This window comes from Tetrao urogallus (genome assembly GCF_951394365.1).
Source record: "Tetrao urogallus genome assembly, chromosome: 2".
Taxonomy (NCBI): Eukaryota; Metazoa; Chordata; class Aves; order Galliformes; family Phasianidae; genus Tetrao; species Tetrao urogallus.
This window is the reverse complement of record NC_136814.1, coordinates 24,729,396-24,873,574: the sequence shown is the minus strand read 5'-3', so window position 1 is coordinate 24,873,574 and position 144,179 is coordinate 24,729,396. Positions and strand designations below refer to the sequence as shown.

The window sequence follows — 144,179 nt, the reverse complement described above, 5'->3', positions numbered from 1 at the left end:
GTGTGTAGTTTTAAAAGTCGGCATCCCTACTACGGAGTTTCTGACAGAAGTTCAGCCTGTGTGACTGCCTAGCTGATAGAAATCATGGTCTAGATTGGATAGAAATCAAGATAAAGCATAGGCTGTGACTGGCAGTGCAATAGCAAGAGAAGCAACATTAAGAGGCAGTACATTTGGAATTGATGAGGAGCCACTTATTGCAATTTCTATTCAGACCTTGTCATACGATTGTGTAGTTCCTTTATCGTGCCTTACAGTACAGTCTTGGTGGCTGCTTGGGGTTGAAGTAATGAAAAGAAAAGGTTACACCCTATTTTCAAGCACATTTAACTCAAAACACAAAACTAACAACATCTGAATTCTAGCGACAGAATTACAAGAAAGTCCCATGTGAACAGTGACGGAGGCAGGAAGGTGTGACTAAATACATAAAGTCTGGGATTTTTGTTTTCCAAAAGAAAAACAAAGGACTCTATACCCAAAGCAGAAGAAAGTCAGTGGAGCAGAAACCACAAGGGACAAAGTGTCCACTCATCCAGCACTCTCAGATTCAGAGGACAGAGCAATTTAGCAAATCCCAGAGATCAGAAGACAGAATCATAGACAGACTCATGCAGATTAAGAATCATGCCTGAGTGACTGCAGGAGCAAGAAAAACAAAACACACAGCCCTGAAACACTGTCAAAGCTAGATTTTGAGAAATGACAAATTCCCAGAGAAAAGGGGAAGGACACGAGGCTTGGGAGTATGGACTGTTCTTTCAGAACACTGCAAAGGTGGAGTGAAGTCCAGACACCTTGATCAGTTTATCTGAAGCATCTGTTTTTCTTTTAGATGAAGATTCACTCATCTCATTTTCTGTGGCTCGAATATTCATTAGTCATTTGCCAAAAGAGTTTAAAAAGCAATGCAAACAGTAGTCCAAGCAAAACATTTTTTTTTCTTAGTCTTTGGGTGGAGAGGAAAGAATCCCAGGGTGAGGATGAGACTATCATAAATCCTGATTTAACAAGTATGTGAGCCTGTATGAAAGAGTCCAAGAAAGTAGAGATGTGTTTATGTGGCTACAAGAGAGAATCCCACTGGCATTTGTCTTTTCAGTCCTTGCAGCTCGTACTGTAACAACAACAATTATTTTTCAGGCTGCCACATGCCATCAGATTTTAACCAGGGTGAGACAAACAATTGGACCAACCATGTTTCCAATAAAGTCTGCTAGATTATTTCTATTTATTTCAGAAAAAGTATATTCAGTCTGAAGATATTTGTAGCAGCATTTAAAGAATTTCTTTTCTGTCTAGTTTTAATACCATTTAATTATGTTGGCTTGGGTAGAGTTGTGTGATTTCTCAGTCTTGAGGATTTAAACAATCAGGTCAGTGTCTTCTTATTAATTATTAATTGCCCAAGGGCCTAGAGGCTTGTCACAGTTGAGGCCAACATGCAGTGCTGCTAATGCCATTGCAAAAAGGCAGTGGTTGAGTATGTAGGCCATCAGGTCCATAGCATCAGCCAGTCATCACTATTTCCATATACCTGCAGCACCATAAGACAGACCTCTGTGCTTGGAAAGTACAGTTGCACTTACCCACATTATTTTAAAATTGATTTCAAAGGATTCTGCAAAACATAATCAGAGCACATATTTAAAAAGACATAAATACAGATGAAGGCAACCACTGAAGAAGTGTATCTGTGTCTGTAGTTAAAGCCTACTAAATTAAATGTGAAAAATTTCTCTCAGACTGGAAATCATATCGCTGTGTGTGGTCACAGAAGAAAGCTCAGTAAATTCTGGTTTGGTGAGTGAGTCAGCATGAGTCATCAACAGAAATACCATCCTACGTTATACGAAGCTGCAAGGTACATTTAGAAACGTTTCACAGTAACAAAATAATGCTGTGCTCCTGCTTTTTGTCTAGATGACATTAATGACAGTCCCAACTTTCCTAAAATACTGTAAGCATCCTTACCTCAACTTGTGAGGTTAAAAAAAAATAAATCCCTCTTTATTTTGCTGTTTTTATTAAGCAAAGCCAACACACGCGAAAAGCCTTTGGGAAAGCCTCAGGTAGCAAATAAAGTCCTTTACATAGTTACACTGACTGACAGCTGAGCAACACCTGCTTTTCAGGTGGATTTCTGATTACTTGACTGAAACATGCAGAGTTTATTTTTCTCCATTCCAATTTTAATTGTTTCCATCACTCAAAATTTCAAGCAGGTAATAAGATACTATGACAGATAAAGGTAGGTAGCTGGCATCACCAACTGTGTAATAAGCAAAACAGTGCCTATTTTGCTCTTGAAAGATTTTTTTTTTTTAATTGTGGCATCCTGTTGAAAGACTTCTGGATGCAGTGCAGGTGAACATTTGTAAGGTTGAAACTATTCCTGTTTTCTCCTCTCCCACTTTTCTTAATTTTCATGGAAAAGGTTTGTTTTTCTACTCTTTATATTTTATTTTCATCCAAAACAAATTTTATTCTGTTCCAGCATGTCTTTCTGTATATAATTTCCCAACATATGTACAGCTACATAAGAAACATGTTTTCTCACTACTTCTTGTATTAATTGTAGGAGCTCTGATATTTTCTCTAGTTCTGCTCAAGATGAAGAAAATTTTGCATGTAATATGGCTGTACTAAAAGTCTAGAGTACAGAACAGCAGGGCATTCACACGGAGAGCTATTTGGCCAGCTGGACAACTTGCACTCCAGTCTGGAAATAAAATCCACTGCTGCAGTTAGTCATCCCTCTGGATCCCACTCATCCCAGTGATGCCACACAGATGCAGCCAGATTCACATCAGCTAATCTAGTTACAAAACAGAGGCCCTAGTACTATCAGATATGTTAAAATCCATGTAAACAGAAATGGCTTAACCTCTTATTTTAAACTGCAAACTCTTTTTTTTTTTGCTGCTCTTCCAATAGCTTAGCAAATGCATTCTGAATTTGTCCTCTCATTATCTCAAAGGGAGGATGTTTCCTGGATTTACTCCTAACTATTGTGTTTTGGTTCACTAATCAATTCTTTTCCTAGCTAAGTTGTCTATGCATCATCTACTTAACACTGCAGACAACTAATACTGTGATTCATTCATTGTTGCTTTGTGTAGTAGTCTTAGAAAATCTTGTGGGTTTATTATTCTTGAATTACATATTATGTTAACTCACACACTAAGTAAAAGAGGGTACTATTGCTCGTGCTGCTGCCACTGCTTGTTTTTTTTAAGCGTTCATCGTACTTGGAACGGTGGAAAGGCCAAATCATGGCCTTTGAGATGCTGGATGAACGAATGCCAATTTTGTGAATCCATTTGAATTCATGAGCGAATTATTGTCTACAGGAGAAGCAGCCCTAAGCACACCTTGAAAAAGGGCAGAGACTCTTTGGACTTTGCAAGAAGCTCTGAGGCAAAGGAATTTGTGTCAGAGGCACTTTCGTGTTGGGTTTGAGCTTCCTGTCTCTAAGTGTGACCACAAAGACAAATTCAAAGATGCATTTAGCTAGTTAGTTATCTACACTGTTTATTCACTGGGCAATCAGGGGTACCAACTTTGCATGTACAGACTAAATATGTCAGCATTCAACCCAACTCGTTGTCAAATCAATGTTTTACTCCAACTGATGTTTCTGTAGGACATTGCTGTGTTTTGGACATTTGCTGCTATAAACAGTGGAGACTGAAAAATGTTTTCTGCAGACAAACTGATTACTGTAGATATGTTCGTACAGAGTACACACATACACATGGGTACCTCTTTAGAACATATTCTCAGTAGACAGTCTTTTCACAATAGGTCAGTATTCAGTGCACTTTTCCCGTTTCAATACTTTCAACAAAAATGTAAAGCAGTGCCTATTTTTGTAAAGTCATTTTCAAATGTTACTGGAAGCAATTCTCAGCATTACTCTTTCTTCAGCATTCCCCACAACTAAACTGGGTGGATGAGCAATAACTTAAGCTATAAAAACTGAGGCAAATTCCTGATCTCCTTATACTTTCTATCAGCTACTGACTCTCACATTTACGTGATTTTTGAGGATTTTACGTCCAAATTTGCTAAAAGTAGGGGAAATTCACTCTGATAACAGACACAGAATAGAGAATTTGACAAAGATGACATAATATCTGGCTGTATTGGATGACAAAATAAACACTAATTCTCGAGATACCTTTGCGGGAGGATTCCTCTTCCATCAGAGCCTGAAGGAGGGACATGCAATTTCCTATTGTTGCTTTTCTTTCACCACAAATTATCCCAGAAGAAACCTCAAAATTGATGTGCACACTCACTCCTGAAAACTTCAAGTCAAACCTGTGGAACTGGAGACAATCTGAATAATTCAGCGAGTGAGTTTGCAAATGAAAAAAACACGTTTCCTTCTCTCACTTAAATGCTTTCCGGTGCACTTAAGAGTGAATTTCTCTGCCACATGAAAGAGGCATAGTTCTTGCTCAGTATCTCACTTGCTCTGGAAATGAAAGTTCTAATCTCCCTGTGTGCTCTGGTGGTGTCATAAACAAGAGCCGCAGCCAGCCTCCACTCACTCTCATTCAAGCTGTCTGAATGCATGAGATAGACTTGTTTCCAGGTTTTTGGGATCTCCTGAACTTGAAACTACACAGATACTGGATGTGTATCCAGAAAAACATTTAGGTCTGTCAGTGCCATGAGAATTCTGGCTTGACTCTGAGTGAGGCAACTCTAATTTTTGTGACTGGGTGATGGCATGGCATTACAAGATTTCAGGAAGGCTTACTCCAAGGACTCAGGGCATTAATCTTAAAACTGCATGTAGTCCCTGCACTACAGCATGTAGCACTGATTTTTCTCATTGAAGTCATTCCTTAATTTGCTTGTTCAGAATGATTACTTGTCATTCTGTCTAAATAACTGCGGATGAATTTACCTTGTATTTTTGTATTCTGTATTCTATATTTTTGTATATTTGTGTCACTGGTAGAAAGGGACTAGGAAAGGCTTTTCCTATTCTGGCACCAGAAGGATTTCCTAAGATGAAAATGCTGAGTAATCTTGGTCATTTTCCAGTATGCTGCTTCATTTAATGTAATTTAGAGCATCATTTTCATGCCTGCAGCAGTTAGGTAATCACTAGCTAAGAGTTGCTGATTGTATCAAACATTTGGCTCTGCCATACAGACCTACTGCTGCATTTTTTAGCTCTGATAAATTATATGTCAAAATCAGGTACAAGTGTTTCTAATAAAAAAAAAAAGAAAGAGAATGAAAGGATGGAAGCAAGCCTCAAAGCAACAGATTGGACTAAAGTTTTTCATTAATTAATACTATGCAAACCATCTGTTTTAGCACACAATGTTAAATTATCTTTTAGCATCCCTTCGTTTTTTTAATTTATTTCATTAAGAAAAAAATATCTAAAAACAAAAATGAGCAAAGGCAGAATCAAACTAACTTTGTTCACAGAGATCCTTTACTCTGGCAATGTTTAATATTATTTGAGCATTCTTGCACAAATACAATGACCGTACAAATACAAACGTAGGGCAGATCTGGCTGTTTCACAGGTCTACATGCATATATAACTTATTTGATTGTATGCATATATGTATGTGTGTAATTCCGATGTAAAAAATAAACATAGATTTGACAGAAAATACCTGATGCTATCTGAGTTAGTTCACATGGATGACTTCCACCCTTAAGCCTGCGACATTAGCCATGCCTTAGCTCAGGCTGCTGCAGCTAGAGTCAGAGAGTGTGCAGTGGGGCAGAGCGGGCCGGTCACTGGAGGCATGGACATGAGAGTGAAAGCCAAGAGGTGCAGGGGTGATGACGAAGTCCCTAGAGCACAGGTGTATCTGAAAGACATCTAAATACACACCAGTTGCTTTGTTTTCTTTTTTCACACCAATATGTTCACATAGATTGACTGTGGGCAGTGTTATTGTCTTGAAAAAAAAAAGACGTAAGCAGCTGAGTGTTCTTTTACTGGGTGGGAAAGTAGGAGGCACTGAGGAGGTAGCAGTAGAATTTGCAGATTGTATATGCCAAGGGAAAAAATCTGCATCAAACATGAGCACGTAAGAGCTACTGGGTGTCCCAGTGCATCGTGCTGAGCCAACATTGTTCTGTTCTCTGATCTGATTGATGAGCAGATTTGACACCCAGCAACTCCAGCCACAGCAGTGGCCAATTTTGGAGGGAAAAAATACAGTGGGGAAGAGATACTGGGTACTCAGTATGGTTAGGGTAAGGCTAGCTGTGGTTCAAAGCCACATCTCGAGTCTTTTCCCAGTCAGTCTGGCACAGAATTGCTATGTGGTATAAGCACCATCTTTCCCTAAATGTTACTGATGGTTCAAACCCATTAATGAAAGACTTGTTTGCGCAGCAATTTTTGTACAGAAAGTGCAAGGGCACTGGAATATACACTTATCCCCCTCCTGGATAAGAGGAGGTCTATGCTGCTTGCAGGCTGAGACAATGGGATGGTAGAACTGTCTGTGGGACTGCCCTGTACAGCACTGTGCGAACTGAACAACTGGTAGGCTTCCTTGAGGTATGTTGATGCACATGCTTTCCTGCTGATATCTGCTTTGCCTTGAGGCCAGGAGAGAGTGGGCAGCCATTGAAAGGACCTTGGTACAGGGATGCTTAGCCAGAAGACAGTGCAGTGGAAACTGATGCACGTAAAAATGCTTAATTATACACAGTGCTTAATTATATACTTTACATCTTAATGTACAGAGCAGTGAGTAGGAGTAGCCTGTATAAGTTGTCTGCAAACTAAAAAAAAAAATTCCTTGGTAAGTGAATTTTATCTTATACATTTGTTTTTTCTCTTACTTTTTTGGAAATCCGAAATGCTTCTTTTGCAAATTCACATAGCTGTTGATTTGCTAAGTCTATTTTGCTGAAAGAAGCCCTCCCAAAAGACTAAAACCTGTGAGCTTTATTTCTCGCATCACTGATTCATCGCTTGCTCTCCTCCCCCAAGATTTACAGTACATCAGGACCTGACCGGAGGAGTTGTCTGTCATACTTCCAGTTAATCAATGACCTACTTTATTATTACATTTAAAGCATGGGCTCATGGAGAGGCTTTCTGCATTGAGTGAAGATCCAATCAATAACTGGCATGAAGGACACTGCAGGGAACAGTGCTGTGGAACAGAGAACAGTTTTTACTAAATATTATTTCATGACACCTTCCCTTGGTAGTTCAGTCTATTTTAGGTACAATAGGATGTCATAATTCCAGTTACTTTTTCAAATGCACATGCACAGATGTTGGAAATACACTGAGCACTGAACTGTTCATATAAACATTAGTCTATTGCAGGAAAAAAAAATGAAACTTTTATTCACCTTCAATTAATTTTATGCATCTTCTCGGGTGTAATTGCAAGTATGGTACAACTCAGTCAGTCTTAAGAAATTAAATGGAAGTGTCCTGAAAAACACTCTCTTCTGGACTAACAGACTAACATAACTCTGCTATGAAAATAACTTCATAGGACTGCTACCATTTTTTGGCAGATCTGTTCCTTCGTGTATGATGCATCATCAACACTTTGGTTCATTACAAAATTAATCATTTATTACTTCTACACAGCTCTGCAAAACTGCAATGAGAAGAAAATTGAATTGGATTCTCCTCTGTTTCATGCATCACCAAGAGAATGACTACTATTTTTATTATTTGTGCTCTATATAACCTATATATATGTATGTATACACACAGTTATGCTTTTGCAACTTCATTTAGCCAGTAGCTTCAGTGGCTTTATATTAGCCTCACCAGAAACAGAAACCATCCATGCACAGGTGTAGCAGAAGATTAATTCAACAGAACTTCTGTTGTCGCTAGTGGCACAAGAGTTGGAAAGACTGAAGTTTGACTTTGAAATCCAGGCTGAGTTTAGATGGTTGTTAACTGAGTGATGTCTTCAGTATGGGCTTGTCTCATGGAGCTGTAGGCAAATACTTGACTGGATCAGAAGAGTAAGCAGTTACCCTCATGTCTGCTTAGAGTCTATTGTGAGTGGCAGACTGAGTCAGTTCAGCTCAGATCTGATTTTCTAAAGGTGTCTATCTTTCTCCTTGAGTCAACACAGGAAGCCTGTGAGATCCTGTTCCTAAACAGACACCTATGGAAGCCTTAGCATTAGCTCTTTCCTGCCAAAGCTCTCAGGCAGTCAAGGAGCGGTCCTGACATGGAGGTAGAGAGAGGAGTGATAGACTCTCAGTCTGTTGGAAAAAAAAAAAAAAGAGAGAAATTCCCTCTAATCTTATGCCGCTGATGACTTCCCCAGCACTTCTGAAATAAAAACTATTGCACTTGAAACGTGTGGGTTTTCCAACAGAGAAAGTGTTTACTGCCTGGAACCAGCTTTCTAATGATAGTAAGCACTGTTCAGGGGAATGGAATCTTGCAGAGCCAGAAGAGGTACATGTTAATGAAACTGGGGTGAAACCCATGTTGCTTTCAGGATTTTGGTTCCTGCCTGAAGGAACTCCTAAAGGGAGCAGTTTCAGCACTTGCAATTGATACCCTGCAAAGCAAAACCTCCTTACATTGTCTACCTGACCTGCTGTTCTGCAGCTTGAAGTAAGCAGCCATCCAAAAGTGCTACAGAAGACAGACATTTGCTACTCCTTCCTCAGAGTTGTTTGGGGATAGGTAAAAAGATGAAAGAGAACTGACAGTACCCACCATCTCCTGCTCTGCCTTCCTGATAACTGTATTTAGATATGACACTCTGCAATTATATCACAGGTGACATAACAATTCAGCCTGTGCCTTTAAAACAGGGCTTTAATAAGAGTAAGGTAAGGAGCTGCCCTCTCTGCTTTGTTGTACGAAGAGAAGAGCTTCTGTCGAGGCATCAAAATATTCAGAGAAGCTTTATACGTTCAGACAAATGCCAATACCTAAAGCCAAGCAGCTCTGAGAGCATCCCTGTTTCAGGTTCTTGTTAGCCACGTGGTCTTGACCTTTTGCCAAATAGTATTTCAGAAAAATGTCTCAGTATATAAGCACACAATTGTAAAATGCCTCACTTTAAATGAAGTGGTAACAGGAAAACATGGAAGGACAGTGGAGGAGTGGTAAAAGTGGGTTGCTAGGGTGTTACGAGGATGAATTTGAGACTGTTCCAAAGAATGTCTCCTCTCAGAACTGTAAACACACAGTTGGGCTGAGGAGTCAAAAATAGACAAATGAGATTTTAGTGACACTGCTCTCTGGTGTGCCAGAAGTGAGTGTATCTTAACTGTCATAGCTCAAAGGGCTCTGAAGACCATTAAGGCCACAATTGAGGATTAGTATGAAATTTACATGACAAGATTACGCAAAAAGTCCATTTATTTAGTTGTAAACTGAATAATTAGATATGGATATTAGTAACCATGTGTCACATAAAGCTATCATTTTGAGAATAACCTTATAGTAAGAGCTGATCTAAACAGACAAAAATCAAGGAGCAAATGAAGATTTAACAAAGCAATAAAATGATATTGAAATGACTGTATTACAGTGAAATGATAATCTGTTCCCACAACCCAACTATGTATTTATTCACACTCTGATATGTTAAGTCTCCACAAGAGTGATTTTTCCTGGACAGCTCAGATCCACTTCCATGTAGCAAGCCATTTTCCTTCCACTGTTGTATAGAAGAGAACTGCTGATGATCTGCTTCACTCAAAGCATGGACAAACTTATCAGGAATATATGATTCCTTCAAAAGGCATCAAACTTATTAGTCAGCTGTTTAGTTAAATGCAAGCTAACAGACTTTTTGCCCCTTTCTTTTTCCTACAACTATCCTATTTTGTGAATTACATATTTTGCTACTGAAGACTGCTAATAATAAAAAGGGTCCTGCTCTGCTTTGTGTCACCATGCTCTCATGTCAAGCACTGTGTGCAGGTTTGGACAGCTCAGAGTTCAGGGAGCCTTTGGACAACACTCTCAGACACAGGGTTTGAATTTTGGGTTGTTCTGTGTGGAGCTAAGGGCTGGACACAATGATCCTTATGAGTGCCTTCCAACTTGGGATATTCTGCTATTCTGTGGTTTTAAGAGTGCTGTACTGTTTCCCACACTTACTCCCTATTTTGAGGTGACAGAGACACTGCAAGCTCCAACCCCCTCTGAAACCCTTCAGACTGATATTGATAGAGAATAGCTTCCAACAGCTGTGGTATAAAAATGTCTCCAAATCTCAACCTTCTCTCTTTGCACTTCTTGCTCTTCAAGTTATTCTCAGCTCTGTAAGCAACACAGAGCACCTGCCTGGAAGTCTGATAGCAGCAATAGGACTTTCTAGTTTTTAATCACTCCTTAAGTGTTGAGTATCCTGAGCACTCACCGGACAACTGGAAATTTAAGCTCCTATGCATCTACTGCAGCTAACACTAGCGAGAATCACAGGGAACTGATATCTGCACCTCGTGTAATATGCAGAACAGTGAGGAATGGAACTACTTTCTGCATTGGTGATGACTCAGGACAGCATTCCTTGGCTCCCTCAGATTTGAATGGCCTATCATAGGCAAATGGCCTCCAGGATCAGTCTCTACTAGGGCTTGTGTGGCCTGAGAAAAGTTACTTGCATGCAAAGAACAGCAAGAACAGGTAGCCCTGAAGAAATGGGGATAACATGCTGGCAGAATCATAACCAGGTACTTTTGGACAGCTGTTGGCACACTTGGGCTTCACAGCAGCACATTGGGAATGAGGCATCCAGAATCCCAGCCCAGAAATGTGAAAAATCTGTGTCAGAAATTTAGGAAAGACACTATCTCTTGCCAGTGCTTGCATGCTTGGTTCTGCAAGAACCAAGGGCTGAATATACACCTCAAAGGCTTATCTTGATTTTCTATAGCAGTAATATTAATCCAAGTGGTTACTTTGATTTGCACAGAACTTTTGATTTACTCTGTCATAATGTTAAGCACAAAGATCCATTGGAAATACACCAATAAAAATTACAACAAAGGCCAATTAGGTTATTATTCCTCAGATTTATTCACACAAAGTACATTTTAAAAGGTGAATTGCTGACTGAGGCACCACTCCAGTGAGGATAATTTGGGATTGGTAGCTGTAATAGCTTCTAAGTGAAAATCATTTGCAGCCAGTAGTACAGTTCTAACTGATTTTCATCTGCACTTTTAACAAAGCAATTATAAAATAACGTAGTCTCCAGTAGGTGACAGTTTCCGAAGCTGGGACAGAAATTAACAATGTAATAGAGTGAGGTACCTAGGGTCCAGATAAAGTGCCTTGGAATTAAAAATGCTAATAGCTTGCCTTGCTGATTACTGGACTGTTACAGCCATGGGCACAGTCGTGTGCCACAAAGCCCACACAGCACTTCAAGTCCTTCCAGAACCAGAATCATGGAATCACAGAATCACAGAAACACCAAAGTTGGAAAAGACCTACAAGATCATCCAGTCCAACCATTCACCTATCACCAGTAGTTCTCACTAAGCCACGTCCCTCAACACAACATCCAAACATTCCTTGAACACCTCCAGCCAACTTGGTGTCGTCTGCAAACTTACTGAGGGTGCACTCAATGCTCTCATCCAAGTCATCAATAAAGATACTGAATCAATAAAGATATTGAACCAAGAAGCTAGCCCTGCTGCATGTCCAGGTCTTCCCAGCACCACGCACCTTTTTACAAAATGTGGGAAGTAGGACTGCTGCGGTCATTTAACAGTGCTGATATCTCACCAAAAGGGACTATGATGTTATGGTTGTGATGATGGAAATCTCTTATTCCTGCTTTTGAAAGAGTTCACTGACTCAGGATGAGCATTTGTACTGAGACTTTCAGTGTCTCAGAAAGTCTGAACATTTTGATTTGATTGAGCTGTGGTGAAACAGGGAAGATTTCAAAAAGATTGCAAATTTCAGGAGTACTCTGCTGATCAAAAAGCTGTGCAGAAGGCTACAATTCATAAAGAAAAAGAATAGATAAGAAGAAGAAATAAATGAATTGTCACATAGGAAATTCCTGCTATGACTACAGATTTCAAGTTATCTTTAACTTCTAATAAACTTAATTTCTTGCCGTAACCTTTCATTCTTTCAAAGAACCTATTCGCTTATATAGAAATATTGGACAAATCTTTTAATTTTACGGTACTACAGGTTACTTATTTGTACAAAAATCTGTCCTATCTTACATGACGTTTGCAACTACAAACTGGTGTGTGTAAAGTATTTAAAATACTTGAATGTCACTGAGTGAGAAACATTGTTTGCTATTAGCTTTTTGCTATGTTCTTTCTCCACATATTTTAGTCAAGTAATGTGCCCGTAGAAGAGCAAAAGTAGCTAGCATTACTTCCCTTAAGAGTCTTCTTTCTTGCACCTCTCAGTCTAGCCCTGTGACTTTGGCTGTCTGCCAGGCAAGTTATTACACCTATCATGTAGGCTACTGTAACTCTTGAATCATTTCACTAAATTTAGATCCTTGACTCAGAATTGCCTCCAAACATTTAAATGGAAAATACAAAGATGACTTCGGGGTTTGCTGTGGTTTTCTTCTCAAAAACAGATTCAAGTTTTTAATTTGGTTTTCTTACTTCTTCAGTAAAAAGGTGTTATAATTCACAGTTACTCATTCAACAACATTTATTCTACCTAGTTATGAGGAGCTTTCATAATGTTATGTATGTTCAACAGGATGTCTGAGGGCCTAGGTACAAGAGAAGCTTGCAGAATATTTGCTTTTTACTCCTTTAGTAGCCAGAAAGAGAAATGCACTCCATGTCTGTGCAGCTCAGCATTGTAAAACCCAAAACACAATAGTTGTGGCAGTATTGCCTTCTTGTGGGGAAGGCCGATATACTCGTTTAGCAGAATGACATTAGATATCAAAGACCTGTTTGGCTTATTTCTCTGAGTTGTTCTCTCACTAGAAGTGCTAAGGATTTGGGAAAGTGGAAGAGTCCAGCAAAGCAGCTTTAGAGTCTTGCCTTGTCGTGAAGAGGACAGAGGAAACAAGTATGGCTGAGCAAAGGACTGCTGGTCACTGAGGTAAAGAAGTAAAATACAGGCAGATGGGAAGCCTGGGAAAAATACAAGAATGTTGTCCAGACACATAGAGATGAGACAAGGTGCAAACAGAACTAAATGTGGCAAGGGATGTTAAAAACAAGAAGGGGTTCTATAGGTACACTGATCAGAAGGGACAGGCCAGAACGTCCCCTCTCTGTTAAATAAGAGGAGAGAACTGGCTTCAACAGAGATGGAGAAAGCTGAGGTACCCAGCGAGTTCTTTGCCTGTTTTCACCGGCAGTGAGGCTTCTTGTGTCTCACCTGTCCCTAAACCATGAAGTGGAGACTGGGAGAGCAAAATCCCACCCACAGTAAGAGCAGAGCAAGTCTCACACATCGCCTCATGAGGCTGAATGCGTACAAGTTGATGGGACTGGATGACACACATGCCCTGGTCCTGAAGAACTGGCTGATGTGCTACTGAGTCACTTTCCACCATATTTGAAAATGTGCAGCTGTCAGGCAAAGTCCCTGGTGACTGGAAAAAAGAAACATCACTCCCATTTTCAAGAAAGAAGAAGATACAGGCCAGAGAGCCTCACATCTGTGCCTGGAATGAACATGGAGTGGATCCTCCTGGAATAGGCATTAAGGCACATTCAAGATGAGGAGGCAATGTGAGACAGCACAGCTTCACCAAGGGCAGATTCTCATGGTCCTCTTTGGCTGATTTCATACTTTGCCTTTGAACTAACTTTCTGACTAGCTGATGGTATGATTGTGTTATGATGAACTCTGCGGGCAGTAGGAAATCTATCAAGTTAGTATTGTGAGCTGATATCTGGCAATTACACATCTATTCATCTGGGATGAGAATGAACCAGTGTCTGACTGAGAATGGCACAGTGTCTAACCAGCAGTAGGAGAGCTAGAAGCTCACAAGGCATTACACACTTTCTAATAAGAAAACTTAAGCTCACAGAAAGTCGCACAAACACTGAGAAAAGTACATGATTTCAGTGGATTTCTCAGAGAACTCCCCATTTTTTGAACTAAGTCACATGCCATCACTTTTTCCTGGAGGGATATTAGAATGAAGATGTTTAGCAGAGGATAAGTTCACACCTGTTGTTCATTATACAGGTATCTGATTGCTTATTTATAGAAACTTCCCTGCTGTAGATTTCCAGGAGTTGAAAAGAAAAACACCATGCAGAATTGGATAAATGAATAATTGAACAAGCTTTACGAGAATGCATATGAAAGCTTCAGTTGTAAATAGCTCCACGTGGAAACAAACAACCCTGCAGTTCTCTTAGAGACAGGTATGTGAAGTTCCTCCTTCTGTACTGAAGCAAACAATAGTTCTGTAGGATGAGTTGAAAGTTTGGAAAGATCTATGGTTAATTCCTAAAACTCCATACATCTCCTAGGATGCTAACAGCTGATTCAATTCATGTGTTTTTGTTCTTACAACACATGATTAATATTCACTCAGTAACTATATCAGTTACGTTTGCTTTGTTCTGTATAATAGCAGAGTTTATTCCAGAAATACATACTGGAGCATTCTTTACATTTTTCTGTGAAGCATCTGATACTGGCCAGGGTCAGATCCCAAAAATCTTACAAAAAACAAGGTCTTCAGTGCTTGTGAACAGCAATTCTCAATGCTGCATGCCTCAGCTGAGAGCATGAGGCGCTCCATAGAGCAGAACTCCTAAATGAGCGCTGTAGAGATGTCTGAGAAGCTCAAATCCATGTCCATTGGTGTAGCATCTGAGCTTTCTGGCTAACAAGGAAGTCTCAGTGAAGTTTTACATTCGTGGAAAGAGAAGTGAAATGGATTACTCAGCATGAAGCACTGAATTTATCAGCAACCAGAAGATTCAAGCATTTTGCCTGAAAATAACCTACACTTCTAAGATAATCACTGTCAGTGGCTAGTTCTGTTTAACTCTTTAATTAACTCTTTAACTATATGATTCATAAGTCTTCTTCCTTTCGAGAAGATGGCATGTTCAGCTAGAGTACAATATGAATCTCAACTTCAACATGAACTTCATCCATACTTCACTGAAAAAGAGTTATTTCAATTTGGATCTGAATTTTACTTCTTATCTCCTTCAGCACTTAAAAATCCTCAGATATTTGGAAGGAAGACCTTTAATTCTTACAGTATCTACGCGTGGATCTGAATTTAAAATTATAGCGGACATGAACCTATAGTCTTCACATACTCTAACACAGCTTTATCACACTATTACACTTTCAGGGATCAAGTCTTTCATCTCCTTGTGTTATGCATGGCCCTGACTGCAACATAGAGTTTTCCAAATGCCAGAACTGAATTGTCAGCTTTCACCAGCCAAGTCATTGAACTGGCCAATGTCACACATGGTTAAATTCCACCATGACATTTGGACTCTGATTGAACTAGACTACATAAAATGTATTGCCAAAGCAAAACAAATCACACTAATACTGCAAGGTGAATGCTAACTGAAGCACGGTTTTTATTTTTTCCTTTCTCTGAGGCCTGTCTCAGTACCATAAATACCCTTATAGCAGTTTGAAATTGTCTGCACCAGCAGAAATCCCAATTGAAATATCCTTTATTCTGTCAGTTTAGGGAGGTATCCTAATTGTAATTCCAACACACTACAAAGTATTGGACAATAACTTCATCTTTATGACATGGAAAGGGATGAAAGTCCAAATGAAGACCTTGAAGTCTTTCTTCCAGATTTGGGAAAGATTCCTGTTGAGTACAAACTGGAGATGTTGTTTGATGACCTTTAACCACATGAACAATAGAAGTCATAGCATAGTATTGATGGTGATTGGACACAGGCCTGTTGAGCTAACTAAATTGCATTGCTGGTGGAAGCCCAATCTTGTGAGGGCATTAAGCTGGAATTCCTGCAGTAAGGTGGATATCGGGCAAAAAAAATCCTCTATATACATCAACTCATGAAAAACATTTACAACCACTATACGAGCAAGAGATTAAAAACAGTCATTTAAATATGAATAAAGTTTTAAAAAATATTTTTCCACCAAACTTCATTCTTCATTACTCTTAAGCTGGAAAGTAACATGTTCCCTTTATGATTTTCTCAATATCAGTTTCCAGGTAGCAGCTCAGGATGTAGACTATTATTCCCCTCTACACTGCCATTTGCTGTCCTTTCTTTGAAGACTAGCCACATCTGCCCTACGAGCCTGAATTACCCAACTTTGGAAGATACTGCTGTGTATACAGCATCAAGTACATGCATACCCTTTACAGAGTACATTGAGAATAAACAACTATCTCTTGCAAAAACGTGTTGCACAGGCTAGTTTATTGTTGGTGAAGAGATCTCACAGCTTTTCTTTTTCAATGGCAGAGTGTTTTAAGGGAAGATTGAAAAGGATGAATGATACTTATGATCTGCAAAGTAATGGCCTGTTCTAAGTAGAGGTGTGATATGAAAAGAAGTTCAAGTCACAAGTGGGAGATGATGACAAAAGAGGTAGGCAGCACAAAATGCATGGAACAAATCATGGTCAACTCATATGACTTTTCAGTCTGCTTATTTCTCTGTAGGGCTACAGAAAAATCTCTTTGCTCTGTGGACAATAGACTCCCTCATGTAGCCCTCCTTTCTGATTTTCTGCCATTCTCTAAGGTATAGAATTCCTTTTTTATACACACGCACAATGAGCTTAGCTGGGAATATGCAAGAAAGAGAGAAAAGAACAGAATTAAGATTTTTGTTAGTTTCCTGATCTGATGGATTAACCACAATGTCCTTGTGCTCCTTTGTCCTCCAACTGTATTGATACCAGTGTTCTTGCCTTTGCAATGTCTTGTTGCTACTGAGTAAGAAATTCTGAAAGGACACAGTACTGGCAGGATCCAAGAAGCAGGAAAATGATAATTGCATTTTATGGCTTTTCAGTGGTCACCACAGTCTGGGAAAACAGACAACTCAGATGCCTTTAAGATATCACACAATATCTTAAAGAGTAGGGGTAGAGTTAGGGGCTTGAGTAATTAAAAACAAAAAGAGCTTTCAGGAGAGCGCTTAGACTAAACTTTTTACAGCCTGGAAACTTTGACATCTGCAGAATGTAATGCTTAGTTATTCGGCCTCTGTTTACATCTCCTTCAGATCTAGCCATCTGCTACACTTCAGCTGTTGTGTTTTGATGCCAACCTTCCTGTAAGCAGGCTTGCATTGATTAGATTCCATCTAGCAGTGTAGCTGCTTCTCTACGAAAGCCTGTCTTAACAGTCCTTCTCTTCCCTCTGCTTGTACATATGAATATTGCTTTCTTATTGCAATCAAAGTGTCATATCGTGCATTTAATAGTTGTCCATATCAATTCTTCCATCTCCACTTACTCACTGGCAATTCTCACTGTGTTACTTCATGCACCGCTGCTGCACATCACACACATATATGGATATGACAGAGTTGCAATCAGAAGTTCACTTTCTTACATCTTTCACTGGCATCTATTATACTCTAAGCAAAAGAAACTGTTCAATATATTAAAAGTGGGTCATTTTTATAAGCTATACCAGTGGACAGGACTGAAGTTGACTGGGATATAAAGATTTAATTAGACCATTCTTTCCTCTGCCTGGCTGCTTCTTGCTCTCGTTAAATCTGGGAATAATTTTTCCAAAAGCATGGATACAATTTTGAGGAAACCATTCACTAAGTCATTAAATCATAACTATGCAATGAATGTTAAGGAGTGGGAAGGTAGAAGACTTGAGAAAAATAGACAGGGATAACAAGAGATCAGCAGGAGTGAAACTTGTTACTCATTTTAGATACTAATAATACTTTCAAAAAGTCATTTTTTTAGCTGAGTCTTGCATCCCATGAAATTATTACTCATTCACAGAGTCAGAAACACTCTGTATTAATTCCCCTAGCCTGCCAGAGCAAAAGGCACAGCAGACATTGTAAGATGGAAACAGATCTAACTTTTTCATGTTTCATCAGCCTCACTCCCTTACCATCTATAGCTTGTTTCATACCTTTTCAGGCCATTAGACATTGCAGGAGGGCCTTTTAAGGCAGGCATCTACCCTTCTTGCAATAGTCAGCTTAGGAGCTCAATCTGAAAAACACTCCCACAAAGTTGTGTTGCACAAATTAGTCAGAAAGTCCATGACTGAATCTCAGAGTATGCATATGTGCTTTCAGGATCGAGATCCAGTAAGCAGTAGGGTACTGTTTATTTTATTTCTGCTCATTACAGAGAGTGGCATGACTGTACAGTTTTTCTTTGCTTTGTTCTTGTCATCACAGCAGCTTCCAAGAGTTCAGGATTCAACCACTGGCTCTGTTGAATAAACTGCAAGCTGATATTGACTTCAGCTAGACCTTTTAATCACAGTGATTCTTACCACTATCATACAGAAATATTGAATCTTTCCACACAAGGAAGACAACAAAGGGTTTCTTCAGGTAACTTTCTTTACTGAAAAAAAAAAAAAAAACCTACAGGAATTAGAATGAGTATTTTCAACATAGTAATTGAGGTTTGAGGTTTTGTTATAAAACAAATACAGCCCGATTTGTACTTCTTCCCTGGTCCTACAAAAGCTAGTTAAATTAACAAACCTTTCTGCTGAACATACAATGGACAATGTCCAATCTTCACACACATTCAGATCCTGAAAACACAACTTTGTGTTACATGGAGGAAGAAAAAATATCAAGTTGAGAAACTTAAGTAATAGGCATTCTCTGTGGATACAACAGCTAACTGACCAGCACCCTGGATGGCATTCCATGGCCATGGATTCCCTTAGGTATCATTGTTAAAGGCAGAGGTCCTAAAATCACAGAATGGCTTGGATTGGAAAAGACCTCAAGGATCATCAAGCTCCAACTGCCCTGCCACATGCAGGGCCACCAACTTCCAGATCTAATACCAGTCGCACATGCCTTCTTCATATTACCTCCTTCAATTGTTATTTTGGAGTTTTTGCTAAATTTTTTTTTCCCAACACGATGCCATTTAAGAATTTATCCAGTATTGTCCAATGGACCTTTACTAAATTCAGCCATTTCATCTCAGAGTGTGCTTAGGCAAACTAGCCCTTCTTTATCTGCAGTAAAACAGCCACGGCTACTTCTTGCTATAACATCATGCATGATCACAAAGCTTCTTTCGCAGTAATTCAGGACCCAAAGAAAGGCAGCACTGCTGTAGGAGGCAACAGCTTTGAGGGAGAGGTGATGCATCTTGTCAAAACAGCTGACAAAGGTGAAAGAAAAATGTAGAGTAGCTTTTGGTCCAACGTGGCCTGAAAATATTTTGTTCTAAACATTGACTGAGCTGCATCGGTGTCACACAGCAGGGAGACTTCACTCAAGCCTACTCACATAAACACATAGATATAGAATCCAACTACCCTTAAATCACTGAGGAAATATTTAAAAGTTACAAATGCATTTCAAGTGAAGCTGTTTTTTAACACTACCCATCTTTCACAGTGATAAACAGTCAAATGTTGTCCAAGTCATTTCATGGGTACACAGATGAGGTTTTGCTACGATTAATCACTTACTCAAGGCATGGCGTAGTGTTAGCACAGCAAGGTTCTTTAGCCTCGTAATGAGGACAACTTCATTACATCTCCTAAAACACTCAAAGAATAGCCAGATTTCCAGCAGTTCTTACGATTCTGTGACTACGAAGTAATTGCTATTATGAGAGATATTGTCTCAGTTTCTTCTGTTTTCCTCAGTGTGTTATCCCAAACTATGTAGCAATTCAACATGGAATTACCTATAGAAAAAAAAATGGATTTTTTTTAAACAGCATTATTCAAGCACTCTCAGAGAGCACTATGTGGAGGACAACTGCAGAAAATGATAAAAGGAAAAATGAAAAAGGCATTTGATTTCCAAGGACTGCCTTTACTGCTCACAATTCAGATTTTCTTTGTAAATAACTCACAATATGGAAAGCTGTATGCTTGTGCAAAGGTCAAGAAAGCATGTGGGAAGTTCAGGGTGCATTTCTTGCAAAGCTTGAAATGAGAGGAGATACAATGAACATTGCTCCCAAACTTTCACCTCTATATACTACATGACCTCTGATTTCTACTCAGTATTTCATGTAGTTCTAGTAGGATGGTGCAAAGGCAAGAGCCTCCTTCGTAAGCTGCATGCAGGGGCTCTCCATTCACAGATATTGGAAAATTCTTTCAGTTCTGACCGTGATTTGTATAATCCTTTCAAACTGATATGTTGCATGTTCAATTCAGCACAGATCTAGAGTTTCAGCCAACATGAAGAGGCCTATAAATCAGACAGCAGTAAATCTGTATAGCAGATTTTAGAGGGATTCATAGTTACAAAGACAAACTGCAAGGTATAATCCTGGCTATCTTTTAACAAGTCTTCTTAGAGTACAAGACTCTATTGGCAGAGCCTGCACAAAAATATTGCCTTTACATGTCTGTGCCTAGACATAAAGAAGGCATTTTGCCAAAATGAAAGTGAAAATCATTGGTCAAATTTGCATCGTGTGATCTCAGCTTTAAAATGACCCTGTTACTGTATAAACAAGATTACATAAGGGTTCAGAGGTATGTGAAGCAGTTCAGTAGTGCCACCTTGAGGGAAGCTCCTGCACGTTACATTCAATTCCAGATTTCACATCAGCTTTCACCCATGCTTTGTTAGCTGGAAATAAGTCAGTGAACCACCCCATAAGAACACAGTGTGGTAGCTTCAGAAACACATTGAAACATGCCCTTATTTAACAAAACAGGAGTCAAAGCAAGCTCTAATGCCTTTCTACTGCTGCAGAAAATTATAGTCTGAGAAACAGAATTGTAATGTTTTGCACTTATGGCTGTTTACCACAAAAATCATTTAGCAGTATGGATTAAGCCGCGCAAAACATTAACACTAATTTAGACCATAAATATCTGTGTCACAAGGGAACCAGCATAGATAAAGAGAAGATCCCAGAGTCTCATGTAATTCTATTTATCTCCTGTCATTTTTACCTTCATCTGGGATGCAGAATAGAACCCATTTGTGCTAGTTCAATTTTCAGCAGAATAGTAACCACACATCAGAAATCAGATTGATTAATTTATGAAGTAGCAAATGGTCAGAATCACAGAAGAGGATGCTTACAGTTCCGTTGTGCTCTGCTTTCCATCCATTCCTATCTTCCCTATCACTTGGTCTGGAAGTGTCATGCACCATCTGGCAGACTATGATCAGTAAACGTCAAAAGTGGTTTTCATATTTCAGATCTGTCGGCTGGTTTAGAGACCATGCAGATTTTATTTTCACTTTCATACAGGGGAAGGCTCTCTCTTTACTCCATAAAAATTTCCTGACCAGAGGCAGAAATGACAATATGTGATGGTTACTACATTGAGTTTCTTGGTTTCTACTGTTTTGGTTTTTTTGTTTTGTTTTGAGTGAGAATAGATTTACAGCTCTTCAACCAAGAAAAAACCCCCACAATCTTTAATAGCTTGGATGTTGATGACTGGTTGCTTGACATGCATAACCACCAGTGCTGAAGCATGACATATTGATTATCTATGAAAGGACAGACAGCTGTGAACTTCAATGCTTCTGTAAATATCAACGTCACAGTAGCAAAAATGCACACATCGTGTGATCCTACAGTCATGCACAATTCCTCTGGGCTCTGTAGCAGCAACTAAACACATGAACTCATGCCACCTATTTACAAGATCCAAACACAGCCATTCCTTGCTGAATTTAGCAGGATCAAGTGGAGCTTCCTAGAGAAGCAAAATGCATCAAGTCACACAACTGTCTTCAGAAGCTAAGAGAAACAGAAATTGATAAGGAAGACATCTTCTCTATCAAGGAAGAAATAAAGGGGAAGAAACAAACCTCGTGGATTTAATTGCAGATAGCCTCAGACCAATTGCAGAGAGATCCTGATACACTAGTGTGATAGTCATTTCACAAAAATGGGTCACTGAATAAGGTAAATAGCATCTTACTGTAGTAGTAAGATTCTTTGCTCAGTCTTGTTTTTATTATGACATTCCTCAGAGTTTGCAGAGATGTCAGTCCAAATATGACACAGTATGCAGTTATGTTCTATCCACAATCTGATATTAATGATGAATATTTATGAAAAAAACAAAGAAATAGAAAGCAGTGATTTACAAGCTTCCTTGAATCAATCCCTGAATAGGTTCTGAAGATTACTTCTGCATAACCATTTGAAATTTAATTTGTTTGATGAATATATATAAAACGTTTTTAATTAAATTGAAACTGTACACTAACTACACCCAGCGATTACTATGTACCTTCCTTTATTTGGAAACCTTTTCCTATCTTACATCCTTTCTCCTCTTCACCCTGAGCTGAAGTTAGTAAGTGAAGTCATTTTTCTAAATCATAAAACACAAAGCTCTCCTGGTTATAAAGAGCTCTCTTTTTTGCTTCTCTTGCTATCTGTTTTTGACTTTAACTGGATGAATACGCCAACATATTACCAACATCTGTTGAACTTGGTAGCAAGTACATATTGCTTTTTCATGCTGTTGACATGATGTTCTTGCATTATACATTCAACACACGCATAGTTAGTTACCATAGTTAGATACCATGAGGTGTCTTCATGTTTTCTTTTACTAACTCCAAAGTCTTTTGACAACAAAGAAACATAAAGGCTAAATGTTACTCATAATTTTCAAATTAAAAAAAAAAAAAAACAAGTCTTCCTTCAGCTTCTACTTTAGCTCCTACGACTTACTTCATCCCAGAAAGAAACAAAATTCAGGTTGCCCATTCATTTTACGCACATGCTACAGTCAGCCATTCCTGTTTAGTGATCAGGAAACCCACGTGGTGGCTTTCCATATTTCATTGGTACATCAGAATAATGTCCCCCTGCAGCCAAGAAGCTGTTCCCCTTCAAAAACTTCCAGCAAACTCACTAGACCAATAATCTATTTTGTAGTCACTTGGGGAAGGTGCTGAACAGTGCAAAAATAAGGAGAGAAAGCACAGTAACAAGAAAATACTTAATACTTCAAATATCTGTCCTATGTGATAAGTACCTAACCTTTCTCGATGCTGCATATGGCTCTTGAATAACCCACAAAACTTTTAGGACTTCATTTACATCTGGCTTAATTCACAAAAGTTCTACTACATACTTCACCAAATGGCAACATAAAGCCATGTGCCATAATCTACTGCAAGAAGGGTTTTACAAGGCAATACATGAATCTGAACAACAAAGTTACACACATTTAAGTGAAGACATAATTAGACATGACATTGTAACTGTCTCCTTGAAATACTGTATTAGTTTTGTGATTGCTTTTTCACTGACTCCATACCTATTGAAGCCTTACTCATTCTTGACTTGTTGCAAACAATAATTCAGTAAGTATCAGCTTTAACCCCTTGTATGACAACCTAAGAAAATAAGACTGACCTTGCCTAACATCTTAGTAGCCTATAAAAATATTTCTTTAATATATATTACACATATATTATGTAGACACAAGTTCCTCCTATAATTTTTGGTCAGAGGTCACCAATCTGAATTTAACAAAAGCTATTATTGATATTTGATACCAATGAGTCCCATATTTGCTGGCTAAAAAGGTCTGACGACACATTAGACCTATTCTTTTTCTTATGGAGACCCATAATTAATAGGGCCAAGTCATTCTCTACAGACATTTAGTTCTCATATAATTCAACAGTAATTACTTCCTTAGATAGGAAGACGCAAAGAAAAAAGACTAACAGCTAAACACACCATGTTTTGTATTCAGCAAAAGTTCTGCATCACTGCTGTTGCTGCTGACCTTCTATAGAGTTACATTAGCATACATTTACTTTTTGTTTCTTTCTACAGGTCCACTACAAATCACAGGAGAAAGAGACAGTTTGAGAGAAGAAAGATGAAAAATGCTTAAAAAAAAAATCAGGATGAGCAAAAGCCAAGATTATTGAAGAGTTCTTGAAAGCATATTGCAAAGTGTAGCTTCCGTGCCACTCTCCTGCAGTGATAACATCTCAACGCAATCTGTTGATATTCATCCTTGGAAACAGAGAAACTGCTTCTGATAAGTTCTACACAATACCAAGCAAAGCACCATTACAAAAAAAAAGCAATCACATGCAGGAAGAAGTTGTCTTACCTGTCTGACTAGGTGAGCTTATGGCTCTAGAGCACTGCTTACCAGAAAACAGCCATCAACCAGGAAGCAATCTCCCTTTGGAGGCTAGCCCTTAAATGAGCCCAGGGAGGGGTGGCCCCTGTGACTTCTGGTCACATGGGAAGCACAGGTGAATTGCTTGCACACGTGCTCCCCAGAGCAATCTATCCCCTTCACCAGGTGCTCAATTACCAGTTCAGGCCCCTAATAGTTCCCCTACAGCTGGTGTATTTAAGTAAGATGGCTAAGCCAACCCAACACACCAGCATTGCTAAAATGTATGAGCCTATCCCCTCTTCCTCTTCTCTGAAGGAAGTCCTGCTATGTGTTGACTCTCCTCTAGGCTGAATTAGTTAATCAAATTCACAAAAAGTAACAATTCACACACAGAATGCCATGTCAATCAAGTAAATTAGCACCCTATAGGAGCAAAGCAGCACCAGACCTTGCCACAGGCATAGCAGGCGTGATAAGAAAGGGACTAGGGTTCTCCTCCTGTCAGCAGTGACCTGTCTGCAGAATCTATCTTACTCAAATCTGCTTGGGAAGAGCCTGACAACCCTCTTTCCTAGCCAAGGAAAAGAAAAGAGGGTAGGAAGGATACAAGGCACTCACTTTCTTGTCCCATCTTATCTTCAAAAGCAGAAGGTGGCATTTTGTTCACGAGCCCGTGCAAGGCAGGCAGCTGTGCAATTAGGCAGCTGCCTTTTTTCCACAACAGCTTCAAGTCAAAATTCTAAAAACTGCAAGGTGGTTTGTGTAAGCTGCTCCTGCAGCGGGAGACAGATAGGCTCTGCCTGGTATTGTAGTCATCTGGGATGGACACCTAGTAGGTGCAAATTGCTTTCACTGCAGTGCCTGCGATGAAATCACAGCTTATGAAAGCTGAGGATTTGACCCCACTTTAGCCACGATTTGTGAAGAAACAATGCTGATGCAATGATGAAGTATTTGAGCCTGTATGGTTATCTGTATTTCCCCTTATATTTTTAACTACTTCTGACAGCATTTTGGCAAGGAACAGAGGACTTGGAAATGTTAAACTCAAGAAACTCACGGCTCGCAAGTAAAACAGTGTGACTACTAATCAGAAGAGCTAAGAATGAACTAGCGATTTCTAGGTATCACTGAGTCCCTGTAAACTAGCCTCAAAACACAAATGCAAGAAAGGAGGATTCATTATTTCTGCTGACCCTACAGATCCAGTATCCATATACAATTTCATATCAGCTGACTATAAAATGCTGACTTCAGTGTAAGTCAGTCTTTGAGTTCTATAGAGGCTGTTTTCTGCTCAAAGACAGGTAAACAAAGTAAGAAGTTGTACTATAGTTCACCTTTGCAGATAGGTTCCTTCTTTTTGCATAAAATATATGAATGAAATGCTTGACAAATAAAACACAAAAGATTTACCTCAGCTGTGTTTCTATAGTCTGTAGGATTCATCCAAAATGACAGAAAAATCCAAGCATAATTCACAGTTCTTGTGATAATATTGTCTGGTGCTTAGCATGTGTAGATTTTTTTGCTAACAGAGCATGCTAGTTTTATCATCCTCTTGATCAATACAGAGCTTTGCAGTTTTAATCATTGCCTTTAAGAAACTATTTAAAAATCACTTTGAAGGTACGGGAGCAAAATTGTAAAAGTTAAGCAGACCAATTAGATGATGAGATTCAGCTACTCAACAGACCAGGGCAGTTCTCTGCTAGAAATCCACCCAGCTAAGTTTTAGCAGTCTTAGGCGATTGGACAACCAGCACTTTCCCTTTCATTCTAATTTTTTCAGACCATATGTTGTGTGCTTCATTTCATTAATTCAGCCATATTTTTCTTCTTCCTTTTAAATAAAAATTGCAGCACTCACATGTCAGGCTGAAGAAGACATTACTCTAGCAGTAACATCTAACATCTGTTTTTGGCAGGCACTATGGGCAGTTGGCAGCAGCTTTGCAGTTCCCTCCTTATGTAAATGTTCATGTGCTGGTGGCTGCCTAAGCTAACATTGCTGGAAGACAAAGGAAGAAAAAAGTCCTTTTCTTTTTGCTTGATTCTTACTGCTAGAATATAAAGAGTCTTGCATGTTGAGCAGACTGCCTCATTTTTTTCACTGTATTTGGGCCAGATCTGCCTTCAGGGGAATCAAAGAGAGCCCTGCGCAAATAGGAATATTCACTAAAAAAATTATCAAAAAGTAATTATTTTTAATGTCTTATTTATGCATGGATTTATTTACCAGAAAGCAGGAATGCTAGGGAACACTGCCTGAAGCAGAGGCAGGGAAGAAATTCTGTTGTGCTCCCTCCAGTCCACACAGCAGGCGCATTATATCTTTCCAAGACTTGAATACATTACTAGAAGGTGGCTTCACTGGCTGCAGAGTGATTGTTCAGATCTTTAATATGCCCATGAGAGGAGCAAATATAGAGCCCCACTTACTGCGAATATCACAGCTTTGATGGCCATCATGTACAAAGCACAGCATTTACAGTTCTTCCTCTCTTACATGATTATCACTTGATATACAGAACAAAATTGGGATAACTGGAGAGATTCTGCCCTGTCATAAGAGAAGACAAACCAGACGTCCCTCTTACCTTAGGTCCACAGAGCTCTGATACTCAGCCTGGAAGACCTTAGCACTTTTTGCTCCTACTGAGATACAATTTCATAGAATCAGGTTGGCAAAGACCTCCAAGATCTTCCAGTCCAACCATCAAGATTTCTAAAGATACCACTTCTCTGACAAGTTTAGGAGATTCCTGTAATGCTCCCACCTGTTGGGGCAGTACTGCTCATACTCTTAATTCAACAGAAATCTAAGCAGAGATGCAGTGAGAGAATGAATAGAAGGTCTCATCAGCTCTATATAAAGTTTTTGGAAAGGAGGTTTTCAGCTACAAGGAGCAGGCTGAGAGCATAGTTTCGTATCAATTAGACCAATGTGTTCTCAGACAGTACTTCCGTGTACCTTCCACGCTGTCTTGCTGCATCCTCCCACCTCGCAATCTTGTACCCGCATTTTAAGCTTGGACAGGGAGCCTCAACTGGCCAAGCATGTATTCTACAAGAACCACAGGCTTTATAAGTCTAAGAAGAGCTTGATGCTAGGGTAGCTATACTGCCAGTTTTTCAATCATTTCAGCAGCCCACATTTCTTGACTCAGAACTGCATTATGCCATGCTGATATAACTCATATGTACTGAGGAACAGCTGAGAAGGCTTCTGGAGCACCACTCTGCACCTTCAGACTCTGGATAAATATCTTTAATCAAGATTTTGATGTAGTTAGAGGTGTTTTTCTCAGCCATCAGTACACAGCCTTGTCGTAATGAAAAAGCCTGAATACTGGTAAGACCATGTCTCTGGGTAACTGGGGTAAGGAAATGTTGTCATGCAGTTCAGTTATTTCGATGAAAACAAGCAATCTTAATTTTTGATGTCTAAGTGACTTCAATGTCAGGATGAGAGGCTGGTTGTAATTCTATGCAAGAATTTAGGAAGAAAAAGAAAACTGTGGAGCTCATAATTATGGGATTTGAATCTTCCTATGATAGTGTCTTTGCAGAAGGACAATCAAAACAGTTTAGAATCTGAGGAATTTAGAATCTCACGGTTCACCATGTTCATTGAGGAAACTTAGACTGGTAATTATAAAAAGATAAATTTGATGCAGATTTAGAATTGAGGCCAAGGTTCAATTTTGGCTCAATTCTCTTATTTTCAGCATCAGATATTTACATAGTAGGAAAGCAGAGTTTATTTGCCCATGTGGTTAAATACAAGAGATGCAGCTGCTGAGACTTCTCAGTTCCCTCAAACTGCACTGGCAAACTAAGCATGCCCAGCCACTTGTAGGCCGGGACTTCATAATTATTTGCAGCAATTAGTTCATCTCTCCATTAAATTCTGTAGGTTTCCCTGTTTTCCTTGGGGATGTTTAAATGCTGTTTTAGCTATCTGTGCAATTGAGAAGCACAGACATTTCAGCAGGAGCATTTTCTGCACATTCACACTGATCTTTCTATCTTAATATCATCTTAAACTATATGCTGAACAATGGTGGGAACATGCTGTGCATACTGCTGCGAGAACAGAGAAAAGAATGAGCAGAAGGCCAGTAGGAAGCTGAATGATGTGTGAAAACGAGAATATGACTAAGTGACTTACCATTCAAATCATCTTTCACCAAATGTGTGTAATCAATTCCAACGCAGTAGGGATGGTTTACATTACAAAGGCTCTAATCATGGATTTGTCCAATATCTTTCCCAAGAAGTAGATCAGATGCCTGAAAAGTGTAGACATGAATTTAGTAACAAAGACTTGAATTGGACCACTTTCCCTTTCTAAAATGATTTGTATTCCAGATTTTAGATGTCCCTGCAGTAGTGATTTTATTCCCAGGGAGCAAGTGACTTCTCAGTACTTGCAAAACTATGCCTGCAAATTTGACTGCAGATAGTATTTTGCAACAACTGAGATAACTGTACCAAAATAAATTTATGTCTTATTGCATTTCAATTTCATATAGAATGTATGACCATAACATTCACAGTACTCATCACAGGAAGATAAAACAGTAATTTGGAGTCACCAGAAAACTGGTCTTTTGCTTTCCAAATTAATTTATGTCCTCTGAAGGCACAGAAGAAAATCATTTCATATTTTTAATAAGAAAAAAAAAACCCTTATTCAGGGTTGCACCAAAAATAATAAACCAAATATTTGTGACCTTTATATCGAATTCAGTGGAGACAGAAAAATAGGGAGATCCTCACTAGAACTAGCTTAAAACCTATTTAATCAGCAACAACTTAGCAACAACTCTGATTAATTTATAATTTTACTCCAATTCTTCTCCCCTGCATGGAACTTCGTGCTCTCTCAGAAATAACCTTTTCTGTTTCAACAGAAAATGGACTTCACATCCAGAAATCAAAAACTGATCTAAATCTCTAAAATAGGAAGATTCTAATGTGAATTCTTAGGAAGCGTATTTGAATTCCCATCTTCAACTGAAGTACAGGAGAAAAAAAGTCTTCAGAAACTTCTGATCTGTCCCAGCTCTGTCACAAGCTTGTTCCAAGCAAAGATGCCACCTATATGGACCTTCAACTTTCATATACATAGGCTGCTCTGAAAGTAACACCCTCTAAAAGTATTATGTTGGCCAGATGTCTGAGGTCAGAGGTGGATGTTAGTGGTACAGTAGAGGTTGAACCTTCCCACCAACATCCCATTCCACATTGTTGCCATGTGACAGATTCCAGCAGAAGGGCAGCATGACACAGTGGTGGCTGATACGGAAGTGCGCATGGAGCACAGGTGTGTCACTGAATTCCTCCAGGTGGAAAAAATGGCATCCATTGCCATCACTGATGCATGCAGAACATTTAAGGAAACCAAAAAGTGGACGTGAGCACAGTGAGGCAGCGGGTGATGCGTTTCAGCAGTAGTGACAAAAGCAGTTGGGTACCTTAGCTGGTGCAGCTTTTTACAAGCATGTCATGCAGGCTCATTACTTGTGAAAATGCATCGCTAACAGTGGTGACTATGTTGAGAAATAGTTTTTTTTTTTTTTACTGAAAATTTGCTCTATCAAATAGTGTTATTGTGTTCTTTGTATCTGTTGCAGTTTCAATGGAAATAAATAGGAGGCATTACTTTCAGAGAAAATTATATAACTTATAAAATAATCTATAGAAGTGAGTTGTTTACAAAACAGCTAGTTTTCCAAAGAGCTAACATACAGAGGCTCTTAGCACTGAAAACTTACAAGTATTTGCTAACAATTTAGAGCAGTTCCATTAACATTAATGGAATTTCTCCCTATTCATCACACTAATATCAAAACTATGCCTAATTTCTGAAGTTACTTTCAAATTTTACTGAACTCAATGCAAAGAGAAAAATCTGTAATTACAGCTCTCTCAAATGAGTTCCATATAATTACATCACAACCTTAATGGAATGTGTCTCAGTAGCTGTCAAGATTAGTGAAAAACATGGACAAAAAAGAAAACTAAGCTTCCTTACATAAGTCTTCTATTGCCATTTTTTTCTATTGTCATATATAGCTGCTTGCTTTTGGTACATTACAAAAGAAACCTCTTTAGACAGCTTTCTGCAGACTACTTCTTTTATCTGTAAAGGCTTTCAGCGACTTGTTCACGTCTTTTTAGTTTTTTTGAAAACAAAATAATCTTATATAGCCCCAGTGAACCCAACAGTGAAAAGCACTAAAGCCAGACTGCACAGGGTCATATTGCAGCTTACTGAGAAGCACAGGGCCACCAAAAGGAGATAACTGGAGACAGCACAAGGGCACAGGATGGCTCTTGCTGCAGTCCTGCCTCAAGGTAACTTCTCATGAGTACCCACTTTCCATTCCAGTAATCCATCTTTGTATAACATTGTTTATGGTCATAAAGCAATGCAGGCAGCCCTCATCCCATTACTATTTTAGCTCCAAGGTAAGGCTTATTTTTCTTATCTACGAAGAGGATATTAAGGAGTGGAATACAGACACACAGTTCTCCATAGGTTTATTGTATTCAGCCTACTACCCTGTCAATCATGCCATTCTTGTTTTGTTATCACTTTTCTTAGTTCAGTGCCATAACCTCAGGCTGTGATCTCATCCGGTCTCACAAACTGAATAGGGTCAGATCAGGTCAGTTTTTAGTTGGGAAACTTCCAAGAAAACTCAGATGATTGCAGGAAAGAGTACTTTCCTTCCCATGCCATATTTTTCACTTTCATTATTATCCAGCAGGACTTAATCAGCACCAGTAGCTGAAGTTAGCAAGTTACAATTAAAAGTTTCAAGATAATTTCAGAGTTGGTAGACTTCTTGAGCGGTATCTGGCTTGAGTACACTCAGTCTAAAACAGCAACTATTATTGTTTCATTTTTCAATGACCCTTCAATTCTGTGCTTCCATTACTTCTCTGCAGATACACTGATAACTCGCATGGACAGTCCTGGCTCTGACCCAGTACCACCCCTCCTTCTGTTCTAGATCCTCTGTAAATTTTAATGCCACACACACTTCAGATTCATCTTCCAGTTTCCCTAGCAATGAATGCCTACATCTTAAGACACTGGTATTCCATTGCACTTACTGCACATTCTCTTATTCCAGTAGTATTTTTTGGCTTTCATTTTATGTCATTAACTGGCATTCTGTTACTCTGAACTACTAAAAGCTTTCTGTTCCATTTCTGAGTTGGCTAAATTTATTTCACACAAAAAAAAAAATTCCACAGAACTGATTTTTAAACTACATTGACACTCTTCTTAGTGGAAGTAAATTACTTTAGTTATTAGTTTAATTGTAGATCTTTTTATCATTAGCAGCTTTTTAATCAGCTGCACATTTTATTAGGTTACGGCGCTATCCCATGACAATGCACAGTAAAACCATCACAACAGAAGAAATTAAGGAATGAGTGACATGACGTGCCCTCAGTTTCCATGCCACTCATTGTCTTTAATGCCATCCTGAATATGAAGTTCTACTTTCCCTGATCTCGGCTGTGACTTTTCCACTTCATCAACACTAATGCTTTACTTACTGTCACGTAAGATGTTTTTTCCTTTTTTTCCAAGTGGGTACTGTAAGTCTAGCACCTCATGTCTTGCTGAGGAAACCTGCACAGCTCACTGTTTCCTTTAATATAGTAGATAAGTCAGTTGGCCCACTAGTCATTTATTTAAAAGCTAAAACCACTGTCAACAATTCAGAAAGCATATGCCACCTTTATGCATGTGGTCTAGTACTGTTTTCTACACAGGAGTATTCAGTAAAATACACCTAACAAAATAAGAATAATAGAACCTGTGTTTCTGATGCCATGACCTGATGCTAGCAATAAATATGACTCTCACTATATATTTTCAAAGGACAAGTAGATGTAAGAACTTTATTTTTGTTGCTGAAACGTTGCTTTGATTACAATTATTAGGCAGCAGACAACGTGATCTTCTAACCAGCACTGAAAACTGAGAATTGGAATACCCAAATATTTTTATATTGACTTTGCTTCAGCTTTCATTGTTATCTTGAACAAATTACTGTTTCAGAGAGTGACATCCAACTTCCTCAGCATTGCTTACTCACAAGTCGCTAGTCACAGAGCTGTGGAAACAAGTGGGCTCATAGGCTATGCTCTTAGGCACAACAGCCTGAGGCAACATCCTCATAACTTTCATTTGATTACATTTAGGACATAGCAACAAAAGGGTGCCATCATTTGCCCTCGCTTTTTACATCACTCGGTACCCAAACTATGAGATGAGGCTAATCGTACTTATCAAATACATCCTTTGCATACTTTAGATCAATAATTTTGTGTAATGTAGTCTGCAAGAGCATAATAGATCCCTTATAGACAGAAATGGTTGATTCATTAGCATGCTATTCTTTGGAAAGCTGGGAGAGTGGAGCTAAAACAGAGTAAACTACTTTTTAGATAGGTCTGAATTTGAATAACAGAAGTTAAAATATTTGCCAAGGACTGCAAATACTAATTAAAAAGAAGCAGAAGTGCACTGATTTCTTTAAAAGTTTGTTCTTTGCTTAACTTAGATTCTTTCTCTTGTGTTCACAGTAAAACCATGATATTAAAAACTGACATTAATTTAGAATTCTTTGGAGTTATAAATGTGATTCTATGATTTGGAAAACAAAGGGCAAATAGCTGAGAGATTACAAAAAGCTTTGTAAAAGGTTTGCATAGACATTATGCAACAAATGTCTTAAAGAAACTGAGTGTGATATGCTTTCTTAATTCAATATTTCTCAATACATAAATTCTGCTAGGGAGTTTATTTCTTGCTCACAATGCTTTTGACCCAAGAATGGAAATTTATACAATACTAGAAACAGAAATAGAAGTGAAAGGCAAGAAAAAAATTGGCCCATTGGGATTTATATTCATTCAACATTAGTCTAAAGTTACCAGTTTTTATCCATTGCTAAACACTGACTGTTAAAATATGTGACAGATTCTGATAGCTTCCACAGTGCAAACACACTGCCTTCTTTTTTCAAGAAGCACTTTTAGATAAGGGCACGTGGCAGATTACTGTTTCTACTGTTTCTTCCTCGCCATTATGAATCTCAGCATGTAGTCCTCCTGCCTTACAGAATTTCACAAGATCCTCTATGTGATGCAAAATTTTCACTTTACATGGACTAAACTTCCCCACGACAATTCTCAAGGGACTAACTCTCATCAACTGACAACACTTAAATGTGAGAAGCAGAATGGAGAAAGCTAATACAGCTCCCATCTTATTTTCACAGCTGGACTCTTGTGAATTTTCGACCCCAGTGTGTTAGACATTAACAGGACTGATTTTTGATTCAGCATTTAAGCTTCACTTTGACTTTTTATTCCCACGGCCAGACAATTACTATCTCTGATCACATTGTGGAATTTTACCAGTCACAAATCCCTATAATGTGTAACCTCTATACTGCCTTGATTTATGCTAGCCTCATTTACCAACAAATGGATTCATCTGTTTCATTCGGACAAAGCTGATTTAAGTTGACATGTTGACTTTTGTACTTTCCAATGCTGCATTCCCTTTAGTAGGTTTCTGACTTTGTATCAGCTACACCAGGCTACCTATCCCGAGTTTCTAACCACCTGGAAGACATTTCAGTGCTTTTAAAAGTTAGAACACTGGACTATTCCAATCAGTAGATTTCTTATTAATGCGGATGGTACAACAAAGTTCTTTTTCACTTGTTAAGATTTGGCTGATTTGATTTCGTTTTCACTTTGGTTGACATAAATAATCAATATTGCTACTAAAATTACTTCTATTTCAGTGACAGAAAGGTAGAAATTTGGAAAGAACTGATATCCTGATCTCATAACTGATATCATATCCTGATAACCTCAGCTGAGCTGAGGTTTATGAAAGTAGAGGACTCAAACAGCAACAATGCAGCATGAGGACTACGTAGAAATGGGTAAAGCACTAATACCACAGAGACACCTGCATTTTCACATAAAAGCGAGGTAAAGAACAGTTAAAAATACCTTGGTGAGACAAGTACTCCATGAAAACTTCTATTCCTAGTAGCTAACTAAGATGCATTTTTCAGCTGAGTGGCAGTGAAGTACAGAGAAAGCCAGCTATTTGTGCACTGTGTTGATGGCATCAAACACAAACATTCCCAAGAACATCGAAGGATTATACCTACAGAAGATGCTATGCGTTTTTCAGGCATAAACAAACCAGATTTTGAATAAGATTTCATAATACCATTATCCAAAATGCACTGCAAGAGATCATCAATGGCCATACAAAGAGACCAGAGCTTGAGCTCCGAGACCTCACCTCATAAATGACATTCAGCCCTTGGGACCAGGTTAGAGCTAGTTGAAGTAACCTGCCGGAAACTCAGCTCATGTGGGCATTGCATCCTTAGCTTGATTCACTGTGACCTTTGAACTAAGTAACATGCCAAGCTAGATCTTGACATGCACACAAGCTATGTGTGCCACTTTGCCTTGGGGGTACTAAAATTACAGATTTTTCATTCAGTCATCAAATCAAGAAGTGCCTGTAAGTAAAATTCTTGTTTTAATCAAAATGACATGAAACAACTTAATCACCCACTATGAAAATTTATAGATTACAGAGATGGAATAGAGAACAAAAATGTATGCTGAAAATAGTTCTGTATCCTCTGTCTCCTTTTATCGATGAACTACCGTTTACTTAAAATGTTACTCTTCTTAATACTCTATTTTCAATTCTATCTCTGCCCTAATTTTACTATTATTTCAGTGATATTTTCTTTCCATGCTGAAGGATTTTTTGGAAAATTTTCAAATTCTGTAGAAAGCAGTAGGCTTTGGAAGGATCATAGGATAAAACTTTCAAAATTACTCTGCTAGGTTGGCCTGGCTGTAGTCTGTAATATCACCTCCTTTCTTATTTTAAACAGAAGGAAAAAAAAAAGATCAAAACCTGAAGGTGCTTACACAACCCAAAGTCGTGCAGAACTGGCTGTGATCCTGAGGCTAAGTATGCCATCTAGCGTTGGACATTCTTTTGTCAAAAGGGATGGATTAATTAATCTCAACAATGTTTATAATATTCATAATACACCCTTCATCACATAGCGATCCCACACATATATTAAATGCAAGGATAACCACTGGTAATGATTTTACACCTCCATTTAGGCAGTATGTGTGAACAGCTTGTGAACAATTTGTGTATGGAAACTGCTAATCAACATCCAGTAACAAGCAAACACAAGGAATAATGAGACTTCGTAGTAAAACTGAAGTGTTTTAATACTGAACTGTATTTCAATCAATATCCAGTCACCCAACTTGGCATTACAAGAACTTGAATAAACTGTAGGCATTGTTCCCTTATTTTAGGAAATCATCTTCTTTCATCTTCTCAAGATGTTATTAAAAGGAAGGCTGGTGTGTATGCAGGCCCCATACTGGAAAGCAGAGTATGGAGAGAAAAAAGAAAGTAATTCAGACATTTGTTTAGTGTAGTAAAAAAAAACCCTGCTATTAACTTCAAAGTGATTTCATGTTACATATTATCCTCTGTAACACAGACTTCTGCCAAAGACATCGTTCCGATTGCTATCCTGTGGTGCTGTATACCCACCACTTTCCTCATGTCAGATCTAGTGATCCCATAGCATCAGATGTTGCCAGGTCAGTGAATTGATCCAATTGAAAACTAACTGGGGAGAAGAAAAAGTTTCCTAGCAGATTGCCACCAAAAAGGACACCCTGCAGCCCTGCTGTATCACCGTCTCAGAGGCTGGGGCAGGAAGAGCAGCACACAGTCCAAGGAAAATCCCCCCTTTTTAGCTGCAGCCCACAGTTCAACTGGTGTAAAAACAAATAAAACCACACCAAAGAACGTACTATTACAGAACAAAGTATTCACAGATTGGTGTGAGAGACTTCTCTTCAAGATGCAGAACACATGTGGGAAAAGGAGTAAAATCTATTTTGACACACAAATATCAAATTAAAAGATAAAATATATTTCTTCTCAATAGATTTTTTTCAATTTCTTTGCATATTTCTTGGCCCTAAAAATGCACTACACATGGCTGTGCAACCTTTCAGCTTGTCTGAGCCATGCTAAGTGAGGAGGAATTGTCTTGGGCCACATATAAAATATATAATGCTGTTAATGTATAGAAGCAAAAAAAAAAGTTTTAGATTTTCTTATTAAAACATTAAAAAATGGCAATACAAGCATAAAACTAGTAGGATATTTGACCTTGTTTTTGTGAAGCTAATGCTTGGTTCAGTGGAAGGGGTAGCAATTCTTAGAGAGTTCTCCTGGTGCTCATCAGAGATTTTTGTGCTTCATCCTTTAAAATTGATTTCTTTTTGCAATCTTGAAACCTATTCTCAAATTCCTTCATTAGAATAGAAAGCATGGCTGCATATTTCTCAGTGTTCACAGGACTGTGTTTAGCCAGTGTATGAAAATGCATAAAACTATTTACCACAACTTGAGCTTGCCATAATTTAAGTTTCATTTTGATGATTTTATGGATTGAAACAGCACAGATAAGTTGATTTTCACATTGAAGATGCATATTTAACTCATTATGAGTGGTCAGATCCACAGATCTGTGCAAGACATTTCTAATCTTCATGTTCTTGTACAAGTTTTCCTTTCGATTCCGTAAATGACTTAATTTCATTTTGCAAAACATAAAATCATTTAGCATTTTTTTCCAGTGAAGCTACCTTACTTTAGAAAAGTGTATGGCGTCCTCATAATCAGCATCCATGCTTCTAAGGAATTCCTGGAATTGGCAATAATTCAGTCCCTTGGACTTTATGAAATTCACAGCACCGATGATGATTTGCATGACATGATCCATTTTTAAAGCTTTTGTGCATACATTTTCTGCTGTACAATGCAGTGATACTTCATCAAACATGAATTGCTGGCAGCAATTGCATCATTTTCAGTTAATCTTATCAGTTCCTCTTTTTTACCAATCATTACCAGGGAGCCATGGGTAGCTATACTGGATAAGCTAACAACAATTAAAAAAAAACACATTTTAATGTAATTTCTACTGCTTCAAAAAAAATTAAGAGATTCAGTTGTTTCTTTTAACAGCACCAAGGAAGCAATTTCTTCAGTGACACTGTATTTGTTATCAATACCTTTAATAAAAATGGCAAGTTGAGCCTTATCTGCAGCATCACTATTTTCATCTATTGCCAAAGCATAAAATATGAAATTAACATTTTTACTCGCTAAATTTCTTTTGACAGATTTCCCTACATCTTCAAGTCATCTGGTGATAGTATGGTGAGACTAACTAATTTTAGAATTTATTTATTTATTTTTTTTAATCAGGACAAATTACACTTGCCATGCTTTCCATACATGGATTAATAATCTCACAATTGGAAAATGGTTTTGGTTTTGATTTTTCTGCAAACAGGTGTGCTACCACACAACTAGCTTTTATAATAGTCTGAGTGGTAGCTTAAAAAAGTTATACTATGTTGTCCTTACAAAACATTCCTTGATATGCATTGAATTTGGCAGAATGGTTTTGTGCATAACGACTTTTCAAGCTGCAATCTTTGAAAACTGACACAATTTCCTTACAAATTAAAGCATAGTGCTATATTATTTGTCCTGACAAAAAATATTCATCTGTCCATTTTTTGTTCAACATTCTTCTTTCATCCACAGTTTCTCCTTTTTCATGTTCTATTTTCTCGAGATGACGTTAGGTACACTGAAATATTAGTACTGGCAAACGCTGTGTTTTTCTCACCAAACAGCACAAGTGCGTGGAGCATGTAATACACACAGATTTCACTTCAACTGTGTGTGTGTGGCAAGCACGAGAGGTGGAATTTGCATTGCACTGTGCCATTCGCATGTCCTAGTTTTAGCTTCAGGAGCAGGCAGAGGGCCAAAATCAGTTCCCAATTTGGCTGGATGTTTCAGTTCAGAGTTACTGCTTCTAGTAAGCCTAGATGCCAAGGACAAGCAGGCAAGGCACAACAATTTGTGGTGTTCCTCACAGCAAGTACTTTTGAAGTTTGTTACAGCAGGACAGCTCTGAGAGCAGCTCATCTCCTTAGGAAGCACTGTTTTAGACTCCGATGTATGGTAAAGGTATAGGAGGAATTGTATACTTACTCAAGTTCATCACCAATGATCACAGCGATAATTCTAAGACCATACTGAGAACTCATTTGCTCTGAATACTAATACAGGTGTAATAGCTAAAAACTGGTTGGAGTAGTTTACAAAACAATGCATCTGCCAGCAAAAATCTTTGAAACAAATCCAGGCCTAAGGGAGCAGCTTCTTCCCCTTTCTTGCAAAAAGGGGCTCAATCAGCTACATCTCTTCAGAAGAAAACATTCGGACTCTTGTTTTTACAGATTTTGATCCAACATCACAATGGTAGTGATTTCAGTGGAGGTAAGTTCTTAAATAAGAGTAAGGCATTTATCTGCTTTTGAAGATAGGTGTTAGCTTTTGTGAAGGAACTTACTTGACAGTCTGAAGACTATAAGCCTGTTTTCAAGTAAAAATAGAACAAATGCACCTTTTTTTTTTTTTTTTAAACTACTCTGCCTTCTTGATTTAATGTTTTGTTGCAGGAATCACCTTGAGTTTTATAATGATGCTACTTTCCCATGCAATTTGGCTCTTCACCTCCACTAAAAGGGCTAGTACAGGTGCTTAAATTATATCAGAGGACTTTGGTTATGATGTCTGTTGGACGGAAAAGAGACTAGTGAGCAGTTCTCTAAACACTAACAGTCACTACCAACTTATAACCAGATCCTGCTCAGGTGTAGCTCTGTTGGAATAAATGCAGTTCTGCAAGCAGAACATTTGATCTGAGGACTGATTTCATCGATGATTCTGGAGTAGCCCAGATTAGCCTGCTGAGACATTCAATCCACCTGAAAAAAAATGCTCTTATCCTGAAGAGACTTAGAGAACTCACTTAACATTTCAATCTTCATTTTAAAATACACGTTCAAAATCTAAATGTTAAAATGTGTCATTTTGATTGTAATATATTGAGAGTTGAATTGCCATGTTTCTTCAGGCATCCTTTAAGATTATCCTTATAGAAACATAAGACACCTCTCCCCATCAACATCCTGAAGCACCCTACATCTCCCTCATTATACTTCGATGATAAAATACTTCATGTCCTCTCCATTACTTTCATGCTTAATGGCATCGCAATGAAAGAAATGACACCTTACAGAATTAGGACCCAGAGTAGCATCCCTCGGAGGCTGAGTTTCAGATCATTATTTCTGCTGACACTGTGCAGCTGTTGCAGAGATTTTTTTTTTCATCTTATTTTTTTGCCACAGAAGTCTTTAGCGGGAAAAGGAAGACACGGCTTGTTGGACTGCTGATGTAACAGCAGCTGACAGGTGGGTTTCAGGGAACTCTCTGGGGCCATGGCCTCTTTAGTGGTTTTACCACTCTAAACTCAATTACAGTGGAGTTTCACGCTCCACAGCAAACTCCAGTCCTTTTTTGATAAAAACTCTACAAAGTAAATAAGTCATGATGATGATATGGGTCTACCATTTAATATTCATTGAAGTACATATGTTTGAAAATTGGAAGCAGAGTTTAATCCATTTTCATATTTATATCAACATGAAGCTTTAAAAAGGATATCCTTCCTTTTCTCTGAGAATCCTGACAATTTCTGGTCTGACAAGATACACAAAGATGTAAAAAACTCACTTCGAATATAAGAAGACCCACAGAGATTTAAAATACAAACCTTGAAGTATGCATCTTGAATCCACTCACTTCCGTTTGATTTTCTGTTTGACTGAAGTGATATAAAATACTTCAAAGGATCCACAATTTTTGATTCCGCTCATGTAATTTGTTCACAATATACTTTAATTTCAAAGTGCAGTATTGGTGTATCATAACAGATGAACAGATTTTGTAAGGAACTTAAACATTTATGACAGATTTCTACTCTCATTTAGACCTGTTAGAACTAACTTTTCTGTCTGTGATATATTTGAAGTTAAAGCAATCAGCAGAACTTTGTTGTGTTGAGCTGTGACAGTTAAATCAAAACATACAAAACGGGTAGTCTGTATAAGAACCACAAATAAACCAACAAAATAAACAAAACATCAGTTTCCACTTCAGAATTTCTAATTCAGAAAAAACCCCTACATCCTCACATAGTGTTAAGTTTAACGGCTATAATATCAAACAGTTCGTTCCATCCTTTTTTTTATTTTCAAGAGAAATTAAAAGGCGGGTATAGCAAAATTTTCTGTCTTCACATTTTATTTCATGTTAAAAGATAAATGAACCTGGTGAAAAAAGAGTTAACATAATGATGTCGTCCTTTATTTGACTGAATGTTTAAGCACGGTGCTACGGCTGATGGCACCTTGTTTAATAATGCAGTACATTGCTTCCTAAGGGGACAGGGCTTGATTTGAAAACTGAATATGGTGCACTCTAAATTCTCTTCCCTGAGGAAGGCTGACTAACTGATAAGTGCCATGAGCTAGCGCAGGGACTGATTCTGTCAAATCAAGCTCAAATGGAAGGCACAATGTAGACTCTTCTCAAGTCTTAGTGAAGTAATTTGAGCAGACGTTTGTGACATTAGACAGTGCATCAACTATGGAATGCTGTAAAAGTTCACTGTCTTACTACAAGGTGGTCTTTAGATGACAGGATAAAGAAATCAGTGCAAATTTGTTAATGTAACAACTTGGAAAAGCATGCTAAAAATGTCACTCTATTGGGATATGTGATAAAATGTATAGGGAAGTGACTGCCAGTTGGGTTTCCTTTAGTCCTTTATTAGAACTCTTGTAAATGGCATAAAAATAGAGAAATTTAATAAACACAACATTTTTATTAGTTGCTATCAATGACTTTGACTTTTGCTTTTCTTGAACTATGAATATTCCAATAGACAGCTGAAGTCCTTGAGCACCTTGTCTAAATGAGGACTTAAGAATAAAATTCTTTAAAGCCAGGAAGAAAATCATACAGGCAGAGAATCGGGCAAGAGCTAACTTTCAACAAAACTAAAAAAAAGAAAAAAAAAAAAGAAAATAATAGAAAAAAAAAGAAGAAAAAAAAAAAGAAAGACTGGAAAATAATAGAAATACCTGAATAAATAGAACGGAAAGAGGGAGAAAATGAATTTATCACTGGTCAGTCATGCTTGTCTGACCTTCTGTTTTTCTTCAAGCAAATAACTGGTTTCTGATTCTCCAAAATGGAGAAAAATATCTGCCTGACTTCCAGTGAAAATTTGACAACTTGCTATCCGAGAAAATTGAAGACGAAATCAGTAAAGAAAACCACGTTTGATAAGAAAATGATGAAAGAAGATAGAATAGAAATAGAAACAATGTTGAGAATCAGCATTTCTAGTTGGAAGGAGTTTACTAGTGGGTGTCTTCCAGGTAAACTTTGAAAACAAACTGTTAAAAGTTACGTGACTTCAACAGAGAGGGGAAATTGTGCTGGTGACAATGGTAGATAATGCTCAGATAAAAAATATAGCAATACAGAAAGAATCAGTGCATCTTGGAGAAAGACGTGATGACTGCAATAAATTGGGAAGAAATTGTCTAGAACTCCAAACGCAAAATTATGTGTACAGAAACTAACAAATTTCAAGTCAGAAATTCATCAGATGGGTAAAGAGTAAAATTCTGGTATAATAGAAGATCAGAGGGAGGAGTGGCGATGTCAATCTGATGCCAGCAGGACAGAGGCAAATGTTACTGAGTTGGTATCGATTGAGGATTTTCTATCAAAGAGTTTTTTACATGATCGATCAACACAGCTTGTGAGACCTTACATGAAATTCAGTCTCATATTCCAAACTCCCTGTTCTAATATTTTTAGCTACGTCTAGTTAAAAAACAGTTTTTCATGCCTGTTTTGCAAAGTTATCAACTGCTTGTAGGTGTCACTGGGAATTAAAAGTGGTACTTTCCATTGAAGGAGTTCAAAAATGCTACAGGCTCAGTCTCTTAAAATGTGCTTTCCTTTATCTGGACTGGTGTCATGATACTTTCCTCAACGCTATTTATATCAGGGCAAAATATGATTGCTTCAGAAATGGAAATGCTACTAATGAGATTAATTTGCTTCTACAAAGTAATAGAAACTCCATAATACTCCTTTCATGAGTAGTATGCTCTAAGGTACAATTTAAACAATCTATGAAGTGTCCTCAGCCTGAACTACTGGTAATATGCCTGTAAATGTATTAGTGATCTTGTGTTCAGGAACCACTGGGCAAAATTTCAAAGGCATTCAGCATCAGTAGAACTTCACAATCAGTGATATCAATGGCATTAAATAAATAATTTCAAAGAGGGATCCTCAGCCACCTTATGCAGTGCAGATGGAGTAAAGATGCAAGCACTTCCATTGCAGGTGACACTAAGAAGTTTCATAGCAAATCCATCCTCATGTTTTAATTCCTGGAATTACAAATTTTTACTGTGCAAAAATGTTTGCTTTTCACCATCCTGGAGAAGTCAGGAAACCATGCAACCTCTTATGAACAGGACAGATCTACACTAAACCCAGCCTTTCTATTTACAGAACATACTACCATATTTCATGTGAATACAGATACACTGAGAGAAGGTGAGAGTGAGGGAGGGAGGGATGATCTATTAGTTGAGTCTAATTATTAAAGGTCTAACTCAGAGTACCTATAGGACTGATGGTCATCAATGGTAAGCTGCAACACTGCTTTTATTAACAAAGATAGTGCGTCATTTCCATTCTTAAGGTTTTTTTGCCCATTTCAGTTAAGAGGAAGGATTTTCTAAAATCTTATCTGGAAAACTTGGATTGAACATATCGTTGAACCATGAAATGTCATCAGTTGCTTCAGAAAGTCATCCTAAAGTTATGTTCACATATGATTGTACATCACTGCAAACTCTAAGTGTCACAATACTTAATTAATTAATATGTACAAACATTATACACAAATTCTGATAATGTCCACAGCAGCCCTTTCCAGCCAACCTGAAGTGATTTTGCTTAATATCCTAAATATACTCATAGGTATTGTCACTCACCGTCCAGGGTAGAACTGAGTAGAGAAGTGACAATAGTATCTTAAAGCTTCTTCCTTACACTTCCATCAATGTGATAGCACAGAATAGCAGAACACCATGAGAAAACAGAAGCATCCCAAATCAATGCCAGCAGCTATCCTTGAAGCATTTAGATTTAATAACTCTACATCTCAGCCTTCCTATTTTTAAAAATGTTGATAATATTCATACCAGCCAGCTGCTATAAAGCTAAATTTATTACTCTTTGTAAATGCTTTTAGAGCATTCAAACCAAACAAATGATAGATACGCAAAATTGAACATCTTGTAGCTATTTTTCTTGGGCAATTTCTGTTTAATTTATTTAAGAAGACTACTGACTTCTCTAAGATAACTATTCTTAAAAAACTTACGTTGACGACATATAAAATAGATTTAAAAAAAAAACAACAACATATATGGAACTGCTTTGACTATTAGTCATTAAATTAATATCATGCCTTCAGGTTTCTTTTTTTTTCCAAATAATACTAAGTTGAGAATGTATCATACATTCAGCCTCTGTTATGATGTACATGCACTGAACTTGTACATCATGCACCTATTACACAAGCACAGGCCCACTGCTATCATTGCCTCTTCCTATCTGCCAAACACTTTCAAAGCGTGTGTTTGCATTCAGCCTCTCTCTTCAGATTTTGACATTTGAAGTATTGTTAATTGGCACCTGGGTTCTGCTTTTTATAGGCTAGCCATTTACACTGCCCATCATTTGCAGACTCCTCCAGGCACAGCAGCAGAGCCAGCTGTCCCAAGGCAAAGTTCTTACTTGTAAGCCCATACTGAGCTCTTCCTGCCACAACTTTCCCTTGCCAGGAGGCCACACTCCTTGTGCTGGTCAACAACTCTTTTTAATTCAGAAATGACAACAGTCTTCCATAAAGAAAGTTGATGACATCTTACTCTCTGCATTGATGCTGTGAAGTTACCTAAAGCAAGCCCAGTAGTAATGAGTATCTACCTACAGTTAATTCTACATTCTGGTCACAATTCTGAGCCCCTGCACACTTACATTAAACAAAAGCAACAACAAAAAAAGACCTCCAGAGCCCCTATGTAAACACATGTACAGGTTGCTCTTCTTTCCTGAAGACTGGTTTCTGACACTGGCAGCAAAAGTAGTCAGCAAGTAGAGACTATCTCTGCTTGGACCTGGAAAGCAATCTTCTGCACGCCTCTTATTTGAGAAGGAGAAACCTTATTTGAGGGAGAAACCGATAGGGAATCAGGAGAAAACTAAGAAGAATTAACAGATTTCTTATTCTCCAGTCCTTTGTATTTTTGCAGTGCAGTCAGGCATTGACATCTGTGAAACCTTATGAACTAACCTCAGGTGCTATTGACTTGGCACCCTACTGCTTAGTTTTCTCTCAGACTGAATGAAAAGCTTAAAAATAGCAACACTTGCCAGAACATCTGTGTTTTGAGCTTTGCTCAACCATCTTAACATTTGTACCTCTTTTCTTCCTCTGTCCTATTCTATGACTAGATTACTTTTCTCCTTGTTGTAGGAGCTGGAGAGAATACAGCAGAGCACTCTGAAAGAGAAGGGGGAGTATTTATGACATTTCCACCAGTGAAAGCAAGCGGCAATTGACAGAACATGCTGTACATCTACAGTCAGCTATAACACGCTGGGTGAAAGGTTTGGCCCTTGATCTCTCTGTGCTGCCTTCCTGCATTTCCCACATGCATTAACTTTGTTGACAGATTCCATCCTTCACATCAGCTAGGACTGTCATCTCATCCCTCAGGCTACTTTCTGGACTACTTCAATCAAGTCTTTGTTTTATTTTTATTTCTGAATGCCACATTATCACCATGGCCAGGCTTTTTGTACATGTAATTGAGTCTTCCTATAAATCTAAGTCATAGCACCTCATTTCAAGAAGAAAAGAAATACAAAGAACTAGACGGTGTTAACAAAATGAAACCATCCAAAATCCTCCAGCTTTACTTTTGTTCACATTTAACATATCTACATTATATCACACTCTTCCCAATTTTCAGCCCTATCTAGTTGCTCTGAATAACTTTTGACCTTGACACCAAATATCACAAAAAGAATAAGTCAGGTAGCAACTGGTTTCAGCCAAAGTCTACAGCGATTCTTACTGGCACCGTGAAGCTTACTTTAATTCACAAGGGGCTTAAGAAGCACTGAGTTGGCAGAGATTGTTGTGGCAGAAGCAACTGGAAAATGTCCTGAGATTGAAACACAGACATATTAACATCACCCCTGTGAACGCTAATGACTTGCACTTTAAAATGCCAGAGGCTCATACCGCCAGCTAAAACAAAGAAAAAACACATTTTTAGTCTCCAAAGACTTTAGATCTTTCCAAACTCTGAGGGCAAATTCAGCCATAATGTATTTTTGCAGTAGAGCAGGGCAGCTCATGCATGCCACTGGGGGAATCATTGCCTGGAGTTGCTGTAGGCAGTGTAGTCGGTATAGCTAAATAAAACAGCAGCTGAAAGCCTTTGAGAGGTTAAACCAGTAATGAAGCATTCTATAATGCAATGCAATCAAACCTAAACAGTTTGAAGGCATATCTTACTGACGCTCACAATCCTTGTCTTTCTCACTGAAATGTGTTTGAGGAAGAAAACCTCTGAACAAAAGGATTTCTGCAAGAACTTCACAATTTAAATTGACAGGTAATTAGAAAAATATTTTAATATTCTGATGAAGTAACAGTGTCCTACATAGACATTTCCAGATGGAAAATTCTTTTAAGAGCTAAGCGGTAAAGGGCAGATCGGAAACTTTCTGAAACTGTAAATGTTTAAAGAGCTCTCTTGAAAGAAGAAGAAAGGCAACAGGAAAGGAAGAAAAATAGATGGTGAGGATGAAAGAGGCTAGGAAAAGACTTAAAAGAAAATATTTGGTGTATATAGATGATATATATATATATATAATCTAGCATATCACTGGAGCTTATATATAGAGAGAGTATATACATAAGTTCTAGTGGGAAAAAAGTGTAGAATAGGAAAAATACAGAGGCAAAATTAACACTCAGTGTAAATCCAATGACAAACCAAGTCCATGAAACTTCAAGTGCACTGGGGAAAAACTGTATTTCCTTCTTTTTTTGACTCTTTTTAATATGCAAAGGAAAAAAGTTCTACATTTTGTTTTCATTAAAAATGCAAGCCATGTGTACTTATCTTCATAGATTCCATGGATGGCTAAACAACTGGCAGAGTAAGATTTGTGTGCTATATGGATTGCATTAAACCTGAGTAACTGAGAACGTAATTTATACCTTGCCTAACTGAAAATATTTTTTGTCTTAAGCTAACTCATGTTTTAAGAGTTTTCTTAGGGACCTAATCCCACCTCAAAATATTAAACAATGCCATCTATAACTTTTATGATAAAACAAAAAGACTAAGATAGAAAAGGCTTTTAGCACTAAATTACATGTAAAGTAATAGTAATTCTCATAAAAAGTGAATTTGAAAAAAAGAAAGCATTGACAAAATCAAATAAGGGAGCACTATAGGAGAGGCAAATAAAAAAAAAAAGAAGAAAAACTTCATATGATCTTCCCTTTCTCAAATATTCATAGCATCTGTAAAATGCCTGAGTGCAAATGACTCAATAAACTGATGGGTGTGTGCCTCACAAACACTCTCTCCTCACATACATCTCAGTAAAGGTAAGCCTTACACACAGTTAAACTTGTGGCTGGATCTGTCAACTGAAGACGAAAGAAAAATACAAAATTTTGAAGTTTCTAAGCAGAAGTTAAAACAGCAGCAAAACTCAACTTCCTACAAAACGGGAAAATTAAGTGCAGTTTAGGAATAAAAAAAGTAATAGAGGCACAAGATTGAAAACAGACAAAAGGAAATAATTCTGATGACTAATACTGGGATAGAAAAAGTAACAGACTGACTTGGAAGACCCCTGACCAGGAGGAAAGCTGCATCCCTTTTTTTTTTTTTTTTTTTTTTTAACCTGTCTTGCAATAGTTATAAAAATTTCCTATTGAAGCTCTAAAACATTCCAAATAATTCTCTGTACATATTATAAATTCAGATTTGAAAGAGTTGGAAATGATCTTCTAAGCAAAGAACTGACATACCATTTCTTCTTTTAAAACTATTTTCTATATACTTGAGCTTGAATTTTGTCATGCATAGATCTCTTCAGTAAAAAAACAACAAACAAAACAACTGAGGAGATGGATAGTCTTAATCAAATGAGTGCTACCTTTCAGTGAATCTGAATGAAAGCACTCACTCTTAATATGGCTATAATTCTAGTTGGTATTGAAATAGGGGTGAAAAAAGTTATTCAAGTCTCAAACACAACCTGGCAGAAAAATTTACAGTAGTACTGAATGGGAGCAAGTGATGCAATACAAGCAAATATGAACAGTACTGAGCTGACTCATAGAGTCTTTGTACACCTTGAAATGGTACTGATGAAGTTCCACAGTGAGCAGAAACAACTCTGGGCAACAACTGTGCAGATTTCTTTGCAGGTTTAACAACTCTTCAGAACAGGGAATGTGAATTAGAAGCACCATACGTATGACAGACTAAATATTTGTGAAGTTCAACCTCATAGGAAGTAAGTTTTTACTCTCAGTTTAAGCTAAATATATTTAGAAAAATTCTTATTTGCAGCAGTGCAAATAGGGCACTGCTGGCCAACAGCCAACTTTTCCTCTCGACTTTGCTTCCTGCTCCCCTGCTAAGAGATGGGAGAATGTTCTACTTGGCTTGACTTTGGTTAGAGAACCATAAACCAGTGGAACCTATCAGCTGAACTAGCAATAATTTTAGTGCTGCTCTACTAGAACTTACTCTTAAATAAGGACTAATATCTCACTAGATCCCATTTTAAATACTGATTTTTATACATAATTGTAGCTCCACAAGCACTTTACATGGTACAAAATAGCATAATTGCTAAAACAAGGTATTAGCCATCATTAGTCTCCTAGTTTCTCATTTCTGCATAGGCTCACTCCTTCTCATCACCTCGTGCTGGCACAAACACATGTGGCTCTGCAGTGCACATGACTGAGGGATGAACTGGCTTAAAACTAATGCAAATTGATACACCCATCTGGTTCCCTAAGCAACTATGTAAACATGCATGCTAGCACAAAAGGATGGCGTGAATGAGGACTCAGAGGCAACATGCAGGTAGAGGAAAATATTTTCGATACATCCTTCTTAGTACTTACCTCAGAAAGTTCACACAACAGCCTCACAATTGCTACAGTGCCCCTTGTCCTAAATAGATCAGCAACTTTGCACTGTACAAAGATCATGCTAAGCTTATTTATCAAAATTCCTTTAACCCTTCACATATTCCTCTGGCTGAAGCACTGCCTTTGGCTTTCCTCTATGATTTTCCGAGACTACACAGCAAAACTGAAGGCTAATGCTCATTAAGTAAGCAGCACAGCCATAGGTTGCAGAAACAACCTGAAAGCATTTTGGATAGAAAGCAGGAAGTGTCTTTATTCTGATGTACAGTTAAATATAATTAAATACTTTTTTTAAATCTGCATTTAAACCTGACAGTAATGTTGCTAAAAAAAACAGTAGTGGATACACTTGTCTTGGTTGTGGTTTTAGTGTGGTTTTGTTTGTTTGTTTGTTTCTTTTGCAAATGGTGACTACAGAGTACCTGCTTAAGAGTAAGGCACAGCATCAGGTACTGACCACTGAGAAGCCCTGAACAACTGAACATTATACAGTGCCTAACCCTCCCACAGGACTCAAGGCAACATGATTTTTTGCCAAAGCCACAAATCTAGCCCACTGCATATCCAGAGATACATCTGGTCTCCTGGATTGAAGAGAAATTTTCCAGAGACCTGTAACCATGTAGGAACTGGTTATTTTGGTTCTTCCTTGCTACCATTTATTTAGTTCAAATATTATAAATATGTGGGAAGAACTTCATACTGCAAAAGAGACAATGTGCTCTTCTCTCTGAACATAAGCACCTTCTATCAGAATTCTGAAGTAGAACAACAATCAAGAAACAAAACAGATTAGAAAAAAGACCTTCTCTCAATTTTATTTAAAATCAGGTTCAGTGAAGCACAAAATTCTTGTCATTGATATAATAAAATAATCAAGGAGTGTCTCATATCTTCATTGGAACATACATTTGCCAACAGTAAGCAGAGGATTTTGTGAAGTGAACCCATATTTCTAGTAATTATTTCCACACAGCTAAAAATACCACCTCTATTGCATGTTTTTGGTTAGCCGCACAAGTTTAAGGAAATCCACACTTTCACAACGCAAGGAATGATTTATTACACAAAATACAGAAAACTAACGGGGATTTTTTTTTTTTGCATTCCTTTTTTTCTTTGCAGAGATCATTTGTGATGCACATCGGATGCAGTCTATTTGAAAGATATTTTATCCTGATTTATCCAGGCATATCTACCCTATGGAAAATACTTGCGATTGTCCAGCCTTAACATATTTTGGCAATGGGAAGATACCAGCGACACAACTCCTGTTGCTGAAACAGGTTATTTTCCCCAGTTAAATGATACCCACTCCAGCTTATGCCAAGGGATTTAGCACTCATTATGAATATTTGTGGATTAGGTTTTTCAGGCTATAAGTGGCCTTTTTAGGTGATATATGACTAATTGCCTAAAATGACTAAATGTTCTAAAATACAGTAACTGAGTAGCCATTAAAGACAAATCCAAACATCTGTAAGAAAATATCAAATACTTCAAATCAAAGCAGGAACCTAGACCACAGATGCTTGCACTAGATCAGTCTTACACGCAGAATCCTAACATTTTTTCATTATTTGAGACAGGAGGACATATGGCAGAAAGTATCTGCCAGCATGCCCACTGATATTCAAACACATCAAGAAGATTCTTACCTAAAGCAAATGCTCTTAGCATATGAATCATGTTTTATTGTATTTCCTAGTTCAGCTAGCAATCTACAGGATCTCTGATTCACTCCATACCTGTTTCTAACCAAAACATAAAGCATGCACTAAAATCTGAAGATGATTTATCCTTTACTGGATCTAAAAGCAGTTGAAATAGTTGTACCATTCCTAAAATATCTTACCACTTACCACTTGAGCACCCAAAACAGCCAAATTCTGGGACATGATATTTATTGCAGTATGCCATGCCCACAGTTCAACACACAAAACAAAGGCAACAGTAGAAGAAACAAAACGTGATGCAAGTGCATCCGTATCTTAATTCTTACTTTGTTTTCTTATTTAAAAGCAAAAGGTAAATGCCAAAGGACTACTAATTAAAAATATGACTATTTGCATTTTTCAGTAACATTACAATATGCAAATCCCTCAACTATGATTCACTACAGTTCTAAATATACCTTCTGACAAAACCAGCTACCTCAACTTCTCTTTTTATGCAGCTTATAGAAAAATTTCAGATGTGACCCAGTTATGTCACAACCATTTTCAAATTGTGATCCTTGAAAACTAACTGTATAAAAAAAGTACACTCTTACTCATCAGATCTACTCCCCGTAGATAGCTAGGATAAGATCTGCTGACTTGGTTACAAAGATAAAGGCTCTACTACTTATTAAATTTTCTACTAACCTTGCAAAACTAACACAGCTGAGAAGATGAGTGAGCTAAATTCTTTTGCATCTTCAGAGGAAATAATTATTTTACAGCACAGTACAACTCCAGAAGTCCTGAGAACATCATTGGAGATGTTGGGTGTGATCAAATAAAAGCAAAATGAAAAAGACACCAAAACAAATCATTTGTGCCTGCAGAAACATTTTAACAAGTACATTGAATAAGCAGTGAGCTTTGCTTCGTTAGAGATTAAGTTGCCACAGGCCACTGGAATGGAATTAGTTTACATAGCATCCTTCTCCGTATCATGGGCTTGTTGTCTTATTTGCCATTTTAACAGGAAACTAAGACATTAGCCTACATTCCCTAACACCTGGCTCTTTGATTTTTTCCTTACTACCTAGTTTGAATACTTCATCTTGATTTCATTATTACACCAGACTCAGAACAAAGCAGAACATCATGCCATGTTGCTGTATTGTCAGTATTATGCATTCAGGCTTCCATAAATCATGAAACTGGCTTAAATGTAAGCAAATGTACATTATGGATGAGGTAAGCTTTTCTGTTAGGGCAGATAGAGGAAACAGTTAACACTTGAGAGACCAACAGCAACAGACATTCCAGCAATAAAACTTCATCTCACAAGTGAGCTGATCTCAATTTCTCTTCTAAGACTGAAGTTTAAATGAGGCATTGCAAGTATGTAAAACACCAACCATGGATTTAGACTTAGATTTTCCTAATATTGATATCCTTATATTGATACTAGCAGTGCAGATATATGACTCACCATCTGTTCAGTTCTGTGGCATACCTTTCCCCCAGATCTTCCAAATTATTCTCAGTATGGCAAACCTTATTGATGGCCTATTTCCCAATACACATGCAGCCACCATACAAACATTGGAAATTACATGGCCTCTCTCTATTGAATAAAATAGGCCATGTATCACATTGAATTGTGACCTCGGCAGTAGGACTGATGTTCCTATCCCACCGGTTTTGGCTGAGCACAGCTGACTTTAATGCAGGTCACGTTAATCTAAGATGTAACAGGACAGCTAAAAGCATCAGAAGGTTAGCAGCAGGAGCTTCACATCCACCACCGCGATGGCAGATTTGCCTGCTCCGTCAGACAGCTTAGACCAGGAGAGGGCACCTCTGAGACTCTCGAGGGAAACACAGGAACAACCCTACTGCAAAGCCCGCAGAGATTGGTCTTTTTTTTTTTTTTTTTTTTTTTCCCCAGAGGTTAGCTTCTTTTAATATGATAAAACCTTCTTAATTTGATAAAGGCAATCAGCGTGATCCTTGTTATCGTTTTACCCTCTGACATGCAGCAGCATCATCCAAACTGCCTAAAGGCAACAGTCCTAAACCAGCACCGCTTCTCCTCACTTTATGTTGCAGTTATACAAACAACACATTAGAGCTGCTGCGTGTCCTTTCACGTTTCTTCTGACATCTCAAAGTCATTTGACAGAACTTGAATCATTCACTCCAGAGAGCTGTAGTGGTCAGGTTCCAGAAATGCATTTATAGCACACATTTATCTTTTTAGATATTGAAAAGTCACCTGTGGAATAAGCTATCCTTTTAAAAACTACTTTTTAAATACGGACTTCTATTTGAAAGAAGGAAGAGTGAGTGAGAGGAGCTCTAATTACCACATGATACTGTAACTCTTGCTTTGGAAATTCCACAACATCTTCAAATAAGCCTTTACAATTAAACCACCTATGGAATGAGGAGAAGCTTTCTCACTATCTCCTGCAGGCACGCTATTTTCATCCACTACTTTCAGTAATAGTAACCATTTTGCAGCCTTTGGTAGGGTTTGGCCAAAACCCCAAAAATCCTCCTGTTCTCCCAGCTCAGTGTGGCCATCTTCTGAAACTTTGTTAGATACAGGAAATTCAACAGCATACACAGCTCTGGAGTCCATGAATGTACTCTGGCACTGCCTGATTACTACCCCTGGGGAGAACATTCTTGCATTATTAGCAATGAGAATAAATTCCCTGGGAAGAATGGATCAGGACAAAAGTCTGGGAAGGTGTTGGCTGTTGAGGGGGGGAAGGACAGCAATAAAGGACTCTCTTATGCTCTAAAAGTTATGACTGGATTTATCTTTTCAAATCTCCGCTGATGTGATGCAGACCCTCACACCCAATAAGCGAACTTCAGCTAACATGTACCCTTAAGTCTGATACTCCAGATACATCATGTTTTAAAATCGATTCCTTGGGACCTCCTGTCTTTTTCACATCAAGGTATTCTTCCCTGCTGCAGCAAAAATCTCATGTTATCTCACTCAGTAGAGTGAGCCAACTCTACCCTAAGCAGCCTGCCATTGCAGATGCTGTTGCATACTTCCTAGATTTTCCAACAGTTGATTTTGCATTTTGTCCTTGGAGGAATTCCTAGTCAGAACCTGCCTGGCTGTTCTCTTCCAAAACACAATTTCACACTGTTCTTTAATGATACCGTAGCAGAGAAGTCCCTGCAACAAGAACTTACCAGCTATTAATATGTCAGCATCCCAGCGTCCACTCAATATTTTTCTTTTTCTGCTATTTAGTTGCTTCATCTTTTCCAGCTTTTACTGCAAGCATTCTAGTACATCCCTGTACTGCCTCTACAGCAAGATTCCAAACAACTGGGGCTCATAATCAAGCCTTGTGAGCAGGCCCCTAAGTCAAACTAAGAGACATTATGCTCGGTTTGAGTTTTGATTCAAAAATTCATCATTCAGTTCCTCAGTAAGCTTAACTACATTCTACAAAATATAATCAATATTGCATTAAAGCAAAGTCAGTTGTAATTACCAACGCTGCCTTACCAGTTCCAATCTGTACCTCAAAGATAACTATGAGAAACACTGAGCATCCAGGACCTTCCTACAAACAGCACAAGTGTGCTTTTACAGTGCACTGAAAGCGGCCCCTCTGCGCCTGGGTGAGGTGGCAAGTCATACCACGCAAAGCCTGGTAGCAAACAGCTGATTGTAATTGACTTGATAAAATCAACCTGTTTTGATGAATAATCTGCCCCCTGGAGTAACTGTTTGCAATCCATACAAAAAATAATTGCGCGCTTTCTGTTTTGCTTTTTTTTTTTTTTTTTTTTTTTTTTGCATGAAAGCAAATACTTCTAAGAACTCCTCCAATTCAGTGTTTCATAATGAAGTTTCACAAAGCAGCTGTAATGTGTGTGTTAAGAAGAATCGATGCTGATGACACCTTAGCAGCGCAAACAAGCTCAGGCAGGGCATTTTGTGCCCTCTCTGCCCCTCGCGCCTATTTTTTTCTGTTTTTCTCAAATGAAGAAAAGCAGGAAGACAGCAGCATTTCAAAGGCTTTTATTTCGCTTTTTGGTTAAAATCCAGGTTATACCCGCAGGGTTTAAAGGAAGCTTACGATCAACAAGCGCTGAGGCTGAGATCTTCTCGGCGCTCACCCGCTGCGCCACACCCGATCCCAGCAGGTGAACCATGCTGAGCCCCACCCCACAGCAGCAAGGTCGCAGGGGCCGCCCCCGACGCATGCGCACACTGACAGCGCCTTCCCGCCTTCCCCCCCTGCCGATTCCCAGACGCCGCCACAGGGGTGACCCCTGCAAGGAACATGGCTACTCGCACCGCCCCCAACACTCTGCCCACGTGACTTCCTTCAGCCAGAGAAGGCGGGCGCTCACCCAGTCGCCGAGCCCGACCGTTGCCTGTGGCGGAGTTGCACGTAGGGCTAGCAGGAACCCGTTCTCCCTTTTGCACCTCCCCCGTATCCCGAAACGCAACGAGGCGTCCTGCCCGAAGCCGCTCTTTTTGTCCCTCAAACTATCTGCGGCAACAGCGACTTCGGGTTCGCTGTCGCTCAGCCCAACCCAGTGCAGGGTCGGAGGAATGTTCCATCCGTAACAAACGGGGGGGAAGCGGAAAGCCCGCGCATACCTCAGCGGGCCCATTCCAGGAGCGGGGCCGACGCTTCCCTCCCCGCGAGGAATGGTTTCTTCCGCTTCCCGTCGGTAGTGGAGCGCCGGATTCTGGTCGCCCTCGTTGCGCATGCGCGGCGGCGCACGCCTCACGTGCTCCTCTGCTAGTGGCGCGCGCGGCGGGGATGGCGGCCCTGCTGAGTTCTGCCGGGCGTCTGCGGGCCCTTTGCGTGCGTTTCCGGCCCCTGCTGCGCTCGCCCGCACCTGCTGCCGCCAGGTGAGGGCCCGCCCCGGCGCTGTGCGATGCCGGCGGCAAGCTGAGGCCTGCGGGCGGCGGGCTGGGGGCAAAGGGCGCGCGGAGATGCTGTGGTGCGGGCCTGCGGCTCGGGGGAGGGGGAGGGAACGGGAGGTGTACGGCACTGCGGCTCTTCTCTGCTCCTCGGTGCCCTGACTGCAGAACGGGACTGGATGCGTTTCGAGGTCCCTTCTAACCTAAACCGTTCGGTGGTTCCACAATATTGACAAGAAGAGCGTTTGGCTTTGTGGTTTTTGGGCACCCTAATGGCTGTTGTAACCATTCTTAACTGCTTAGGATCAGAAGGAAGCACTTTCTGCAGCTTTGACATTCACAAACTTAGCGTTGTTTTTCATACTTCACAGCACAAGTGTACTGTTACTGTGAACACATCTGCAGGCTTTTCTTAAGTTAGAGGTTACTTCAATGTCAACAGGTTCTCAGAGTATGTCAGTGGGAGTGAGCTCTGTTTGTGACTGAGCTCTGTGGGGCTGTATTCTTGGGTTCCAGTCTGTAAAGTAGCAGGGAGTGGTTGGAGATGCCCAATGACTCGTTGTGATTATAACTGTAGCTATCATAAATCATTTTTGAAAGTAAATTTGTAACGAAATAGAAGTTTAAACTAATCTTCTCCATGGATGTGAATTCTTCCTGTATTTCTCTTGGTGTTTACAAAAGCTGGTAAAAATCCAGAGCAGGTAGGTAGGAAAGGGACAGGATGTTCCCCATCATCCCTTTTGCAGACCATTCAGAGGTCAGCTAGTGTCCATGTGACCTATGGAGTGAAGAGGTATAGGCAGCTTGGAACAGTGAGATTTGCTTGTTGTCACTGGAGATGTCTTCAGCAACTCACTCTGCAGCAGAAATGTGAATGGGAGCGTGGCATTAGTGTTTGAAAAAAGCATTAGCGTGTAGATCTAGTCAGTGACTGAGCTCAGTGCTAGCTTTTCACTAAATGTGCAAATTATACAGCAGACAAATTGTTTTGGCAGAAAGTCTGAAAGTGGAAAGGCTTCAAACAAATGTGCACAGTGAGTTTTTTGAGTAGACATAGTGACTGTACAAGGAGGTTTTCTTGTCTTGTCAGTATCTTCCTACTGATCCCTCTTAGTTGATTCTACTTAGTACCAGCTGGAAATTTTTGCTGCTCTAGATGGATAACGTTGTTCGGCGTAGGACTGGTAAGCTTCACAGCTGTGAAGAAGGGAATAGAGATGTAGAGGAAGTGCTAGGGAGGTGGGCAGGCATAGATGCTGAGACTGGCAGCAGTACCAATGAGTTACTGAGTGGCAAATCATGCATAAACTTTTCCATTTTCTACTTGTGCTTATTCAGCTCAATTTGTTTTTCTCATCTGGAAGCTAATTTCCTAGATAGCTTGTTGCAAGAAGTAACGTTCATGGACATTCAGGTACTACTTTTTCACAAGTTATACTCCTGTATATCTCCAGTAATACATGGAGTCACTTGCAGGATGGTTTGGTGAAACTGTTGAAAACTCTTTCGTTTTCATGCTGTATTATTAAATAATGTGAGAAATGTGCTTTGGCAATAACGAATTCAGGGAAAACAGCAACAGTGTTTATTTCATCCTTCTAAGGTTTCAGTCTAACCTGTGAATTATACTGTAGCAAAACTGAGAAGTATTTTTTTTTACGTTCTTTTTGTCCAGTAAATCCTTTCCTCAGATGATCTTTCACATATATTCTTTGTTTTGCTATCACTTTGATGTATGGATTTAGTCATTCGAGTGCACAAGTGTTGCCCTAGGACCAGATTTTAAAGTAAAAGTAGCGTTTACTAGCTGGGATTACATGAACAAGAGTATAATCTTATTATTTGTTTTCCTCAAGTAATTTTTTTTTTTTTCCTATCTAAGCCCTAAAATCTGGAAATTGACCTCCTTTGAAGAACTAGTATGATTTGGACACATGGGCATCATTTAGACTTCTCTACTTGTTTAGGTCTCAGGATGTTACCTTGAAGTGAAATGCAGCCCTCTACAGTAAATTTCATGAAGTACTGATGAAACCCTGGTTTTGAGGCATAGGGTAACTGTTATAAGAGTGAATAAGTAGCAAGAAATAGTCCAGTATTTACCCAAGGAATTGAGTAAATAACAAATTATGATTGTTTAATCACTGAACATAATTTTAAGTTAGTTCAGATTCATGTTTGAAGCTCCTATTACAGTGATGACTATAGGAAAGTTGCAAATCTGTTTGTATCTTTAAAGAACTGAAACAGCATCTACTCGCATTCCAGCAGTTTTTAATCATTCTACTCTGAATTTTCCAGGGATTTGCTAACTACCATCCCCAGTGTACTGTATGTGAGTAGTGGCTGGACTACTTGTTAGGCCCTTGTACTTCTTTAAGACTTCTAGGCTGTGTTATTATTTACCCGTTTAGGACCAGTACCATATGAGCTAGGTAGTGGCATAGTGATAGTGGTAATACAAATAAGGCATCAGATTCTGTATCAGTACTTTAAAGTGCATCTTCATCTTTAGGAGGGTGCAGTAGATAGTCTAAGATTTTAGATTCTTTTCAGATACCTTCTGTTCTGGGAATAGTGAAAGTAAACTGAAGTACGACATTCTGTGACCATTGGGAATGGCCTAAACATGTTGTTGTCCTGAGAATATGGTAGCCAGAGAACAAACTGCACTGCTGCTCTGCAGCCTTTAGTGACAAAGAAAATTATGTACGGAGTAGCAAAAGTACAGACCTTACCCTTGCTTGCTAGTTAACATGCAAGATTGTATCCATGCAGATCTCACTGAAATGCCTGTTGTGAGATCTGAGTCATAGCAGAGAGGCAGACAGATTCTCATCTGTATCGTACTCTGTAAAATGAAATGCAAATTGCTTGGGAGGATGTAAACTTAGACACTCCATAATTGCAAATAACTTTTGTCCTGTTTGCTGGATAAGCAGTAGATACACTGTGCTGTGTAGCTCAAAGGAAAAAATATATATATATTTGATTCTGTTAAGCATGAACACAGGCCTAACAGGAGTGATCATCAATTGAAATTTCATAAAAGCATAGCAAGGGTACCTTCTGCTGTAAGTTGTCTTACCAAAGTGTGCTAGTGAGACTTCATAGCCTGTGGTCAGATTGCTGGTGTTAATAATGGAGTTGTTAGCAGTTGACTTTCTGCTGCAAGTCCAATTTTTATTCTCTGCTTAAGGTTCTGTATATACCAGGCTGTATCCATCTGTCACCCTTTCTGTTATGTTTTTATATTGGCTGTAATATGAAAACCTGTAGATGGAACACCCAGACTATAAGATTGCAATTTGGTATTCTGAATGAGAATTTGAATTAAGGGACAGGTTACAGGGACAGAAGTGATATTGGATGTGCAGAGAATGTAGTACTAAATGCCTTTCCTAAATGTATTTTTTTTCCTGCAATTGTTGGTCACGTTTGTTCATTTTGCTGAAGCAGACAGATGACACATTTGGACAGAATGTTGTACTGATGTCAGGTAGTCTTCATGCAGTGACTGAGGGCTCCTGTTGCTCAGCTGCATACTGCCACACCATGGCTGAACCCATGGACTAGATTCCAGGACTGCTGCCTCTTTAACTTCGTGTTGATTTAGCATGAAGTTCTGACAGTAGGTAGATAACCGGTTGCGTTGAGTGGTTGAGGAGCTTTTCCTAGCAAAAGCTGCAGATCGAATCAGAGACAAACTTAGTGTTTCGCTCTAATATTAAACATGAGGTTTACTGAGCTCTGTGACATCACTCTTGTGCCACTTGATTATAGCAAGATAAATGAGCAGTGACAAACCAGGACAGCGCACTTCAGGTCTACGTTGTTAACTTTTACTCAAGTTATTTCCATAAAATTACTTTCTGGAACTTAGTTCATAGAAGTTCTGCTAAGGGAAGAGATATTAAAAGGAGAGCTGGCAGTGGAGAATGCTCTAAAAAAAACATTTTCAGAATGGGTTTTGAGTTAAAAATATCTTCTGGGGGGCTTTATTCTACATATTCTAGATGAGTATGGTTAGACTTGAAGTTACAGCTTGCAGCTGCAAGAAGGTTAGTATTGGGGGAAGGAAGTTGGCTTTTCCACTTCTGGGTGGCTTGTCCCATTCTGAGTGCAAGTGCTCCTTAGTTCTGTCGCCGGGCTGATTTCATTTGCTAGACTGCAAGGAAGAGAGTTTTCTGGCATATTAACAGGCTTAATTGGGTCAGTTAAGCATCTGATGAACTGAGAAACAGTGGTAACGTGGGCAAAGGAAAAGAGGGAACTACTGCTGTTGGTGGTGACTGTATGATGTTGGGTCAGTGCAGCTGTCTTCCTGAACTGCATTTTGAGATGTAAAGCTCTAGAGTATTTGTCTTGAAGTGGATGCCCTATTTCTCCACAAAGAAAATGAAAACGATTAGGATTGTAGCAAAGTAGAACAAAATCTTAATGTGCAAGTGTCTCAAAGGATCTTTGGCTTTGATGTCGCTTCAGTTTAGGATTCTTATCTGTGAAACTAGATGTCAGTTTTCATGGCTGTGGAGAACAGAGCTGTTTGCTAATCTCCCTAAAAAGCAAACTGTTACGTAGTGTAAATCTTTGTGCTTTTTGCAAGATCTCTGTTCTCCCTTTTTGACCAATCCAGAGGAGTTAATAAGAGTGCTATACATCCTTGCAAGGGTTGTTGAGTTGATGTGCTGTAGTGAGTTTGTATAGGATTGGATCATGTAGGTGAGATGGGAGAGCAAACACCTTTTCAAAGAAATCCTAGTTCAGATCCAGGGGACCTTGGGTAAGCCACAGGTTGAAAAACCAAATGATTTGTGGCTTACTGCATGCTACAAATGTTTTTAAATTAGCTACAAACCCTGGTTAGTCACTTAAAACACTCTGTCACTTGTGGACAAAAATCTAGAATGCAATGACTGATTTCCTTGGTAGAACAATAGAACTAACAGATAAATGTAGTGGAAGTGTTCCGTAGAACCTGCTTTGCTAATGCTTAGGCAATGTACTGACATAGTAAAGTTTCACAAGCTGCACTCTCATTGCAGTTCTGCACTTGTTACTTATTCAGGTAATAAAGTTCTGAGGCTTTTTTCCTAAGAAATAGCACAAGGCTTTTTTGCTTTGCTTGTTATGAGTTATGTGGAACTTTTAGATGTTCTCCCAAGAAATCTGTAACTTCTGCATCTATAATGGAAAAAAACAATGTTCTTTCTTCCTGCAGGAAGGAATGGCTGCTGTATAGCCTTGAAACAAGGGTTCTGTGTGTGGCCATAGCTAAGTCAGGGAAGTACTGATTAGCACTGGAGGAATCATACTAGTGTCTCAGTTGTTACATTTGTCTTGTATTTATTATATTTTAACTAACATCTGTAATGTTTTTAGTTAGTGATGAATATTAACCTTTTCAGTTTAGCAGTATTTTGCTTTGAGTATGGCTTGTGCTTCGAAAACGGTTTCCTCCATATTTAGCTTGTTTAATTTAGAAAAAAAACCTTAATAATATATAATAAAAATATCCAATACTTCTATGTGGCATGGAAAAATCATAGCAACTACCATGTTGTGGCTCTAATAAAGGGAGACAAACATCTGTATGTTGGCTTTGTAATGTTTTATTGAATTTTTTGGACTTCGTCAAGTTCTGCAGAAAGCATTTTTTCTGCTGCCTCCAGGTGGATCATTGGATCTGCCTCTTTACTCAGCTTGGTGTCTAAGATGTCTGGTCTTTAGAAAATCAAATACGCTGCCTCAGGTCTGCTCAAGAAATGTGAAAAACAGGTACATACATCAGGACAGTACTGTAATTCTCACTTAGCCCTAGCAAACATAGGAAAAATTACTAGTTAGTTTAATATGGAATTCCCATTTCATCACTATGCGAGCTATTTACCAGTTTAGCTTCAACTACTTTAAAACACTGGTCCAAACCTTTCTGTGTGAGTAAACATACCATGATGAGCAGAACAATTCTCTATTTTACATCTTACCTGTGTTGCTTCTGTTAGGAGCTGAAGAATTAGACCTTTTTTTATGCGCGTATATTTTTTAGTCCCGTTGGAGTTTTTTTGGCCAGTTGTATGCCTTTTTTTTTCCCCTGGAATTCTGAAATGTACCATTTTCTTTGGTCTATGCTGAGGTGTTGGTTTTTTTTGTTTTGTTTTGTTTTTTGTTTTTTCTGATTTCTGACCTTTTAATCAAGTAGTCAAGAAGACTTAGAAGTCTGCTGTTCTCTCGTAAGTGTTGGACACCATTATTGGTGTGCTGTCATCTACAAGTTTAATATGTTTGCTCTCTTCTGTCATTCATATTGTTAATGAAACTTTGTAATGGATGTGGGTCGTAGTCGTCCGTTTCCAGGTGGGTTAGGAGTACACTGTATTTTAGAATTCATAAAATATATTCTCCATGTTGCACCAAACTTTGATCGCTACATTAAAAAAGACGTCAACACAATTTAAAAACAGCTATGGCATCCTTATTTTTTCTGATGGAAACTACATGTTATCTCCTTATTTTGGTTATGTGAGAGTCAAATGACTTGGGATCAGAAGCCTGTATGTCAGTTTCTTTCGTAGTTATCAGTTGTGCTTTGGTTTTTGCCATACTTCCTCTTCCATGAATTCTTAAAGGTAATTCTGAAGGACTCGGGAGATGCTCAGTAAGGGCTGCTAAAGTATCTTCAGTATAGTTAAAGCTTCTGGAACTGCTTGGACAATTCTTCCTGTGCTCCTTGCCTGTCGTCTTATTAAAATTTGCTTCCTTAGTTGTGGTAAAATAGTTAAAACTGACATTGTATGATCATATCTAACGTATTTTGAAAGCTAACTTCCTGCATTATTGTGTGACTCTATAACTCAAACATTTAACCTGACCTCTTTATTATTTTTATCCTTGCTTTTTTGGTGTATTTTTTTTTTCTTCCTTCTCTGCTTAAGCATATGTGTTAAAATTGAAGAAGAATTAAATATTCCTTAAATAAATATGTTAAATATTCCTGATACGTGGATAACTGCTTTATTTTACATTAGCTTCTTTTTGATAGGGAGGTTGTGCCTTAGTCTCAATTTTTCTGTATTGTATTCACTTAATTACCTCAAATCAAACCTGGCATTGGTTCCCATAGTTTTCTGAAGTTTTTGGAAGGTGCCTTTTCTGCTTCGTTCAATCCTTCATCTTTAGAATAGGGAGCTCTTGGCATTTTAGCTTTTGTAATTTTTTCTCCTAAGTTTTCTGTTTGTAAGTATTTGGTATTGGAAAGAGCCAAATTCAAAACCAGTGAGTGGGGCAGAGCTAAATAAAATGCCCACTTCAAAATACAGTGCATAGGTAGAAACTGAGAGATGTAGATACCAGTTTATGGTTACAAGCGTTCTATGTGGCAAAATATTTCATTCGACAATTTAGTGTAGCATATAATGATATGATAGGCGATTTTCATAGAAAAAGACACTTCAGTTTTAAGTGGAAAAAATAGGGGTTTTGCCTATTTGTGCTTCAATTGCTAATGGAAATTAAAGTGTAAATTTCTGTGTTACAAAGATGCTGAGCTCCGTGTTGCTTCCAAATAATTTTTTTCTGACCCAAATTGAAAGTATTCTGAAAAGCTTTCAGGTTGCTCTTTTAGTGATGGTGAAATGTAAAATTTATCTTATGAAAAAATAAATCAAGAACTGTCAATCAGTAGTTTCATTCTTATAGTTATCAAGTGGATAGCTTGTAATTCTATTTTTATATTTGTTATTTTTGTTATTAAAGATATATGTTATTAAAGAATATATGTTAGAACCATCTCATTTTGGCTGTTACACCTGACAGGACTGAAGATTTTGTCTTTCTGTTATTCTTACCTTGTGTTACTGAATTTCAAGCTAATTAAGTTGAGTGATTTTTGGTTAAGGGCAAGTACGCTGTCTGTGGATATGTGATACAGTCAAAAAAGAGGAAGACAATAGAAAATTATGCCCTGGGAAATCCTGATTTATTTATTTGGGTTTTTTTTTTTTAGTGAGATGATCACATACACACCACAAACCATGTTTCACTTCCTTCTTTTTCTTCAAAGTTGCTCTGATTTTAGCCACATACTCCTAATCCATTCCTTGTTTTTCCTTCTTCTTTCTGGTGGGTTTTGGACATCATGAGCAGTTTCCACAGCTTGATGGTGTGTTGTGCCAGCTTAGTGAGCCCAATTGGCTCACAGGGAAGTAGTGGATTTGCATCCAGGGGAGGTAGAATTCACAGTGAAGGAGGGTTCTTCTTTTTGACAGGCTTGTTTTTCTTTTCCACTTCTTTCTTGCTTGATCTTTCCCATATAATTTGCTGACCTCTGGGAATTTTTCAGGAGGAAGGTCACAGGTTTGGCCATGTAAAATTTGCCTGCTTGAAAAAGATAAACCTGAAGAGCAGTGATGATCTTCATGATCAGTTGGTTTAATTTAAAAGATTATACTTCCCAAACTTAGGCCCTGCTCGGTTAATGACAGGATTTCACACTGCCAGGGAAAGGATGAGTGTTGGGCTGCTCACCAGGTCTGAGCAGTTGGCAACACACCAGGCATGTTTTCCACATTGCCCCATTAATGGTTTTTTTTTTTTTTTTTTTTTTTTGCCTTCCATTTAGCAGTTTACAATTTGGCTCTATTTTCTTTCTTTCTTTCTGTTTGTTTGATTAAGCAAACAAAGTAGTCTAGAAGAAGGCTTACATAAATGTAGTGAAAAGCTCTGAGCTCAAGAGACACAGATGAAGGAGGTCAATTTTAGAAGCTGCTGAGTCTTCTTTTTGACATCCGGAAAACATTTCTTGCTTTGCATTGATTCTGGAGAAAGGTTTGTAGAAAATTTCCGCGAGTACTCAGGTGTAACAACAGTTTGCCCTCTATAGGCTAGTCATAGTTCTAGCATAGCACAGATGCCATTTCCTTGTTATCATGTACATAAAATTGTTCTTCAAAAAAAATAAATAGTGAGCTCTTATTGTTTGCGAAGTACTTCTTGGTTATATTTCTTACAGTTGTCATACTTCCTTTTGAGAAAACAGGTGGTGAAACAAATCCAGAGTTTGTTTGGTTTGTATTGCAGGATGACAGCTTCATGTTCTTTTACTGTGAGTTCTGAAGGATGGGGAATTATGCCACTGTTCTTGAGGCTGTTTGGTGTACCGTTGTCCAAAACGTTGGGGTCTGCATCAGTTCTTTTGTATTTTATTTGAAAAGAAATACATGATTTGTTACCTTGATTTGCTCTGTTTTGGAAGAGGTGTTTGTGGCTGTTCCTGAAGTAGTGTTTCAAAAGCATGTGAAAGTATTTGGGAGATCCCGTAACGGGGCAGTAGATTTTTGTAGCACTTGGAGGATTTCAAAATTTTTGTTTTTGTATAGGAATAGTACTTGAACCACTAAACATGAGCTGAAGATCTCAGATTAATAATTGACACCTTGAGGAAATACACGTTGCTGTATTGCTTTAGGTGGAAAGGCTTACAATATGTATTGAAGTCTGTCACCTGCATTTGTTTGTTTACATTAATATGGGATGTTTTTGAGAAACAGTTCATCAGCAAGAAGAGTGTTATCTTCTTGACATTCAGTAACTGCTGTATTTGCAAATTAACTCTCAGAAGTGTAATTTTTATTTTCTTTTTATTCCCCTTTATATTTAAGCAGAAATGTCTTTCACCAAGCAAGGTTCCTTACAGTTGTACCTCAACACAAAGGAAGTATTAAAGAAGAGCCAGTCTCAGAACTCCAAAACAGCCGGGCGTTTGACTGGGCATTAAACAAACTGGATAATTCTGTCAGAAAAACTGGCCGTATCCCTAAAAGCCTTCTACTAAAAGTCTTCCAGGAAACGTGCAGAGAGGGTAAGCTGCTTCCCATTAAAACAAAACTGAATCTAATGCTGCAACATAGTAATTCATCAAACCGAGGAAGTTACTTGAAGAGTTCTGAACTATGTTTTTCCTTCTGAATACCGTTTAAGGTATTGCATGTATGGATGAATGGACTTGGACTGTTTTAGAGGTGTTACCCTGCTTTGAATGCACGCATCAACTTTTCAAGTGTTTTCTGTCTTTGGCAATTTATACTGCTTGTAAAATTTCATTGTACTTTTAAGAAATGTTTACAAATTACTCTGCTTGTTACAAATTTGTATCTGGTGATGTTACATCTTACTAATGTAACTATCTTGGGAACTCTGAACAGAGGTCATATCTGTGTTTTATATACAGTGTATTTTTAAAACATCTACAATAAACCATGAGAGGTCTTTTACTTTAAGATGGAATGGTACAGGAAGATGTGGAGACAGCATGCATTGTCTTGTTTTCATTTTAAACTTTGCTGAACAGTTACTGGCTCATCTGTCTTGGATAGTGGTCTCAAAAATTTTGTAGCTTGCTGTTTAAATGCTGAGTCTTCACCTCGTTCCCTCTTTCGATTGAACTTTGTCAGTTTTGTCTTTCTGCTTCTGATACCCTGATGCTGACTGCTTTTTTTTCTTTTTCTTTTTTCTTTTTCTTTTTTCTTTTTCTTTTTCTTTTTTTTTCCTTTTTTCCTTTTTTCCTTTTTTCCTTTTTTCCTTTTTTCCTTTTTTCCTTTTTTCCTTTTTTCCTTTTTTCCTTTTTTCCTTTTTTCTTTTTTCCTTTTTTCTTTTTTCTTTTTTTCTTTTTTTCTTTTTTTCTTTTCTTTTTTTTCTTTTTTTTCTTTTTTTTCTTTTTTTTCTTTCTTTTTCTTTCTTTTTCTTTCTTTTTCTTTCTTTTTCTTTCTTTTTCTTTCTTTTTCTTTCTTTTTCTTTCTTTTTCTTTCTTTTTCTTTCTTTTTCTTTCTTTTTCTTTTTTTCTTTTTTTTCTTTTTTTTCTGTATAAATCTCTGTGGGTTGAAAAGGGTTTTATGCCTCTCAACTTGTGTGTGGATCACAATTCTTAATGGCCGTTGAGTACTTAGACTGTTTTTAGGGAGTCATGTTAGCAAAGAGATCAATTGCTCACAGTGTTTCAGTTATTTAAGTATATTTTAAATTAATGGTGAGTTTTGGGAATCAGAAAAACAACAAGCTTAAATATTATTAAGGTTGAATTACATTGCTCTAAAAGAAATGATAAATGTCTTTATTTGAAAAAAATTAATCAGTTCTTTAAAATAACAGCATTGAAAAGAAGTGTAGCAAATATAAAAATTTCTTTTTATTTCTTAAAGGGAGTTGTATGTGTTTGTAATTAGGAAAGAAAGAATATTACAATGCAAAAAATACCCAGGCAAGATGCTTGATGTGGGTATTTTGTCCTACATCTTCCTGCACTCACGGTGCTGATTTTTTTTCCTGTTTCTTTTGATTTTCAAGTACTTAGTCACTAACATAAGGTATATATAAAACACCAGGATCATGGAGAAGGACCACTTTGACATTTTTATTGCACAAACAGATTGTTAGGCACTGATATGAGAGTTAATCAGGTATGATTTATTTCTCATGAGTTGGTGATGTCTTCAAAAGTTCAAATCCCCATTTGCTCCTCTCTCAGTATTTTTTTCTATTTCCTTCTTGTGATCATTTTTTTCCCATTGCTTCTGTGTCTCTTCCCAGATGAGCTTACTCTCTATAATGTTTTTGCTTTAGATTGCTCTCTTGAAACCTAGTTTACACTAGTGATGTGGCACTGCAGTTCACTTGGTTGTTTTCTGTATCAGAAGACACAATTCTAGACTGTCTATAGCTTTCTGCTCTTGAGGGTTTTTTACCATTATTTTTATAGCACTATAGCTGTTTCTACTCTGTACAGAAGCTATAGTAGTTCTGTATTATTGAAAACTGCACTTACAGTGATAAGCAGCAGCTGGAGATACTGGCAGCATTTCTGCCTTTTTACTGGCCTGTACACAAGTTGGGAGTTTGGGCATGCAGACATGGAAGTCTTTAAAAAGCGGTATGGAATTCTACATCTGAAGTCATTTTGGAGGCTGAAACCACTGAAGTGTGTTTCTGTTTGGGATAGAAAATTTCAGTGAACTTTTTTTTTTAAACTTACAGGGTTTTGTTATTTTTTGTTTGTTTGTTTTGTTTTGTTTTTTTGCGGACATACACCTATGTGAACGGTTTCCTTGTTAGGTGAAAATACCCCTGATAAAGCACATCTCACCTTTCTTTGTAATTGGGAAGGGTTGAACAACCTTGTTTTTGCTCTGATTTTTGTTAAATTTTATTTGATTACTTTTGCAATATGCTGCCTTATAAAGGAACTCTTCTTTTTATTAGTTTGCTGAATTCACAAAAAAATTTACCTGCAGTTTACTGGATAACCTACAAAGGTTACTTCAGCTTTATCGTTCTTTACCTCAGGAGTAGAAGTGAAGTCCTAGAAATAGCTGTATTTATGGTCAGATTTTTGACATCTCTGGGATTGAATACAGAAGTTTGGAGCATGTGAGCATTTTCATGCTTTCCTTGATTATTGTGCAGATGTAAGTGATCACATTTGTTGAGCGTGGACAGAAGTGAAAATGGATGCTAATGGAAATTGAAAATTAGATTTGTGCTTCTGAATACCAGTTTTAAAATAGTAAGGAATTGTTATGAACTATTTTGCTATTTTAGACATTTGCCAGGAAGTTATGTCCTCATTAGGATCAAATAATCCGTGGATCTTGGAGTGCAGTTATGAAGTATTGTATGGAGTACACCACCTGAGTTTAGTATTTTGTGCTGAGCTTTTTTTTTTCACTTTCTTCTTGGCAGATCTCTTTATTGTAAAAAGTGGCATGTTTTGTCATTAACCTTCTGCATAGTGTCATTGCTTAATCATTTTGGTATCCTGTGCAGTAAGTGTTAAATTTTGAAGATTCAGTTGCATTTTATTATATGCAAAATGCTTAAGTATTCTAGTGGATCAATATCTTCTTTTAAATAAGTTTTTGAAATTATTTATGACAGACTATGTGGCTGTGTACTACTTGAACACAAAGATTTTTTTCCAGCTCCTTTTTCCACTGGCATTCCTAATGATGGTCTGTGTAATATTCGTGCTGAAAAAAGCATTCCAGTATACAACTGTTGCTGCTTGCCAGCAGCTTCTCCTTCTGGCTTTAAAACTTCGGTCATCACACTGTCACAGTAAAAAACTGAAGGGTTAAGAGTAGTTTCAGCAACAGCATAGCAACAAAAGAAGAGTTTGATTAAAAGAGAAGGCAAGCTATGTTGAATTATAGGTTTGTTGTTTTGTTTTTTGAGTGAGATGAAAGTTTATTTATGGGTCTACATTGACACCAGTTTAAAATACATATGCTCATTTGAAGTTATAATTTCCAGCAGCTTTTACATCTGACAGAATTGTGGCATGACTGCTTCTGTATTATTTGGCTGACTGTTTCTTGCTTACTTGAATTAGACTTATTAATGGTTGATTTTTTTTATTTTTTTTTACTGTAGGGTGTCCAGGGAGTAACCAGACCTTGCTTTTGTTGCGAAGCTGTGGTGCTCTGTTACCAGAGGTGTTGTCATCTGAAAGAACAGAGCTAGCCCATATGATATGGGACAAGATGAAAGAACTGGGTAGGTAGATTTTGTTAAACCCTCCTTCTGGAATAGCTGTACACTTCTGTTGCTTTTTCTGTAATAAAAAAGTGGTTGCTTTTTAATAGTGTTTAAACATTAGATTATAATGGCTAAAATTCATTAGCAAATAAGCAGTAGGTTTTACTATTCAGGTAAGAGTCTTATTCCCTATTCTGGGAGTTATAGTGACATCTAGGGGTGTTAAAAGTATCTAAGATTTCTTTTTCTGGTGCTTAAACTTGCTTTTTTTTATTATTGTAAGAATGTATTGTATTCTCTTTTAGATATTACCTTGATTTTATCTGCTGGAGTAAGTATTCCTAGTGCTGCCAGCTACTTTATGAGATAATTTTTAAAGTTATACATTTATCTCTGTATGTTGCATAGACTGACTGGCTGTGGAATAGCTTTCATATTAGCAGCAGTGTACTGTGCTGTTGTTCTATTTTGAGTTTTTATAAACAGATATATGCTGTTAAATACATGTTACTGCAAAGGTGGATAACAGGAAGTAGTCTGATTATAGAGTTTATACAGAATGAAGTCAATGAGAAATTATCCAAGAGAACTGTAAAATCATGTTGACATTTAGGGAGCATACATTAACACTGTGGTTGAAATATTTCCTTAGGTGCTGTCTATGACACGAGCCACTATAATGCTTTACTCAAAGTCTACCTTCAAAATGAGCATAAATTTTCTCCAACTGAGTTCTTGGCCAGAATGGAGGAAGCTAACGTGAAGCCCAATCGAGTAGGTATTCTTCAGTGGTATTTTTTTTTCCTCAATAACGGTATCCATCTATTGGATAGAAATTGTTAACTTCCTCTTCTTGTTTTTTGTAGGTCACATACCAAAGGCTGATTGCTGCTTATTGCAATGAGGGCGACATTGAAGGAGCGAGGTATTCTTTTGCATTTATGTTGAAAAGAGTTTCTAAGAAATCTGTTTATCGTATTCTCTACCATTAAAACTCATTTCAGTGTAATTCTTATAAATTGAGCAGAGCAAAGTGTATTAAGCATAATTTATTCAAGCACTGAAAAGCAATTTTTTAGAGACAGCTGGAGCCTACACAAACAAAATAAAAATGTGTGATACACCTGTGTTCAAATCAAATTGTATTTACGTTGTTCACAAAATAACTTGTTTTGTCGTTTCTATAGCAGGTGTGAAAAAGTATGAGGCATGAATGCTTACTGCCTGTGTAAGAAAATAGCTGTTTGAGAACGAAATGGGAAAAGTAGGGAATAATAGTAATTCTTCTTTTGTTACACAGGGCTTACTTCATGTCTGTCTAACTCTTTTTACATTAACTTTTAAGTTGCAGCAGTATGATTGCTAGGCACGCAAAAGAAAAGAAAAAGGAAGATAGTAACAAACCCAGCCCCACCCTTTTGCCTATGCATATTTCAAAGTGGGAAGTATGTTTCATGTGAAAAAGGGAAAATAACTAATTTATGATCATATTATGTAACAACCTAGGATATAATTGCTGTGTATTTGTTCTTTTCTGATGATGTAGTGCTTGTCCAGCAGCACGATAATAGCTCAGTAGCTTCTTTTCAAAGAAAAAAAAAGCCAACTATTGTTGTCTTGTCTTCTGCAGTAAGATTCTGGGATTTATGAAGAGCAAAGATCTCCCAATCACTGAAGCGGTATTCAGTAGCCTTGTGAAAGGTCATGCGAGATCAGGGTAATGTTAATATGTTAATATGTCAATACTCCTTATTTTTTGCTTTTACATGAAGTGACATAGCACAGAAAACATACATGCTACAGCATAGCATTATGGTTTTGCATAATGTAAAATATCATCTTACAATGATTTTTGAAGCAAACAGGGCTTACTTTTGCAAGGCAGCAATCTTTCTTGTCTGAAAATGTTGCATTTTAAAACAAATTACTTTTCTTGCATACTGTTTGAAAATTGGTTGCATTTAAACTTTTGAACTCTTTTAATTGTTTAAGTTAAAAAAAAAATTCAAAGTAATAGAAAAATAAAAAGATTTACACTTTGACATTTAGAGTGTTAGTTAAAATAGGTTTCTTTGTGCTTGTTGCAGCCTTTGTTTCCAATAATTAATAACCTAAAGAAGGAATGGGGAAGTGACAGTAAGTAACATTATGATTAAAGCCACTGAGGGTCTTTCTTTTCAATTCTTCTAGAGATATCAAGAGTGCAGAAAATATCCTCTCCGTGATGAGGGTGGCCGGTGTTGAGCCAGGTCCAGACACCTATTTATCACTACTGAATGTGTATGCTGAAAAGGGTGATGTTGATAGCATCAAGAAGGTATTGCAAGTTTGAATTTAAAGAAATTTGTTTGATCTTTTGTTCTGTTTAACTTTGCAATGCTTTCTATCTATACAGGAGGAATAATGGGGAATTTTATAACTAATTTCCTCATAGCATAAATGATTTATTTATTTATTTTTTATTTTTTGCATCTGAGTAGCTGGTTAACTGAAAGCAGTTTCCTACTTCATGAAAAATATTTGTTTATTGATAGTTGCTTTTCACACTATGTGAAGGTGTGGTGAATAATGCTTGCCAGTGAGTGATTTAATAATTCTGGGTTCTTACAACATCTGTCTCTTGAATGTGATATATGTAAAAGTAAACCTTAATGATCCTGTTCCCATTCAAGGCATAGAACCCTTCCAGTAAAAGTAATTTTCTTTTTTAGGAGAGTTCATATCTGTATCTTAAGCGTTTGTAAAGTCTGAATGAGGTAATATTTTTGGCAGCTCTTTGTGTAGTTGGTTGTTTGAAGTATTCTCTCACCTTTCTTTAATTTTCAAGTCTAGGAAATGTTTGGAAAGGTAGGAGACAAGAAAATTGATTTAATTTTAATAATTAGTACTGGAAAGAAAGGACCAAATAAGGGGCGAAATAGGAAATGTTGCTTCCAACTTAAACAAATATTAATCAGCCACACAGTAACAAAACTTTGATTAATTATTCTCTCCTTTTCATAGTGATTGCTTTAGAAAGCCATCTCATGATGGGAATACATCCGGTGTTTTAATGTATTATTAGATACTGGAGAAAAAATGTTATATCCCTTTTACCTGTCCTTTTTTACTTTCTAAATGTATTTTACTTTTGAGAACTTTAGTATTTTCTGCCTTCTGTGTATTTAAAGCTGTTTACTTAAAAACAAAAACAAAAAAAAAAAAACAAACCACCAACAGATTTTTGTAAATATTGATCCTTTATTGTATTCTTTTTTAAGTCAGTGTGGACTCTGTTAACATTTTTTTCTTTTTTCCAGACTCTAGAAGAGGTTGAGAAAACTGGAGGCTACCTTATGGATAGAGTTTTGATGCAGGTGATTTTTAGTCTTGCCAAAGCTGGATATCCTCAGTACATAGAAGACATTAAAGAACGCATAAGATTTGAAAGGGAGTTAATTCCAGGTATGTCACTCTGTGGTATTTAGCTACTCTAGCTACGCTAGGATGGAGAAAGAAAGAATTTTTATTTTTTTGCAGCAATAAATAGTATCATGAAAAATAGGTTTCTTTGTGGTTCTGAGCATATACAGAAAATAGGATTCTTGCCATTGATTTGTGGATTTATGATGCAACTTTCAGTTACATTATTTTGAGCGTGTAATGTAAACCAATTTTAGTGTTTCACATACAAAAATACGTTTACTTTTTAACTTGTAAAACTCATTAAGATTTGTAGAAAAGCAGTAAGTGGTGGAGACCTTTTTGCAAACAATACTACTCTAAATCATGTTGTGGCAGCTCTTTGTGAATATCATAAAAAGGGACCGACTTCAGTTTTGTTTATCTATGGTTGAAGTTGTTTGGGATCCCAGTGTATGTAATCTGATTGATAACTCTTCATTACACTTACTACCTTTTTTAGTTTTATTTTTTACAAGTTTAGAATTGTGTTTCTCTAAGCTATTATCCTATCGTGCTACAGTGGTGATGCTTTGCTAATTTTTGGTGTGATCCTTTCAGTGGGAAAAGTGAACTTCATGATTGTACAAATATTTCTGTAAAGAGTAGTCTTTATTAATTCTGTAAAGAGTAATTTGGTTAATCATATTAAAAAGTATGTCAATGATACATGCAAGATGTTTTCACTCCTTTCAGTATTTTAGTGTGATAGGTACTCTCATTATTTTAATTTTTTATTGTTTTCTGTTTTTCAATTGCTAGATATGATGAACCTGTGTTTGACTCTGATAACTCATGGCTTCGAAGACATAAGCTTCCGTATTTTGAAGTCTTACAATCATTTATCACGTGAAAATGTGGACCAGGGTAGCTTCTTCTTGCAGCATTGTGTAAATAGAAATGTGGTATGCAGAATAATAATTTTTTTTTCGTAGTGCACTTAAAACAGCATATTTATTTAGTTTAATGTAACTGTAAAGATGGAAGAGAGTAGATTTTTTTACGTTCTTAAAGAATCACAGGTTCTAGTGCATTGTGCCATTTAAACCGTAAGTTGAAATTCACAAAAGGAGCATGCTTGGCATGTGTAATATCTACTGCCTTAACATTAGAAGACTTTGATGTTCTTAAAAATTTAGAAACATTGAACAATATATTCTTGAAATTCTTTACAGCCTATGAGCAAGCTGAAGCAGTTTTGTAATGAGTTAAAAGAAGCTAAAATGCATTCGGCACCACTGATATTTATTTTGCGTTGTGCTTTGGAGACCAACAAATCAGGTATTCTCCTTATTTATTTTGTGTGTGTGTGTGTGAATTTTTTTTTTAAGTACTTTGTCACTGCTTAATTATCCTGTGAATATTTTTAGACCTGGCTATTGATGTGATGAAGGCCATGAAAGAGGAAGGCTTGCCAATCAGACCTCACTATTGCTGGCCACTGCTAGTTGGGTTCCAGAAAGAGAAGAATCTTAAAGGTTTGTATCTGTGCTTATCTTACTTTATTGTATACCTAAGGCACAAACCTTTGCTAAAGCACCACCTGAAGATTTACCAGGCTTCAAAATGAGTGAAGACCTTGCTGCATCTCTTAGTTTGTGGCAAATGTTTTTCCTTCGGAAAGGCTTTTTAAAACTCACCTTTCTTTGTTAATCATGATACAGCTCTACAAATTTATTTAGCTTACCTTTGCATAGGAAGATTTGTGGAAGAGTTTCTTTTTAACTCTTTACATTCTTTCTACTTTCCGGCAGTTCTTCTTGTTCCTCATTACTTTCAAGATCTTACTCTTGGTGAAACTGAAATCTGAGAGAGCATTTACAAGTAAGGTTAAGTTATAATAGCTCTCTTGGACTTCAAATCCAATTCTTTTTTAAAAAATGACTTATTATCTACTTGATAAGCCACATGTGAGTTTAGTTACAATAATAAAAACTGCAGGAGAACTTATATCGCTGAATGTGTGAGCCTGACCTGACAGCATGCTGATTGAAGGACAGAAATGTTCAATCTTCAGGATTCTTAAGTAGATTTAAGCATTTAGCATACTTTCCCCTGTTACACATGGGGATGTCTACAGGATATGAATAAGAATTGAACAAATATTAAATTTTAGAGTACAGTATCTAATTCTTTGGTTTGCGTTATTGGTAATTCAGAAAGAATGGTATTGTAAAAAGATGCTTTTAACAGAAGTACTTCCCCCAAGGGGAAACAAAAAACTGTCTTTTTCATCTTATCTCACAGTATAATGTGCTTTAGAATGAGATGCAGAGTTGTTAGTGTGACACTGGGTGACAAACAAAATGCACAAACAAAAAAAAAGTGCTTTTAGCAGACTCTTCATATCGCAATTTTATCTTAAATATACAGTCACATTCCAGTTTGGAAGAAATGCTGAAACAAGTATTCCCTAATTGTTTCTGGCTATAAAAATGTCTCAAGTCTCTTTCAAAAAGCCTTTGTGAAAACAATATTCAGGTTTTTATTAACTCTTTGGGTTCTGGTGTGCTAGACAACTTCCCAAGTTTAGCTTATTCCTCATTTCGAGTGCTTGAAAGTTCAACAATATTTTGTCTGTCAGTGGCTTAGTTTGGTCCTTTGCGATAATTGGGAGTACAGAGTTGCCAAAGATAAGTAAAATGAAATTGTGTCATAGTTCTGTATATATAGGTGATGCCTGAATGTAGAAGGCTGGCTGTTACTACAAAGAAGATTTCACTTCGCTTAGGAAGATACAAGAGGTGCTGGAAGTGCTAGATTCAGACATAGCTCCCAAAACTGGAGCTATATCCGTGTGTTCAGAGAAGCTCCAGTTTCAGATTGCTTTTGGTTTCTGCAAGTTCAGAGATTTCCTTAATTTTTGACTCCTACTGTAGAAGTCAGTTGTGCTTTGGCTAGGAGTTCCTACTGGTAGTCATGTAAGCACATTAAGAAAAGAATGGTTGGAGAACGGATATTATACCCTAACTCACTTTCTTTAACATATTCTAGAATGCCATTCTTTTTCTATCTGCAAAGAATTTGGATGTATCTATTTCTGTATGACTATGTAATCGTATAATGGATGTGCAAACATTTTCGCAAACTCATACTGAGCATCTGAGCTTGATAGGTCAGGCATGAAAGTTACTGCTCTGTGCATGCATACCTATAGTGATGTTGCAGTACTTAAAATATGTGAGAAGTTATCTAAGCATTTTTTCTGCAGTGAAGAATCAGTGGAATTATACTTGCTACAGTGAAATAATTTGTCTTCCTGTGTGCAAGCTTACATTGATTTTTGAAATTTAATAGTAATTAAAAAGAAAAAAGATTATTTGAGAACCTCTATCTCAAAATATAACTGGTACAGTTAAAGGAAAGTAAATAAGGGGAGGGGAGGTTGGGAACACCCAGAAATTTTCATAGAAATAACAGAGAAAACAGTAATGCTTCAGTGAAACCTGAAGGTGACAAAAGACAAATGAGCAGAGTGGTGCTTTGTAGAAGAAAAAAAAACCCCAAAAAGCAACAACAACAAAAAAAAAACAGGACTGTGCAAACAAAGATTTAGACACGGTATCACATCTCATACTAAAAAGGAACTAGTAATTCTTTTCTCTACAAAGTTGTAACACCTGGCCTAATGCGTATAATTTTGCATCACAGTAAGGGTAAGTTTTTGAAAATGGAAAATGACTTCTAGGGGAAAAAACCTGCTAGAAATCTGATAGGAAGCAGACAGTGGACTAAATCTTTAAAGAACACACAATATAAGCAGCAACTTGTCTAGAACTTCAGGGTACAAATGCCTGAATCGGTATATGTAGTGTGACCAATTATATAACTGGTAGCAACATTTAGCTGCACATTTATCTAATGCTTATTATAACAAAAGCTGACATGGGATATCAAAGAAGATTCCCTAACTTCTGTGTTACGGAATTGAAGCTGAAAGAAATGAGAGTGAAATGGTGGCTAAGAGGAATAAAGCTAAATAGGGCAATTGTTTAAATATACCTTAGAGCCCTTAGCCAGTCTGAACTAGCAGCCAGCACTTCTGAGTCATTTTACACAGACAGTAGTTTCAGATGGGATATGCTTGCTTTAAGGTGCATCTTTAATGTAAGTGGGTAATTGCTAACTTCAGTAGTGTTTATCTAAATAAATACTGTTAGGCTTAGGAATAAAAATATTTGAAAGGGTTTAGAAAAGCTATGTCAGTAGATCTGAAAATGTTACTGGTGTTGAGATTCATCTTGGATATAAGCAGAAAAGCGTATTTAAGTTAAGCAGAAATGTTCGACTTGGCTAATAACTGAACATGTTTCTTCACTCCTTCATTTTTATGGAATCACTTTAGTTATTTTTAAAGATAGTAACTGACTTAAAAGAAAAACAAAAAACATTAGTTTTTTTTTTTTATTAAACTCTTCTGGTTATACACAAAGCACGGCTTGTGAATGATAGTTCATTTCTTACTCTACCTCTACTCTACCTGATGAAAAGGTGAGTAAGTGTGAGTCCACACAGAGCAATTGGGTAGTGGTTTCCCCAAGTAATTCTTGAGGCAGTGTTTTGTAGACAGTCTCAAAATTCTGGCTGCATCTCAGATTAATAGCTTGGCAGAAGTATGCTGAATGTTATGACGTTTTCCTGAACACATCCTCACTCTTCAAGTTTATTTGTTTGGAGAATTACTGTAAGCCCAATTTTTGCTGCCTTTTTCCATGTGAAACAGTACTTATGTGCCTTAGAAATTCCTCTGTTCTTCTGGAACCATGTTAGAAAGGAGGAACTAGAAACTTGAGAAATGAAAGATAGACTGAAATGTGAGCCCCTCACTTTTCTGTTCTTGAGGAGATGTTATGGCCATCTTATGATTGATGTCTTTTGCATTTGTTTGTATTTGGGTATAGTTATTTGAACCTGGAAAGATGCTTTCTTACCTCTACTGGGGTGTTCCAGTGCCATTTCCAGTACTGATAAAAAGGAGGACACAGAAGACTGTGTTTCATTCCCTGCAACTGTCTTCTTACAACTTAGGTATTTGTCTTCTGGTGTTCAGCTCTTGCAGTATGATGTCTACAAACCTCTTCTTGATCAAGTAGGGTAGAGGCTAAAGAAATGAGGTCTTATTGGTCCAAGGAACTATTGTGCATCTAGGAAAGAAGGGCTCTGGTGAAGATTCTAGTGTTATTTGCTATGAATAAAAATTCTAAAACTTTGTATCTGCACACTTCATGTGCAGAAGACTATCAGTGCAGAGTATTCTGGATAATTAAAGAGTCTACAATAGACATTTTTTAAATAAGGTGTATTAGATGCAGACTTTTTGAATGAACTGTTCTGTTGTCACCAGAGACTAATCTTTGGCAGAAGAATAGTGAACTCTTAGTAATGCACAAAGTCTGATTGGAAGACTTTTCGATTGTGGCTTTTTTTTTTTTTGTATTGTTCAGTGTGGTTTTTAGTCTCACCTGATCTTCTAGATAACTGTTCTCCAAAGCAAGGTATGCAAGATAGTCTGTTAGGGTGTGGGGGCACCGTTGATTGGGGAAAAAAATTAAAATAGTATTTCTTTCTTTTTTTTTTTTTTTTTTTTTTTTTTTGTATGTTCTGTTCTGTACAGAATATACTGGCATGGTCATACATGTATGTAATTCCTGACTAAACAAATAACTATTCTGGGGCTTCATTCTCAAACCATAGACTGGTGTTCTAAGTACATGTAATTGCATTTCTTTCTTTATTTTAGTCTGTTCTTTGGTACCTGAGGAAAAAGAAGTCGTTAGTGTGTTTTCTAATACTGCGATGAGGTGTAAGCAATTTCAAAAAAAATCAACTGTATTCGTGTACTATTTTGATAGAAATGGGAATGTTTCATCACTCTGTGTTGCCATACGATGATAACATAAATATGGAAATGCAGGTTCTTTATTTTTGTTAACTTTCCATTCCAAAAAAACTCCAGGCAATGTAAGAATGAAGAAGTGGCAGCACTCATGACTTTTTTTGAAGTTTGTCCTTAATTTGGCTATGCGCAGTACTTCAATATTTTTGCTGATGTACCTCCTTAATTTTCATCCCAGTCTTCTGCTCATGCCCTTATCTTTGTATGTGCTGTTACCTACTCAGGAGTTGTGCCAGGTCATGCAATGGCTACTCAGGAATGATTATGCTTAACGAGCCCCTTTATTCAGTACTTTGATCAAGGTACAAAATTTGAACTTGAATCTCCTGAATGTTACCAAACTTTATTCACTGTGGTAGCTACTTCTCACACTTCTAGTAGTGCCTTAATGGGACATATTGGAACTCAATTATTTTTTGAGATGATTTCAGCTGAAGAGGGTTTAATACGTTTGCTGAGAAGGTGAAAACATTAAGTAGAAAGTAGCTGTCAAGATTTGAAAGGTATCAGGAAAGACTTGCTGTAATTAATTCTTTATTCATATTTTCACATATTCTGGGCCAAAATCAGAGTTTTGTTTAAGGCAAACTCGAACAGATGATGCGACTTTAATCTAGTGTGACTTGCCTGCATGTATTTGCAAGTGCTCAAAGGGAATTCACATTTGATTATTTGCACCATAGTGCACTGCATAAAATATTCATGGAAGTGTCACTTTTCCATAGGTGGCACTCCAGGGCAAAGACAGGGACTTTGGGAAACTTTACATTTTTAAAGTAATAAGTATGAAATGCAAGTTGAAAAAAACATATGCTGTTTGGAACTGGTGTCCTGCAGCAACTGACAAATCATTTTTAGACCAGCAAAAATGATAATACCTGTATTGGTTTTGACAGAGGTTTGGAGTTTGCTTGCTAGGGTTATTGCAAGAAGTTTCTGCACATCAGAAGAGTGTGAACAATTAAAAAGCATGAAATATACTCTAAAACTCTATGCTCTAATTATTAAGCTCTATTAAGGTTTGGTTTCCACAGTCTTCAAAAGCACATCTACATTAGTACTGTGTGAATTGATCTGAATCATGTAGAAGTTGTAACATAGCTTCACTGGGGCTTTGTAGACTCCAGTCTTTTTCTGAATTTACAGTTTGAAGCTGATACATTGATACAGGCAGCAGTTAACTCATTTGCTGATGAAAATGCTACTTGTGTTAAACAGATCTTAAAAAGCTTTAAACAAAAATGTAGGAATGGATCTTGCCTTACTAAGTGGGATTGGGTTCTGGGAGCAAAGCTAAGAATGTATTACGTGCTGATGAATGTACTTCTGTCTTTAAATTCATTTGATTCTTTGCACTGAATTTCAGATTGGTTTTTATGCCTAGTAATACAGGCATATATATCTTTAAATGCTGTTTTGCAATATAAGTGATAGAAACAGTCATTTTAACTATGTTAGGAAATAACTTTCTATGCTAGCAGTGTGGTAGCTACCAAAGAGTTTTTTGGTTTTGATTGTGCAGCATCCACAGGAAGCCTAGTAAATCTGTTTCAAGTTTCACGATTAGGAACTTCATTTCATTAACGCTTCAAATAAAAATGCAGTATTCTCCCTGACAATTTCAGGAAGGGAAATTGAAGAGACAGGTCTGGTTTTTGAAATGCAACATTTGTTTTTAAACGTTTCTCCAGGTACTCATTTTTCTTCAGTGCTTAGGTTTACCGATTCTGTTTTGATAGGTGTCTTTGAGGTCCTCAAAGTGATGCATGAGTTGGGGGTGGAACTCAGTGCAGAAACATACACAGACTATGTTTTTAAAAATTTTGCTGATATTGAAACTGCCTGTGCCCAGATGAAGGTGAGTTTGCATTTAGAATTCCTAAAGATGATTATTGCATGGTGTGTTTCTCTATGTGTCTTCTGTGAAAGGTTGAGGTACCTGTACTGCTCTAAATGTGAACTTGTGTGATCAAGCCTGTTTAGTATATTGAGTTTACTTTTGAATTGGTCATCGGTCTGTTTGCTCTGCTTTTTTTTTATTCTGTCAGAGCTAACCTAAGTGTCATCCTTGGGTTTTGCTAGTTTTCTGTTTCTAGAAGTCAGAGACTAAATATATGAATTACTTCTGGGGATTAGAATGTCAGTGATAATTATTTCTGATGGAATTCTTTCTTACTTGATTCAAATTTCGGATGTAAGAATTCCTCTCCCACTCTTTTTGCAGTTGCTGACTTCCTGTTCCAATTGATTTTGATACAAAAACTGTAAATTCTGAGTAGCAACTCATATAGCTAGCCATACAGACATCTGTAGGGCACCATGTATATACCCAGTACTAGAATGCCAGTATTTTTTGGGAAGGAAGCATTTAAAAATACAAAGTATCAGAAAGTCTGTATATACTGTATATATTTAGTGTTGTTTTTGTGTATTTTTTTTTTTTCCTCCAGGAAAATAACTGCCTCTTTGAAACTGATGGACTCTTGGTAGCAAAAATTAGACATGAAGCAGGACATGGAAGACTGAAAAATGTTGTTTCTCTGTGTAAGTATATTTCATGTCACATGTTACTACGTATGGTAGTGCTGATAGATTGTCTATAGGCTAAGGGATTAATGGGTATAAAAATAAGTGGGATGTCTGAGCAAAGCTTTCATTACATGAGGTTCTCTGTGACAAGATGTCAAAGTTGAAACTTCTAATTCTGGACAATGTATCATGGTTAAATTTCTTTTAATATTGACCATAACGTTACATACATCATATTTAACAAAGCTGTGATTGTGATAGGATGTAGAGCACTTAAGAAAGCAATTTGCCTTATGTAAGAACTGCTGAAGTCTTGGCACAGGAATTGGTCTTGTTTTCTGTTTGTGGCAAAAATTACTATGGGATGGTAGTCTAACCGTGTTTGAAGTACTGCAGAATAATTTATGAACAAACCAGCTTTAAGGAGCTGAATGGCACTGATGTTAACCTGAGGGTGCTCTGCTGGTTTGTTTGCCAGTGGAATTTGTGTATGAATTTGACAGGGTAATTAGGTCATGGAGTTGTAACAGCCTGACTTAATCACTGAAGAGTTCTCTCCAAAGACTGTTCTGACTGTCACTGGTTACAAAGGTTAATATATTTCATTGATTAAAAGTGTGCAATGGGATGATTTGCTTGGTTAAATAGCAATGTATGTTTCTCTTCAGAATTAAAAACTTACACATTTTTTTATTTGCCTATTATACTGAGTTCATAATAAAGCTTCTCATCTTGGACTAAACCTGATGGAAAAAAATCCCTCAAACAGCAGATATTTTTGTTCAAGACTAAGGGAAAAGTTTAAGTAGACTCCTGCTATAATTGTCTCTAACTTCTCTATTTAACTAATAAAGAACTGTATGCTGTGACTTTGGGAGGCTGTGTTGACGCTTGAAAAATAGCATTAACCATAAACCTACAGTAAAACAGAGTAGTCCTGTGTTCATTTAAAGATGAAAAAAATCACAGTAAGAAGCTGAATTTAATATTAAAGCTTCAAAAGACTGTCCATATGAAAGCTCAAGTGAGTTTTTTTTGTCAGTATCCAAATGAGTAAAAATAAAATTAAAAAAATAGCTGTTAGTAATTTGTTCTTGTAATGAACATTATCAATTAGTGAATCTTTTAAGGTTCACCTTACATTTTGCTATTACTTTTTTTAGTTACTAGTTCAACAAAAATGTTAACTATGAAAAGTGTAGTTATTGAAATAGCTTTGAATTTTATTTAAGTTATTTGAAGGTAGCTATTTAATAGGATCATATTAGAATACTGTTTATCATCCAGATACATACGTAGTAGGCTGCATTTTGTTTTATTGTCATGACATTGCTCTCACATAGTGTATTTCTTAGCTGTTGTCTGGATGTTGAATTTAAATTTTGTAGTGGTATTTCTTTTTATAAAGACTATTGTTAATAATTCTTGGAATCATGCAAAATTTCTTTTGAACTTGAGCTTTAAAGGAAGGGACTCCTATATTAGTTTACCAAGTTGAAATGATGCTAGTAAACCTAATTAGCACCTATAAAACGATAAGGCAAAGTTATTAAACAACTGACTTTTTTTTTAATTGGCTTCTTTTGCAGTATTAGGAAGAGGGAAAAAATAGATGCAGTATGGAAAATAGTTGAAGATTGTCTCATCAGTGTAGTCAGGGAAGGCAGGTGCTGGTTGCTATCTAGGTGTATTGATTCAGCTTCTTCTACCTTATAATGTATAGATTTCTCCTACTGACAAGATGAAAACTATGAAGCATCAGCTGAAGAATCTGGGTGCATAAGGCAGCGTACATGAGAGCTGCTTTTCCCCTCTATCATGCCATTCCATTCCACTTCATTGTCAGCCCCTTGATTTTCTCAGACTTGTTTGTTGCTAAGGAAACCAGGTTGCCAATTGTCAGCAGCAGCTGAGCATACCAAGATGCTTTTTCTGCTCCTCTTTTTATGAGGAAAAAGTTTCACTGGATGAGGGTTTGTATGGAGGGTTGCTTGAAAGCAACTTCACCTGAGAAATTAAAATTAAAACAGTTAAGCATTTAAATCTTAATTTTCTAAATGCCCTCTTTTAGGCTAAGGAGTATTTTTGTTGTATGAGTTTGAGTATGTATTTTTGTATGTTGTTCCTGCATTTTATTTCTCAGGTTCTCAAAGACCTGGTGTTTTTATTGTAGCCCTTGCTGAAGGGGCCCAGTGTGTTCAGGTTTTCAGAGGGTTTGATGATATTTTAGCAGTGAAAGCAAGTGAAGGTGGCTTTGTACAGTGCCTGCATACTGCTGTTGTTTTTCTCTTCTGTACTATAATGCTGGAATGAGAGACAGCAGTTGTAGAAGAGGAACATAGAATAATTTGGAATATCTAGGGAACGGAAGGTGTAAAGTTGAGTATGTAGACTTAAACGACCCTGGGAAGTCAATTATTCTTAAAATAATTACAGTTTTCTTTGTGTACATCCCATATTGTAACAATTCTGAATGTTAATATTAATATCTCAGGGTTATTCAAAGGTGTCTCTTCCTCTTTTTTGTCCCCTTATGTTTAACTTAATAATGGATGTTTTGCACTAGATTGATAAAATAACTTTTTCTTTCTCGTCAAGCAATTTACACTGGCATAAACACGTTAACTATTGTGGTTAAAAAAAAATAAATTGTAAAGCCTATTTTAAGTCAGGTGTTCAGTCTAAAACAACTCAGTAAACCATTTGTGTGTGGTGTATCTTTTTTTTTTTTTTTTTTTTTCCAGTGCTAATTTCTCCAGTTTTCCTGAGTAGAGTTATGTGGTTTTTATTCTGCTTTTTGGAACAGGGGGTTTTATTTTGTCTTGTTACTTTTTTCCAGTGAAAATGTTTTTTCCTCTTACTAATTTCTGTGTAAAACTTATATGTTAACTAGTGACACGAAAGGCAATTAAGAGCCGAAAAATCTCTCTTGGAATATTTAAACCATTTAGAAAGGAAACAGATTGAGAGTTGATAAAAGCCAGGACCTTTTTCCAGTACCATAGCATTTGAAATTTTGATTTTATTTGCTAGCATTTACTAAATTAACAAAATAATTTTAACCTCTTATTTACATGACCAACTGATTGGTTGAAATTTAGGGCTTTTTCAGAATGTCTGTTCAGAAATACTGTTTTCATTTACAGTGTCTTCAGCAAGCACACCTCCTATTGATTTTCGTCAGTTTAGAAACAGCCTTGTTTTGGGATTTAGAAGGTAAGGTTGTACAAATACCCCTTTTATATTCTCTACCTAAGTGTCCTTTCTTTTGCCTTGTTGAACATAAGTCTGTGCAGTCTTTGCCCCCTTCCTTCCTCCGGCTTCATATTTGAGAGTTTTTAGGTAGGATTTCGGGTATAGCAGTTCTGAGCAATATTTCTCTTTCTTTCTACTCTTCCTGGTTTCCTTGCCTTTGCTATCCCTGAGCATACCACTTCTCCTGCTTATTTTGTAATATTTGACAGTATGCAAACTTACAAGGGCAGTGAATGCTTGAAATTTTCTTTGTGAATTTTACATTGATAAATTGATGTGCCCACATGACTCCCCTAAAGATTATCGCTATTAACCCTTAAATAGCTGCTTAATGAGAACTGAATGCTGATAGAAACCAGACATATATCTGATGGCTTTATTGAGCCACATTGATGTGACTTCATATTCAGAGCTATTTAGCCTCAATTTGTAAGGAAGATTTCACACTACTTGCAGGGCTGTCTGAATTTGTACATTCTTCCATAAACCTAACATGCGCTTCTGTCAATCTTTTTGCTCCAGTCAAACATTAGAAACTGAATAAGAGTGGATTATTTTTTTTTCAGTTCCACACCACAGAAATCACTTTAACATGACTTACAGCAAGAATGTGGAGGCTAGTTTTAATGAATAAGTAATTTCCTGAACTGTTTTTAATGGCTATGAAATGTGACTGTATTTAGGTTGTATACTAGCAAAGCATACTAGATGAATATGGCCAAAATAATTATCTAGTAAATAGCAAGTTCTGTCTAGCTGACCATGTTCTACCAAGGGAAAAAGAAAAAAAGTAAATCAATGTTAAAATTGAATATAACTATATGACCTTGACTTCAAAAGGATAAGTGCAATAGTGTTTTAGATCTAGTTGGAGATCCCAGGCGGTAAAACAGTCCTGTTGTGAGCCCAGATGCCCAATTTGTTGCTTTTACTTCCTTCAGCTGACAGTGGTCCTTTCTTGCCACTTTTAAGTATGGCCTAAGTGTTTTCATTTCAGTAATATTTCTCTCTTGTTCACTTTTATTGTTACCTGTCTTCAAGAGCTGTATTATGAGGTGGGCTGTGCCTGAATTTTACCTTTATATTTCTGAAAGCATGCCAATTCATTTTTCCTTTTTCGTTTTAAACTTAATGGCTTCAACAGCTTAAAAATGAAGCTTAAGCATGTGCTAGGATAAAAGAATACTGGTTATCAAAATATCTTTTTTAAAAACCTGAACACAGCCAAATTTCATGCTTTGATGCTGGTCTAAAATGTAGAAATGAGCAGAGGTTTCGAACTGATGTACAAAAGTGCAGTACACAGACGCATAAGGGACACATGAACAATGTTTGTAGCAGACTAGTTTATGGATTTCTGTTGAAGCTGCTCTTTTCTAGTTATTGCTTCAAAGTATTCCCATTCTACCTACCTGATGTACCATTACTATTTCAGAGTCAAGTAGTTTGGGAAATTGATGCATTTGATATCTGCCGTTCATTGTCATGCTGTCAGTGGTGGAATGAGTTCACCCAAGAAAGCTTAACTAACCTCACAAATAGCTTCTATTTTTTTTTCCTATATGTGGACCTGCATTTTTCTCATTTTCAAATACAAGTGGCAGTAACATAAAGAATAAATGATTTCTAGATTTGAACTTCCTAACATAAAACAAGATTGTAAACTTCTGTGAATGCCTTGAAGTCTTTTGCAGCTGTTCAGGCTGACATCTCATTTTCCTCTTATGAGATTTATAGGAAAATAAATTAAGGTCTTCAGCTTTTGGTTTTTGTTCTCTTATCCTTGTCTAGATTAATGCTGCTGCTTTATAGTTGTTGAAAAGTTATAGCGTTTAGATAGAATTCCTATTGTTTGTAGAGAATCAGAATGTGTTGGGCTTTTTATTCTTCAGTGAAGTATTTAACGTTTTGTCTTTGGTTGTGGACTAATGATGTGCCCAGGACTGCTCTTTACTGAGTTCTTATCTGTTCTTTAAAGGGAGAAAGAAGAAATCTTTGGTTTTAGGCTTATTGTTTATTTCATCCTACTATAATAAACATTGTAGCTTAAGTGTGAGATTTGATTACTTTATTATTTGCATTTTACAAATGAATTTATAGGTGCCTGTGGTTATATATTTAATACATTAAACATATTTGTGTTTATAAAAATCCAGTTTTAATGCACAGGAGCCCAGACTTCTGGCACATTCCACGTACTGAGTGTTTGCTATGTGAAGTGCGATTTCTGCGCTTGAAGCTTGTTTTCTTGAAGTGTAAACAGAATGAAGTACAAAACTAAAAAGTGCAGTTAGCACATGTTAAAAGGTTAGATTGAAAATAAAACTGAAATACGTTCATAGTTATTGGAACTGCTGCATTATTTTGTGTTGTTCAGTAGAAGACAAGTTCAGTTGCAGTACAGTAAAAAACAATACAGTCCTTCTGTACGAAACTGACTGAAACAATATGTGACAATTTTTATACTTTGCTTTAAATAATAAGATCCTTAGTGTTAATTCAGATCGTGGATTTAAGAAAAAAAGATACAAGAATAAAATAATTTTGTTGGTTTTAATTTGTTATCTTCTGCTGCCCTCTTCAGCTCAAATGATGTACAGCTTTGGAGTGAGGTAAGTGGAGACAGTAGCTCTGTAAATAAAATCAAGTTCCGTGCATGTCTATGATGAACTAATTTAAATTTGAATTCTGAGCCTGGTAATTGGCAATTGCGAGCCAGACACTTGTCAGTGGCAGATTGTGCAGCTGTATGAAATAGAGATTTAGTTTGTGCCAAGAGCAGTTGTGGAATATCAGATGTGTAGCTTTACTCTGATTTGTAGATGGATGCTATTACAGCTAAATAAAGGTAGTATATAGTTATAGCTTCTGAAAAAAAGCAGGCCATGGTTGACTGACATTTAAAAAAATCCTTTTTCTGCCTTCTTTGGGGAACTTTCTTCCCCATACCAATGCTAATAAAACAATAAGATATTATTAGAATTCTGATGTTTTTGTCATTTTACTTGAAGTATTGAAAGCAAGCAGAAGTAAAGGACATCACTCAAAGTCAAATGAAGATGGACTGATTGTGCCCTCCCTGGCATGGGCTATGTTAGAAATATGCTCATCAGTATAACTTGGTTAATAAGTTTTTCTGGGACTTAAAAGAGAGAAAGCATTGGAAGATACTGACTAGTTTATGATTACCAAATTAAGAAGGGGAAGCACTGCTTCCTGTGTTTTCCTTAGTTACTGTACCTGCTGACTAATATAAGGCAGTGCTTGGCTTGCAGTCTATTTCAGATTTTGTGAAGAAATCATGCAATGAAATGGAAATAGAAATTTGGGAAGTTGCCGTTTAAAGATTTATATAAATCAACTGTAGCTGTGAGGTGCAGGATTTTTAATTTTCCTATCATTTTCTGTCAGAGGATGGCCAGAGAATGTTTTTGTCTGCATTTATTCTTCCTTCTTGTGTGTGGAGACGGAAGGTGGGGGGAGGAAAAAGGGATCTGTTTTATTGCTCCTGTAAAAGAATTAAACTTGAAGTATAGTTGGAGGGCTGAAATGATGGTCTGCACATTGTCATGGCTACAGTTAGTTACGCCATTCTCCACAATGGAGGAAAGGTACATTTTTGCCATCTTTTTAAAATAAGAAATGCTAACTTGGGGAATTATTAGTTACTTGGCATGAAAAATAATACCATGCATTTGTTTTATCTCTGCAATCCGTTCCTTTCTACATTGTATGGAATTTGATTCAGAATGAGAAATGTGTTACGACTTTCATAGTTCTTATTGTAGTTGGAGATTGTTCTGTTCCTCATAGGAGAATAAAGGGAAAAGGGCAAAAGAACTTGGTAGTGTAACCACCTGTGTTGTTGAAAGAATGACAAGTGATAGATTACATTGCACTTGTATTCATTTTCGTTAACAATTAAAAGTGAAGGTTCCTTTTGTTTTGTCATTGTCTAAACACAGCTCCTCTGACACTGAGAATGCATCTCCCTCCTAATTCTTTCACATTTAATCCTACGAGTGTGACAGATATAGTTAAATTCTTGGAAGTAGTTAAAAACTTGGATTTTAAGTAAAGTTGATATAATTTACTTAAAAACAGTCAAATGGTTTTTTAAAAAGATGTTTAGGTTAAAGTAAAGTATTTATGAGTAGGATGTGAGGGGAGTGTAGAGTAAGTGCTTCTTTTCCTCTGAAGTAAATCTACATATCTCTTCAATTTGTACAAGACTAATGGAACATGTGCTAAATTTAGACAAAGTATAAAGAATGCAATTTTTATGGATGTTTTGTTATTCAAAACTGCATTTATTCAGGATAACTATTCTAGTTGTCGTAAATCTAAGAGAGCATGCTAAATCATGTTCCTGTATTTTCTTCTTTCAGGATTTTAAAATAATAATAATAATCAAGCTTTATGGATCAATTTCAGCCTTTCAGAAAATTGGAACATAATTGTTTGCATCTCCATGAGTGACATCAGTTAATACTTGCTTTAAGTCGTGTCTTATGATAGTTAACTTTCTGCAGATTGATACATAAACATACTACAGAATCTGTCTTTCTGCTGCATTTCGGAATGTATTTCACTCTGCAGTATATATTTTTAAGAAAAACCTGCTATTTAAAAAAATAAATACAGAAAACAAAAAAAAGAAATCCCTTTTATATATATATATATATATATATATATATATATATATATATATATATTTATTTATTTATTATTATTATTATTATTTTTTTTTTTACAGAATTACTGTGATGTGGTAAAGAGTAATACTTAACCGAGAGATGTTTTATTATTTTGAGAATTGAATTTTAGGTACTATTTGTCCTTGCTTGCTTCTTTTGGCTGCAATGTACGATTATTCTGTCTTACTAGATAACAGAACTGTTGTACAAGGATGAACGATATTGCCTGACGCTTCCAGGACCAACTGGTAGAGTTTCAATTTCTATGATTGTAACTTATCCACAAATCCGTTCTTCTGTGTAGTGATGGGTTTGAGGGATTACAACAGTAAACACTGATTGCTTCTTTTTGAAAGTGAAATTTGAAAACATGTTGGGTAAAATCCCGATTCTAATAATCAGAGCATATTTTTGAAATCCATTAGATCTTTTCCTTTTTAGAATAATGAACAAACCTGCTGATAACTATTTTATTTGTCTAAATTTTGACCAAAATACAGATTTAGAATGAGCGCAGTAGCAATGCTTAAATACTTTAAAAGACAGTACAAGCAGGTTTTCCATCTAGTTCTATCTTTAGTGGCTTTTACAAATTTATGAAGCACAATGGTGCTTAATATCCCAGGTCTTATACTTTGGAGTAAATATATTTTTTTCCATATAATCTGAATTTAAAAATCCTCCTCCTGTTAGGGGAGGTTAACAGGGAGGGAAAGCTGACCTTTTGAGAAGACAGTAGTAATACTGTTCTGATTCTCAAGTACAGGACCCAGTATATTTTTCACTGTTATAGATAAGAATATCAGCAGCAGTACTTGCTAAAAATGTGTTAATTTTAATTTTCATTGGTTAATAGACATCCCTTTCAATATTAGATATGTGATGGTTAAAGTATCTCGTATGCCTTCATATCAGTATTACAATACTTAATGTAGCTTGGTAATAGAATATAATGGGTAAAATGTACATGCTAAATATGCAAAGTGGTAGAAATCAGTTTTTTCTTTTGAGCAGTGACAAAATATTTGTGGCAACTATTTGGGGTAGTGGGCAGGAAAGGGGGGGAAGGCCTTGGGCAGCACCACTTCTGTCACACAGTAGTGGAAAAAATAGATTGAAGTAAGATTCTGTACTGAAAAGCTGTCACTGGGTCTGAAAATAATTAATATTCCTTTCACTCACCAGTTAGATATGTGCTCCCAAACCACATAATCTCTATGCCTCAGTGATCATTGTTGCCATTTCAGAGCCTCTCATCAGGGTGACATCTCACACCAAAATGATTTCTTATAAATTAATCTTGATAACATGACAGTCTCGGTAATTTTAGTGGAATGCTTTCTCTTGTTTTTTTCCACAGAAGCTGTTGGCTATTTTCTTTATCACTTGATTGACAGCATGAGTGACTCAGAGGTACAGGCCAAGGAGGAGCGTTTGAGACAATACTTCCATCAGCTGAAGAAGATGGTACCATTTCATTTTTTGCTACATAATGCCTGTCCTGCCTGACATGTATCTATTAGATTTGAAATTGCTGCTTTTAAGTACAACCAGACCACTTCTCAATGACATGCAAGAGCTGGAGACTTGAATTACGTCTAAGATAATTTCTGTTAGACAAATTTCATTTTGGTTGTGTTTCAAAACTCATATAATTTTTTCCCCACCTCTTGGTACAGAATATAGTTATCCCTGCAACCTACTGCAGCGGCATTTGCAGACTGCTGGACTCCTCTCAAGTTCCTGAATTAATTAAGGTCTGTGCTTCTGTGGCAATTCCTTTAAAACTAAAAAAATAAAAATAAAAAATGTGTACTCTGTGCATATGTATTCTCCTTTGCAAAATAAATGTGCTTATGCAATGATTTATATTTAAGCCTTTTTGCTTTGCCATGATTTTCAGTAACTGTTTAAATTATTGTCATTCTCATGTCTGAAATTGTTAGGGGGATACATTTAAGTGTTTCTCATGTCAGTGTAATAATTCTGCATAATGCAGATTTAATTTGTTATTATGTAACTACAACATTTTTAGTATGATATGCTTACTTACAGATTGAACTTCTTGTTTTGAATTAGTGATCTATTTACTGTCTTACTACTTTTTAGGATGTGAAATTACTATCTCCTAAAAAACCCATGTCTACAGAGGACATTTCAGATGTAAGTAAATTCACCAGTAGCTATGTATGTTCTTACAAGAATAGTAATAATGTTTTGATATGGGTTTTGGATGAACTGTAATAGCTAGCTATCAGGTCATGGAAGTATATTAATGTTACTGAAATGTACCACTTGAAGTTCAGAGGTTACAGAGTAGGAATAAAGGCTGTCCAGATTTTTCAAGTAGACCTGATGCTTGACCTTGGAGTTGGCTGAAGTTGCATGCCTCAGTTTCCCTGACTACTAATTACTTATTTTTTTGAAAGTTCTAGTTAGTTAACAGAGATGCTGTGAAGCTTAATTCATGCTTGTAAATTACAGTGATCCACTTGAGTGGCAGAAGCCATGTAAATCCATACTGCGTGTAATGGTGCAATGTCAAGTTTTACATCTCTGATCTGAACAGAATAGAGATGGGAAAAGAAACAGGCTTATGTTTCCTACTTCCCTGAGCACAAAGAGTATGAAAGAAGTAGTAGTGTTGACCTTTGTAGATATGCTACTTACTGTTCTTTTTTTTAAAAAAATATTCTGACTCAAATGTTTAATTAGTATGTACTCTTTAAACAGATAAAAGCATCTTAAATGATGAGAAATTTTCACATACTATAGAAGAAGAGGATTATTTAGTCTGTCTTTCATTAAAGTGATCCGACAAGTTGTTCAGGGAAGGGTGTTTTTGAAATTGACATTTTTTTCTGTTGCCTTCATTTAGAGTGCTAAATCTGACGTGTCTGCTTTGGAGAAGAAACTAGAAAAGCGAAAAGCTGAAAACCAGCCTATTACAGATGTCTTGAAACAACTCATATATGCTCTTTGTGAAGAAGAGGTATCTTAAGCAATGCAGAGATAATTGGAAACACATAGCTATATTTTTAAAGGGACACAAATGACTCTATTATGGAAAGACAGTGGTTAAGCAAAGACAAGTGCGGTACTTGAGGTTTCATGGTTTGATGCTTATAAATCAAACATAAGTGTAAAAAGCAATTAAATCAAAAGGTTAACTAATTTCAGCAACACCTTGAATGGCATGTTTTGGGGTTGCTGAAGTTTGTTTGCAATAATCTGCAAAGTGAATGATAGTAACAGCTGTGATAGGTTTATCATACATGCCAAATGTCCTTTCAAGCCATGGCTCCGGTCTCTTATATCTAGATTGTCAAGCAACTGATACATGCACTAGTCATTTGCAATTCAAATACTACTAGGTTGTTAATGCAGGGATTGAAATTCCATTTTCCTGCAGGAGGAAAGCTCTTCTGAGATAAAGGGTCTCTTGCCTTCATTCGGCAGGCGTCCAGCTGTAGTTTACATTCATTTAGCGTGTGTCTGTAATTTGTGAGGTATCACCACACTTTTATTTAGTTTCTTGCTCTGTATGATCCTGCCTATAAGGCTGTATATGTGGGAACAGTAACAGTTGTGCAGATGATAACACAATATTCACTTCTAAGAATGTAGTTTAGAAAGAGTGATTCTCAGTTGTCTGTCTTTACAATTTTGCATATGAAATAAGACTAGAAGCAAATACCATTGTAAGTTCAAAATGGTCAAACGTATGAATAGAAATGTATATAGAAAAAAGGTATGCTATGACATCGTTAAGAAGAATCTTATCCTTTAGGAAATAGCTTTATTTTATTTTGGCAATACACTAGGTGAAAATCTGTTACGAATTCCAACTATTTCAGAACTTAGGTACATCTACAGTGTCTGAATGGATTTAAAAAAAAGTCTGAAGAAAATACATTTGAAGGAAGAAAGTTAATTTGAAATATCCTCTGAAGTTAACCTACAGAGTGTTGTCGATGCCGACTTCTGCAAAATCATCTTTAAGATTTTCTAAACCATTTCAGTTCTGTGCTTTAAAATGTGGATCTTCTACTATTAAAAGTACTGGAGCAGTCGCATAACTGCACACTGAACGTATAAGATTCATAATGTCATGTTGACTTTTCCTCTAGTTCACATCTTTGCTTTGTTCCTTTTTTTAGAATATGCAAAAAGCCCTTGAAGTGAAAGCCAAATACGAACCGGACATGGTTGTCGGTGGCTATGCAGCCTTAATAAATTTGTGCTGTCGACACGATAATGTAGAAGAGGCAATGAACCTGAAAGAAAAAGTGTAAGTACACCGGCACTGAAACATGTCACACAGATTTATGCTGATACACAGACCTTGTTGAATTAAGTAGGTTGAATATTAACCCCCTCATCCATTTTTAATTAGTTTTCCCCACGAATGTATGTGCATTTAAAGCAGGGCTGTTGTTTTTTTTAACAAAAAATATGTTTTCTGTAATTGAACATCAGAAACAGCTACTTTGTATGGACAATAATTTTTTTAATGAAAACAAAAAAGCAAGTTGCTGTATAGGATCTATTTTATTTTCATTTTAAACACACCTAGTATCTAAATTGATGTTTGGCTTAAATTAAGAATGAAGAAAATAAGTACCTGTATTGTGTATTAGAATAGCATGTAGAATGCATTCTTAGAATATGCTGTACTCATATTTAGAACAGTAGTGCTACCGAGTGGCATTGTGTTTTAAGATTGAAAATAAACATTCTACTTAAAATTTTTACTGTGACATCTTTATGTATTGGTGATGAAAATTAGTTCCCAGCTAAAACATGCTGTGACTGACTTAACTAGGAGCATATTCTTACAGATAGTCTTTTTACTTGCTTCCTTTCCCTTTTGCCCTTGAAAACTTCCCTTCAGTCTGATGCTGGGGAGCAAACCAAGTTGCGTTACTTTCATGTTTTGATACGTACTCACAGAGTATTTGCTTTTATTTTACAGTATTTTAAGAGGCAGGTGCTCAACACACCTTGCTTAGGTTTGAAACAATGTGAAATAATTGAGCTGTGAATATCAAAGAATTCAGAACTCAGCATACACTATTGTATTGATTTCAGGCATACTAGCACTTGCACACAATTCCTATGGTGACCCATGAAGCAAAATCAACTCTTCTACTAAAGCTTCAGTGCAGCAGCACGGTTTTACTCATCTGCCCTGAGTGCAGCATAAAACTTCTGAGAGGCAACTTTTTGAATTGGTACAAAAAGAAACAGCAGAAGAGGAATTCATTTAATAAGTTCCAGGAAAGAGAAAATAAATACATAGCAGTAACTTAAAAATAGTAGATTTTCACGTGTTGATCAAGGTTGAATAGCTCCATATTTTTTTTCTTATTGGAAAGAATATATGAGGACTGTATTTTTCTTTTCAGACTTCTGGAAAACTATGTTATTTTCTGCAAAAACTATCAAATAATATAACCATTTTTTTCTTTAAAACATTTCTTTAAAATCAGGAGGTTTGTTGGTGGAAAACTGTAGAAATTGTTTTTTCATCTTTTGAGGTACATCAGATTTTTCCTTTAACACTTAAAACTTTCAGCAGCTCTCGGTGCCTTTCTTTTACTGCAAAGTTTTTAAAAATAAATCTTAAAGCTTTATTTGTAAGATCTAAACTTCTACTGATGCAGTTCTTAATATTTTAATTTCTAGCTTCCCTAAGGGCTCACCTGTTGCTCTTGACGCTGGAAAATACATAGCACTGGTAGAAGTCTTAGCAAAGCATGGTAGACTAGAAGGTAATCCTTTTTGCTTTTATTCTGTATTTCTGCTATATAATAAAGGTATCTTGCTTCAGGAATAAAAACTGAGTTGATATTAATGGTATATCATGTCCTGAAAAGTGCTTGAACATTTTGCATACAAATTTGCATGTGAATTCAACCAGAGATGCTTGGACAGTGCAGGCCATTAGTTTTAATGGATTGGCAAGCTTGTCATTTACATTTGCACAGCTCAGTGCTTTTTGCATTTCTGCAGCTAGTTTTTATTAGCATTGCTGTTTGGATTGAGTTTGAAGATCATGACTTATGGCACAAATTGCGTATGTGCCTAGACTAATGGCTTTGTTTTTGCTTAAGAAGGTCTGAAGGCTGAACGTAAAACCTATAAACATAACCTTCTCATAAGAGCCAAGTACTGCAAAAAAATCATTTAACTTTCTATAAAGTATATATTTTTTTTCCTGTTACAATTCTTATATGTGTTTGTTAGTACTTTTTAGAGTCAATCTGTCAAACGGCCAGGAAATTTTGGCTTTTAATGAGTGTTCTGCCAGCTGCCTAATTCTGGATTTGTGGTTGTTTGCATTAAGCTGTTAGCTCTTCAATTTCAGTAATCTAGTCTAATATCATTCTATAATTTACATGATTTGGTTGATCTTTAAAAGAACCCTAGAATATTATCAACTTTAAAATGCGATTCTGTACATTGAGTTCTGAGACTTTGTAGAAGACCTGGCACAATAAAAGTACAATCCAAACTTATAAAACCATAACATTTTGAATCCAAAATGCTATACAACAGTATTAAAAATTGAATGTAATACTATTTCTTGTAAGATGCTTTTCTGAAATTTGTCTTGATGTTAGAAAAATAACAAAGCTGATGTTTTTGCTATAATAACGAATCAGATCATGGCTACCTCTACATTAAAGCAGCTTGAAAAGATTAGCTTGCTTTTAAGAGCATAAGTGTCCCTCAGAAAATAAAGCAATTCATAAATGTAGCCAAATGTAAAGTGGTCAAAACATTCTCTGTATGCAATAATTAAGAACATTATAAAAATGCACTTATTCCATATACCAAAATGTTTGTTTCTGCCTTACTAATGAAGCTTAATGAACCTAATGTTTTAACATGCAGTCTGTTAGAAAGCTTTCATTGGCTCTCCTTGGCTAATTAGTATCGACACAGCAAACAGGCCCTATCGGTATCAGACCATTAGTCTGGCTGTATATACAGTGTAAACATATCTTTATTATCTGGCCTCGTGACAAGCCATCTGCTGAAGAAACAATGGAGTGATTTAGCAGATGTTAGCATTGAACGATAAAAGCATCCATTTAGTAGAATCTTGCAGCTATAGGGCAGACTATACAGGGTTATGTGGTGCAGAGTGGGCACACAGTTCCTATCTATAATTTGTAGTCAAAGTTGCAGGAAAATGATAAAACCATGCTATTGTGGATTTATAATTGTAGTCTCGTTTAGAAATGCAAGTAGTAATTAACTTGAAATCGGCATTATACACCAGAATTTACATTCCTGCTGGGTTTGAAATGCTGTTTTAATAGCAGTTTGTTTTCCCTACATGAAATTACCTAAGGGTCTTTTGTGTTGTTTCATTGTAGATGCTATTAGCGTTCTAACAGAGATGAAAGAGAAGGACGTTCCGATCTCGGATAGAGCGGTTGCATCTTTTTTCCGCCTTCTTAATGCCGCTGCCATCCGAGGTGAAGTTGAAACAGTGAATCGGTTGCATGAGACCATTGTGAACCTCGGGTTGGCAGAAACTGCTGCCCTTTATTCCCCTCTGATTACAGTTCACCTTGAAAAGTAAGCTATGTTTGGGCTGTAGATGAATTAAGTAATGATACTTCTGTTAAAGTGACCTTTGTACGCTATAAATAGTAGCATTCATGTTGGAAAGTGCTTATGTCTGCAAACATACACATGCTTATAATGCTTTAAGTAATCTTGGAGTAGTAATGAATGGTTTGCTAAGTTAGGTAAGTTGGTTTTCACCAGTTGTACATCACGTGGTATTGATATGGGAACAACGGCTATGTTTTATGGACATCAAAAGGAAATGGCTGCTTATTGAAATATGCTTGCCAGTAAGTTGGTTTTAAAGTCTGTTTGACAAGATAGCTATACAGACTATGATGGGTATACTTAGCTCTTGAGGTTAAGTAGAATGCATTTTCTCAACAAAACCATTATTTTACTGCACCATACAGTAATCTCAGGTGAATTGAAGAACACTTTTTGGACATAGAAATATTTTAAATTAAATTTTGTGGATATCAGATAATTTTACGTTGTTGCCTGTGGGGTGGTGAATTTAAAATTGAAGAAAAGTACTCTCTAGTTTGTCTACTGTGATTTTTTTTTTTCTCTGTATGCTTTTAATACCTGTTAATATAGAAAAGGAAGCTCCTGCACTTGTTCTGGCAGGAATGGAGGTTCATGGCAGGAAGTACCTGTAATTTCATGTCATGTTCCTATGCTTAACTTTTGCACGGAGGTGCAGGATATTTGAATTAACGTATATAAGAACTATGTAGCAAGCACTTACTGAAATTGAGCTAAGAATCACTTTTAACTTTCCATACCGTATGCGCAGTCCTTTTTTTCCTTAGTATGTCATTTATGTTGTCATGCAGTTTTAACGTCTTCCAACAACAGCAACTGATTAGCTTCTTACAGTGTGTTTCATGTATATCAAATGTTACTGATTTAAATATAATAAATATATTAAAATATATTAAATATAATAACATACCTATGAAATAAGTGAATATTTCATAGTATTGTGCGCGTAAGTAAGCCTCAAAGATGCATATTAATGAAACGTTAATGTGCAGAGATTTTTAGACCTTATAAATATTTTGGGCATGTAAAAATATATTTTCTGCATTCAAAATTCTCATCAAAAAGGTTTAATTCCTGTTGGTACATACATATTTTTTTCTGAAAATAGCATTTTAGTAAATTGGTCAACGGAAGTATGCAGGGTGCAGTCAACAACACTGCCTTGATTATATCACAAGATGAGGCAGATGTTTCTGAAAGTAATTTAACTGCAGTCATATGTAACTAATGTGTTGGAAAAATATCTGATATGCTTTATAGTGCACAGTAAGTGTGGTTGCTTTTTCATAATTGCTTTATGTACGTTGACATGTAGAGTTGTACGTGGTAGTACTGCATTCTCTTCACTTGAGGAAGTGTATGGATGGTTATATGATGTGATCGTGTGTAGATGAGACAGTGAAAATATTGTTTTAGCTTGCTTCCTCATTCTTTTGGGTTATAAATTATTTGCAAAAGTAAAAAAAGAAGACTTTTTTGTATCTTTTTCTTGTTTGTTTTATTATTTTTAATGAAGAGATGAAAAGAAGAAAATAATTCCGTACTGTAGAACTGTAGGACTACAGAGTCTTGGTACTTACCTGTATGACTCTTAATATATGTCATATATACACATAGATACGGTACAAAGAAAGCTTATTTTCTCTTCTTTTTGCCTTCTTAGAAGTGGAGAGACAAAACAGCAAAGTATTTTTCTACACACTTACCTTTGGAATAATAATTGCATTTTACTGTTTTTTGTGTTGGAAGTGTTAAGAGTTTTTCTAAGTTCTGATTGACTGAAGTAAGCGTTAGTCATTTCTTTCAGCAATAGTGCTTACTATTTGCCATCCTACAGCTCAAGTATCATACTGAAATGTTGTCATTTAGCTGCAGGTTGTCAGCATGCCTCTGAAATTAGCTGTGGAGTGTTTTTTCATGTTGCATAGTATTGGTTGCACTGGTGTTTTGTGTTCTTAATTTAATTCAAACTTTTTAATTGCTTGTAAAGGAATCTGTGATTTCCTTTTGAAGTTTTTGACAATTGTAGGATTAAATATTTACATGTACCCCTCTTCTCTGTACATAGCCATAATTTTTCTAAAATTCTTGTTAAATTGCAGTGCATGTTGAAAATGAGAATTTACAGCCGAGCATGGAAAAGGAGAAAACAATCATTGCTGATTATTGTCTGCTCCTGTGCTGTACAGTACTTTGATAGTACCTATTTTCCACAGAAGAAATAAACAGATGCAATAATTACTGGTAATTTTTTTCTTCAAGAAAGGTGTGCAAGCCACAAAGCCAAAAATAGGAGTATTTAATCTCATGAGAAACTTGTTATGGTTTCCATCTTGACATAATTTTATTAGTGCTCCCTATTGTAAAATATTATCTCTGGGGAAAGAATCAAAGCAAAACATGTTGAGGTATTAAAATTTACGCATATTCTAGACTGGACCAACAAAATATTCTGTGGTTTTAAGTCTGAACACTGAACACAAGTGGGTTAATAGCTCTATTTTTATGATTATCGTATTGTAATGCAGCGCTGTCCTTCCATTAAAGCGTTGTGTTCTGGTTTGTGATTAGTTACACATAAAGCCATATTTACTTGGCTTCTTATGTAGCAGTTAGTGTGAATACTCTGCCTTGACATTTTTTCTTTTGTTTTCACAGAGTTAAATTCACCTGTGATTCTGTTTGAGAAAATTCTGTAGCGCATAAGTTAATTTACTTTTTCTTTTAAAATAGGCATTTTCTAAAATTAGGAGGTATTTTTAGAGAAAAGCCATCTCTGGTAGGGACAGTTTCTCTAATTTGTAGCAGCTTTATTTCAAATATTTGCATTAAAACTCTTTATGTCTTGCAATGAAATTAAGGATGTTTGGCTCTCTTACTCCATTATTGCAATTAGGAATTTAGCATCATCAGTGCCAAAGGACAAAAGTGTCTCATTTGCCCTATGGGGACAGGGCAGTGATAAGATGATTTTTCGTCAAGGATCATTGGGTCGTAATTAAGTTACATTCATGGCTATTGCTTTTTGAAGGATGATTGGTAAATGACAGGCTTCATGTGCTTGGTGCGGACAGTGTTCACTAGGGTTTTTTCTCCCTCTGTCAGAAAATCCTGTTGAGTCTGATAATGTAAATGTGGCATTTTATTCTGAACAAAAGAGCAGGGAAATGAGCTATCTTGTCTAATCATTCAGTTGTTTAACACCGACTTCCAGTTTAGACTCAATTGGCTGGAAAGCACTTGACATGTGAAGTTAGTGCTGTTCGGAACGCATGTTTGAGTAAATTTTAAAGTAAGTGACAGCTAAATTGTACCTAGGGAAATTACAAAGCCTTCAACACAGTTAATTTTTTGGGGAGGATTAGTTGTAATTGCAACACCAGTCTCCTTGAAGATTCCTTAGTATAGCAAATGAACAGAAAAACATTTAGCTCTTTCAAGAGCCCGTTCTCTTTTAACGGAATAATTTTTGTAAAGCTGATTGTACCTTGCTGAATTGACTTCTCTCTACGCTAACATCTGCTTCAGATTTGCAGAGAGGGATTTGTTTTACCAGTCTACCCTCCACCCCCACCCCAGAGAGTCCCTTTTTTCTTTCTACCTCTCTAGCGGTTTCAGGTTTGAGAGCTTTTCAATCAGTAAACCCCTTAGGTAAATTGCCACTTCACTAAAGCTTTATGCATAATGTTGCAGCACTTCATTCCAATTAAAATCAATATTTGGAGTCTTATTTTTATCAGGCAGACTCTCTGGTTGGGAAAGTTGTTTATTGCAAGTAAAAGGGTTAGCTTCAATGCTACATTCTTGAAGCAGGAGGGGAGTGGCGTGTTTAAATTGAAGGGGGTTGTTACATGCATGCATGATGTTACAGCCAGTCTTGCTTTAGCATGTTCTGAAAACTCAGAGACATCTGAGTCACTTGCTCTCCTTAGATAGGTTCATGTGAGTAAAACTGCCCTGCAGATATTTTGAGGTTTGTGCTCATGGGGCCTTGGACTTGATACGCATTTTAAACAGAAAATGAATGAATCCAAAAACTCGGGTAATCCTAACTCTGGCTCCTATTTAGTTGAAAACTAATGGCAAATTGGGACTTTAATTGAGTTATAGAAGAGGCAGGCATAGTACAGTCATGAGTGTGGCTCCTCCTGTCGCTTGGAAATAATAGTATAGGTCAGTTTTTAAATGTGCTTCGGTGAGGGGGAGAAATACACAAAATCTGATGTGTAATCCATATTAGCCTTTAATAGAATAGTACTTGTAATTAACTGAAAGAAACCTGTAGAATCTGGCCACCTGATAATGAGGCATGGATTATGTGTTCATGTTTTAAACAATAGTTTTGTGCCAGCTACCAACTGAAAGTCAGATTTTTCAATGTGGCAGTGAGTACATACGCATTATTTCTTTTGTGACTTGAGCCACAAAAATTAAACCATAATTTTGGACTGGGTTTTTATTTTAGTGGTATAGTAAGTAGTTCTCTGGCGAGATAAAAGGGTTTTTGGCATGTATAAGTTTCTACAAAAAGACTGCCAAGTATTTTCAAATGCGCAGCTATTTGTTGCCTTTAAATGCTTATGCCTAAATATCATTTTCTCGAAATGCAGGCATTTTTCTCTTTTTTTTTTAAAGTTAGTGACTCATAACAAGAAACATGCTAAAATCTTACCTACACTTGAAATTTGAAAGCTCTAGTAGGTTCCTGATTTTCATTGTATTTTTCTAACAGGACTTTCTTACAAAAGTTATTGCTAGGATGTACTCAGGATTAATTGCAGTTTGTGACAGTTGTGAGATCCTGCAGGTTGTTAAGTAAATCACATGAATTTAAGTACAAGCATAAGATGGGTATTTTTTATCCTTGTGGTGATAGTACTAATAATTTCTTTTTAGAGGCTGAACTTTTGTGCATTTGTTTTATATTTGTTCTGTTGTTCATTCGTTTTATTTATTTACTGCTGGAATGCAATGGAACAAATGTCAGATTTTGATTTTGATTTTTGTCGGATCAGAGCCAAATGTCTTGTATACGAGTGTATAAAATATTGACCTCTTTTAGTGCGGACTTATTCTAGAACCTATTTGCCGTAAGTACCAGTAACAAGTACAGTATTTCCATTTTTGTAATCTTAGTTCTTTACTGACATTTTTTTTCTCTGCGTATACGGTATTAATGCTTCCAGAAATACACACTTAAAGACTAGAAAACTCTTAATGCTCCCGTTTGAATGACATTCCAATTATTCATTCATTTATTGATAGCTTTGACCTAAAAACAGTCACTATAATCCTTTAGGAATGCAGCCGAGGCAATAGTATGGCTGCTTGAGCATCAATTTGAAAAGCTAGATTTATCACTGGAAACTTTCATTTGAATGTACAAATGTTGTTGTGCCTCCTCACAAACAACAGCAGTTTTCTGCAAGACTGTGGTGGTTTTTTTTTTTTTTTTAAGATGTTAACTGAACTTGCATCTAAAGTAGGAGAAAAATACTGATTATATAAAGCTTTATATCTCTCTGTGGTAACTACCATAGTATTTCTCTTTTATGACAGTAATCTAGCCTGCAACAGCTACTTGCAGTTTTGAAATTAACCTGTAATTTAGTCTTCACCCCAAATGACAAAAATTCAAATGACTTCATGGGGTGCCAGAAGATGCACTGTAAACAGGGCTCAGTAAGGGGGATAAGGTAGAAATCTGTCATCTTGAGTTCATTTTCAGAACACCAGTATTGCTGAGCAAAATGAATTCTTCTGTATTTTACTCTTTAAGAAAAATATTAAAATATTAGCTTTGACAAAGATAGTAGCATGTAGTAGCCTAGAAAGTTCATTCTTTGAAAAAGCAAAATGTGTGCTGCACAAGAAATGCACTAGGAGACATCTGAATTTCTTTTTTTTTTTTTTTTTTTTTTTTTTTTTTAGAATATCTTAATTTGTTAAGTTTGAATTGATTGATAATAAAGCTGCTTCAGGAATGCAAAATCTCGATCTCAAGTCACTTTTATAGCCTTCGACTGCCACTATTGAGTGATTTTTTTTATTTATTTATTTTTTTTTAAACTCACCTACTGTCAGTCATCCTGAATTTGATAGGCCTTTTGAAATCTAAAATTCAGTTTTATTGACTGTTTGTCTGCTTACTATGTTTTGCGTGTGTTCTCTTCGTTTCATTTGTTTCAGTTTAAACTTTTTATTTCAAAGAGTAACTACACATTGTTTTGTCACTCTTTCAGTGGTTGTCCTCTTCTTTGATTGGTTTGTAATCCTTTTCAAAAGTCATCTGCAGAAAGTGATTTCATTCTTTTAAATGCACCATGTTAAAAGCTACATTTGCTGGTTATTCTTCAATTCCAGATCCGATTGGTTTTATGGCTTTTCAGTTTTACATTACGAAGGCTTTAATAATGTATGCGTAGTGGGGAAAAATGTGACTGTGGACTAAGGTACCAAAATGGAAATACTGTACCTGTTATGAGTGTTCACAATATGAAGACTTGTGAATAAGTCTGCATTTAAGGAAGTCAGTATCTTATGCACTAATTTACTAGTACTGTGACTTTGTCTGTTATGGATAGGTCAGCATAAAATACATTCTGGTATGTTAATTTATGGTTAAATTCAGTGCAAAAAGAAGAATACACTTTCATCAAAGAAAATGTGCATTGGATTATGACTTTTACATGGAATGGAAAGATGGTGACCTGTAGTTGTGTTGAAAGAATACAAATGGGAATCAGTCTGGTGATTAATAACTAGTTTATGAAAGTGTAAAACAAGTGTAAAGCAATCTAAACGGCTTTGTTCAACTTGGCTGACTCTAAAGTTTTATACTGAAATAAAAATTCTGTAGAAAAATTTTAAGGAGTCTGTAAATTACCTGAATGTGTCTGAACAAAGACATTTGGAGGTACTATGATGTGCACAATGTTATGTGTTAACAAGAAAAACAGCTCGTGTAAACTGAAATTTCTGTGGAATTAGTATCTTGTCACAATAATACGTGTCAGAAATTAAGAATTGTATTTCAAAAACGAAATGCATGTAATGATGATGCGGAGTATTTGCGCCTTTGGTTGATTTGTCATGAACAGTGATCATGCATTCAAAAATTATACAGCTGTGAGATTTGAATATAAAACTGTAAGTCTGTTCTCATTTATTTGGCTATCATGTGTATGTTATACTTGCTTGTAGTAAAACTTTGCCAGTTACTTAATAACTATGGTATTAAAATAACTATGGCTTGCATGTGGTTTCTCCTTCAAATTTTCCAGGACTGAAGTGCCTGCACTGCTAAGTTTTGCTATTGAAATGTCTAGTTGTTTATTCTTGTTTTGTTTCTTTCTACAAGGGATGACATGCCTGCTGCTCTGGAAGCTTTAATGGACTGTTATAAGAAGCATGGTAAAATCCTTCAGCTTCATAACATCTACTGTAGACTGATAGAAAAGGGAGATACTGAACTCCTGCAAAAAGGTTGGTTGCATATTGTCTAGTATGACCTAGTATGGGTGGCAGAACACTGGAACAGGCTGCCAAGGGAGGTTCTGGATTCTCCTGGATGTCTACCTGTGCAGCCTGCTGTTGGGGGCCTGCTTTGCAGGGAGGCTGGACTCAATGGTCCCTGGAGGTCACTTCCAGCCCCTACAGTTCTGCGATCTGGTTATATGGAGTTTTCTGGAATGTGGTTTTTTTTTTTTTTTTTTTTTTTCCCAATGATCTGTATATAATTTCTTTAGACAGAAAGAACAAAATAATGTGTGTTTATGTTACTTTAAAGCAATTAAGCAATGTCTACATTATTCAGATTGAAAAACTGTTGTTAAGTGCAGAAGAAACCTAATAATTGGGCAATGTAGCAGCAAGTTCTTAAAGATCAGTGCTAGTACTTGTTTCAGATATACATTTATAAACATATTTATGCTTAACAGATTTTTTTATATAAAAAAAACTAATGTATATAAAACACTTTTCCATGTTTGTTTCTCAAACAGTCATGTATTAGAGAAATCTCAAATTCGTAGTCAGTGCAGAATGCAAACATCTGCCTTTTTTGTTGTGTATAATTGAAAATGTAGCACGGCTAAACAGAAAAACAGTATAACCATGCTTAACCATAAAAATGCAACAAATTGTGTAGTATGCTGTGATCATTCCGTATGTTTCAAAATGTATTTTCGTGTGTGTGTGTATGTATGGAGTTTTGTAATGCTTAGAAAATGTTAGTTTTAAGAATATTTGACATGCATATTAAAATATTGCAATTTTTTAATTAAATTAATCCTTTTTCATTCAGTTTCAGATTTTATAAGCAGCGAATATGGTGACATGATGGCTCTTTATGATCTCTTCTTCGCCTTCTTGCAAACAGGAAAATACAAAGAGGCCAGGAAGGTTATTGAGGTAGCATTTTAACTCTGTTACTCTATTCGTGCAGCCATCCAGACTCTTAATTAGAAACATTTAAAGTTTTTAACCTTTAATTAGACTTGTTCTGATTCATGTTAATAGAATTCAATCCCAATAATGAAAAAAAAGAAAAAGCCTCGACCAGCTTTATTTTGTATAATTACAGTTCAGAAGAGAAAGTCTTGTTATATATTGAAATTGTTTCCTCACTTTTTCAAATTTGCTGTTATATATCAAAATGATATTTGCATATTAAATATCGGATTGCGAAACAATTAAATTAAACAGGCATTCCTGGGTGTAAAGTTGCTAATCCTCTTTTCGAAGGAATTCTTTGTTCTTAAAAGCACTGGAATTTAATTTGCTGCAGACCATGCTCAGATTTATTTGTAATGCTTGTCTACAAGTTAATCAGCCAAACAAGTGCTGTCTGCTACTGTTTGGCATTTAATTTAGCATTTCTTCTTTCTCGTTCTCTCTCTTTTTCAGGATAGTAAGCAGCTTATAGGAAGTGGTAGGTGACAAACTTGGTCTATTTAGGATTAGTATATTTTATCTAGACTTGATTGAAATTGTGCTTACTGAAATTGATAAGTCAAAGGGGCAGCTGCAGAATCTGCCCAGATTGTGATTATTTTTCTTCCTAACAGTCATATGTTTTTAAAATACTGCATAAGTTTTAAAGTTAATGTGTGGGAGAAGGGATCTTACAGAAAAAAAAAATACTTAGTCCTTATCATTTTTGTTGTAAATAACTCTGTAACCTCATTTTTTCTTCCTAAGTTACAGTATGCTTTTTTTTATAATTTTTAAAATATTTGAGATACCACTTGAATTATTTTCCAATAGAAATCTTGTACTTACAGAATGTGTGCTTGTCTGTGGTAGTACTGAGCACAATACTGAAACATCAGTATTTCTGCTCAGAGATGGTTTTTTAGAGCTCATATTAGTACAGAAGAACAGAGGTATCAATATCAAGCAGAAGGTGACACTGAGCAGTTCAGTTGTTATGATAATGATTAAAACACAAGGAGGTACAAATTTGTGATCTCAGAACTGGAAGTAAGAATTTCTTAGATCCTGGCATTTAATTTGTTAACATCTTCTATTAGTGGCTACAGTTCAGCATGTAATGAATAGGACAGTAAGCAAATTATCAAATTGTTTATACATTAAAATTTTTTGCTGTTTGTGTCAGTTTATCTTTGGAAGTATTTAGTATTTGGTGTTTGACCATGAGGTGTTAGTAACCACAGACAGACATAAACATGCATTTCAACACCTGATATCTGGAGAGAAAATGAAATTTATCCTGTCCTTTTATGCTCGTTAGAGTAGGATTTTTTGTTCTTACTTGAGCTTAGTATATGCTGTCGGAAAATTGTTTTTTAATTTTCTAAATCTTTATAATACAGAACTTCAGCTAAGAATAGCATGCACATATGAGGGCTGCTCCAAAAGTAATGCCTTGTATTTTATTATATTGGCCAATAGTGTCAGAGGCAGATGTTGGTGGTATGACAGTAGAAGTCAAACCTTGCCATCAATATCCCGCTCCATGTAGTTGCTATGCAACATCCAGTAAAGATTATCAAATTTGGAGCCACTTCGCTTTTTAGAATTTGTTATATAATGGATATGGGCTGTCTGTCAGGAAATACTTCTATCATGTACTGTTGTGGTGATCAATTAGTTTTAGTAGTAACATTTCTTAGAGAAGTATCTGAAGAGTTAATAAAGGGTATCTAAAAGGGCATAGGAATGAACCTAAAAGAAAAAAAAGTAGGAGCTAAGGAATTAAAGACCAGAGAGGATGTGGTCTTTTGGGTGATGTGTTTATTCATCAGTAATCACATTTAAGTTGTATCTCCAGCTTGCTTTTGCTTCTTCTAAAAATCAAGAGTCTACTGGATACTCATGTGAAAGTGACACCTGCTGCTTTGAAAAATTTGCAGCTCAAAACCCCAGGATAAGAAAACAACTCTTAAATCTAAATGTTTGATTAAAATAGAACTGAATGACAGTAGTGGGAAAGGAAAGAGAAGATTTGAGTGAGATTATAAAATAAATGGGTCATGAAGTTGTGTATGTACTTAATCTCTCATGGTGAATGTGTTGTGCGTGCATGTGTATAAGCTCATATTGTGGGATGTTGTCATAACCAGAAAGCTCTGGGGGTGCATCTGCTTGTTGAAAGGGCAGGAAGACTGCTTTGAGCAGAGCGTGATAGATTAATAGAAAAGAGATAAGGCAAAAAAAAAATGTGCCTAATACTAGAACAAGTAAACTGAAATACATGGCAGCTTGATGTTGCAAGTCTCTCTTGAAGCAATGCAAGACAGAAGAGAAACTGTGAAAGAAGGCTTGAGGAGGAGATGCAGCTAGTTTCTAAGACATCATACTTTGATAAGCTAACAGTTTGAGATGTTGCTAGGCTGTCTTGTAAATATCTTGAAGTCTGTTCTCATATGTTTTGTGGCATGTAACTAGAAATACTCAGAGACAGGACCTCCAAATGATGTGTTGTTAGCTTCTTTGTAAGGGGAAGGTCTGCTTTTTTTTTTTTTCTTTCCTAGCTACGCCTGGCAATTACTGAATGCTTGAAGCTGTGCTGGTAGGTGAATGTGTTGGTAGATGTTCTGAGTCGAAGGCAGAAAAATAAGTTCTATGATTGCATGCTATAGTACATCAAAGCATGACTTAGTCTTCAGTTCTTAATTGTATCTCTAATAAGTCAGATTTTGTTATAAGTCCTTCAAAGGTAATCATTCCACAGCAGTCATAGGTACCCCTCTCTTTTCACCCCTTGACATGAAGTCACTTACTAGCTTGTGTTTATGGCTTTCATGTCAACAGTGATAAGTCTAGTTATGCAAAATTTTTTTCAGTTACATTTAAAAACAAGAGAATTATGTTAATTTTTTTTTTTTTTTTTTTTTTTTACTCAATGCATTAAAATTGAAGGCTAAAAGAAGCAGTGGAATCCCATTAAGTGAGATTCGGGCCTGTCTTCTAAAATGTTGCCTTATTTTGGTAACATCTAATCAAATTTTCTCATGAAGAGTGTTTATGTGTAGTTCTTCATGTATGTTCCTCCATCGCTTCAAGTACTAGAACCAAGAATCTAGATGAGTTACTTGACCTAGTGCTCTTTTCAGTGCCCCCTCCACTTACCAGAACGTAGTCCTCCCCAATCCCTCCAGTCCATATCTGCTTACTTATTGCTAGAACTGGAAACTCTGAATTCCATTACGTGTACTTTGTTGTCAACTGTTAATCTTGCTGCTTTATTTAACTGATCTAGCCAATGACTGAGGGTTAGACTGATCTGAAGGTCATCTTGGAGAGGGGCAGAATGAGAAAGTGAGTGTTATAACTCCTTTGAGGAGTCTGTTTCCTTCCCCTCTCTATCAGTTCTGTTACTTTTTACAAACACAAAACCAGAAGTAATAAAAACCAGCAACAACTAAACACAAATTATTATCAGAATCCCAGAGTAGGAATTCAAAATAATGAAGCAAATGGAAAATATTAATGAGTATTGATCTTAAAGTTAATGACTTTACATTGCTTGAAATGGAAAAGTTGATCAATCCCTACTTAGTCTACAAGTAATTTTTAATGTGTCGTGATGATTCAAATGCTTAAAGCAGTTTCCTCTGAACTTGCACACTTCAGAAAACCATAAATAGAAAAAATTTTGAAGGGTAGTATGTTGCAAACTTAAGCGGAGCCATCTGTAAGCTTTTACTTGAGAATGATACATGCAGCATTGCTAACAGAGTCTATGTAGGGTATGTTATTATTGTAAAAAATTGTAAAAGAATGCACCCGAAGCTTCGGGCTATCATGACAGGCAGTATTCTTTATAGAAATTCTCTTCCGTTGTGTCTTGTATGATTCTATTTTCTTTAAGGTGAACAAAATTGTTTTATAAAGCAATTTTGTAAAACATGCTTAAAAAGGAAAAAAAAAAAAAAAAAAGGGGGAAACAAAAAAAATTAGTGAGACTATCTTAAATCTTTTCTTTCTTCTGGGCTTATACAAGTCCATGGAAAAGTTAGTTAGGTGCTTATGGACTGTTCTCATAAGAACTAGGAGTTGATAGAGACTTTTTTCCTGACAGATATTTGAAGTCTTTCTGGATTAAATCACATGAGCTAGTAAATTAAAGTTGTTCCTTTAATAAAACAGTAAAAGCTCTTGTTTCTGCTCTGTTTGTAGTTTTACTGCAAATGAAAGCTAAGAGAGGATTACTGTATTTAGGATTGGGAAAAATCACAGAACCGTATGGCAGAGTTTTTAATACAAAACCAACCTATACCAGTTCACTAGCACAAGAGGAACCTCCTTTGAAAATGTTAATGCATGCTGCATGGCTTCAGAATTTTTATTACATTTTGTGTGAAGTTTTCCCTCACTTTCTGCCCTTATATTAAAAAGTATCGCGCATACTTAATAGGCATGTTATACCAGCATGTTATACCATCTCTAACATCTCAAGAGGTTTTTGTGAAGAATTGAAGGACAAACTAGCTGTGAAGTATTTTTAATGAAATTTCCAGTGTCAATAAATGCAAGAAAAAGCATTTGTTGCTGGAATTCAAGACCTGACAAAAGAACTATTTCAGGTGAGTTTAGTGTACAGGAATATATCAACAGATGTCAAGTTAATTCATGAGGTAAATAGATTTAAGCAAAGAATTGTGACATCCACTGTCAGCAGACCTCGAGATACCAGTTGCCATTGGATTTAATCTACCATAAAAACAATGATAATATTTCTACTTGATATTGAGAGATTACAACCTTCTTTCATCCAGATTGCTTTTGATAAGAATCTACATCATAAAATGGAGCCTTGCTGATTTTATTCTGGAGATGGACTATTGGGTGAAGATGCTTTCTTCGTTTGTGACAGCAGGATTTAGGTTTTTTAATATGTGGTTTAGTGACGGTTACGCCCAGTGTCGGAAATTACCCACAAACATTTTTGGTCTGCTTCAGAAAAGAATAGAGGTAGTTAGAACAAAATTTAAACGTTTTTGAAAGCGTAATGCAAATTGTATTAGAATGGTGGTTAGAGATACAGTGGTCTGAGGTAGGGTAGTTTGTAGGGGGTGTAATAGCTTTTATTAGAGTAGATGTATACAGCTGGGAGGGAGGAGAAAGGATGAAGAACTCTTAGGCATGCAAGCCCTATAATTAGAAGAAAAGATTATTTTTTTTCTTGTTATTAAGTCCTATTAGTTTAATAAATGCATTACTTCTCCTTATGAAACTGGACTCTGATACAGCTATTATTGAAGCTGGATTTTGTTTGTGCCCATGAATGTGTGTATGAAATAATAAAAAAAAAAAAGTTCTTCCTAATTCAATGCCTGTTACTCAAAAGATCTTAAATACTGTTTGTTTGTTTTTTTTGAAGAAAGTAAATGAATGTGTTTTGAATAAGTAAATTTAATTCACTGCTCCCAGTGGAAAAACAAAGGAGATGCCTAATGAATTAATTCCTTCCAGAAAAGGAGAAGGTGATGTGTTTAGAATGCAGGATCATGACAAGAGCTGTGAATCCTTTCTTAGCTTTAGGGACTTTGTGTTAGAGAGAAAATACTACTGTGTGTGTAATGCTTTTCAGGTTCATCGGGCAGCATAAAGCCACATCATGGTGCAAAGAAAGCAAATTTTTGCTGTTTTATTTGGAGAACAGCCTAGAGGATGTTGGTTGTGTGGTTTTTTTTGAGTGTGGATTTCTTGTCATCTCTTCTTTCAGCATGATTATTGATATGAAGGTCTTAGTATCTGAAGAATTTTTATAGCATTTTACTACATTTTTTTTATACTGTAAACACTGTATTCTGAGAGAAATTACAGTTTACAGTATAAAAAACTTCAAGTATCGTGCTGTATATCCTAGTTTACATTGAAGCTGCATGGAATTTGTGAGGTTTCACAGATATTTTGTGGAATTGGGGGAAAAATCTAGCCATAAATTAAGAATTTCCCATCAACTGTTCTGTTTTCACCAATGCTTATATTGGAGAGGGCTGTTAAAAATGACATACATCAGTTCTTATAGCTGTCTGTTCAAGGCTGTCTTTTCAAAGAAGTAACACGCTTTCTTGTGAGACATTGCTTTGGCGTCTAAATCTCAGTAACTGGTTCCGGTACTGGTAACATAAGTCTGTTAGAGCTGTTGATGTAACTCACCATGAAACATTCTTCTTCCTTAGCAGCGTTAGCTGTCTCTTAATATTACTGGGTTTTTCAGCTGCAAAGAGAAGGGTGTATGGATCTACTTGTCTAAAAAATACCATCAAAGAATGCAGCACGGATAGGGTTTATACAACGAGGCAATGGTTGGGTTAGATTGGGATTGCTGTAGAACTATAAGAGAAGGCTGAACTTTAGGAAGAAAATTCAGGCATTTTAGAATGAAGTCTGAAAAAGGGCAGAGTTAAGCAGAGATAACCTTGAATCTTTAAAATTAGAGTAATTCACAGTGAAGTTATATTGCGCAAGGCTAGTTGAAGAAGGCGCAATGAAGTTTACTGGGAGTTTTATAGGATATGTAATGCTTATTTTACTGATCAGCACACAGTAGTAGTCTGTGGAAGAGAAGTATTGAAAAGTTAAAAACAAGTGAATAATCTGTCTCAAATGTCAAATGTATGCCAAATAAAAATTATTTTTGATGGCTTTCAAATAGTTCTGCATCCTAAGCCAGGTGTAACAAAAGTGGTACTATTCTGGGACACTCAACACTGTCTTTTCTGAAGAACACCATCGAGTTTCTTTGCATTTTTCTGTTGGTTTTTTTTTTCTTTACGTAAGTTTTATGATTAAAGAGAAAAAGGTTGTTTTGGGCAAGTGAAGAAAAGGGAACAAATATGTTCCCTACAACTGTAAATTGCTTGGCTTTTTTTAAGGTTAAGAAAATATTAGCTGAATGACAGTATTGTACTATCATCTGTAATAATTACAGAATGCCAATGTAAACATTCCTTGAATTCTGTCATCATCTAAAAATCCAGATAAACATTGAATAGATTCCTCACTAGCAGGTCAGTATTTCTCCAGAGAAGCTGTTTTCTTTCAGCTGTAACAAATAACTAGAAGGTAGATCAAAGAAAAATGATAACACAAAATAATTTCTGGTAATCGGAGCCCCTGTCTGAAGGTGTTCTTCTTCTAGAGAAGAACTCAGTTTAGGACTATTGCATTCGCATGATTTTTGAATGCTTCTTTGCAAGTGTTCTGAAGATGCTGCATATTTTTTTTTATCCTTCTGGGTAGTTTGCCTTTCTGTGTGTGAAGGCATAGAGTCAGTGAATAAATTAGTGCAGGATTGTTTGTAGTGTATTAAAAAGGTAGAAACAGGTCATCAAAAATATGGAAAGGTTTCCATAGGAGGTGTGACTATGATATTCTTAAACTGGAAAAGAAGCAGCAGAACAGAGGATTATTACAAATATCACTCTATCATCTGTGAAACAAAAGAGTATAAAGGGTAATCCCACTCTGCATTGTCTTCCAATACAAAATATGAGGGGTTTCAAATGAAGCTCATAGAAGCTAAACTGAAAACAGATAGGTGGTATTTTGTGTATTTTCTGTAGACAATACAGAAAAGAAATACAGTTCAGGCAGTCTTTTGCCAAAGGATCTTATGAGTGATTCATCATGTATTTTAGAGGCAAACAGAAAAGTTTGTGGAACAGAGATCATTTATTCTGAAGTAGTAAACTGAGCTTGAATTAGCTGGAGAATGGAGGAATGCTGAGGCAAAAATATTGCCAGTTTTTCTGACACCTTATGGTCTCCCATAGTACTGAGAGAGGATGAAAAACATGATGATCCTTTTATCTGGTGCAATACTGTTGTTTCATGTTCCAAGAGTATTTATAAAGGAAATTTGGAGGTTTTCTGCCTTTTATGCTGGATGAATTTCTTCAGACCCTCAATAGTTTTTTTTTGTTTGTTTTTTTTTTTTTTTGTTTTTTGTTTTTTGTTTTTTTTTTTTAAATAAAAAGACAAAAGATAATCAGAAAACTAATATTCAGGAATATATTTTTTGTCCGAAGAGTCAAGATCAGAATTTTAAAAGGAAACTGGAAGAAGTAATTAAAGTACCATGGTTTTTTTTTTTTTTACTGTTTTTTTTTTTTTTTTTTTAATTATTATTCCTTGCTTTATTTTTATTCTGCATCTTAGTCTGCTCTACTGTAGAAAGTCTGTTTCATGTTAAATGCAATGCTTAAAATTCCCTAAGATGGTAAGGGATAAGCTACAAATATGGACTATCAGGCAAGCCCTGGAGATTTAGTTAATCTGACCTAGATGTTCTTTTGATGATTGAGACCTGCAGTATGTGAAAACACTTCTCAATTTCAAAATGAAAAACGAGGATATCTGTTGTATAACTCAGCTGTCCTTGTAGTGACAGACACATCAATCATTTCTGAACAGGAAAGGATTTACTATAAAAAGTTTGTGGCTTTGGAGCTGTTGAGTTCATTGGCATTCAGATCAGCAATGATATTGAAAGTTGTAAGTGAATTCAGTATTTGAATTTTACCATGTTCTAAAGAGGATTAGCTGCAAATGCAAGCAACATACTTTTTTTCATTTTCAAGAGCCTGTTGTGTAAGATGTTAATTCTTGACTTAATTTTCAGCATATTTTTTGTGAAACTGCTTGCTGGATCTTTAAAAAACAACAAAAACAAGAACAAAAAGTCACTGCTGACTAGGGGATCTGTAAACATAAATATCTGTGGTAAGATCTAATTTGAAAAACCAGCAAGTACCTAGAAATAAAATAAAGTTTAATTTATACCACTTTTGAGTATCTGATTAGCCATTGTTTTTCTATAACCTGTTGGGTCAAGCACTGTTAAATACACAGACAAGACAGTCGGTTTTGAGGAGCTTGGCTAGGAGTTAGCTTCTTATTTAAAACATAAGAAACAAACAAAAAACCCAGTGCTTAAAATGATTGCATGAACTGGTCAGGATTATATGCTCTAACATATATTCTGCAGAGCATTCTGTTTCATATTTCTTCAGCAAATTTTAAGGTCTTTAAGTGAAGTTCAATATGCTGCTTCTTCAGTGGGTGCTGAGTTATTTCAGGAAATTGTAATGGTAATAATTGTGCTGTTGGAAAAGACAAGGGAAAGGAAATTATTTGTCTGTGTTAAAAAAGAAGGAAGGTTAATTGACTTCTTTAACAGTAATTGTTTCCACTGTTTTGGAACCAAGACTCTATTTGTCACAGCTCTTTGTTCAAGCTGCCTCTTAGTTTTTATGCAAAATTGCATTTGAATTTTGGAAATGGCGCTTCACATTTCAGCAGCTGAGACTTCTTATAACATTAGCAGTTATAACCCTTCAAGAGTCAAAACACATGTTTCTAGATAGAAAAGACATTTCCCCAAAGTTACTTTGGGTTGTATTCATTCAAATCTGGACACCTGAAATAGGAGCAGTCATCTCTTGCTGTAACAATCCTTGTGTTGAAATAAGAGGCTATAATGAAAGTAAATTCAGGTAGTCTTGAAGTGGTGTCAGAGGTAAAAATGATGGATGCTTTGCCTACGGGTTTTCTTGTATCATTTTTTCTTGACACAGTGGACATAAGTAATGGAATGCTTGTAATGCTTCATAAAGACTTTTGAATTTTCCTATGTTTATCTAAGAATTTTGCTGTTCATAGTGGACAAAATGATACATTTGTTCAGATCTGTAGTGATGAGAAGGAAGAATATGGTAGTCTGTACTAAATTAAGTTCACAAAGGATTGAATGTTCTGTGTGTGTGTGTGTGTGTGTGTGTGTGTGTGTGTGTGTGTGTTTTGTGGCTGATAACCTAATAAAAACAATGAAGGAATGAACAAGCAGAGGCTCTTTTAACCTGGGAAAATGAGCAACAAAAACAATTATGGCTTATTAACTATTAAACATAATTCTTCTGTGGATGTAGAGTAAGCCTTTGCTCTGTTCTGGGGCAGAAATTACAGTTAGTATACCTACTGTCTTTTGCATGGTTAGTACCCTTTACCTTCATGTTTTTCTTACTCAGCATAGCAAAAGAAGTCACAGCTTGAAACACTCTTGGTTTTAGATGTTAATAGCTGCATGAAGGCAATTAATATGATCCAGAAAAGGACACTAAATTTTGATGTTGCCATGGTCTGGTGTATGACCTTTTCATTGTGAAGACAGTTTGGAAATATTTGGTGCAATTCTTTACCATAAATAATTAAAATTATTATGATGAGTAATAGCAATACTCTTAGTGTGGTGGTAGAGTTTACTTAATACTTCAGTTCATCTGAAGTATATTCTGGAGCAGTTCTTTTTGTCAGTGCAGACACAGCACTGTTCAGCCAAAAGGAAAAACATCTTGAATAAAATGACTGCAATTTTTTAAACCTGTCATAAATGCAGCTTAACTTGATTATTTGTGAGCTTAAACCTGTCTCTTGCAGATTTTATATATATATGTAAACTTATTATCAGTACATGTATTATGTTTTCTTTAGCTTAGAATGTTCTGTGTGAAGTAATGTTTTTTTTCTTGTGGAAATACGATTTTGCAGACTCCTGGCTTGAGAGCCCACCCTGGAAGATTGCAGTGGTTTGCAAAAAGGTGTATTTCAGGTAATCAGGTATGTGGCTTGCTTCTTGTCTTCTTTAGAACTGTCACTGTATTTTAGGAGTAATTGTTTTGAAGTATTTTGTTAGATTTTTGGGGGGTGGAAGGACTTATGAGAGGCTGAAGAGATGAACGTAATGCTATGTGTAAACACTGTTGTGTTCTTACACAGAAATATCTTAGATGAATGCATGCAGCATGTAAGTACGGATACACAGAAAAATAAATGTTCTCCTTTCTTTTTAAAGATGGAGACTTTGGAGCACTTGGTAGAATTAACTAAGAATGTATTTGAATGTGATAGAGATGAGATGTACTACTACCTGCTTCAGCTTTGCGGTAAGTTATCATGTAACTTTTATCATGTTCCAGTATGTTTGGTTTTGTGTTTGGAGATGGGAAATAGCCTTGAATTGGAGAGGTGAGCTGTCCTCATAAGTAAGCAGCCTGCAAACAATTATGGAGGCATCTTTCAGAGGAGCAGAGATCAGGGTTGTTTTTTCTAACCTGCACAGCTTAGCACAGCAGTATTCTAGCACTTAAAGAATGAAAGATGTATGCTTTTTGTCACTTTCCTAATTTGAAAGTTTTCTCTGTTTTTTGCTTTATGAAATACTTGTTAGAAAAAAAATTGCTCATTTTCTGTATCTTTATAATCATTAAAGTTCTGCAGTCTACTGTAGTTGAAGCTGTGCCTTTAGTAAAGGCGTGAAGAATTGGTAAATTGTTCCTAACTACAATTCCTAGTTCCTCCAACTACAGCCAAACTCGGGCATCGTTATGGATACTGAACTCTTTTTAACTGGAAGTTTGTTTGTATGCTACAGACTTGGTACAGAATGTATCTGTAGTGATTTTTCATTCCTTTTCTATATTTTTGTTTGCTTTGGTTTTGTTACTCACTGTATCATACTGTATAATACATAGTAAAAATGTTGGAAATGTTATACCTAGCTACTTAAGTTTGATAAAACGTTTTGTGTTCTTACAATTGGATGTTGAACACAAAATTGTTGGGTCATTTTAAAATAGCGTTATGAGGATTTCTATGTGTCTCAGAAAAATTAAACAACCTTATATTTTGTATTCATATTGAGCAACTTGATATCTTGGGCAGTGGGAAAGCTTGCATTTGAGCTTGATGTAATTTTAGACTGCTCTTCATGTATTTTTTGGATGACTAGAGCTAGAAATATTATCATGCTAAATAAAACACTATTAGACCTCCATTTTAGTAAAGCAACAAGAGAGGCTGCTTCCTCTTTTTGTTTAACCACAAACAGAGGAGATGAGTATTTCCCCACAAAAATGGCCAGAGAATTTTTGTCGTTTTTGTTTCTTTTTGTTTCCTCAACAGCCTCAGAAAGCTTCAAAACCAAACTGTAGCATTTCCTATTTCTGGCTTTGCACATACTGGTTCATCCTTGAAAATCAAGTTGGCCTGAAAAGCAATATAGTCTCAACAGGAGGGAGTCTTCTTATTTCTCCTCCATCATCCTGTTCACCTCTGGCAGTGACTAAGTGTGACAGTGTGCCTGCTAGGAAGAGAATCTAAGAAGATAGAATTTATCAAAGTCTGTCACACAAAATCTTCACTATTCTTTGAAAAGACAAAAGCAATTCCATCTACTCAAAGAAGTGGAAATCATTTGTGGGTTTCTGTCATCATGGAAGACAAAAACCATGTACATTCCTGCTTTCAGCCATTTTAAACTATTTATCAAACCTGCCCTATGCACAAGTACAGTAGAGAGTTGTCATTGTGCACGTTAGCCACAATTTAAGATATCTACAAGTCAGTACACCTACTATCTAGTTCAAGCTGTAGAATAAGAGAAAAAAAGGGGTTTGGATCTCATCCTTTCCCAAAGTTAGGACAAGTTTGAATTAAAATCAGGTCACGGCCTTGTCAAGTAAGGTGTTTTGTTCCTCCGGAGTTGGAGATTGAAGAATAACCTGTTCCAAGGTTTGATGTTCTGCAACTTTTTAACGGTCATCTTTCCTACAATGTCGAGCACTTCTGAGGCCTGTCAGTTAGGTAGCTGAAGGCAGCAATTAGACTCACCCTGCCATTAGCATACTCACCTCCAGATAGTACTAAATCCACCTTTTTCAACTACCTGTCCTCAAGCCCTATGTCTGTCTATCGATGGCTGAATTTGCTGTAGTTGGTAGCATCTATTTTATAGTTGTGCAGTCCAAAGCAAGCGCATGTAAAGCTGTCAAAGACACTCCATTCTCCTCTGCTTACTGCCATAATACCCTGAGCTTAAAAATATAATTGGGTTAATTTAGTCCTTAAAGTCAATATTTTGGTTTATTTATTATTGTTTGTTTGTTTCCATCGTCTAGTGTCTCCCGTGGAGTAATAGCAGTTTGGAATTTTTTGGGTTGATTATATGATGCAGACATATACATACAATGAAGTATTTTCCAAAAATGTGACTTCAGATATGTATGTATACTTTAAATTTGCTTTTATCTGAAGACCTGAATCGTGTTTCAGATAACAACTCTGACTGGAGAAGAGCTGAAGCTGTTTGGACTAAAATTCAAGAAGAAAATGTTGTTCCTCGTGAGAAAACACTGAGATTACTGGCTGATATATTAGAGAAAAATGGTCAAGTTGTCCCGTTTGAGGTACCTAAGGTAATCTGAGTGTAACTTTGCTTGCTCACAATACTGCTGAATATATATCTTTCAGTTAATAAATGTTAACAAATAGGATTACAGTAATTTAAATAAGTTTTTTGTATTAAAGACTAGACAAGAAGAAACGAGAAGCCCAGGATCTTCTAATATTGAAGAAAGAAAAATAAGGATGCTTTGCAAGAACAATAATGCAAAAGGTAAGACGAATCCACTGTTTCTGCCTAATCACTGTTTCTTAGCTCTAAGATTTAGATTTTGATTAAATATTGAGCAATGGATGTTTGCTTACTTTTGTTTTGCTAGTATGTTAGAAAAGTTACCTAACAGTGTTACTTGGTAATATTCTCCTTCAAAAGTTGAAAGAACCATATGCAAAAATATTTAGTGTCCTTTGAATTATTGACTCTAAATGTATGCTTGAAAGTCAGTCTATGCTGACATTTTGAATTTTAAAAACATTTAAGTATTGCTAGCCTGCCATTTGTAATATTTGGTTAAACACATTTTCAAGACTTCTGATTGTAGCTATGAAACATAGGAAACTAATTTCATACACAGGGTCAATGATAAATACTGTTTTGCTGTTTCAGGTGTTACAGTTGTTTCAGGTGTCTACTGCTTGGATGCAAGTTTTATGTTGTGAGACATGATAGTAATTCTCTCTACAGATTTCTAGTAAAATAGCAGGGACATGTTCATGGGAAGGCAGTTAACCAATAGAAGAAGTTGTTCAAAGATTTTGGATTTGTTACTGCCACTGAAGTCTTGAAAGAAGACCAGATATCTAAAATAGATTTTGGAACCATATCTGATCATATAAGACATAGATTTGATAACGAAAAGAATTAGTTTTATCTAATTTAATCTCATCTATGCTATGGAGATTATCATTGCTCTAAAGATGTGATTCTCACACTGTATTGAGCTTTTGTGCAGCCTCACTCTGAACATTGCATGCAGTTCAAAGATCTACAATATAAAAAGGATGTTAAGGTCCTTGAAAGCATCCAGAGGTGGGTAACAAAGCTGGCAGAAGGGCTGGAAGGCATGTCCTCTGAGGAGAGGAGGATAACACTTGGGTTTTCCAGACCAAGGAAAGGAAGCTACAAGTTGGCTTCACTGCTCCCTGCAGCTCCCTGAGGAGGGGAGGCCAGGGGGAGGTTCTGGGCTCTGTTCCTGAGAACCAATGGCAGGATGTGAGGGAGTGGCACTGAGCTTCACTAGGGAAGGTTCAGGCTGGACATGAATGACGCTCTGTTTTTGTGGGCATGATGATACACTGGAACAGGCATTGGGCTGTCTTATCAGTATTCAAGAGGCATTTGGATAATTCCCTTGGGATTATGCTTTAGCTTCAGGTTAGCCCTGATTTGGTCAGGCAGCAGGACTTGCTGATCTTTGTAGGTTCCTACCAACTGAACTATTCTACAGCTGTTTTCCTCTGAGGCTTTTATATGTTAGTCTATTTTATTTCTGTTGATGTAGCATAACTATTTTTGTTTGAAGGAACAATTTAATATGTCACTTGGCATCTTTAGCTTCTTTACAATTAGTTGTCCACATTTTTCCATAGAATTGGGAAACTTTTCCTCCTATGAAGGAAGGGAGTGCCGAAAAGCATGTGTCTTTTTGATCTGTACTACAAAGACTATAAAGAAAAGATCAAAATCGGCACCCCCACAGCTTACTGTTCCCAAACCTCTGGGCATCTCGGTGCCATTCAACAAATAAAGTGGCCTTATTGAGAGATCATTTCAGATCTTTTACTACAAGAAAAAAAATAGCTTTTCTACAGAAACTTCCCTGGCTTAATAAAGCAGATTTAACTTATGCTTAGGTATTTATTTATTTGCCTTTGTATATAGAAAAGGAGGAGTCTGCCTAAGTTCCTCCAGATCAGTCTGTGCTTATTGAAGTAATTGAAAGTGTTTTTTTATCCATCTCATCTCAAAAACCCTGTCACAGAGTGAGAACTAGCATAACTGGTCCATTTCTACCATTGCCAAGGTGCAGAGCGTCTTAATATTCTGGAAATTTTTATTTTCTTTGCATATACTATGATAGAAAACTTGGTCTTACTTGAAAAGAGATCAGGAAATAGAATGAAATAGGCTAAAATAATTTATTTTGCTAAATTATAAATGCTTATAAATACAGGCTGTCTGGTTTTCTTCTTCTCTGGGTGTTATCAATGTGTTTTACAAGTTGGACCCACTGATTTTTAAGCTATGAGTTTTCAAGAAGAATTTGTTAATCATTCATGCAGCTACCTTCAATTGTCAGTAAAATGATCCTCCTACATTGAATCCCAGGCATGCTGATTAGAAGTGTGGATTCTGCATATTATATATGTGGGGAATACCAGAAATTATCAAGTGGAGAGCAGAAGCAAAGTAATATAGCTTTGACTTTGGAGGAAGGGAAACCAGTTAGAAACAAAAATATGAACTGTACGTGCTAATTGTTGTTGATGACATTTGATGCAGAATCTACCAATAAATTACTTCTGCTTGTTCTTCTGCTCAAAACAGGAGAGCTAGAGAGGAGCTGGTATGGAGTATTGAAAACAGGGGAAGCAGATAATTCAGAGAAAAAATGTTCTTTGTGTCTTGAACTAAATTGTCACTACTGTATATTAGTATGATATAGTTCTCATATGAATGTAATAGGACAGAATATAATTTTTATTAGAACCTTTTGGATAGGAAAAATATTTAACTTCTATCTAGTTGTTTTGAAAGTCTGCTCTCTGAAACACCTTATTTTTTCAAAATCAGATTTTGTTCTTATCCTGATTCTGCGGTATGAGAACTTGACTCCAGGGAATCGCATTACTGTGTAATATCCCAGACAGTTACAGCTGCTGAAACAAATTTGCTTGTCTTGAAAGCTGAAATTTTCTTCAAAAGTTGTCACTTTTTAGACATACTTTTTTACTTAAAATAGGTGGTATAACATAATATGGTTCTGAAACCAAGACATTTTAGTCTTGATTGCTAATATACTTCAGTAATTTTAGATGGCACCTGAAAAAGTAATAAGCTCATAATACCCGATTGGACATAAGTCTCAGTACACCAGGGTGTAGTTGAAACATGCTACTTGCTATGTTGCAATATAGAGTTAAGAAAATTTAATATAAATAGGTTGGAATTTACAAACAAAACAAAACATTCTGGAAAAAGGAAAACAGAACTGATACCAAGATTTCATCAGTTCTTCATGAAACTAATAATTAGAAAAATATTTACAGATATTTCCATGAAGCAGATATTATACTTTGTGGACTATGGTCATTGATATAAGCTTGATATCATGTCCACTGGTGGTTGATGAACTCCATCCAAATAGTAGTAAAGAATATTCAAACATGGAATGAAATCCTTGTTCTGTTTAAAGACATTAGGAGTCTCCAAGCATAAAGAGGTTTTTTTTTAATAATCTAAAAGCAGAATTAAAGTAGACTTTTACAAGTGGAAAGAAGAAACATTACCATTCACCTACATTTTTTTCTTAACAAAAGCAGCTGTTCTGCAGTTATCTCAAATAACAGAAGGCCACTGGATTTCGGTATGAACTCTCCTATACAAATGCTGGTTTTGAGCACCTGAGCAGGCAAGAGAATTCAGCACATTGCAGTAGGCTAAGCATTAACCTCAAACTGATAAGTGAGCGTGGGGGAGGATTCCCAGGCCTTTTCTATGTCATCTTGTTGTTGTTTTTATTGGTCTTTTGGTTGACAATGCAGTCGCTTTTGTAATGTCAGACATCAATCATATTATCTCTCCATCTCTCTTGTGTCTCTCTCCATATCTTTCATATACATGGGATTCACGTACATGGAAGTGGACTTAATTTTTACGTGGCATTTTCTTATCCATTATCTGTTCATCTATATTTAATATAGCTTAAAGTGTCCAAAGTAGATTTGGGATGGCGATATTAGCTCTATTATAAAACTCAGTGTAAGAGATTGTGTGTTGTTATTAATAATTAATTTTATACATGATTACTTCTGTGCCTGCATTTCAGAAAGTTTTTATGTATGCTTATTGGTTGAAAAAGTTTGAGTAGAACAGTTTAATGTCAAGCACTTAGGCTTGAGGGAATGTTGGTTTAAAATTCCACAGCACAGTGTAGTAAGTGCCATTAGTGTGATGCTTCTTCTGATAATAAGATTCGAATGAGCAATCTTCATCTTTCCTTTCAAAGTTTAAAAAAGTATAGTTTACTACATACCTGTGAAATTTGCAGTGATAGTCTAAGTATTTCTAAAAAGTTGCTTAAAGGTAACTGTGGATTAGATTTGAATTAGTGAAGAGATTTATATTTATGTTTTATTATAGGAAAAATGCAGTCAGTTTTAGATGTAAAAGCTCACTTGTTCCTCGCACCGCTTTCTAGTGTATGTTATAGCCTAGGTAGCAGTCTTATCTGCATGTTTATAGCTGCATAATCTTGTTTCAGAAAAATAAATGACTGAAAATGTGCTTATCATTTTTTTTTTCCCCTTTTTGGTAACATCTTTTCATACACTGACAGTTATTGTGAATGCATGAAATAAAACTGTTAATCAGTCAAACAAACGCAGCGTAGTTTACTTGTTAAATATCTGTATATTTGTAAATTGTATGTTTTGTATAAATCTTGTCGTAGCCAAATAATTTGATCTCCCCATATTGGAATCACCTCCTATATTATTTGTTAAACGCTGTTGTGATCATGCACCAGATACTGTAACTATATACCCCAGAATTAGGTGTTGCTTTAAAAATCCTGAGTCTCCCCCTTCTAGCTGACTGTGTTGGTATATAAGCGACAGCCATATATAATAAACCAGCAGTAGCAAACTTTTTGTTCTGTGGAGTTATGTGTTAGTTGATTGATATATTCAAGCACTTTTGAACAAACTGTTACCAGCAGCTTTGCTTTCAAAGATGTAAGAGGATGAACGGATTTCTGAGGGACCTTTTTTTCAGTGAAAAAACTTTTTTTTCTACAAGCAGTATCATAATAATACGATACTTCATTTGGGCTTTTTTTTTCTTTTTTAGAGGCCTACAATGTTTTTCTGAAAAGCCAAGGGAAGAGTGACTATCAGTATCGTACTTATGACACCCTCATAAAAGCGTTGTTATCTCTGGATTGTATTGAAGAAGCCATGAAAGTGAAGCACACGTAAGACACTTCTATGTTTAGAGGATTGAAATTGTTAGTTTTTGCTGATTAGAGTTTCTGGAGGTTTTGTTTGATTATTTTTTTTCCTTCAGTCTTTAAATCATTTCTGGATTGTTTTCAGCAAAGTCCGTATTTTGTCAATGGGAAAACAGGTCATGACTGGTAACTAGGAATTATGTTATGAAATACATTACCTTATGAGGCACTAGGGTGCTATGTATTAAGCATACTAGAGAGACAGCATGTTTTGCTGATAACACGTTTTAGCTAACAGTATCAACAAATGCACTTGGCATCAGAACTGAAAGTCTCCCCTTCTGGCAGTCTGCCGTTTCCCCTTTATAGCAAGATCCAAACAGACAAGATTCCTTCACTGAACTGCCCCTGAGCCTTCTCCTCAATCCCCATCCCTGCTGGTGCCCTTCCCTATCCAAACTCCGTGGCAGCTGGCTGCCTGCCAAATGCAAAGTGGTACATTTGACTGTTTTGCCAGTGGCTAGGAGATGACCATAAACCTTAGATCCAACTCTTACACTTCTGAAATAAATCCAACCTGCTGTCGTGCATTATTAGATTCATCAGAATCAAATTAACCTTTAGTGAGTTGCAAGGCACACCACTTGCTTTCATGGTAGCTTGTAGTGTGTCTTCTGTTCAGATTATAGAATTCAAATAAGTACTAATCGTCATCATATTTTTATGGACATTATTTAAGAAGAATAAAAATATAGCAATTTAAGTCCCTTTGGTTTCTTCAGCTAAAACAAGAACAGTGTTTCTCGTCTAGCATGTTCTCTGACCGAATACAGTGAATTAGAATGTGCCTGTAGGAATAATTTACGTGATGCATGGGACACTATGAAAATCTCAACAGTTTCTAGAGTCAGCTTAGTTTATGATTTCCAGGAACAATATAGTGTAAAAAGCTGTTTGTTGTTTTCATATTTTCTTTAAAATTGTCTAGACCAATGAACTATCACTGAAAATTCTGCATTCAGAAACAAGCAACAATTCTCCAACTCAGTATTTGTAACAAAGCTTTATATTAAGAAATGTTTGTGCTTTTTGAATATATGGCTTATATAAAGGAAGAACTTAAACTGTTTATTAAATAGTGTTCCCTTTTTCCCAATAAGGAGAATAACTGGTAAGTTGAAGATGTTTGGAAGTACAAAGAATGTTGAAAAAGTTTGGGTATCTGTTAAACATTTTGAAAAACTTTTAAAAGATACCATGAATGATTCTTCAGGAAAGAGGTTTAAACTTTTTATTGAAGATGTGTGCGTGCGCTGCTTCTCTGCTCCATGGCTCAAACATGTTTGTGAGGAATATGCACAAAATACTGTGTATTGTAAGCATTAATTTGGAGATTGGAGGAGCAGAGAGGATGTAGTGTTTTGTTCCTGATATTGATGATTCTGAGTTCATGCTTTAGGTAATAAGATATTTTGGTAATCCTTAAAAGGATGCAAAATGCAGAAAATAAAAATGTTAAAGACTAAAGAAGTTTGAAGTGTGTTTTTAGGAATGAAGCTTCTGAATCTCAAGATGCTTAGGAAAAAGGAAAACGCGATTTACTAAGAGATTCTGGTCAAATCCAACCACAGTAATAACTACTGTGCTTTTCAAAGCTCTCATTTTCAATCTCGCAGCATAGAAATGCCAAATAATGACATTCTAAAAAGCCCATAACATCTCACTGTTACATCAAGACAGAAAATGCTTACTATTAGCAGTGTTTACAGTGTTTATTTGTGTATCTCTTTTTGTAATAATAAAATCATGCTTTTCTCAAGCATTTTGAAATGTCTGTTAGTTTTTAAATTACTCACTGAAATAGAGGAAGTGATTTTGTGTGCACTTGGTTTGAAATAGCAAATGTGTATGTTTCGCACACATTTCTGCATGCTTGGCAATTTTACCAACCTTATATTACAAAGAGATTATTCCTACAAAGCCTAAACGTGTGCAGTGGCCTGAAACTTGTGCAACTCCCAATATTTTCATAAGATACACAAAAGCCTTCTTCATTTGTATAAGGGAACATATTTTTCTTTTTACTCTGCTAGTAGCCAAACTTTAAATTTAAATAATGTACAGAGAGGGTTTAAATGAGTATTAGCATAGACAACAAAATAAGTAATTCATGTATTTTAAAAGGTTAGATTATTTTAAAACTTCCTTGCTGTTAACAGCGCTGAGAAACTTTAATGAGCTAGTGGTGATGTGGTAGAAGGAAATTGCACTCTTGCTCTGCATTTGGAAATAAATAAAATGCAAGCTTGTACACAGAAATCAACGCAGGAGGTTACTGATCAGTTGGTCAATCCAATCCTGGTTGCTTTGCCATTCTGGCACTGTTCTGAGGAATATTTACTGCATTTATTCAAAGTTTTAAATAGAAATTTAGGAGTATGGGAATGATGGATTACTTCTGTAATAGTAGCTAACATCTATTTAATCACACTGAAGATTGGAAGATTGGAGAAAGTAAATCCTTTGTTATGTGTAATTTACAGTCTCATGCATGAATTGTTGACTTAAGGGCTTTGACAGATGGGACAAAGGCAGAAAAAAAAAAGGCGGAACTGAGCAGTGGGTGCTTAGGCAGGGATTAAGAGGATTGGTTGGGAGAGTAAGAAAATCCTGAGTCCAGTGACTGCATTTGTGAGCCTGGGAGGCTGAAAGTGACTGAGAGGATAGTCATATTGTGTACTATGTGAAGGATTTTCTTGGGATTGAGGAGAATAATTTAGCAATGACCCTGCTTACCTCCCAATCCGCTCAGCCCAAAGTTCAAGTAGGTAGGCTGCTCAGTTGTTTGCCACAAGATGATCAGTGAGGTTTATCTTGATTGCTGATATGGTAAATGACAATGCCCCCCTTTTCCGTGTAGAGATTTTGTAATCTAGAAATGAACATTTGTAAAGTTATCCTCATAGATTGAAAATGTGGCTATACGTCACTGAGGAACAGGGAGGGAATTTTATAATGTAAGATCAATGTGAAGGCTGGTTAGTCTCTCTTGACTAATTTCCCGAGTGATAGGAAAGCTTTGGCATTGTTATTAAAGATTCTCTTTACTGCCGGTATGTGAACTGCAGTATTATCAGAGATAAAGAATTGATAAGCCAAATGCAATTTTAACACAGCTAAGGCAGCAAATGTAGTATATTCACTTTAAAAAACCGTATACATCTAGATGACAGAAATTTGAAAATTAATCAACCAAATGATATGGTGCTAGTTCATAATATGCTTTAGTTTATGTTTAAAATATACAGTGCTGAAAATAAATGTTTCATTTTTATTGCTGAAAGAATAGTTTTACATTTTATAATTATGGTGACTATTGAAAAAAGAAGAAAAAGTATCCAGCTTAGGATACAACAGAACAATGCAGGGCATGCAGTTATTTTAGTCATCTAATATGTCAGCATTCAAGAATCTGAACCGATTGTTTAAAAAAAATCTTGTACTTTGTTTCTTTTGTTGCTCACTTCCAACTTTGTCATCTGTCAGAATGCAAAAAAAAATTATCCTTCTATAACCATTGACAGGATAACACAAAAGCTGTCTCCAGGTCGATATTTTGCAGCAATATTTTTAACATACGAACAGTAGTTTTTATAATTTCACCTTGGTGCTCAACCATTTATTATCGTATCAGAAGCATGTCAGTAATTCCTTTCTAAATGTCTGCTTCTTTTAGTGCTGAGACCCACATCAAGGGCTTCACACTGAACAGTGCTGCCAGCAGCCTCCTCATCATATCGCAAGTTAGGCGGGATTATTTGAAAGGTATGTCACAATGCTTGACCTTTACGTCACATTAATGCCTCTGCAGATTTTTCTTGTAACGCCCTTCGAATACTTGGATAAAGGAGTCCATTTAGCAAATTACCTGCTTATCAAGAGCCTTTTGTGGTAGCTGAGAGACGTAAATTACTGTACATGCATTTATAATACAGCTTGAATATGAATGTACTTGTCATTTGACCACTTAGTCCAGTTTCCATTCCATTTAACACAAGATGGGTTTTCTTAAGATGAATCACAGCTCTTCAGACATGCAAAATTTGTGCTCCAGAACGAGAGAAAGTACAGGCTTTCAAGTGCGTTAAAATTCACAGCACAAGTCATTTTGCTTTGGAAATTAACATACTTTAGAGCATCTGAAACAATTCCCAGCAGTTGTTTCTTGCATATTGTGGTGCTTGTGTGAGATACCAGATGAGTTAAATTGACTGTTAAATGTGCATGATTGTGCACTAAATGATTATAATATTGATTTAAAAACTTAATCAAATACTTTTTAATAGTTCTCAGTACCAACAGTAACAAAATAGTAAGGTTGACTTTCTTTTTAAAGTAACAATTGTGATAGAAAAGGAAATGGTGGCTGAAGAGTGTGTGAGGGTACACAACAAGATGGTGGGTCATGTTCAAAGTTGTGTTATTTTACTTCTCAGCGCTGGTAGTTTTGCAGCCTAGAGTGTTCTGCTCTACAGCAGAAGTAGTCCATATACATGTAATGTTGGATATATTAAAATACTTCAGGATAAGCATTTAGATACTTTTTTCACTCTTTCCTGCAGCTGATCACCTTCTCTTGTTTCAGATTCTTTCCCATTTCAGTCTGATGTCACTGAGTGGTGTCATCAACTGAAGTATTTATGGCGAACGCAATTACTTTACTTGCTGCGTTGGCAAGTCTTATTTTTGCAGCTTTCAAATCCTTCACCTAAATCCTATGCCTCATTTTGTTATGAAGGTCACTCTTAAAGTAGTCTCCTATTTATTATCCATGGAACCAACAAACAGATACAAAGGGCACAATAACACCATTTGATGAAGCAAATTCTCAGCTACAGAGTGTTCTCTTTCAGTGTGAAAATGCACAGCTAATGGAGGTGACTACCAGTGATGAACAAGAGCCTGCATGCCATACTTGTAAAAACCTCCACCAGTGGAGGTGACTCACTGTCACTGTTGTATGTTCTGAAACATACCAGCCACTGTCTCTCTGTGTTCACATTCACTGTTTGGTCTCCATAAAGTTTCAGTAAGTGTTGAAGAATGTCAGTGGGTGCTGCTTTCAATGACACATGCTTTTTTCATGTGCATTTGTATTGCAGATACCATTTTGTCGTACTGTCTCTCTGCTGCCATCTGTAGTATGGCAATAAAATGTAGTGGAATATAGGTGGGAAGGTTCTACTTCTTCTGCAATACCAACATCTGCCTCTGAGTTTTATGGCCAATGTGATAAGATATGAGGCATTGCTTTAGAAGCAGTCCTTTTATAATTTTCAGCTTTTGTCTCTCTCTGGTATAACACTAAGTTTTGCCAGTTCAAATCCTAAATATTGCTCCTCCAAATCTACTTTTCTTCTGATATCACTGATATGTCTGTTTTGAGGTCATCTTCCTTTAACTTCTTTCTTTTCAGCTAGAATCCTAGATTTTTGCCACCTTAAACCTCTCATTACTTATACTCCAGAAGTGTTGCCTTTTACACAATAGAAAGTTTTTCAAGAAGTCTCTTGAATTGCATGAGCTTGCATTAGTTTATTTTCCTTTACTTTATGCAATGAACGAGCTTTTTTTTTTTTTTTGTAATGTGTTGGACTGTTTAGAACTCATCCTTGTTTCTGTTTTAAAGATAATTACTTCTCTTTAAGTGAAGCCTTGAAAATGCAAGCTACCAAATGTTTTGACCATGTTGATCGTTTTCTGAGGCTCAACAATTTCAGAGCAAAGTCTTTTTGAAATCTAATATAGCGAGTTCAATTTAACCTGTATCTTGTGATGGCAGACTTACCTCTCTTGAGCTTTCACTTCTGTGAAACTTGCATGCTTTATCACTTCCTCAGAGAGTTCACCATCTTTCATTACTATATGATGTGGTACAGTTTAATAATAATATAAATTACATAAATTACTTAACTCCCTGAGTATCCTCAAAATAGCTTTAATATCTTCCAGCAAGAACTCGAGTTATTTTAAGAGTCAAAATTTAAGTTATGTGGTATGGAATTTGTGGAACTTAGAGGAAAGGTTTTTAAAAGGTAAATGGTAGACTTTCAGAAGCAGAGTTAGCTGCTTTTAAGTACTGAAAAGTGAAGGCATTACATTATGAATTCAGATTAGTAGTGAATGCTTAAGGAGGAAAAGTAGTGCTGCATACATGCAACTTCCAAGTCTTTCTCTGTCCTCGTTACCAAGAAGGCTGATTGTGCTACAAGCTTAAGGGAGGTCCACACTTAGAGGGAGAAGACAACATGAACTTTACATGTGTGGTGTTTTAAGTTTACTTTTAGATTTCAGCAATCTTGCCTCTGATGTTCCCCACACAAGAGAAAGAGAAAGGAGAAAAAAAAAAAAAGGGTCAGAAGGGAAATGTGATGGGAAGGAAGGTTAGGCATACAGGATGTTTTTTCTTCCTCTCTTGTAAAAGGTAATATTTGGTTTCTGCAGTACCTGCATATTGAATTGGAATGTTAATGCTGTGAAGTTCAAGTGGGTGTATGTTATGTTAGAAGTGTTATCCCTTGGTATGATAATTATTATCTGTGATTAATCCTGCCTCTGCTGGTAAGGAGTAAGAGATTTTTACCAGAGGGGCATGTCACTCTGTGTCTTTGCTCATCTGTAATGTAAATTGACGTGAATTTTTTGTTGAATAAATGAGAGTGACTGCATCTGTGTTGGGCTGTGGGAATTTGTGACACACAAAAGTCTGATTTGGGGGTGTTTTTAACATAGGTGATTGCTGTCATTTCATCAGTTCTGGAGGTAACAGTCCAGTTTTTAGTCTGTTTTTTGTTCTTGCATGGAAGCATATCACATGCTTTTATTTACAATTGCTGATAAACACTTAAAGTTTTGGTGTACACTTAAAATATTAGATGTAAGCCATTTCAATAGTGAAGTAATTTTTCAAATAATATTTTAGTTCTTAAGTATGCAATATTTTTTTAATTTCCGTTAAAGAAAATTCATTATAGCTTGTTTGGAGAAAAGCAAACCACGAACATTCTGACTTTGGGGTCATAAGAGAAGATGTGTGACATCACTGCTTCCCCTGAGCTGGACATTAAAATAAAACAATTAAATGTCAGTCTTACTTTAATTTTGTTGTTTTTTTTTTTTAATTGAGCAAATGTTGAAGTATTGTATCCTACAATGCTGTTGAAGTTTTTTGTGTAGATGTTATACTTTCTATCACAGTTTGGGGGCATTGCTTCAGCACAAGAGTTCTTCTCTATACAAGTTTCTAAAAAAGTAAGAATAATGATACCAGTAGCATAATTACCTTCTGAACTAAGATGTGAATTTAATCTCTTTTATGTCTTCACATTCATTAGATGCCGTTGCTGCTTTCCAAGGAATGCTTGACAGTGGCCTGTTGCCTTCTAGACCAGCAGTTATTGCGCTTACTCAGGCTTTAGCAATGAAAGGAGATCTGAGGAACTTAAAAGCACTTGAAAACATGGTGGAAAGCATCACAAAATCGATTGGTTTATCTCCCTCCCTAATTTCTAATGCTATTGCACTGGCTCACACACAGAAGTAAGTGTTTCTAGGACTTCCCCTGGAATATAATCACTAATATTCAATTTCATTTTTTTCCATTTGTACTATCCTAGATGTTAAAAATCCAGGCTGAGTACTGTGCTGTTGAATTTTGTTCTGATCTTATTTTACAAATACATTTGGGATTTGGAAATCATTTAATGTGGTATAGGGAATGGCTGTGAGATGTTTGGGAGATCATAAGGTCATCTTTGGTGTAATTAGCTTTGATACTTAGCACTTCACATGAGGTGTTCTACTTGGTGTTTGCTGACAATCTCTATGAAATCTGCATGTCAAATAGAGTTTTTTCATCCATATGTACAAAAAACCTGGAACTTTGCATATGCAGAGTATGCACATTACATTAGACCAGAAACAAAAACTGTAACCTGTTCCAGTAATTGAAATTATAAAATATGATTGTGTTTACCCTCAAAATGGGACAGCCCAGTTCTGTCTCTATGGGATAGTTTTACACTTTTTTCAATATTGAATAATTGAGGAATAATTATCTCCTATGCTGTTCTAGGCTACAGTTTCCATCAAAGTCAATTATCCCCAGACTTGGATTATTCTTTCATTTGAATGTTTAATTCAGTATTATTCTATCTAGCATTTTTATTTTAGTGGATACGATGATACCCTACTGAGTTTATCCTTCCCCTAAAATTGCATGAGAGAAGCACTTTTATGGAAAGTGAGTACTATGAACTTTTTCAGATAAGGAAGCCTATGTATCCTCCTTTTTTATTTCAAACCAGTTTCATTGGATAAAGCTCCTCTGTCTAATAGCTAAATAACTGTGTATGTGTAAGAGATACCTCATTGCCTTGGGCATGCCAGACCAGAGAGTATACTTACTGTAGTGTCTGGAAAAGCAAGATGATTTAAATTGAAGGAGAACTCTGCCAGCTGGTTCCAGTAGTAAGCTCACTGTTTTCAGCCACTGGAAAACCATAAGGAACTTAAATTCTGAAAATACTTAGATCCAAGTGGTTGTTGGCACACAATAGGACTGAACTGATTTTTTCCAAAGTTAAAACAATCCAGAGAGGAGAGGTAGTTCAGGACTGGTCTCCAAAGCTGTGTATTCTTTTTATATCCCATGTCACGAAAGGCTTGCAAAGTCATGACTTGTTCATAACCTCCATCAGATTGGCTACAGAAGTAGGTAAGTAAATCACTATATGCAGATACAGTTTAAGCAGCATCAACTTTTCTTCTCCCATGCCAAATCTAGCTTAACTGTATGAAAACATTTAGCAGAGGCATAAATAACAAGCACCTTACATATTGTCATGTGTCTTGCAAGCTGCACCTTGCAAACTATGAAAAGCTGCAAAGTTCTTACAAGTACTTTTACGTTTGTGTATCCGATGTCATTTTCAAAGCATTTTTCATAGATTTCTGCTTCACCTAAAAGTATTTATTATGCTCTGATTTCTTTTCTAAATTAAATTCATTTTTAGAGTGGACTGATAGAAATATTGTCATATGAACTTTTAAAAATGCTGGAAGTATAGCTTTCACTTAAATGAATACTTCCTACAGTATTTAATTAGCATTCTCCATACTGTGCTTAAAGATGAAAGCATTTAGGCAAAGGTAATGGCCAGATGGTATTTAGTATCAGTTTTTGCATCTAAAAAAGGCATAAATGGGACGAGTTGCCTAAATAATTAATTGAATAGCATAAAGAAATACGTACGTTGTCTTTATTAATTATTCAGATGCTGTTAATGTTTTGATTTTTATCTTCTTGCTTTACAGAACACTTCCATAAAGCAGCCAAGTAGAATTCTTCTTTGTTGAGTTAGGGAAGAAAATTATTTAGGTGTTCTTAAAGGTCAAAGGTAATTCAAAAATTTGACTTACAGGATAATTTATCTATTCAGTCATAAATGGCTTCACTTTCACAATATCTGAAAGAAGTTGTAGGTAATCAACCATTCCTGGGTAGCATAGCATTAATGGAAAAAATAAAAATTTAAATGTAATTGCTTCTATAGCTTTAGAAATCTTGATTTCAGAAATCAAGCCAGTTTAATATTTTTTTTTCCTAGCAATGACCTTGATGCTGCAGTGGAATACCTTGAGCCTCTGCTTATCTCTGGTGCACAGAATCCTGATCAACCTGTCAAAAATATTTCCTTTTTGTTACGAAAGGTGTCTGAGACAGGATTAGAGCCGGCTTTGGAAAAATGTAAGTTAATTGCAGTTGTATTTAAATATTCTGACTAGACAGAGATGCTACAGAAGAGCTATTACATGTAAAATCTGCTCCGTCAGCGTAAATCACGCCACTAAAGTTTACCAAAGTGTCTTTTCAATCAAAGAATTTCCTTATTTCCTTTCTGTTTTCTGCATATTTTCTATCATTTTGTAGTTGGCGTGATGGCAGAACGACTAGCCAATCAGTTTGGAATTTACAGACCTGTCACAGATCTTTTCCTTCAATATGTCAGTGCAGACAGAGTGGATGATGCCAGATCTCTACTACAGGTAATGACATAACAAGAGGTGCAGAATGCATAGCGCTCTTCAAGGATAAACAGAGGAATTATGAAAAAAGTGATGTGTAGCATGGGCAAATGCTATAGTATGCTTTTGAATTACAGCGTGAATAACACAATTAAATGATTCTGAACTGTGAGATAGTCTAGTACTAGTAGAAGCATGAGGTGCTGAAGTCAGAAAGCTTTTTGTCTTCTAACAACTTGAAGGAAATGAAGGCGGGTATATTGCATGAAATTCCACCCAAAAGAAATATTTTTTTCTTAAGTCTTCTGTTTAATAGCGCTGCTTCTTGCTAACCATTTCCTTACTATTGATCACATAATTTCTTAAGTACTGTAAACCCAGTAAATCTCTTGTAGCTATGCAGTTCACACAGTAGAAGTGGGCAGTGTTTACTTTTTGTCGCCTTGATTTGTTGTGTTTTCATAACATTGTATACACAAGCTGTATTTAAGATTTATTAAGAGCTCAATGACTTTCTGTTCACTTGAGTGTCACACGTGCACTGAAAGAAAAATTCTGATTTCTGGGAGACAGTCTCAGCTCCGTTTAGTGGCTGTCAGGGAATGACAACCGTGTTCATATTGTTTTGGCAAAGCTGGACAGAGCCAAGATGGAGGCACAATGAGCACTGGTTTCTGAGCGCTGACTGAGCGCTGACTTCAGCCAGCCAGCCTCTTCTCGGCAGTCCAACAGCCACATGGTGCTGTTTTCTACTTGGGGTGCCTCAAACGGGGGCCTGCTACCAGCTCTTGGTGGTAAATACTATTTGTATACCAGCTGAGGAGTATTTTAAGCTGTTACAGAAACACTTTTGCTTCTTGCAAATGTTGCTTTATGATTTCCCAGGACTTTTTTTTTTTTTTTAAAGGAAGAACACATGCTGACAACTGTGTTCAGTGTGATTTCTGCTACAGAATGAGATTATTGTATGAGATGTAGTATTTGTATATTGTCCTGTCTGGAATATTAGTGTTTCGTTATTACTATTGTTTTGCCCAACTAGCTGTCTGAGTAGGAATTTAAAGGGAGAAAATTTATTCCTGCATTTCTGAAGATAGGTTTTCATATTTTTAAGTAAAAGCTACTTATCTTCCCCCCCCCCCCCCCCCCCCCCAAAAAAAAAGGCAAACTGAATTATTTCTAATGATTTCTTTAAGTTTCCTAAAAGTTTTATTACAGCAGTATCCAACTGTTGGAATTAGGTTCAGAGCCCTGCAATGTGCTAGAAATAACATGCTGTTTGCTGTATCTCAGATAAGAGTTTTACAAATTCTTCATGTTACATGAGCGTTCACGGATAAGTTTGTGTTGAAACCTTCATGTATGACATAATTTTACATATGCTATGGAGATAACTCAAGTTGTGTTAAAAATCCTTGGCTGTTATTCTGGATCAAGTATTGACTAATAGGAAACCAGAAGACAGTAATAATCACTGAGCACTGTTTGTTGTTCTTTTGGAAAATGGAAAGTAGACTGCAATCTTAAAAAAACAAAACAAAACAAAAAAAACCCACACCTTTCTGGGACTGTTTCTTTCCTGTCAGAGCTCTTATTCATTAGAAAGTGTTGCAAGCTTTTCTGTAAATGCTTTGACTCTTTATGACTACAAAGCAAATTTTTGCCAGAGCACTAGCAGTACGCGGATGCCAACGTTTTTGTTTCAGACTCTCTGATGGAATGGAGCTTCAACTTTTCACCTGCACCTTAAAGAGCTTGTTAAACAGCACTGAGTATATAGTACATTCATTATGGAATAAAGCAAAATTTCTGGTTTGAAGATGTCTAACCTACTGAGAGTAGAAATTCTTTTAACGTGTATCAACGTGTGTTTTCACATGCACGATACCTTTCTTCCTGGGCATTTGAATACTTATGCCTCACATCTTATAAGTAGTGCTGTGCACTGTAGGAATTTTAAGACTGGCACCTCTGAGGAGCATAAGCTAAAGTATTGTCCTGTGTATGTTGTTTTGCCCTCATTTCTCAAGTAAAATTTTTGATTTATCTGTTCTGTCTCAAACTTTTTTTTTTGAAGTTCAGCTTCTCTCTCTCTCTCTCTCCCTCAAACACTGTCTATTGCAGTGAAAGCCTTTTATAAAATAGAGAGATTGAAATCAGTCCTTTGTATGCTTAAGTGTAGGTAATTATACTTTAAAGAGAACTTGCTTTGTACGTTTTAATTTTTATAAAGAAACGAGCAGTTATCTCCCTGACACCTTATTAAATGTATAATTAACCTTATGATCCCTAGCTCACTTGTGAGTGCTTGGCAGTATAATTGGAGAGGAATAGTGTTTCTCTTTTTCATTCTTTTGCAGTCCTAAACCTCGTTTTTGTGGTACGTTGAAGTATTAGTTTAATTCTTTCCCCTTTTGTTTCAAACAAACTTTATACCTACGATTTTAAAAGCAACGTTTACCAAAACTGTGCATGAAATGAACTTGTTTCCTCTATGCAGTGGTTTTTCTTTATTTAATTGTCATTTATTTACTTTGTAAATAGGTAATATGTATTAAAATATAATTTTAAACATTTGCATTTGGAAATGCTCAAGTTTTGTCATTTATTTTAATCACTAACCTACTCATGGCAGCTACATTAACTATTTCTTTTTCTTTAGAGGTATGGTGGATTAGTTGAGGAGAAGAGAGCTTTTGTGAATTACATGATGAAATCAGCATCTAAGCCTGGACAGGTATAATATTTTTTCATGTTTATCATTGTACAGGTAGCATATACACATGTAGTTCATACTTCTTAATAAACTTTTGTGGAAATATTTTGGATCTTGAGCTTCACAGTTAACTGTTTTATGAAGTTTCTCAAGATTAGGGAAAAAATGTTAATTTGCAGAGCCAGGCATGTTTAAAAGAATGGTTTATTCTATGAAGCATAATGAAAAGGAGAATATAGTTAATATTTTTCTGTTGTTTCAGAAGTTTTATGCTTTTTTGATGTCGTACTTTATATGCTACAAATTTCATGCTTTTATTTTCTTATTGTGCTACTCCGTTCTGTATTGCAACCTGAACATACTTATTTTGTTGACTGCATTATACGAATACAAATGCAAGTTAGTCTTAGCCCCTTTTTAATGATTAAATGCTTCTGTGTTTGCACTGAATGAAAGACTCATTTCACATTACTTGTTCTAATGGTTCGTACACATATCTATTCTGAGCATCTGTTTGGATTCCTGGCTTTGTGCTCATTCCTTGTAATTTCAGATATGCTGTGTGCCTTCCCTACTGCTGTCCCTCCTCTCCATGTACATTCTCCTTCAAAGTAATACAAAAAAAGGAAACCAGAAAACAATAGACCAGCCACACCTTGATTTCTTCCATAGGAGAGTAGTATCAGGAGGCAGTTAATACAAAAACACGAATAACTCTCAGATAAGGGAAAATACGTATTTCTATTTTGTGGAAGTTGCTATTAAGGATTCAGTTACAGATTAAAAATTCTATTGTAAAAATGATGGCAGTTTAATACAATCTTTTCGTGTCCATTAAAGAAATCAGAAATTTTGGAATTTTCTACCTTACGGCCTGGAATTTGTATACCAAAGAGAAGTTTCTAGTATGTGATAAAGATGTCTCTTCTGTATACGTTTTTTTAAAAAAGAAGATTGAGTGTTTGAAATTGGAGTCAGAGGTTGAGGGAGGGAGGCTCCAATTTTAAGCACATTAGTCAACGATCTGAGTACTTTTAAGCACTGATCATAGCTACCATTGACCTCTAGGTCAGTGAAGGCTGCTGAGTGGTTTGAATTCTTTTTTAATTTGGTTGAAATCCTGACATATTCTCATTAGTACATGAATTGCTTCCTTCAAAAAATAAAAATAAAACCAAGTCTTCTTGAAAATACGAGTTTTGATCCCATAGTTTGTTCATTTTGCTTACCAGATTTCCTTATCCATTTCTTTACCATACACCGAAATTTGCAAAATAAATATTCTGTCTACATTCAATTGAGCAATCAATTCTTTGTAATCATTATAGGTTTTTTTTTCACTGAAAAGTTCTCAAATAATTAGTTTTGGCAATTTTATTTGCATTTAATGCTACTTTTGTCTGTGCTTCAAATCTCATAGGCAAAGAAGATCGAGACACTTCTAGAACTGATTCCTGACAGCATAGATTTGGAAACTGCGTACCGTTACCTCTTAAGATGTTACGGTAATTTAACGGAATTGGTTTTTAGTGAAAAACAAATCACGAGGCATTCAGAAATGTCATGGAAATGTTCAGAAGAGGAATGGGATCTGCACTGTTCAAGTTACAACATTTATTTGGTTCTGAGCGTGGAGGGGGGGGACTGTAAGTTTGTTGTACCTGTGCTATGGACCTAGCTATTGGTCTGGGAAAACAGCTAACAGACCGAAGCCTTGACTCCTTTTCATGGGGAACTGGTTAAAGGAAACTTAAAAAGAGGCTACCTAAGGGCTTGGTTGAGTGAATAAGAGAAATACTGTAAAAAATGAATGATTCTTAAAACAAATCTGGCTTTTTTCATGAAACATATCTCTTCATTCCTTTTATGTGTGTTTCAAAATCATAAGCGATTAGATCTATCAGTAGTGTGCAATGTCATGGACCTTGCTGATGTTAGTGCTTTAATTTAGCCAAAATTAATATTGTAAATGAATTCATTTGGATTTAGGTAAATAGTTGATTTCAAGTGCTAATCTCTTTATTGTTGAAGTCAGAGGGGAACAGCTTTAAGAATCAAGTTGCTTACTTAAATACATTTTTTTGTAATGCTCGTGAGAAATCAGCACAGGCCCTCTGGCAACACTCAGTTGGAAGCTTGCTTGCGTGTTCTTTGCTTTGTGGACTTCAGTATGGTCCTCCAGTTTTATTACAAGCAGAAACACTTCACACTTGTATTGCAAACAAAATGGTATGATGACAGAAGCCCTCACATTCCTGCTTGTCACACAGGAATTAAATAGCAACATTTAAGTAACACACTTGAAAAAAAAATCCAAAGCATAGTGTTAGAGGCATACAAGATTCCCTGTGTTTTAATCACTTTGTGGAAGTTCTCATTTTGTAAAGCGATTGAACTAAGACTTGCTCTAAACACCTAAAACAGTGATTAGGTACCTAACATGCAAAGCCACACATAAATGAAAGGATGGTTGCTGTCATTTCTTTAGGTGAGACATAGCTGATTCATAGCCAGTTGTAGAGAAGACATTTGATTCCTGCACAATTAAAAACTGTTCCCTGGTTATTCTATACAGTTGTCTCATTTGTATAAAATACTGATTCCACTTCCGTATCACTTGAAACCATGCGCATTAGTTACTGGTAGCAGTGCTGGGCTGAATTAGTCATTTTAGGATACTGTTGCATTATCTGTTCAATTTTTCTGTTTAACTGAGGAAGGTGTTACCTTTGGATACTTGGGAGAGAAATAGAGAGTGAAGTATTTACTATATTCTTTCCCAACCATGTACATAAAGACTTGTACGTGTTCACAGTAATTAGCTACCTCTTACTCTTAACTCCTTCTCTTCCATCTTTGATATTTTCTGCAGTGGTGGGTTGTGTTAGTTTCATCTGTCAGTTTAAATGATCAGCAGTAAAGCCTTTAGAACAAAAATTTAGAAGGCTGCACTTAGCTTGTATTCTCGAAATAAATCTAAATTCTAGAAATAAGATCTTTAAAATAAAAAAAAAAACATCTTTATTTAAATAATGGTTACTGAGCTTTAAAACATTATTGCTCACTTGGGACTGCTTCCAGCTGTGCAGGACCACCTTTTTTCTAGAAAACAGATAATTCTCCAGTCATATCCTTGCTATTTCAAATTAATTGGAAAGAAAGAAGAATGAAAATAAATGGGCATATGAAATGATTGTGAGCTTAGCAAAGATACAATAGAACAGCTGAGAGAAGATTGGTTATGTAGCACAGATCTACCATCAAACAAATAAAGAGGCATTTCGTCGCCTTGAGATGTGATCAACCACTAGGACCAGATTCTTTTTAGAATAAAGAAGTATTCAAAATACCATTCACATTTGGGTGGTCCATTAAACATAGTGTAAGTATTATCTTTTTTGTTTTCCATACAACAAATATTTCTAATTTCAGGAGATAGGAAGTTAACAACTTCTGTTAAGACTTTTATTAGAGCTAAACTGCTTCTTGCAGTTTCTGCACTAGCCTCCCACATTCAAAAAGTAGTTCAGCTGTTGGCCCGTGGGAAGCTTTTCTCATAAGAAAGAAACTTAGCCTGTCAATTTCTGTGTAGTTTTAACCTTATATTTTAAACTCTAAGAAGTACTGTTGTTGTAGCCCTTATGTTTGTGAGGATGTCACTCCAAATGTTGACAAAAGCTGAGGCAGCATCCAATCTGCAGATACTTGAGTTTTCTAAGCAGGAAAAAAAAAAAAAATTATTGGATGCAGTGGTTTTCTTGTTCACAAGTTGCTAGGAATTGTTGTATGGCTACTAGGACACTGCAGACAAAGTTAAACTCTTGAGGAGTGCTTTAATTTCTTTGATTTCATCCTGATGCTTCTTAAGCAAAGATCTGAGCAACAGGAAAGTCTACAGTTAAAGTGTGTGTCCATGGAAATGGACTGCCATGTTTCTCCCTTCTGCTTCAGAATAAAGAAAATATGCTTCATTGTTCTACAGCTGCTAGCAGTAAGAACTTTAGATAAATTAAGAATGGATTAATTAATGCCTGTTGCAGTTGATGCCATTTGTGTAATAGGCAGAAAAATCTTACTGGTTACCTAAGCAGTTAACATTTATAATAATGTTAGTGGATCAGCAAAAATTTTCTGCTCATGAAGTGGATTTTTTTTTTTTTTTTTTTTTTGTAAAATGAATGCTTGCCCTTCTATTTGTTCCTTCAGGTTACAGTGCGTGTAACTGTGACAATATTCTGCCTGTACTTAAGAGAACAGAGTTGTGTTTTAGAGTTCTTAGAAGCTGAACATTAGTGGTTTTTATATTAGGTCTTGTTTTTATTTTGTGACATTTGCCTCCGAAAAAGGCGTATGACTTTGTGTCTTACATCTTAGAGTGGTATCACTGCAAGCAGCTCCTATTCCTCGTAGTTTCAGCACATTCTTGAAGTAATTTGAAGCTCATCCAGCCTCAAATAAAAGGGAAGGCAGGAACGACCTTCTGTTGTATTCTCTTCATATGAGAATGGCAGTGAAATATGAAAAAAACAATGTTAATTATATTGTATATTAAAACACTTAGAATATGTCTTGGGAAGTAATAGGAATGAGTGACTTCATGGAAAGAAGTGGAAGCGAAGCTTTCCACCATTGCGAAAGGTTGGTTTTGATCTATTTATTTCTTTTTTCCCTTCAGAATTAGATGGGGACGTTGCTTCTGTAAAGGCTGTGTACGAGAAAACGAAAGAAAAGAATATACAGCTGCCTGAGCTATCTCTGAAATCTCTAGCAGCTTTTCTGAAGGAAGCAGGAGAGCCTGTCCCTTTCACTGAGCCCCCTGTGAGTATTTCCTAATTAAGAAATGGATCTACAGGACTGTGTATTTCAATGTCAATAAAACAAATTGCATGAATAATTACATAGGGATTAAATCTCTGCAGAGACTCCTCAAAGGAGGTAATAATGTATGAAGTACTGAGTGCTGTAGGAGTTGTAGTAATCTTGAGTTGGATTTGACTTGGGGAAATAAAACTCTTGGGGCTTACTATGTTTAAAGTACCTGATCCTTATCAGGCATTCATCTACAGGTGTATGTTTATGAAATGTCCTTTGGGCATTTAAGTGCATGAACTTTAAAGACTTACAGAATGTGTATTTCATAAACAATTAATGGGTTTTAGTTTTCATTAATTGCTAGCTTTATATCTAATACAAGTTGCTGTCTTGGTATGATGGGATTTTAGAACTAGAGGAATTATTTTTGTATGGCAGCTTTACTTCTGGCAGCCTTGCCAAGATGCATGCAACTGTGCAAATACGTCTTGTTTGAGGGTGACAAATGGCATGACACTAAATCTGTCAAGACTGCAAATACTTCTCACATCGTTCCTTTCACTAGTAGTCTGCTGGTATCATCTCAAGGAACCAGTCTCAAATAATGACTTATTGCATTTTCTCTCTCTTTTCAAATTTCTTATTGCCATCTGCTAGCTGATTTTTATACTGTAAGATTAGTGGTTTTGTGTAGTTCTCTGAAGAACTGATTATATCTAGTTTGTCCATACTGCTTCATGACAAATGTGATTTTTTTTTTTCCTTTTTATAAAGAAGCAGGAAATTGACTCAAAATGTTTTAGCCTGTTAACAGCTGCCTTTTTTTCGGCAACTTTGACATAATTTGAAATATGAATTTTTATTTAAAAGCTAGACTCTCTATTTCTTACATGTAGTTAATGAAAATAACATTTTTCAAAGTCACTGGAATGATTCATCTTCTGATTTCCCTGTGCATTTTTTTTCTCTAATACAACTTTGTGTTTAAAAGCAGCTTGGAATTTTTTTTGACACAACTGCAGATTGCAGTTAAAAAGTATTTTCATTTTTTAAGTGAAATTGATTATGTTATTGCATTTTGTAATAGAAGCTTCATTGTGTGTTTTTGGCAAGGTTTTCCTTTTCCTTTTATTCTCTCTCCCTGGTATTTCTCTTAATTATACAGACTTCAATACAGATCTAGTTTTTCATGACAGAGAGTAATGGATTTTGCTTTTGTCAAGATACATGACTTTGTTCAGAATTAGTAACTTCTCAGTTGAAATAACGCTGAACTTGTTTATTCCACTCTATTTATAGGAGTCGTTCAAATTCTATTTGGAAGAATGGAGGAAAAGAACATTGGAAGCATCATAAACAGTCTTTTATGCTCTAGTTGTTTATGAAATTAAGTATTCAATAAAAACTCAAAAAAAAAAAAAAAAAAAAGCATGCTGTTCTGTGTAATTTTTAATATAAATACTGTGTTAAAACAGCACATTCTATAACTGTAACCAATGGAAACTCATTAATAGAAATGCTTTTCTCATGTTAAAGTTGTAATGAAATATCATTATGCTGCTTTCTGGGCTACTTCTAATTTGATGTGTGACCTACTATAACTTGAACTGTATTTTGACTACTGTTGACTCACCAAATATATGTATATCAAGAAAGTTGCCACAGGGGTGTGCAGCTGTAACTTCAGTGAACTGTGTTATCCTATGTTGTTGTTTGCCTGGTCAATGTAGTTGGGAGTGAAAGTGGAAGGGTAAATAATGTCATCTTCTGGATTCATCTGTATCTGTACAGAAAATAAACACGTCTTTTTTTTTTTTTTTTTTGTTAGATTTCTCCTCAATGTACCTCTTGTTATTATCTTATGGGGTTTGATATCACAAAGACAAAATACTTTCACGTTCTGTGCTAGCTTGCGTGTCATAGCTTTATGTCATCTTTAATTCATTCTCATAAATGCTAGGTTAATTTTAAGGATGTATGGTCTGCATGTGTATGAAAACGTGCATTTTAGACAAAGGAGTGTCTGTTATTTGTTGGGTCTGCAGTTATTTGCTGGGAGACTGATAGGCACGGTTTATTTGTGTAAACATGGGAGTAAACCTTGACCCTGTGTAAACTTCTACAGTCCGGAGTTGTGGCATTGTGTGATGACGCTGTTACAAATGACAAAGATAAAGGTGCATAGGAAATACATGCTGTATCTGTGAATAATTATGAAAAGCCACAAATGCATGCATCAGTATAACAAGTGGAAAACAGTGTCTGTGCAGTACCTCAAACAGGTTTTAATGAATTTGATTCCCCGCAGATAGCTGCAAATGAAAGTTTGCTACCATGTGTTTTCTAACTTTTAGTGATTCTTTACATTTTCAGTTTATTAACCTTGCCTGTTCCCGCATAAGTAGGCCTGTGGAAATGTAAAATTCATCTGTGCACGCGAGATTTGGGAGATATTTTGAAAGATTTGTACTGTTTGCTATGTCTCAGGAAGAAATTGGGACCCACATTTCTTGAGTAAAATTTCCAATTAACTAGGCAGTGTGTTTATAAATACACTGAAAATTCCTGCTGTACTCACTCTCTGGTGCAGACCATGTCCCTCACCCCCAGCTGCCCCCCCCCGACACAGCTCCATGCCGTTCCCTCAGCCCTGTCGCTGTCACACAGAGCAGAGCTCAGCACTGCCCTCTGCTCCCTGTGAGGAGCTGCAGCCGCCATCAGGCCTCCCCTCAGCTGCTCTGCCCAGGGCTGAGCAAACCCAGAGACCTCAGTGCTCCTCACACACCTCGCCCTTCAGGCTCTTCACTGCTTTTGTAGCTGTTTGTTGGATGCTAATAGTGTTATGTCCTTTTTGAACTCTGGAGACCAATCCCCTGCCCAGTGCTGGAGGTGAGTTGAAGAGCTTGATGGCAGTGCTGGGCCTGGGGCACCCCAGGGTGCTGTTGGCCATTTGGGCTGCCAAGGCACACTATCTACTAAATTAGTGGTGTGGTTTTATGCTGGCTTTTACTACTTAGCTTACAGAGGCAATGGGGACTTCACACAGATTTTAATTGGGGCTGGGAGGGAGTTGGTAACATCTGGTTTTGGAATTCACCACAGGGTATTAACCTGTTCTAGAACGCAGTGGAAAAAGCTGAAAAGTCTTTAAAAGCATCCTTTTATGAATGTGGTGGTTACATGGAAAGAAGAATGTACCTCCATGGTTCTAGCTATCTGATGCCCTTTCTTCCTAATTGGCAGAAAAATGCTAAGAATTGTTTCAAAAATGGAGATGCAGGGTTTTTTTTATAAAGTTACGGCTATATTTTGCTGCTATTAAGCTGAAATGTGTCACTGAAGACTGCATCAACTAGTTTACAGCCCTTTCTCTGGTGCCACAGCTCTTGTTATTAGAGGTCATCTCATGAATCTCAATTCCACAGCATTGGCTGTGCCTGGAAGTGAAGTTAGATTGAGCGTAACTTGAGGCATTGGC

At 36.4% G+C, this 144,179-nt stretch overlaps 1 protein-coding gene across 1 annotated transcript; it reads left to right on the top strand.

Moving 5' to 3' along the window:
• Positions 1–55,118: 55,118 nt before the first annotated feature.
• Positions 55,119–142,057, top strand: LRPPRC (leucine rich pentatricopeptide repeat containing; the record flags this gene model as incomplete). Its single annotated transcript, XM_079532595.1, has 38 exons — positions 55,119–55,210; positions 64,888–65,084; positions 68,648–68,770; positions 69,405–69,526; positions 69,619–69,677; positions 70,383–70,469; positions 70,943–71,069; positions 72,052–72,196; positions 72,956–73,098; positions 73,369–73,474; positions 73,564–73,671; positions 79,829–79,947; positions 80,540–80,633; positions 83,765–83,834; positions 86,458–86,485; positions 88,761–88,818; positions 89,931–90,037; positions 90,250–90,327; positions 90,680–90,733; positions 91,449–91,562; positions 92,731–92,861; positions 94,259–94,344; positions 95,959–96,163; positions 103,563–103,687; positions 104,508–104,614; positions 115,226–115,294; positions 115,530–115,620; positions 117,788–117,930; positions 118,043–118,130; positions 122,988–123,111; positions 126,824–126,912; positions 130,482–130,686; positions 132,756–132,895; positions 133,079–133,194; positions 135,836–135,910; positions 137,310–137,394; positions 140,565–140,707; positions 142,001–142,057. The coding sequence occupies 38 exons, from the start codon at positions 55,119–55,121 to the stop codon at positions 142,055–142,057; spliced, it is 4,110 nt and encodes a 1,369-aa protein (XP_079388721.1).
• Positions 142,058–144,179: the final 2,122 nt, after the last annotated feature.